The 140,772-nt window shown below is 42.6% G+C and overlaps 7 protein-coding genes across 11 annotated transcripts in view; 5 read left to right on the forward strand and 2 right to left on the reverse strand.

The window, feature by feature from the left end:
* Positions 1–15,029: 15,029 nt before the first annotated feature.
* On the reverse strand, positions 15,030–21,057 carry UBIAD1 (UbiA prenyltransferase domain containing 1). 3 transcript variants are annotated; one of them, XM_033007496.2, is made up of 3 exons: positions 20,951–21,057; positions 20,109–20,654; positions 15,030–19,207 (listed from the first exon to the last, which is right to left on the reverse strand). In XM_033007496.2, the coding sequence occupies exons 2-3, from the start codon at positions 20,629–20,631 to the stop codon at positions 18,720–18,722; spliced, it is 1,011 nt and encodes a 336-aa protein (XP_032863387.1). In that variant the 5' UTR covers positions 20,632–20,654; positions 20,951–21,057; the 3' UTR covers positions 15,030–18,719. The 3 variants fall into 3 exon arrangements, with proteins under 3 accessions (XP_032863387.1, XP_032863388.1, XP_032863389.1); XM_033007497.2 differs by lacking the exon at positions 20,951–21,057 and adding an exon at positions 20,907–20,949; XM_033007498.2 differs by lacking the exon at positions 20,951–21,057 and adding an exon at positions 20,871–20,929.
* A 355-nt stretch (positions 21,058–21,412) lies between these two features.
* On the forward strand, positions 21,413–88,641 carry MTOR (mechanistic target of rapamycin kinase). Of its 2 annotated transcripts, XM_042794157.1 has the most exons (59): positions 21,413–21,453; positions 22,673–22,836; positions 23,204–23,312; positions 24,610–24,842; positions 25,215–25,415; positions 26,158–26,292; positions 26,729–27,004; positions 27,323–27,431; positions 28,308–28,494; positions 28,682–28,810; positions 29,630–29,874; positions 30,053–30,268; positions 30,919–31,124; positions 31,678–31,800; positions 32,153–32,242; positions 32,337–32,429; positions 32,950–33,084; positions 33,427–33,556; positions 33,778–34,028; positions 34,899–34,940; positions 35,979–36,065; positions 36,636–36,803; positions 37,029–37,141; positions 37,551–37,713; positions 37,965–38,057; positions 38,772–38,918; positions 39,754–39,896; positions 41,039–41,201; positions 41,343–41,488; positions 58,231–58,306; positions 60,223–60,362; positions 62,857–62,957; positions 63,841–63,956; positions 65,320–65,397; positions 65,788–65,895; positions 67,970–68,095; positions 68,735–68,866; positions 72,239–72,354; positions 73,642–73,759; positions 74,575–74,781; positions 75,422–75,522; positions 75,787–75,883; positions 76,524–76,622; positions 77,209–77,331; positions 77,958–78,140; positions 78,712–78,846; positions 79,126–79,300; positions 79,532–79,667; positions 80,388–80,535; positions 81,246–81,368; positions 81,812–81,894; positions 83,403–83,475; positions 83,994–84,068; positions 84,563–84,698; positions 85,102–85,167; positions 85,872–85,952; positions 86,287–86,367; positions 87,012–87,117; positions 87,650–88,641. In XM_042794157.1, the coding sequence occupies exons 2-59, from the start codon at positions 22,717–22,719 to the stop codon at positions 87,663–87,665; spliced, it is 7,608 nt and encodes a 2,535-aa protein (XP_042650091.1). In that variant the 5' UTR covers positions 21,413–21,453; positions 22,673–22,716; the 3' UTR covers positions 87,666–88,641. The 2 variants fall into 2 exon arrangements, with proteins under 2 accessions (XP_042650091.1, XP_042650092.1); XM_042794158.1 differs by lacking the exon at positions 34,899–34,940.
* On the reverse strand, positions 43,471–48,866 carry ANGPTL7 (angiopoietin like 7). Of its 2 annotated transcripts, none has more exons than XM_009975991.3 (5): positions 48,438–48,866; positions 46,481–46,581; positions 45,952–46,146; positions 44,898–45,096; positions 43,471–43,884 (listed from the first exon to the last, which is right to left on the reverse strand). In XM_009975991.3, the coding sequence occupies exons 1-5, from the start codon at positions 48,814–48,816 to the stop codon at positions 43,715–43,717; spliced, it is 1,044 nt and encodes a 347-aa protein (XP_009974293.1). In that variant the 5' UTR covers positions 48,817–48,866; the 3' UTR covers positions 43,471–43,714. The 2 variants fall into 2 exon arrangements, with proteins under 2 accessions (XP_009974293.1, XP_032863386.1); XM_033007495.2 differs by having other exon boundaries at positions 46,481–46,584.
* Positions 88,642–89,361: 720 nt separating the features above from the next.
* Positions 89,362–104,574, forward strand: EXOSC10 (exosome component 10). Its single transcript, XM_042794931.1, has 25 exons — positions 89,362–89,545; positions 90,282–90,418; positions 90,871–90,994; positions 91,496–91,600; positions 92,023–92,188; positions 92,916–93,027; positions 93,320–93,395; positions 93,538–93,648; positions 94,069–94,212; positions 94,531–94,721; positions 95,438–95,594; positions 96,246–96,394; positions 96,705–96,755; positions 97,497–97,608; positions 98,279–98,329; positions 98,881–98,959; positions 99,122–99,243; positions 99,559–99,654; positions 100,292–100,366; positions 100,842–100,929; positions 101,162–101,235; positions 101,786–101,954; positions 102,435–102,496; positions 103,750–103,823; positions 104,394–104,574. Exons 1-25 carry the CDS (start codon positions 89,393–89,395, stop codon positions 104,422–104,424), a joined length of 2,709 nt encoding a protein of 902 aa, XP_042650865.1. The 5' UTR covers positions 89,362–89,392; the 3' UTR covers positions 104,425–104,574.
* Positions 104,575–106,763: 2,189 nt separating this feature from the next.
* Positions 106,764–113,260, forward strand: SRM (spermidine synthase). Its single transcript, XM_042794821.1, has 8 exons — positions 106,764–106,985; positions 107,179–107,299; positions 107,639–107,731; positions 108,936–109,089; positions 109,929–110,012; positions 110,349–110,494; positions 111,384–111,506; positions 112,078–113,260. The coding sequence occupies exons 1-8, from the start codon at positions 106,840–106,842 to the stop codon at positions 112,093–112,095; spliced, it is 885 nt and encodes a 294-aa protein (XP_042650755.1). The 5' UTR covers positions 106,764–106,839; the 3' UTR covers positions 112,096–113,260.
* A 7,121-nt stretch (positions 113,261–120,381) lies between these two features.
* On the forward strand, positions 120,382–124,498 carry LOC104359358 (somatostatin-2). The gene is made up of 2 exons (XM_009965097.3): positions 120,382–120,982; positions 124,157–124,498. The coding sequence occupies exons 1-2, from the start codon at positions 120,881–120,883 to the stop codon at positions 124,370–124,372; spliced, it is 318 nt and encodes a 105-aa protein (XP_009963399.2). The 5' UTR covers positions 120,382–120,880; the 3' UTR covers positions 124,373–124,498.
* A 16,216-nt stretch (positions 124,499–140,714) lies between these two features.
* The window catches only part of MASP2 (MBL associated serine protease 2), a 4,198-nt gene continuing 4,140 nt past the window's right edge, over positions 140,715–140,772 (forward strand). Inside the window, exon 1 of the mRNA XM_009965095.2 lies at positions 140,715–140,757. Within this exon, the coding sequence (XP_009963397.2) occupies positions 140,753–140,757 (5 nt within the window). The 5' untranslated portion in view covers positions 140,715–140,752. The remainder of the gene's footprint in view (positions 140,758–140,772) is intronic.

The following is a 140,772-nucleotide window of genomic DNA, read 5'->3' on the forward strand; positions in this document are numbered from 1 at the left end:
CACTGACAGCTTTCAGCTCTGCGAAATAAAAGTCTTCAAAGGCCTTTGAGGACCCATCCAAGTATGTCTTGTGCAGCAAAAAGAATGTTGAGATTTTCATTTTGTTGACTATTCCCCAAAAGACAGTTCTCTTCCCAGATCAATTTCCATGACCTCCTTTCCCCTCGCCACCGGCCTTTCTCAATTCCTAAGCAATTCATACCATTAATTTCAGGGAAATCTCTCAATGACTGTGGATAAGCCACAAACTCCATCCTTGGGAGACCACAGATTCCCCTCTTCTGCAGATTCTCAGAGCTGAGACATAGCACTTGGTCTAAGTCCTAGTCATTTCCCAAAGGTGAGCTGACATGAGAAGGACATAGGTGCCTGTACTCAGACACAAGACATGTTGATAATCAGTCTACAATGCTTAAGATATTTTCAAAAGAAACCAAACAACAAATCAGAGAAATTTTTGTCATGGCTTCCTCAGGAAACAAAACAAAGTTAACCCCATCAAATACACTCTATTACCCAGGACCTATGTTTTCCAGTTTAAGCTTCCAGCTCTCCATGCCGTATCTTCAAGGTCACCTCCAGGCTATGGTCTGAAGAAACCGCTGATGCCTAAGTGCTGTCCAAGGTCCAGGAACATAGCTGCTCAGTCTTAATAATAGAGAGACAGAGATATTATCCTTGTCAGAACTAATATAAAAGATATATGCAACTTCTCCAAGAGGCTTCAGTTTGAGCAGATTCTCCAGAGCACACAGTGGATGAGCCCTTTAGATTTTAATCCTTTTCCTTTTTAATCTTTTTTTCTTCACAATCTTATCATGCACTGCAGAGTTTCTAGTGATTAAGCCCACAACAGAAGGAGGTAAAATTCCCCTGTAGAGAAGAGCAGAACAAAAGAAAGGAAGCTTCTTGTTAGCAAACCCTTCCCCAGAACCAGTCCTGGGGAGATCACCTAGAAAAATATCTAAACTTCCATCTTAATTACTGTTGAAGCTTTCATGGTATCTGTATCGATGTACCTCGGAGTCTTAACAGATGTGTCATGACAATGCTCTGGCAAGATGAGAACAATTATCCCTGTTTTACAGATGAGGAACTGAGTCCAGGAAAGGGAAGTATCTGATCCACTATCAGACATAATACCTGTTAGTGAGCAAAGAATTTAACATGAGCCTCTAAGCTGCAGATTTATGTCTTAAGCACTAGCTGTTTCTATAATTTACCTCCTAAACATAAAACCCAGCATGAAGCAGGCCTTTTACTCCCTCAGTAACACTTTGCATCCCTTCTCGGGACAGATCACTGCAGTGGGCATACACTTGCACTGATTTTTACTGTTTGACTGTTTCAGTGCTTAGATTCCTCTCCCACAGCATATCAGCATAGTTTTTACTGGTGGTAGCAACATTCAGAGAATGAGCCAAGCAGACCATGTATCATTACAGACTGATCCCACAGCCTCATAATTCCTGTCTTCTCTGCACCTAAGTGATCCAGTTTGAGGTTATCCAAACGTGTATTTATGTGCTGTGAGACAGCACACCTGTATGTCAGAGCATGTGGGCACAGCACAATCAGCTCATTGATCTTCCTGTCTGATGTTTGTGTGACACTGTGCTGGTTTTGGCTGAGATAGAGATAATTTCCTCCATAGTAGCTGGTATGGAGCTATGTTTTGGATTTGTGCTGAAAACAGTGTTGATAATCCAGAGATGTTTTCACTATTGCTGAGCAGTGCTTACACAGAGCCAAGTCTTTTTTTGCTTCTCACCCCACCCCACCAGTGAGGAGGCTGGGGGTGCGCAAGGAGCTGGGAGGGGACACAGCCAGGACAGCTGACTCCAGTTGACACAAGGGATATTCCATACCATATGACATCACCCACAGCATATAAAACTGGGGGAAGAAGATAAGGGGGGGATGTTCGGACTGATGGCATTTGTCTTCCCAAGTCACCATTACATGTGATGGAGCCCTGCTTTCCTGGAGATGGCTGAACATCTGCCAGCCAATGGGAAGCAGTGAATGAATTCCTTATTTTGCTTTGCTTGCATGTGTGGCTTTTGCTTCACCTGTTAAACTGTCTTTATCACAATTCACAAGTTTTCTCACTTTTACCCTTCCAATTCTCTCCCCCATCCCATTGGCAGGGAGTGGGCGAGTGGCTGTGTAGTGCTTAGTTGCTGGCTGGGGTTAAATCACAACACACAGGCATAGCAGGAGTTCATGAAAGCAGGGTGACTCCAAGCAGAACACAGCCTGGGGATTAAGAAGCCAGCTTTCCATAAACGTGTCAGAAACCATGAGAATTAAAAACACTTGGGATTTCACCTTCTGAGCATTCTGTTCTTAATTACAGTTGGCAGCCACAGTGGCCATCTCATTTGGCTTTGTCAGGGTTGAATTCAATTACATTCAGAAGGGGAAACAACGTGACTTCCTTAAGTCCAAATCACCTTGGACACATGTCCAAAGCAACTCTGGACAGCTGCTTCCTTTGTGAGGAGCCCCAGTGAATAGGAACTGTATAGTAGCAAACTCCTCTGTGCTTAGAGATTTTGGCAAAGAACAATCCCTCGTTGCTCTCCTTACCTCTAAGCCCATCTTCCCACCTCCACAAAATGAACAACAAACAAAAAAAGTAAAGGCAAATGGTTCTTTTATCTGCAACACCACCAATCCACTGTGTGTCCTGGAGCAGGCTGCTTTAGCACACTGATCTTAAATTTCCCCACTGGCTAAGTGGAGATGTGTAGGAAAGCTGAGAGGCTGCAGGCAACCTGTTATCCTCCACTGCATAGAATCAGAACCAGTCAACCTATGTATTACAACTGAATTTATACTGGCATTTAAGAGAGATTCGCCTGGATGTATTAAGAGCTGGAAGAACTGAATTTTACATCTCTTGCCAGATATAACACAGTTGCACCCTAGAAACACTGTTTTTACAGTGTTATTGATTCCTTTCAGTTAAGCAACATACAGAGACAGAAATACACCAGCATATGAGACAGAGATTAAATCTGGGAGCTCTCAGCTGCTTTTCTTCATGGCACCATGGTACTTCCTTTCCAGCACTTAAACATAATCATAGCATAGGTTGTCTCTGCCTGAGTCTAGGATTTTACTGAGCATCTGTGAAAAAAAATTAGTTAAACCTGGATCTCGACAAAGATCACCCCCTTTGTATCTCAAAAAGGTATGTCCTACATTGTTTCATTCTAGATGTTATTTTCTTCTTTCATAGCAGCTCATCTACAGTAAAGCTTTGGAAAGCCTGTCTCTGATCACGGTCCACCAGCTTATTGGGATACCTGTAGCACATGATCTCTGAAACAACCACTATCAGACAAGTCTCATAGTGCATCTAACCCAGCTGTGTTTTCAAAGCCTGCAAATAGAGAAGACAACCTGGGAATCTCTGCTAGAGCAGTCTGGAAACTGAAAAACCTGAATCCCTTTCTTGCTAAGCAGACTGTAGCAGAAAGGTGCTCCTTACATCTCTTGCTAGCAACAGGATCTGGCTAACACAAAGAAGGGCACTGAAAGTTTAAGGACACTTGTAGAAAACCTGAGGATAACACAACTAGAAGAGATAACCAGGACTTGCCCTATAGGACTTCTCCTAAAAAAATTTAGATTTGCAAATTGAGATCTCTAGGCCATAGAGGCATCTATACAGAGGCTATCTATGCAGCTCAAGAACCAGCAGAGATCAGCTCTGAGGGCATTTGAGGTCTGGCCTATTCCTCTCATCCCTGAAGTTGTCTGCCTGTCAGAAGGGGAAACTTCTAATCACTCTCTTCCAAAACTTTCCAGCACAACTAAGACCTTGACACAGTGCGATGGAAAGAAAAGAACTGTACCAAACCTTTAGAGGGAATACAACAAATTTAGTGTCACTATCTATATAGCATCTCCCTTTATTTCCCTTTTGACAGCCCTGGGAGCTGCTGGGGTTCTAAGCACTCAGCATATTTAATTGTAGAGTGGAGGATAGGAGGGCCTATGAAGCACAACTGCAAGGAAAGGGAAGCTGACACGAAAAGCTAGAGGGATGCAGGGGTTCTGAGTACATAAGGTTTATGAATGACTTATTCAGCAACACACCATCAATCATACTGGTGCTGTCTCAGCTGGATTAACTCCTAGTGGACAGGAGGCAGCTGGGAAGATGGATTCGCTTTTCTGTCAGTCACAATCAAGACCAGCGTTCCTCATTCATTTGTGTTCTGTTCTGCAGGAGTTACTGATAGCTTCACAATTTTCTGCAGGAGTCCGACAGCCATCTGCTGCCTTCCTACCTGACTTTTTTGGCGGGCCAGTATAGAGGAGTTAGCACCATGGGTTCACCTGCAGTGCCATAATACTACTACTGGTCTGGCACAAACTCTTCATGCTCAGTGACCATAACTGCACACCACTCCCTGAGTCCGAGGAAGATGGGGTCTCAAGTCTTTCAAATGTTTTAAACAGCCACCTAGAATCCACTGCACTGCGAGATGAGCAGGCTCCCTGCTGTCTACAAAGTGCTTTAAGACTCCTGGAGGGAAGGATTCCCACGGGGCATGGTGTTTATCACACAATATGAATCATCACATACCAGTGTAACAGCCCCTACGATAAGTTCCTAAGCGTACAGTACAAGAAGCAAAAAATTATGCCTCTTTTTTCTCTTCAGCCCTCTTAGCTGGTCCATGTCATCACTTGTTTGCTGTTTGTGAAGGGAGTTTTTGTGCTTGTGGATTTCTGTTCCTGCCTCTGGATCTACAATAATCCCATAATTGTGATGCCAAGCAGTGCCTGAAGACAATTTTATCACAGTCTGTATAATGTGTAAATACCATTAAGTTAGACGGATTTTCTCATTAATTCTCCGTCCCAGTGACAAGCCAGGAATTAACACAATTGATTTTCCAGTCCCTGCTCATTATCAATCATCCAAGAACTTAGTCACATCTCATCTGTTCCACCTGGATCCCAGCATTTATTTGTAGACTTCAACATATATTAAACTAATAAAAACAATGGCCATAGCAACCTCTGTGCTCGAAACCCAGATAAGAACAAACCAAGTACGTTCCTAACTCCTTTGGTGGGGAACTTCCCATTATGTACCACTATCTTACTGAGAACAAGCAGTGGGCAGGTTAAGGAACAGCCCGTTGCACACTGCCTGTTTTGCTATTATTTTCCGTATTGCAAACAAAATAAATGTACACTTCTGTGCTGCTCTCTAAAAACTTAAAGAAAATAACAATTCATAGAGGGTTTGTTTCCTGAAGGTGCTCCATTTGAAATTAATAGTTGTATAGTGTTTGCAAGGAACCTCCACAATTCCACCCAAAATTTCCCCATTACTCCCCCTGAAATGTCTCTGACTTTGCCACATGTCTCCAGTGACTGCAGTGGGAGTACTGCCCTTCAGTCCCTCAGTAAGGGGAAAGGCATACATTATCTGAGTCAACAGATTAAGAGAAGAAAGTAAAAACCTGGGAAAAAATGTGTAAGGCCAAAATGAAAAAGCAGTAAATACAGAATAAAACTCTTCAGCTCTAGAACAGGTTCTGTAAGGCTGCAAATGGAGAGGAATCACAAGCAGTGGTGCTGAAGGGAATCTCAGTAACTCACAGTCCTGTTCCTGTGGTCCCCACCACATCTAGAAGGAAACATTCCCATGGCATGCTGGAGTTTTGCACCCTTGGGCTTTCCTGTTCTCCTTCATTACTAGCTCTTGAACTGGGAGTGGTACTCTGGCTCATACAGAATTTTCTGCAGAAATCTAGAGGTAGATACTTAAAAAGCAGTCTGGCAAATGCAAGCCCTTTATTATGCAACAGTCCTCACTGGGCCTCTGTATAAAACGGAGACTCTTCTGGATCACATCTTATACTCTCATTCCCTTACCTGTATCCTCAACATCTCAAGTATTCTCTTGCTTGTTCCATAATATACCACTCCACTGGATTATATACTATGTAAATTTACCCAATCATCTACCTGTAGCTTACACAAGAAACGGAAAAAACAGAGTGCCACACACTTTTTCTTTAAACTGAAACAAGTAGATTGCTGTAGACAATAAATAGTTCTGAATCCTGCTTACCGAGGGCATCTGTTCTTCCAGCATATGCAGTCAGAAGGGGGATGCATAGACCAAAATCATCTCTCTCATTCATTGTAGAAAAAGATGTTCACTCTGGCTATTGCAGATTGGTAATGATAAGTGCTGAATACTTTTATTGTGCTAAACTGTGGAGGCAAACCTCTTCTTGTCCCAATAATCATTTTAAACCTTGTGAGGCAAGTGCTTACTCAGATGCTTGCTACTATCAATATAATGAAGCAGCTGCCTTTTATCTGCATCTGCAACCCAGACTTCAGTTTTGTTCTTGTAGATAGTTCTCAGACCTGTCATGCAGTGCTGAGTTCTGTAAATCAATCAAACATGAAATAGTGGGGAGGAAAGAGAAAAGTCTCCTCCTACGCATCTGAAGTGCAGTTAGTCCCACAAGCTCTCTGCCTCACCCTAGAGTGCCTGTAAATAAGTGTAGCCTTTTAAAGCCATCAGCTCTCTTTGGCTCATCTGGATCCAGAAAGTACTCAATACAGGCTCAGAGATGGAATTATCACTAGATAATAATAATCTTTATGGAAGCTATTTAGGGGTAATTCTAATCTTTTTTATTAGGTGACTCTTGAAAATTCCAGTGCAGGGAGATGGTACAGGTTTGGAATACTAAGCAATAAGAGGTTAGAAGGGATATTTCAATCCGGTGACTTTCTCCAGATAATTGGATTCATAATCCCTCAAAGGTTATGATCTCAGTTTACTCTGCTGGGACAGAAGGTGCCCAATTAGTCTTTTATCACATGATCCATTGCAGGCTTCAGCATTGCCTGCAAGAGACAGGTAACAATTTGCAAATCATCACAGCAGGGAGAAAAAAAAAAAAAGATGTTGCAGATGCAGGGAAGTCAGGCTCTGATACATCAGCTTCTGACTGGTGTTGCTCACTGGAACAGAGAGATATGCCTTTCATCCAGCTTCTGTAAAACAACAGCTCACAATGTCCACAAACACAAAGGATGATAAAGTCCATTTTCTAAAGGGTGCTGGCTGGCTATCTTGTATGCAAGAGCCTGCTCCTGTCTAAACAGAGCCGAATAAACACCTCTCCAGCCCAGATCTGGCAACCCACCATGAAGTGCTCAGAAGATAACTTGTCTAGGTAGTATTGCTGCTGTGTTGTCAGCTTTTTTCAAGGTTATGGCACTGAAAGGCAATAGCATTAGCAGAAAAGCATGGGGGATGGGGAGGTGCGCTATTCTTCATAGAGAACCCATATTAAATCACAAAATAATCTCTCAAGGACTGTGAAGTGGTTGGCTGCAGCACAGAGGAGCTTGTAAATACAGTGGAACCAAGCTAGCTCTTGTAAAACATCTTCACAAATGCATAACAAAACACAGAGAACAAGTCAAACACACTATCCCCATCTCAGCAGAAAATAAACAGAAAACATCGATGTGCTTAAATCTAGTCCTAAATAATAATAAAAAAAACCTAGGAGCCAAAATCAGCAATAGTGTGTAAAGATTACTTCACAGAAGCTAATGAAGTTCATAGTACAGATTATATCTGGTGTCTTCTCATTAGCATTACTGCTATCAACAACCACGGAATGTTTCATGCAAGGACTCTACCAATGAATAAGGACAAGGAATGTGTCTCTGGAAAAGAAAGCATCCCCAAGGAACTGTTCATTTCTGAATAAGACACTAGACAAAGACCGGTGTCAAAAAAGGAATAAAGATCATGGACAAGTGGACAAAATTATGCCACCCTCCAGGTACCTAAAGTGGTTGCTGCAGCACACGGAGCATTGCAAAAAGAAAATTCAACCCTTATGGTTCCTGGAGATAACTCAAACCCAGTGGCTTGTTAATATAGGTAATGCTTACTATACACAGATGATTTTGCAAGTTGTTAACTACACCTTTTGAGCAGCCAGGGATCTTGTCTGAATCCTCTCACACACCAGTGCTGTCTCATGGATGACATTTTGCTGTTTTTTTTTCCAATTCACTTCAGACCACAGAGGTGTGCACTACGGTTAACAGCCTGCCTGAGAAAAATGTGAAGACTTTTTAAGGTTATTCTGAAAATAAAACAAACACAAAATCTGCCAGAAACCAAGACTTTCTCCTTTATCAATGGCTGAGCTCATTTCCCCCTGCAGCCTGGTAAATACATCCACTCGCGTGTAACTAGTTTTATGGCAGATTTCAGACTGGAACAGATTTTTATAGCCCAACCTTGAACTCTAGAAAGCACAGAATCCTAATTGGTGAGGCAATAAGCTGCAGCATCAGCCACAACCCTGTTTCAGGGCAGAGCACAGGGACTAACATTAGGTGATTGTTGCTAGCCAGCTCCCCCATGATCAGGACCCCTGACACATCCCAGCAAATCCTAGGCAGCTCCTCCAGGTCTAGGACTACACAAAACTCTGCCAGATCCCCTCATCCTTATTCTATTTCCAGTCCTGGTTCCCCCTATACACCTCTTCCAGCTCACTTCAGTCCTGCCTTGCAACCATATATACATGCTATTCTGTCCATCCAGGATGTCTATAGTGAGCACTGATTGAAAATATATTAATGGGCTAGGCAACAAGCCAGGGGACTCTCTCTACTGTCACTCACTTAGCGATGACTGGAACAATTTATAGCAAACTGAAATGTAAGGACTTGATAATGAAACTATTTCATTTCTATCTCTGATTCAGCTGCCACCTGTAAAACTGAAGCCAGGAATGGGCTCTGAAAATGCATTATAAGACCATTAGAGCTCCACCAGGCACTGCCTTCATCTTTATGCCTTTACTTCTGTGCCCACCCACATCAGCTTTGTTATTGTAAATGACAACTCCTCTAGCTGGTCCCTGAATGGATCAGGGACCCCTGACTGATTTACTACCACAAGGACACAGAATGCAGCTGTCTGCATCTTTTACAGACAGGTATCACGTGCAGAGTTCAAAGCTCCCAGCACTCAAATGACCTTTCCTGTTCAATTGGGCTGTCACCCCAGTAAAGGGGAAGCAGTGCCTGTTGAACACCTTGGTCTCCTTGGACAGCTGTTTCATGTCAAGGACAAAAAAAGGGGCACAGGCTGTGTTTGGCCAGTGACATTTTACAAATGCCTGTGCTAGTATTGTGAACAGCCCTCCTGTCACAGGAGCTGGTTTCTGCCATACATGCCTGGATTGGCACCACTTTTGATGCCAGCCCTTTCCATCAATGGCAGCCCCATCCCCAAAGGGCTTTATACTACTATTTCAGCCAAGTTCCAAATGTAACATTTCTATAGGCACCACCATAGCCTGACAATTTGGACCAGTTTTACTGCTGAATGATGAAAATTCAGATGCAAATTGAGTTGTCCATTTCTACTATCCCCATTGCAGAAGACACTTCTACTGCACTACCTCCTTAGGACTCAAACTATTCCCTGCCCCTTCCCCCTACACTGACAGGGCCTCACAGAATTTCAGTTTTTCCCCCAAAACTGTTAGCAGGAGAGTGGTGACTAGGATGGTCAGGTTTTAAGTGTAAGAGAAAGAATCCACATCGAATTCAGTTTTCCCTAGAAAGTACAAAGCCTTGCTGAAGTAAATGCTGAAAACATTTATTCCCTTTAACTTTTCCTCCATAAGATGCTTTTTACACAAGTCACAATGCAACACACATTCTCTCCCACACACAAAAAAGCACACAGATCTCTAGAAAACAATATTTTAGTTTTTCTCCAGTGGGTTAGCTTGCTAGAGAGATTGATATCCTTCTTTTTATGTCTCAATCCTCAGGAGACATTCAGGGCCTCTAAATTACTTAGATGCATTTCTTCACCATCTGGAGATGAGTTAACTCTCAATGGGAAAGTGCATCATTTTCATATATGTACACGCATTCAACCTTTCCTGACTTATAGAAAGCAGAAATATCTTGGTGCTGCTGTCTTCAGCCCAGTACTCACTCCTTTGTTGATAGGTGTATCTCACGTACTATCTACTAACCAGAGAATGCAGAAGGAGACAGAGAATTTACGACTTGGCTGCTTCTGGCCATGAACATTGTTCAAAACTAGAGACATATACATACACATACACTGGGAACCACCATTTTCCTGCTTAATCGTTTCCCAGGACATAGTTCTGCAGAAGACAAGGAGTAGGCCAGTACGCAAATACATAGGACTGGTAATCTCAGAAGGCACATGCCAAGTTCACACACTGGGGCAAGTCACTTCCCTTCTCCAAACCCCAGGCTCTTCAGTCATAAGAGTCACACCATCACCTTTTTGAAAATGCTGAATATCTCTGGATGAAGCAGCACTATATGAAAATGCTAAAATTCCCTATGGATGAATTTTTTTTCTCTACAACACCTGAAATTTTGTGTATCCATGTCTTATGCAGGGATACTGACAGAACCACTACAAAACCTGGGATAGTTTAGGTTCAGCTTCCCCAGCTTATCTTTTCTCTTGCATTTGAACAAGTTAAAACACTGGGATTCGATGACCTTGAAAACTAGGTAATTTGGGATATTAATTTTAGAATTCAGGCTGTCACTGCTGAAAAGAGGACAAAAGCAGGGAAGCTCTGTGTGCCACACTGACCCGCTGTTGCTCAGAGAAGAGCATGTGATACCTGCTTTGTAAGGTAGCAGGAAAAAAAAAAGAAAAATCTTTTGGCACAAAGTAAGACAGGATTTCAGCTTCTGAAGTTAGTTAATACCTAACTGTCCTCTCCAGCTCCTTCTTGATCTTTCCTCTTAATCCTCCTCTCTCCATCCATGTGCAAATGCTGTTCCACCTTTTCCTGGAAACCTCAACTGCAAAGGTTTGAAGAAGCACGGATGCTGTAGGAGATTCATGCAGAAAGAAACTTTAAAGAAAGTCTACAGCACATCACTGGGGAGGAAGCCTGTTTCTAGGTGGCTAATTAACTTCTGCTTAAGAACTAGTTAAGGAAGAAGAAAGACCAGATGAAGAATGGTATGGCACAGCACCAAGTATACTCCTAAGGCTTTACTGAGCTCCGTAACACAAAAAAAAGGCATATGAATCTCTAGCATGGTATTCCCAAGCTCTCCTTTATTTATATTGACTAGAGCTAATGTTTTTACAGTGCTAGAGCTATGCCCCACAGGTTAAAATATGACTCAACTGTGGCATACAGTGGCCTTATGCCATACAGAAAGTAATTTATAATCTATCTGAAGTCATTTCATCAACCCTTGGGACAATGGCTAACAAGACTGGGAAGGTGGTTTATTAGACCCTATTTCTATTAGGTCAAAGTCTGAGAAACTGCTTATTTCTCAGTGTGATGATGTTTCACAGCCTTATTTGCAAACCCTGCGTGAGATGTAAATTGCCTGATTTTACCCCTTATATAGAACATGCATTTGGTTTATTCCCTTTCCACTAGTAAGTCAGGCGATTTGGAGAGCAGGCCTTGTTTTTTGTCTTGCCAGGACCCCTAAAAACAGTCATCATCTTTATTCTTTATGCTAAATCAGTGACAAGGCACTGTTTCCCACACAAATCGAACCACTGCCTAGAAGGACTTTCTATTCTACCCTAAAAGAAGAGGAGGAAAGAAGACTTTAGCCTTTATTAAAATTGCTGTGTTATTCAGCATTCCCCAGTTAACATACTGGCCACTGATCTAGAACTAGAAGAGAGAGCAGATGCCAAGATATCACACCTCAATTAGCACTTAAAATCACTGCTAGAACAACAGAGCTGCCCAATACTAGTCTAGCCTATGACAAAACATCTGAAAGGTGCCAACCAAGATGCAGACCCTAACCTCTTCTGTTGCTGGCTCTCATCACTTTCAAGATCTTAGAGCAGCAAACCAGATCCTGTGTTTTATCAAGGTTCTCACTGCTTTCCTTGCTCCCTGACAAACTGCCTGTGTGACACATCTCTCAGCCAGCACGTTTATCTTGATACATTATTGAGAGAGACATCTGATTAATGAGCAGATTCTCCTCCTTGTTGTTTTCATGAGAAAGCAGCACAATGGTGCCATAGATTTTTAATTCTTCAAACCACTCTGGCCTTGGCAGCCTGATGAGAAGTCAGCAGAGGACAGTCAGGGCTTATAGTTTTGTCTAGATTTGTTTTGTTTTTAAGAAACATTTGGTTCTTCATGTGCAGAGGTTAAGTCCAGTGTGTGAACTTCTCTCTCAAGACAGTGCATACATGAAGCCGGGACAGATGCCCAAGCATAGGTTTCCCTCCCAGGGAATAGCTACACTTGGTCAGTAACATACCATGCCTGCAGATCAGTGAGACTTGAGTGTTGAAGCAAGTCACGCCCTCTCAGCTTACCCACATCCTTCAAGTACTTCTCATTCAGACAAATCCGTGTGGCCCCTGAAACATCTGGATTAGAACATGGGCTTTCCTGTGATCTAACTATACAGAAAGGCAGCTATAAAGAAAGGATAAGCACTGACAGTACTAAGAGTTATCATCTGAAGAAGGTGTAAAAAAAAAACTTGACAACTGTGTTCATTTTGGGTCTTACTCCAAGTTACACAGAAGAGCAAAAACCTTATTTCAGACAGTAAGGCATGGGCATTATTCTCCTCAGTGCTGGGCCTGTTTCCTTTAGACATACAGCTGCAATAAGCCAGCCATGTTGAGTTTCATTAAAACTTACGAATATTTTAGCAGTTCTGGGAGCTATAGATCTTAACTTGGCAAGATATTTAGCTCCACCTTAAAATGAAAAATAGCTTTAAAAAGCCAGAGCAGCATTTCATTTCTTAAATATGTAATTCAGCAGGCACAAAACTCCAAGTATAAAGCAACCAAAGGTGATTTAAATTAAAATAATCTACAAATGACCTAAAAGACAAATGAATATGTGAGGGGAAAGGCTTAGTTATTAAGATACCAGGCTGGAAAGGAGATCTATGTACTTGCCTTCAAGGAGGGTGACCTTGATTAAGCAGCAGTGACTCAGTCTATTCAGCCACGAAATGGGGAGAATATAGTCCAAGCTCCTAAAAACCCTATAAAAGTATTAAGATTTTCCAACAGTGATTCAAGACACGGGTGTTAAAAGCAATTGACTGAACAAAAGTACATCTCCAAGTGAGCAGACACTGCATTCTTTTTCCTCACCAGTGTACTACCCATGAGGCACAGCTTGCCCACACTCAAAAGCTCAGCCCTCAGCATCTGACCAGAATAAGCTTATTAAGCCATCAGCAGAGGCTTTAAAAATTCAAAATAGAGCTGACTGGCTTTCTTCAAATTGTTTCTGCCATTACCTGCCTGGGCCAGAAGCATCTGTCCAGACATAATCTGCACATTAGAAATTCATCTGCAGCCATTTGTCTTCCAAGTCTCCTTACATCAGAGGAGACCCAGTAAGGTACAACCAGACAAATACTAAAAAATCTTGCAAACACAGCTAACATGAATTCCTGTAGATACAAAAAATTAGGTAGTTTTTTTTAAGTACGTATTTGGAAAGTTTCCTTTTTCCCTTGTCCTAAAGATTTTTGACCCACTGGCTGCAGGGGGGAAAAACTCCCCAAAAAAATCTTAGCTGTCATGACTGTAAAAGAAATCCTCTGAAATAAGAAAGATGTGCTGAGCAATGCAGTGACCTGAGCCAGTGCAACCCCCTATAAACGCAGGAGGGAAACCACTCCTTCCTTTTCCAGTAATAATACAGTCTGATGCATAAAACATTTTGCCACTCGATTAAAAGTGGACCTAGTGTTCTGGCTCAACCTCGTAGAACAGCAGAGAAGCAGCAATACCAGAGTCTGGAATGCTACTTCTCTCACTGGGAATGCGTTTTTTTTGACTGTGGAACAAGGTCGAAAGTATCAGGACAATCCTCGTGCTCTACAGCGGCCCTTGCTGTCTGCCTGGCAGAGGATCTCTCAGCCCAGGGCACAGGTTCCGCAGGGTGCTGCAGCAGTGATGGAAGAGCAATGCTGCCATCTGCAGACAATCAGAATTACAGCCTCCCCCTAGACAGGCACTGGACATAAAGGTGTTCAATGCTGCATGAATTCCAAATATCTAAACATTTTCTATTAGAGGTCATTTCTTAAAATGAGTTTAAACTGACTACTAATAAACTCTGCCTGCTACCAGGACAAAGCATTAGACTGTGTTTTAAGAACAATTACAGTAGTAACAAAACACTCAATGTGCTCTCTAGCTAAAGGATACTCAGACGACTGGTTTCCGCAGATACAGAAAAACAGCTTTATCAAATTTCTTTGGGAGGATCCTTGAGTACAGCCCATGTGTATCTAGATGCCGTGTTATTCTGCATTTTATCCTCTAAAATTATCTCCAAATGCTATGACCACTTTGTGGCCCACTCTGCACCTCAGAAAGGCTGAAAAATATTTCCCAGGCCTAGCTGTCTTAAAACCACAGAATGTCTTGCAAACCCAACAGGAAATCACTTCAAAGCAGACAATGATAGTGAGATAGTGTTGTGGGTGAAAACATTAGCTCCACAATGGTTTACAATCACTAAATTTTACTGCTGGAACTTCTTCCATTCTCTCCTACTCAGATTTTGAACTAGAAGTAAAACCTGAAATCATCACATTTTACAAATCCCTCACATGTCAAGCCTTCTTTGTATCATTTTTCAGCTATGTTCATCAGAGACAACAGAGGTGGGACAGCCAAGAGGTCTCTCTAGACTGTTCAAACCACTTTAACCACATATAAAATAGAGCCAGAAAGCATGTAAGACTTCTTAGTCTCCTTAAGCTAATTGTACACACGTTTGTATAGTGGACTGCACCAGTGGCCAAGATGGGAAAATTTCAAACCATGCTTTAGGCTCATTTATAACACGCACAGGGGAGGCGTTACGCTGTCACAGTCCTAGGGAGCAAATAAAATCATTACAAGTCAGGAGCAGAGACCATGGCACTGGAAGAATGGCAGACCACACAGGTGAGGAAGAAAAAGTCCATCTTTATTAAAAAGATTAAAAGTTCAGCTGAAACCTCCTTACAAATGCTGAACGGTACATGGCACAGAAAACTGCATCAAAGAAAATTCTGCTCACGGATAAAAAGACTGAAGTCTGCCATTAGTATGAGATGATCACTGCTACTGAACTTTTTACCCAATGATTTGCAAGGACAGGACTCTGTGATTCATAAAGGGACTCCTGCACAAAAAAAAAAAGTACAATCTCTCATGCACTTATACTAAAAACATGGCAGACAAAGGCCCTCCTTCTTCCAGGAAGATGCTCTAACACATGTGCAAAATTACAATTGGAGTGATATAAAATTATCAAACACAGCATAATTAACAGAATAACATTCAGACACTTTATCAGATAAGAAGAAAGGCCCGGAGGTGCTTTAGGAAACACTAACAGATGGGCTACAGGTCTGTTCATCTACTAATGTAGACTCATCACATCGCAACACAGCTCCTCAAGACAGACCTGAAAGAAGCTTAAAAAGTTTATATTCAGGGAAATTACCATGGGACAGGGCGGAGAGGGGTAGGGAAGGAGACTGGCATCCTCATCACAAAACAAACCAATAAAGGAGTCTCTCTTACCACTCAGTGTCTATGTGGAAATTATCTTGGTCTACTTACATTGGTTAAGTCACCTGTTAGGTTAGTTCATACCTAAAATGTTTTCTAGTACTAACATGCTTTTTGGAAAACACAGAGATAAAGCATTTTCTACTTTCAAAGCTCTCTATGATAATGATGTTGGCTCGGCATCCCTGTGAGGTAGGCAAAAATTAGCTATTTTCTGAGAGACAGAGCAGTTAAATGACTTCCTCAAAGCCATAGTGAATAATGTGTTATTTATTATTAATATTCTTAAAAACCTGGAATGATACTGTTTTTCACAGACAGTGAATTGGAGGCAACCAACATCTGCTAACAAGGAATTACTGAATTTTCATCTCATTCTTACTATTAAAATGCTCTGAATCCCCCCCACCTTGAAAAGTGTTCTACAAACATATACATCTACTAGTGAGGTTTTCCTTCATCTCTGTAACAAAAAGCACCGGTCCTTTACAGCAGTCAGCAGACATCCTACACAGGGGGCTTTTCCCTGCTAACAAAGGGTACCCTAGATACGACTACAGTTACATATACTACTCCACCAATTATCGTATCCTAGATCTTTTCACTATTACAATTACAGATATCAGAGACATGAGCCAAGTATTAGTTACTTTAAGGAATTTAGCTTGAGTACTCTCGTTTATGTAAAAGGAGTAGAAAAAGATAACTACCCATTCTTTTAAACTGATAGCTATACAAAAACAAGCTATCATAAAATAAAGCACACAGCTGCTACTAAGGGTAGCAACAAAGCCACGCTGGGATTAACCTAATAAATCCACATATCCCCAGTTACAAGGTTAACAGATTCACCAGCTCAGTTCATATCCCTAGAAGTGAAGTGAGTCTTGGAGCCAGGCTCTTTACTTTGTAGGTCCACAAAGAATTAACAGTGGATACTGTGTTGTGTATGTCGATATTGAAAACAGTTTCCAAAACCTTCTGGATATAACTCCCTCCATCCAGCTGACCTGAACTTTTGCAGTTTCTCCTCATGTTTCTAACCTAAACATGTATTTTGCTGTAGAAAGGAGCACACAGTTGCTGAAGTCCATCTCCTCTTGTCTTGTGCCTGGTCAGATTAGAGAGATCATTCGCCCAATTTTAATAGAAGATGAAACTGTGCCTCGTAAAATACACCTGCAATGAATCCTTCCCTTTGATTAGAGCATAGCTGTAAAGCAGGAGACTAACAGCTGGGTAACAACGGCTAACATAAAGCCATAAAAACAGTCACTGAAATAGCTGTGCAATGCAATCTTGTACCATCAACTCAGCTTTACTACTGTCAGTACAGTCCACTAATATAACACTCAGCACTTTCAGCTCAACACCACAGAGCCATAACTTACCTATGACGGAGGCAGGACAACACCGTGCTAGTTTATTGCTAGTTTATTGCTCATGTTTAAAAGCCCTTCATATAGTGACTAGCACACTCGCATTTGCTTCAAAAACAAGGTTGTTTTCCAAGCTCCATCAGCTCTAGTTCAACACCAGTATCAATACCTCTGAAGCTTTCCACAACGCCTGTAAACAAACTTTTCACCAAAACTCTGCATACATGAAACGAATACTTTTTCTTTAACACAGAAGAGAATTCAGTTGCCACTGAGCAACATAGCATTGATCAAATTCATATTTGCACTGGAAGTCACACTTTTCCCCAGTTGTGTTTGGCATGTTTTCCACACTGTTACATAACTGCCGAAACAGCTCTCCAAATGGCCACATGTATATCAAGTGGCAAGATCTGCAGGAGAAAACAAAACACCTTAAGGTGTAGGAGGGGAAAAAAGAGGTGGGGAACTTCATTTCAGAGCTAACTTCACATTTAAATGTGATTCAGCCACACAAACTCTGGACTCTACTAGGAGGTATCTTATTAATAAAAACGGTTTCTTCCTGTTTCCAGTTCTAATTTTTATGCAGATCCAATGCAGAGATCCTGATTATTTTTTTCCCCCCTGACCCTGTATCTTTCTCCTTTACTCAACTGGGCTTCTTCTGGGGCTTCTTATTGTAAGACATTTGACTATAATACTCCAGACCTCTAAATAAACACAGGAGAACAATTGAAAAAATAATTTTTTTACAACTAAGAATTTGTTCTTCCACTCATGTATCCATTTATCCATATCCAACCAGAGAAACCTGGAAATCCATCTGTCAGCTCCCCCTTAACTCCAAGACTGTACTTTCAGAGAGTAAATACTAAGGAAATGCAGAAATGGAAACCACTTGGTTTTCTATGCATTGAGAGCTTTTCAGTTGCATGATTTGCCTTTACAGCTTCAGCTTTCATAACAGAATATAAATTTACTGGGTTTGGCTTAAAGTTTGTGCAGTGGGCTAGTCATACTCCATTTAGCACCAACATCCCACAGAGATACATAACCTTGAAATTTCTAGACTAGAAGGACCAAACAGAAGCAACAGTTAATGAATTAGTATCTAGTGCATTTCAGGAGGCTTGGAAATAATGGCTTAAAAGTTGGCTAGGGAAAAAAAAACCAACAAAACCCAAAACATACAACAGAAGAACTATGCTCACAAGGGAGTGAAGCAATAGCATCTACATCATTGTGATGCTAAGCATTTGGCAGTGTTTTCTGTTTACCACACAGGAGCTACTGGACTCCTTGGCCATGGTAAGAAAAGGAGTCATAAGAGCAACCACTGTGCTTGTGAAGGCAACAGAGAGTTTGTATTTGAGGCTCAATCTTACTTTCATTGAGTTGACAGTGAAAGAATTAGGTGGCAGAAGGATGAGGTTCTTTAAATGTTTCCTTGTCCTCACGTCGCCTTGCTCCCCCGAAGAAAAATTGCACAGTTCACCCCTTCCACAGAACTGACCAGTGACTTTTTTAAAGCCTGTTGTACAAGCTAACCAAGCCAGAAATTACAAAATTTACAGACAACCAACAGCTCAAGATGGTCTCTCCATTCTTCCCACCGTCCATAATGGGTCATCTATCCACATCATCCACTGTTAATCAGCATTGATACTGAACTGTGAGGCCTGACCCTACAGCTCTTGCTACAGCTTGGGCAGAGCACCGGCTGGTGCTAGTGTAATACCAAAAACATAGAAAAGCCCCAAGAGGAGATTGAGTTTGGCTGTCCGCTGAGGAATTTTGTTGAAGCTGTGACTCCGAAACTGCCTCTCCAGTGAAAATGCCATCGGGATGGTGAGTAGTGGCAATGCCATGCTGATGGTATAGTGTGTGGCCAGCACACAAAAAATCAGGTAGGGCAAGAAGAGCAGCAAAGTGTAGAGAATATAGGAGAACGCGGGGCCGATGAGGATAGCCAAGGTGACAATACCCGCCTGCCGGTCAGACTCCATGTCTCGTGTGTTGTTGCTGTGCAGGATGGCCTCAGTACTGAGAGCTAGGGGGATAGCGTAGAGCAGTGGTGAGACAGACAGATAACCGACCTGCACAGCATGGGCAAACATGACAGCCAGGGGCCCAAAGGTGATCAGGATCACCACGTCTCCAAGTGCAACATATTTAAATCCAATTCCTGTGGCAAGACACAAGAATAAAATGAAGCATCATCAAACAACTCAAACAAAATAAGAGAATGGATAAAATAACAGATCAGCCCTTCCACAGAAATGTTGTAAAATGACCAATGCATGTGTGGTTATGGCCAAGCAGCATATTTTCTCTCTTTTCCAAAGATAATAAAGGAAATGCAGCTTCTGAATTTCTTCAAACAGAAACTAAGGGCCAGGTTCTAACACCCACCTTCACATCCAGAAGTACCTATTTCTGCAGAAATCTACAGAAAGAAGGTACTCTTTAGTGTGATCATGCATACTAGAATCTGATCATGGAGAAATATATAAAATGCTCAGAACAAAATGCAAAACTGACAAGATTCTTTCAAGAAAACTATAACTGTTTGAAAGTTTCACGGTTGGAAATCAAGTTTTTTTTTCTTTTCCTAATAATTATGTTTCCACCCAATACAGGAAAACACTAAAAATACCCTCCCTCTTATTAAAAGCAAACATAAACTGTTCTACTTTCACAATGAAACTCCACCTATAGAATAACAACAAAATCTTCCAAAACAAAGTAACAGATTCTAGCAATGGAAAAAAAAATATGCAGTGAGCTATACTGCTGAGGGATACAAAATACACATCATGAAAATTTTCAGCAATAGTTCTGATGAACATCTAAATCCATATATGTAAATAGCCACATCTCAACACCACCTTCCAACAGAACTTAGTCTGCCTCTTCCCACAAGACAATGGCAAACACAAATTTATGTACCAGTACTCCAGGAAATACTACCAAGTATTTTTATGGTGGTTAACTAAATAAACGACTTGTCTTCTAGAAGCCCTTGACAAATCAGAGATTTGTCAAGTTTACATTCAGATTCACAGCAAACGAAATACAGCGCTTACCTCCGGTATAAAGGAAGGAGCTGGAAAGTCCTCCAAAGTAAATCAGGGCCAAGTGCTCCAGCTTGAGTGTTGAGACAGCGTAGAGCCCAGCTGCACAGATGCAGCCCACAGTATAAAGGAAGACTCCAAACCGGACTACGTCCTGAGGCTCCAAAATCTGGTCCACCAAAGTCCTGTCATCGCTCTTCTTGTGATCGATGCCTTTGGAGAAGTCGTAGTAGGTATTCACCAAGTTGCCGGCTCCGTGTACAGCCAGGACGGCCACGGCGCTCCCCACCAAGAGCCGCGGGTCCAGCGCTCCCTCGGCCCGGTACGCCAGAGCGCTGCCGAGGGCCACGGGGGTGAGGGAAGCGCTGAAACTCCAAGGTCGAAGCGCCAGCACATAAGCCGCACACTTCTGCCTCCAGGTGCTGGGGGGGACCCTTTCAGCGCCCGCTAGCACAGCGCCGGAATCGTTCCTCTCGCTCCCCCGGGAGCTCTCGGCGCTGATGCTGATCTTCTGCGCCAGCTCTCCCGGCCCCATGCTCTCCCGCCTCACAGCAGCGCCTAGAAGGGGAAGGGCCGCGCGTTAGTCCAGGGGCGAGGGGACACAGACACGGGCATGGGCACCGCCATGGCCGCGCCTGAGGGGGGGGCGCGCGCCGCCCTTACCCGCGCGCCCCAACCACCGGCCCGCCGCCCGCTCGCGCCCAACGGCGGCTCCCGCCCCGCCCCGCCGCGGCCTCACGCGGCGAGTTCCGCGGACGAGCGACCAGACAGCACCTCCCCAGCGCCCGGTGTAAACACTAAGCGACCCACGTCGCCACACGCGGCGGCAAGGGGAGTCGGTTTGAAGCACACACCCAACGCTGTTATATGCGCCGTTACGGTAACGGAGCGCCAACAAGCGGGTACCGCCCCAGCTTGCCCTTGGTCTCGTGGACAGCCGGACACATTTCAGTGACACACACCACCCCCTTCCCCTCCCCTCCCGTGCATGCGCGTAGAGCACACAGGCTTTGCGGGAGGGCGGAAGCTATCCGGCTTCTGGAAGGTGGGCCTAGCGCGGAGTTTTCACCAATTGAGCACGCCTAGCCATTCTATTGGTCAGATTTACTGCCACTCTCTCCCGGATGGCTTGATGATTGTCTGAGAGGACGGTCTCTCCTTGCGGTTCCTTAGGAGAAGGGGCGGAGCTGCGAGCGCTCCTTCCCTTTTGCTCTTTTTCTACTCGCCGGAGGCGGTGCCTATCAAAGCCTTTCTGGGAGGCGATTGGCTAGCAGCCGCTCGCCGGCCCGGCAGGCGCGGGGGAGGGGAGGGCTCGGGGCCCGGAGCGGGGGAGCCGCCGGCGGCCGGGGCGGAGGTGGTGAGTGCGGCCGCGGAGCCTCCCCTCAGCATCGCCTTCCCCTTCCCCTCACCTCCCACTGCGGCGCTCCCCGCTCGTCCTCGCCGGACGGGCGCCCTGTCAGCATTACTGACGCTCCCGCGGGCGGCTCGGCCGGACCGGCCTCCCCTATCCCGCCCCCGCCCCGCCACAGCCGTGTTGCCGTTAGAGGCCCCGGCGGCGCTGCCCGCGCTGCCCCGCCTCACCTCTCCCTCATTCCTCCCTCACTCCCGGCCTGCGCAGCCGGCGGGATTCCCCGCCGGCTCGGGCCTGCCGGCTGCCGCGTCTCTTCGCGGGTGCGGCTGTGAGGGAACCGCTGCGCAGGGCTCCGCGGCTGGCGGCGATGGGGCCGCGGCCCCAGGCTGCTCTTCTCGTCCGGGAGAGCTTCTCCTGTTACCCAGCCGCGGGGAAGCCCTGAAACCGCCTCACGCTGTAACCTCGCTGCGTGTTTGTGAATCGCGTGGGGAATATTTGGGGAAGAAGGAGCTGAAGTTTTGGTACCTTGTGTCGCTGTGGGCCCTTCTGTCAAGTGCTCGGTTTGGGTTTATGTAATCTGAAAATTGGGGGAGTCAAGCCTCTAAAATATTTTCTACATAAAAAAAGGCTCATGAGACAGTTTGGTTACATGTTAAGATGGTAAACATCCTGCTGCAATAATTAGCGTTGCTATAAGTAGACTTCTCATCTCGAAATATCTACTGGAGAGCGTAACACTTCCCAGGCCCTAAGCGCTGAGTCTTCCATTTGTTGGCATAACGCTAGAATTTCTGTGGAGGAACTTGAATTAAAGTGTTCAAGGAGGATTCAGATATGATAATGACAGAGTCATAGGAATGATTGTGATTACTTATTATAGGGCAGTTGTAAACCCTAATCTGACTCTGCTATTTTTTGGCTATTGCTCAACCCTTGATTTAGAATTACATCACGGTGGGGTCAGGCACCTGACCAATATTTTGGTATTTGAGGAACTAGAGAGCAAATAGGCAGGGGGTCAAGATATTATGTAGTGATACAGTTTTACCACAGGGTTGCGAGGCCTAAGGAATATAGTCATTACTTGTAATTTTATGCCCTTCTGTCACAGCGTCCTTGCATGCAATAAGATGTGTGTTTTGGAAACAGGCAGCAGGGGAAGCATTAAAAAAGAAGCTGGGAGATTTCAATAGCTGAAAGCAGTAAAAAAAGTGTCTCTCTGAAGAATTTACAGGACTTGATGCCCCTGAGCCCCAGCATACCACCATCATGTCGGGCACCGTGTCCATTCTCCAACAATTTGCCAATGGCTTGAAGAGTCGCAGTGAAGAGACAAGGGCAAAAGCTGCCAAGGACTTACAGCATTATGTCACCATGGAGCTCCGCGAAGTGAGTGTTGTAAATGAGATAATTTATCCTTGTTTATCATGTAAGTGTAGGGCATGGCCTGGGTTTTTTGGGAATGAAGATTTCTGGAATATGGAAGCTGGTTTTAGAGAGGAAGTGGGGCGTAGCAGGGAGTTTAGCTTTGCCCCAGTAAGTAGGTGGAGTAAGTTGGTGACACAGATGGGTGGTCAAGCACCAGAATAGATAAACTTGATACATCGTGGGCACAAAGAAGAAATGCTGTTTTGTGTTTGTAACATGGTTGATTTAATTTCTAAGTGACCTAAGAAGCATTGTCTTAATGGAGGTTTTGGGGGCAGGAAGGAGGGAAAGAATGCTGAAAGCTGATTTGAATTTTTTGCTTTTAAAGATGAGTCAGGAAGAATCTACCAGGTTTTATGATCAGCTGAACCATCATATATTTGAACTGGTCTCTAGCTCTGATGCCAATGAAAGGAAAGGTGGCATTCTGGCTATAGGTGAGTGAAAGTGCTTAATGCTTCTGGTGATTTTTTTCTTCATGCATCTATATTTAGGGAGAGATTTTCAAAAGAAATGAGCTTTTATAAGCAGGGCCTTGTGTCTGCTCACTACGCTGGGTGGGTGCTAGTTGCTGGGCTCTGAAAATCTGTCTGTAAGTGTCAGCATGGGAGCTGCTGAGTGCTGAGAGTGGCTGAAAACCTGGTGCTTAATGGGCCCTGAGTTCTTCCAGGAGTCAAGCATCAAATGTGAGTGCTGAGCACATGAAAATTCTGTTCTTGAGCTCAGCTGAGAACAGTTTGTGCTGTCCATTTAGATGTATGACGGTGGGCTGACTTTCTCAACTCTCTTCTGAGGAGATTGATTCTTGTTATTTAAATTTACCTGGCTCAATAACAGCAGCTTCCATCCCTGGGAGGGGTTCACATCGTTTCTGCTTTGATTCTGATCAGCTGTTCCATCAGTTGCTGTGGTTGTGCTTTTGTTGTGACATGGCAGAGCTGACTGCATTTTGGCTCTTGGGGAAATCAGCTGGCGTAAATACTTTGCCTTCCAAGTGAGTAGCCTGTATTGTAGCAGTTACTTCTTTAATAACCAAATAGGAGGTGCTTATGGTTTAGACTCACAGACACAATCATCCAATCCCAACGTGTTTGAAGGCAGCGGAATTCCCTTAGCTAGGGAAATCTTTCTTGACAACATCTGATTTTAAGCTGACAGTATCACTTTAAAATTGTTTCTGTGAATTTAGTGCTGTTGAAAGGTGCCGGCTTGACAACCCTGGACACTGATGGCCTCTTTATCTACAGAGCAGGTACAACCCAGGCACTGGCAGCAAAAGCTTCCACCACACTGCTGCCTGCCAGTTTGCCACCTCCCTGGCCGGGAGAGACCGTCTCTAGTGGTGAGGGGGAGAGCAGTTTCCTTGGTCCATTCAATCTTCGGCTTGTCTACTGAGGCAGACCAGCTGTAGTAGTTGCATGTGGATGGATGCCTTTCTATTGGGAATGGGTCTGTGATCCCAGGGTGGATTTTTTTTTCTCTTTCTAAATTAAAATGGGGAGAATCTATGAAGCTACTGGATGCATTTTCCTAACAAGTTCAAGGTTGAAAGAATGGTGGCCCTTTCCTATTGCTTGATTTTTATTTTTTTTTTCCTGTGGATCTGCAGTTTAGGAGGAGTTAATGAGAATCTTTAAGGAATGGATAGGGAATACTAACTCTCATCCAGGGATTACCTACTGTCTGCTTCACTGACTCAGGGAGAACTGACAGCATTGCTCCCTTTCTCTACAGCAAGCCTTATTGGTGTTGAAGGAGGTAACGCCACCCGTATCGGCAGGTTTGCCAACTACCTGAGGAACCTGTTGCCATCCAATGACCCTGTTGTAATGGAGATGGCCTCCAAAGCTATCGGGCGGCTTGCAATGGCTGGTGACACCTTCACAGCTGAGTATGTGGAGTTTGAGGTGAAACGAGCTCTGGAATGGCTTGGAGCTGACAGGAATGAAGGTCGAAGACATGCAGCTGTAAGTGATCTTTTTTTTGTCTTCACCTGTCTTGGAATTGGGATGGTTAGGATTAGTGAATAGTGGTAGGAGATGTGCACAGAAAGCTGCGGAAAAGCTCTGGTCAGGATCAGAATGGCTGCCAGTCCACGTCTGAGAATCTGTGATGCTCTTGTGGCAGATAGTGCCGCTTCATTGCTTCTGCTTTAGCCCAGTGACTAAAGAAGATTAAGACACCATTATGCTAGGAACTGTAAAAGTAAGGAGCTGGAAACAGCTCAAGCTCAGATACATTGACAGTCTAAATAGATGATACTACGGTCTAGAAATGATGAGGTTTGACTATGGGTGTTCATCCTTACAGACTGTTACTGTTTCTCTCCCCACCTCCAGGTTCTTGTCCTGCGTGAGCTGGCAATCAGCGTGCCTACCTTCTTCTTCCAACAAGTTCAGCCATTCTTTGACAATATATTTGTGGCTGTGTGGGATCCCAAACAGGCCATCCGAGAGGGAGCTGTTTCTGCCTTAAGAGCCTGCCTTATCCTCACCACTCAACGGGAGCCAAAAGAGATGCAGAAGCCCCAGTGGTACAGAGTAAGAAAATAATTGTTTTGAAGCAGCTCCTCATAATGCAATGCAAATGATCAAGTGCCCATTTTTAGAAGACATGTCTAAGCTAAGAACCTGTGTCACCTCTGTCAGTATGTCTGGTCAGTAGAAAACTGCCTCCCCTTGAAAGGGTTGAAAATAGAATGACTTATAAAATGAGTAGTTCCTTTTGCCCACTGTAAAAGCAAGCAAGAGATTTAACTCCATCAAGAATCCATTGCTCTATCTGCAGCTCATTTTCAGCTGTTGAGCCTGACCTAGTTTTACAGCCATGTAATCATCTATCTATTGTTATCTCTTACTAGCAGATGGTTTTATTAGTGTAGATAAAACATGAGTGAAAAAGGTAAAGATTCTTTTGTCTGAATCTTAGTTTTGTTGTCATTGTTGTGTGAATTCAAGCTTCATAATATCAAATAAGGTTTAGACAGTGCAGTCAAATGTTGTGAACTTGGTTTCCTCAATCAAATATGTGATACATATATTGATGAAGTTTATACCATGGCATGATTGACTGACTATTTGATTAGTGCTGTTGAAAATGCTCTGCAGCAGAGTCCACGACTTTTAGGTGAATCTGAATTTTGTAGTGTTATACTCCATTATTACTCAGTTGAGGTTTGTGGCTACTCTTGGAAAATTACGGGACATCAGTAAGTCTTGACTGGCAGTACCACTTTGTTTCTGCATGATCACTGAGTTTTTATTTTTTTTCTCTTCCCACAAGCATACATATGAAGAGGCTGAGAAGGGCTTTGATGAGACTTTGGCCAAAGAGAAAGGAATGAACCGTGATGACCGAATCCATGGTGCCTTACTGATTCTCAATGAGCTAGTGAGAATCAGCAGTATGGAGGGAGAGGTGAGCAAGTGAACAAGATGAGGATTATGGCTTCTGTTTGCCAGATTGCTGAGTTGCTACACACTGTCAATCAATCTGGAAATATCCCATTGTGTTTGAAATGGGGCTGTTGGGCTGAAAAGTCATCTGAACATGGAGTCAGAGCATTGATTATTACAAATGAAGTGTGTCAGAGAAATAACAGTAACAAGTTTGGGCTGAGTAGGTGTTAAGCTCTGATGGAAAGTTCTATTAATTGGGTTAATTACAATGAAAAAGATTTTTTACATAGAATGAAGACTCTGTTGCATGTTTTGCTGGATTTTGCTTACTTGATGTTTTATAGCTATTTGGATATCAATTACACACGATGCACCTCAGGAGATTTGGGTAGCACTGTGTTGGGAATCTCTTATTCAGCTACTTTTTAAAAAATATGCTTTTCTACTTTGTCCAGCGCCTTAGAGAGGAAATGGAAGAGATCACTCAGCAGCAGCTTGTGCATGACAAGTACTGCAAAGACCTGATGGGCTTCAGTACCAAACCTCGCCACATCACTCCCTTCACTAGCTTTCAGTCTCTTCAGCCCACTCAGTCAAATGCTTTGGCTGGTCTTCTGGGGTACAGTGCCCACCAAGGAATCATGGGGTTTGCAACCTCACCTGTCCCAGCAAAGTCTACGTTGGTAGAAAGTCGATGCTGCAGGGATCTAATGGAAGAAAAATTTGATCAAGTAAGCATTTGGTCTTCAACTTCTCTTCCAACATTCACAACACCAGTTCTTGTAGAGCAATTGTCCTCTGTGTCATGCTTTAGCAGGCAATGCTGTCTAGTAGTGAATTGAGGCATCAGAAATCATACCTATCCTGGCTTTGTCACTGTCTCTCTTAGAGCAAGTGATTTACTTTCTTTGGAAGGAGTCTTAATTATCCATCTTTCTGATGGACTCTGAAGCCGTATGTCAGTAGAATGCCTTAAGTCACCCAGGTAATAAACATTTGTGCATTACTGCTGATGGCCATCTTTCAAAGCCCAATCTATCTCCTTTCAGGTGTGCCAGTGGGTTCTCAAGTGCAGAACCAGCAAAAATTCTTTGATCCAGATGACGGTTCTCAATCTGCTACCACGGTTGGCAGCTTTCCGTCCTTCAGCATTCACAGGTGACAAGACAGATGGTTGGATGTTAGAAGTGTTGCTGAAATTGGGCTGGAAGTTATCCAGCTCTCTTTGGTCCAGATGAGCTTGTGCAGGCAATGCAGCAGTACAAATGTGGTGCTTGTAAGATGAGCAAAGTCCTCCAATAGAGGATAGTCTTTTTTTTTTTTTTTCTTTGAATAAGTGTGACTTCATATCTCATGCCAAAATGTTGCTCTGATGAAGAAAATAGGTTGAAAACTATTGTCTGAATTCTATGATCAATACTATAAGAGATAGAACCTCTTTTTTGTTTTTTTTTCCTCAGTATGTCAGACTTAGAGTTGAGCTCTGCTCTCTTGCTCCCATTAAATATATGCCAAATATTATCAGCAGAGTTGCCTTCCATTTTCTTTTTTGCACGTGCCAGAAAATATTAAGTAAAAATGGGAGATACCTGCTAGCTTTAAAGCAGTGAGATTAATTTATCAAGCAAGCTTAGGAGAGCATCAGAGTGGGAGGCAAGTCACCAAGCTGTTCTAAGTGGGTTGGAACAAACTTGCTTTTGTTATTCCAAATTTCCTATCAATCACTATAAAAACAAGATGTTTGGATCTTATTTGTGTATAGAACTCGTTGCAATGTTGGGGTTTTTGTTTTTTTTCCTCATAGCTCTTTTACTTTGGTGATTTTTAATTTTTTTTGTTTTTAAAGTAAGCCCTTCTCGGCTTTGAAAATTTTAATATATGGTGACATGTGTTAGCCATTGCTCATGTCAGCAAATTTTATATGGCTATGTCTGTTGCCTCATTTTATACTTGTAAAGGTTTAGTTGTAAATGTGTTGCAATTGTATAAACCTAAATGAGCTCCAACATCTGTATTGTTCTCTCTTGTGGGCAGCTGATCAGTATCTTCCAGACACCATGAATCATGTTCTCAGCTGTGTGAAGAAAGAGAAGGAGCGAACAGCAGCCTTCCAGGCATTGGGTTTGCTTTCTGTGGCTGTGAGGTCTGAGTTTCAAGCTTACCTGCCCAAAGTTCTTGAAATCATAAAAGCAGCTCTTCCACCAAAAGACTTTGCCCACAAGTAAGTATATGAAGGTTAGAGAAGAAAACTGAAACACCTGTTCTTTGCGTAACTTTTGTGATGAGGGATCAAGTTATTTTATTAAAATCAGAGGTACTTCTGTAAGACTGACACAGAAGTGGGATGAGGACAGATGGTTGAAAAATAGCAACTCCTCTTAATTAACTTTGATGTGGTCCCTTTCCAGGAGGCAGAAGTCTGTGCAGGTTGATGCCACGGTCTTCACCTGCATTAGTATGCTGGCACGAGCCATGGGACCCAGTATCCAGCAGGACATCAAAGAGCTTTTGGAACCTATGCTGGCTGTGGGGCTAAGGTAAGTACAAGGCAATGGAGCATATTTTTATATTAGCCACTGGATGGCATTGTTTGGCCATACAGAAAGAGACCTTGAAAGTCTTCAAATTGAGGAGGAAGATTATTTCTTTTAAATGACCTTTCAGAAGATCAGGATAGCAATTTCAGAAGAATAATATGTTTTAAGTGTTAACATGTCTGTTGAGTTACTTAAGAGCATTGGTGTCTGTAAAGAAATCTTTTTGTAGAATAACTAGTGAATTCAAAAGCAATCTCATTTACTTTCCACTATTGAAAAACATTTGGCAACAGCCTGCAAAAATTTAGAAAGCCTCTGAAGGCCAGCAGATGTCTGCTATATCAAATTGGCAGGGAAGGAGAATTGAAGTGCTGAATATTTGCTCCTAGCTTCTTTCACCTTCAAAGCTGACAGTTCCTACTGGGAATTTCCTAGATCATGAAGCTGTTAGTATGGGAAGGTATGGAGAAAGTATCCAGAGAGCAGAAAGCTGTTTAGGTTAGATTAATGTTACCATCTGGAAATTCAGTTGCCTTTGTGTCTAAAAAGGACAAGTAAAAGGAATCGCTTAAATTTGTAAGAGTATTCTAGCACCATTGCCTAATGTAGCAACGTGTGCTGCAGTTTGCTCACCAAGTTCATGCAAGAGGGTCATCTCACGTGCCTGAGTTCACACAAGGACCCTTGTGCCCTATGGGCAGGTGTTGCTGTGATGTGTAAATGCCCACAACTATCTTCTGATGGGCAAAGGCATAAACAAAAAAGCACATCTTGTGTTGTTTCTGTTCTAATGCCTATCTGCCTGTTTCTTGCCCTCAGCCCTGCTTTAACAGCTGTGCTGTATGACCTGAGTCGTCAGATCCCCCAGCTAAAGAAGGATATCCAGGATGGGCTGCTGAAAATGCTCTCCCTTGTTCTAATGCACAAGCCTCTGCGACATCCAGGCATGCCAAAGGGCCTTGCCCACCAGCTTGCCTCCCCTAGCCTCACCAACATCCCAGAGGCTAGTGATGTGGGTAGCATCACCCTTGCCCTTCGTACACTGGGTAGCTTTGAGTTCGAAGGTAAGATGAAATAAGGAAGCAGGGGGCCAAGAGGTATGCAATATAAACAGGAGTGCATTGGAATAGAGTACAAGTAGCAGGAAAACTCTGAGAGCACTTTCTTTAAACACCTCTTCCCTGGTAAGACCAGTAATTGAGGTGTAAACCTGTGTTCAACTCCCCATGTTCTTCTTTCTAGGCCACTCTCTGACTCAGTTTGTTCGGCACTGTGCAGACCACTTTCTGAACAGCGAACACAAGGAGATCCGGATGGAAGCTGCCCGCACCTGCTCTCGCTTGCTCACACCTTCCATCCACTTGATCAGTGGTCATGCCCATGTGGTCAGTCAGACGGCAGTGCAGGTCGTGGCTGACGTTCTCAGCAAACTGCTTGTTGTTGGAATAACCGACCCAGGTTAGTGTGGGGTTCAGAGAAAAGGATTCTCCTACCACATATTAGTTTTAGGACATCAGCAGGTCACAATATTAAGGTTGTGGTAGAATTTGAACATATTTACCACTAACTTAAGCTGTCATTCTTTACAAATTAAAAAAGTCTCCCAATTTCTCCTCCCAGATCTTGATTTTTGAGATGTTAATAGAACACTAGTGCAAAACACTCAAACGGTGCCCTTGGTAATCCTTTGAACTAGGTAGACCCCTGAGACTTCTTTTGCTGTTGCTCTGTGTTGTAGCCTTCAACTTTGTAGTTTGGGAAGGGAATGGTCCCCTCTGTTGAATCTTGTTTTTTTTATTCTTTCAGTTGCAATATGATAACCCAAGATGAGTTCATTTTCTGCACACTGCCTCCAGATGTGCCACTTGTAGGTGCAGGAGGTTGGCATTGTGCTGCTCTGGGTCCTGGGGCAGTGCTGAGCAGCACTGAATCTGTTGGGCTGACCTACTCTGTGTCTCATGTAAAACACTGATGTAGTTTCTCATGCTACGGAAGCTCTCGGCATTTCCCTGAGGTTGTGAAGAATTTTTGAGGCCAGTTTGTGAATAAGGGCAATAATAAGAACAGGACTTTACTGCATTTAAAAAGAAACAAATGTATTCTTACAGACCCTGATATACGTTTCTGTGTGTTGGCTTCTCTGGATGAGCGATTTGATGCTCACCTTGCCCAGGCGGAAAATTTGCAAGCTCTCTTTGTGGCCCTGAATGATCAAGTATTTGAAATCAGAGAGCTGGCCATCTGTACTGTGGGTCGCCTGAGCAGCATGAACCCTGCTTTTGTCATGCCTTTCCTGCGCAAGATGTTAATCCAGGTAATGAAGAGGGTTGCCTGCAGTGAAAATAGAGTAGCTGATATTGAGACTGAGATGGTGTTAAAGAACGGGGCTATCTAGCTGTAGTGTATGTGTGGGAAAATGGGGGGGATATCTGCCTTTTTTTGGAAAATATTTATTACCCAGCTTAGTAGGTTTCAGGAAGTCTTTCTAGTGATAGATGTTTGGGCTGAAGCTCTAAGGATGTATTAGAAAGGAAAGGATAGCAGTCATTATGTCACCCCAAGTTCATTATGCTGGAGTGCTTTCCATCTGTATTGAGAAAGAATGTTTGTTTCTTTTAGGTGAATGGACAGTACCACTTCATAAGCACGGATGGTTTTGGAGCCACCTATTCAGCTTTATGCTAATTAAATTTAGCTTCATTTAGGCATAAATGGCTGGATGGAGCGTAAATGTAGAACACCTTTCACAGGCTGAGATTGATTGTTTTTTCTTTCTGTTGTTGTTGGGACAGGAGATGAGGAAATGCAAAGATATTTTGCCTACCTTTATTTTGCCTGTTCTTATGCTTCCGTTGTCTTTTTTGCAGATTCTAACAGAGCTGGAACACAGTGGTGTTGGCAGGATTAAAGAACAAAGTGCCAGGATGTTGGGTCACCTGGTTTCTAACGCTCCACGCCTCATTCGTCCGTATATGGAGCCTATCCTTAAGGTAGAGTCTCTGTATGTTTCTTGGTGACTTTGGGGTGAGATGATATAGCAAGTAGATACATGACTCAGGAGCTGCAGTTGTTTTGCTTCTTTATAGCAGGAAAAAATCAGATTGGTGTGGAAATTACCTACAGTAATGCTTGTATGTGGCAGAGTAGTGTAACTTGATTCTGGATTTGCAGAAAGTTTGTGAAATGGAAGTTTCATTTAGTGTTGAAATGCTCACCATGATGCAAGTTGACCCCCTGTGGAATCCATTTCAGGTGTAAACAAAAGGAAAGGTAATGCTGAGTACTGTAAATACAGCAAGGAGGCTTCTAAACATACTCTGATGTGTTCTTCTCACCTACCAGGCACTAATTGTGAAACTGAAAGATCCTGATCCAGATCCAAATCCAGGAGTGATTAACAACGTCCTAGCTACCATAGGGGAGCTTGCACAGGTAGGGATACTGCAGGTACCTCTTTGCTGTGCTTGTCAGTTGGTAAGCTTTTGACAATACTAGATGAAGGACTTTGTTTATTGTCTTCCAATAGGTCAGTGGGCTGGAAATGAGGAAGTGGGTGGATGAGCTCTTCATTATAATTATGGACATGCTACAGGACTCCTCACTGCTGGCTAAAAGACAAGTAAGTATTTGACAACTGCACTGAACTTGCCATCCACTGTGACCAAGGCTGTAATGACATAACCATGTGTCCCATCATAGTTGCTAAAGTGAACCTTTAAATCACTCAGGTCTCTTGTGGAGTGTATGGTCGCGCTTGTGGCATGCAGTGTGGGATTGCGGTGGCTGTCTGTTGTGACATGGCACAGAATTGTTAAAGGAAAAGAATAAGGGGGAAAAAAAAAAAAAGGAAGCAGTTTTTATTGGAAGATTTGGGCTCACTGAATTGAATGTCTACTTGAATTGTATCTCTGAGTGAAGGCAATTATGGCAGTCAGTCTAACAAATTGTTGATTATCACTTTCTTTACTATTGCTTATTAAAAATCACTCTTTGTAGAGGCTTTCAAACTGTGGACTGTGGTTTACAGTGTGATGCTAAGATGCTCAAAGAAACTTTACAGAAGTTGAATTACTGATGGATCAGGAGACATAATAAATTTCCTGATCAGAACTAATCTTCTCTGGGCTTGATCTTTCCAGGTGGCTCTTTGGACACTGGGACAGCTTGTGGCCAGCACCGGTTATGTGGTGGAACCATACAGGAAGTACCCAACTTTGCTGGAGGTGCTTCTGAACTTCCTGAAGACTGAGCAGAACCAGGGCACCCGTAGAGAGGTATGAATATGAAGCTATCACACAACAACTTCTAAAAATTCTTGGGGGATAGGGCTGTCAAATAAATGTGTCTACATAGATTTGGTGGGGGAAGGCATGTGAAAGATCATTGTTGCAGTTGATAGAAGTACAATAAGCAGATTTAAGAGGGTGAAAGCATTGAGTCAGTGAAATGGCCTCTCGCAACTGAATGGAAAACATTGATGTTTTTTCCAGGCAGTCACTTTAGATCCAGGTCTTCTCTCTTTAATCCTCAGGACCTTTCCGGACATGTGGGTTCATGTGTTGACTTTTGCCTTGGAGAAGTTCTGATGAATTTTCTTTTTGTTTCTATCTTATCAGGCTATTCGTGTGTTAGGGTTGCTGGGTGCTTTGGACCCTTACAAACACAAAGTGAACATTGGCATGATAGATCAGTCACGGGATGCTTCAGCTGTCAGCCTCTCAGAGTCCAAATCCAGCCAGGATTCTTGTAAGCATCTGAATTTATTTCAATTGAATAGCTCTGCTCTACAAACAGGTCTTGATTTTTTTTGTTTGTGTTGTTTTTGTTGTTTTGTTTCATTGTCACAAGTTTGTTTCTTTTTCTTAACAAGTTACTAGTGTGCATGTTTTCACCTAACTCAGGGGCTTCTGAACTGATATTCGAGACCATTCAATCTATAGGTTGTGACATTGCCTTTTTTTTCCTAGCGGACTACAGTACCAGTGAGATGTTGGTGAACATGGGAAACCTCCCTCTGGATGAGTTCTATCCAGCTGTCTCTATGGTGGCACTGATGAGAATTTTCCGAGACCAATCCTTGTCCCAACACCACACTATGGTAGTTCAGGCCATCACCTTTATTTTCAAATCTCTTGGGCTGAAGTGTGTGCAGTTCCTGCCCCAGGTCATGCCAACATTCCTTAATGTAATACGGGTTTGTGATGGTGCCATCCGAGAGGTGAGTGTACAAGGGGACCGCTCCTCCTTCATTCCTCTTCCTCCGCCCTAAAATAAGAATCCATTTTTTAAAAGAGAATGCGACTGGCTTTGGGCATTGCTGTGCTATGTGTTGCTGCCAAGCATGCTGCAGAAGTGAGGTTCAGCTTTGCTTTTTCTCTCCTGTGAGCATTTGGTAGAATATTCAGTGGAAACAATTTTTCTGCTTCTTATTGAAACAGCTGCTTCTGTGCATAATCCTTAGAATGCCAATGTTTGATTCTGTTTTTTTATCAAGCTGGTCTTGTTCAGGAAAACAGCCTGTACAGCTTCCAGAGCTTTCAGTGATCTCTGCATTAATGTGCTGTTGCAAACAGTATTATTAAATAATAGAGGTAGATTCTTTAAATTTCTGATGCAACCATGTACTTTGGGTCATTTATGAGAAGGAAAATTCAATTTGTTACAGTCTGCTAACATTTAGAGCAGTGTGGGTGGTGATTCCACAGCAGTGCTTTCTCTTCCTTCCCACTTAAGTTACAGTTTTAGAAGGAAATGAGAATTGTGTGAAGATAATAATGGGCTTAAGGTTCACCTAACCAGAGATGGCTGCTGTTTGCCAAGCCTTTTCCTCAGGCAGCTGAAAATAATCTCTGGGGTGGGAAGGGCAGTTTGTACTAGTTATTGGTACTGTGTTTTATAGGTGGGATGGGTGCTCCCTTAGCAGAATCCCCACCCTGCTATAGAACCGCTGTTTTCTCCCAGACTGAACTACTACTCAGATTGGAAGGAAAACATCTCACACGCCTGGGTTGGCCGAACTCCTAGACCTGACTGATCTAACTTGCTTGAAAGCTATGCAGTTGTGCACACTCTGTTTAAAAATTTTCAGGTAAAAGAAGATGGTGAAAGTGTACTGGGGAGAAGAGCTGAGGTGGGTACGCGTGACACTAAAGCCTAAAGGAGGCAGGTCCTTGTCCTATATGTAAGCATCCTCTCACTACACCAGAAAAAAAAGGCATAGTACAAGAGCTCAGGGTTAATTTTTGGTAAATGTAGGTGTATTCTTCTCACTAAAGAGGCTGATGTTACTGCTTTCTTTCTTAGTTTTCACAGACATTGGTTATCTCTCTTTCTGAGCTCTACTTTGTATTTTGTCACTATCGTCTTCAAATACTGCATGAAAAAAAATTAAGTTATATACTAAATTTAATTTTCCTAGAGGAGAAAAACTATATTTTGTGGACAAAGCAATTTAACCCATGTTATTTCATCCCAGTCTTGAAAGTAAATTCATTGTCATGAGTGATTGTATTGGGGCAAAAGGAATTGCAAAACTGTCATACTATATCCAAATAAAATTGTCTTGGTCAAAATCCTTCTATGGTACAATCAACCACCTTTCAAAAAAATTTATTTCTGGCAAGGACCAAACTCTCTTCCCCAGTAACTTTTCACCAATGTATCTTGGTGGGGATGGGAAAGAGTACAGAAGAGTATCTTAAAATGTGTGCCAGTTTGGTTTACAGGAAGAGGGAAAAGAATAGGAGCTAAATTTTTGGAAGCATCCTTCAAACATAAATTACAAAGCTCTGTAGTTGAGGTGTTTCTGCTTGCAAGCCTGTTCTGAAACTTTATAAAATTGCTGACACATTATAAACACCTGTTTGTATGTTTGACTGTTTAAGGTTTTGAGCTCACAAAATTTGTCATGCAAGTTGGCTGGGCGGGCAGGGGGTGAAACAACCAAAAAACCCAAAACCACTCCTCCCACACACCCACCCACTCAAAAACCCAAATGGCTGAGCTGAAGCTGCCAAGAATTTAGCCCCAGATTTTGAGCATAGGGGAGCTATGCATGCTATTTGTTTGGTAAATGAGCTTGCGATTGGCCTGTGAAACACCATTTACCCAGCATTGCTTTTGACATTTGATTAAGCTACACTGATCACTACACATTTCTTCCTTCCAGTTCCTCTTCCAGCAGCTAGGGATGTTGGTTTCCTTTGTGAGGAGTCATATTCGTCCCTATATGGATGAAATTGTCACCCTGATGAGAGTGAGTACAGTCTTTAAACCACCATTTTACTGTCAGAAAAGGTGGATGCTGTTTCTGTCTGTATGTATGTGTTACTTCATAAACTCATATGAAGTGCAGAATTCCATGCATTTGAAGTAATCGTATTTTGAAGCAACATGTGTTTGAAACAATATACATTATTACTAGTAACTGCAATGAGAGCAGCTCCTAGGTTCTGCTAGTGCCTGAGTTCTTTTGTACTTACTTATTTCAGAAACATAGTTTTAGCAAGGAGGGTTTGGAGTTCATAAATAGGTGGCATTTCACTTCATTTTCACTTTGTGAAAGTGTTTGCAAACACTTAGAAGTATTAGGAAAAATCATTTGGCTAGAAGTTGTTTTTAACAGCTAGATACTGAAAGCACAGAGTGTTTTAAAAACAGACCAAAACTGCCAATTGATATTAGTCTTTAAGGGAGGCATAGTCCCTCCCTAGAATGTTGAATGTATCTAGAGACTGTTTTCTGCCATTTGCTTTTCTTGTAATTGGTACAGCTCAGTTGAAAAACTTTTAAATTTTTTTCCCGTTTTTTTTTTCGCCTTCTGTAGGACTTCTGGGTCATGAACAACTCCATACAGAGCACAATTATCCTACTTATTGAGCAAATTGTAGTAGCTCTAGGAGGTGAATTCAAACTCTACCTGCCTCAGCTCATTCCTCACATGTTACGGGTCTTCATGCATGACAATAGTCAGAGTCGCATTGTCTCTGTCAAGGTGAGTGGGAAGCTTCAGCAGCTGGGCTGATTCGGGTATTGCCGAAGCAGGAGTGTGCCCGATGCGCTGTGCTCCAGCAGGGCTTCTTGCTTGTGTGTTGCAAGCAAGTGGGGTAAGTGCAGTTCAGCAGTGGCAGGGTTGAAGCAACTTTTCACTGTATACTGCCTTATTTAAAGCGCATCTCTTATGCAACTTTGAGTCACATTGGGTCATTTTTCCCTCCAGCTATTGAATGCGATCCAGCTCTTTGGAGCTAACCTGGATGACTACCTTCATTTGTTACTACCTCCCATTGTAAAGCTATTCGATGCGCCAGATGTCCCAGTGGTGGCTCGCAAGTGAGTGTTGGTGGATTTGCAGTCTCTTTTTGCTGTGATATCCAGGTTCTGCAATGGCTGCCTTAGCCATCTATAGAATGAAATACCACTTAATTCCTTCTGTGGGTTTTCTCTGTGTTAAATCATTATGGAAGGTTATTTTTGGTTGGATGTCACAGCACTGTTACTAGCTTTTCTTGGGTATACACTATTACTTTTTGGCTTTCACCTGCCAGCATTTTAGTCACTGCAGCTTGCAAGCTGTCCTGCAAGTACTAGCTGCATTAACAGAGTTCTGGTGACCTGTTTTTCCTATTGCTATTGATGCCTAGGAAGACTAAGCATGAATCGCTTATGTATTTTTGTACCTCCTTTCTCTTGTCTTATACCAAGAGAGGTAAGTCTTCCGTTCTTTCTGTTCTGACTTTAGAGCTGCTCTAGAAACAGTGGACCGCTTGACAGAGTCCCTGGATTTCACTGATTATGCTTCACGGATTATTCATCCCATCGTGCGAACACTAGATCAGAGCCCTGAGCTACGAACAACTGCAATGGATACCCTGTCCTCTCTGGTGTTCCAGCTTGGAAAGAAGGTAATATTCTTAGTATTGGAAGCTCATAGAAGGAAGGACTGTCCCAAAGGTCAAGGCTCTAAAGTTGAATATTTGTAATGCACTCACTCTGAATTTTAAAGAAAACAGATTTTTCTTCTCTTAGTTATTTTGGGAGTTACTGAAAGCAAAATTTCACAGTTGGCTTCTTATAAGATCAGTGGAACAAAGGTGGAATTTTAATGCTCTTGGTGACATGGAGTAACTAGCTTTTGATGCGTTCCCCTGTACAGTACCAGATTTTTATCCCGATGGTGAACAAAGTTCTGGTGCGACACAGAATTAACCATCAACGCTATGATGTTCTTATCTGCAGAATTGTAAAGGTGAGTTGAGGAGTATATAGCTGTTTGCATAAGGGAGCTTTGGGGATGTTTTCTTCTTGAAACAGATGTAGCTGGAAACTTCACTTTGAATTACTCAAAATGAAGAATGATGATTGCTGTATTTGTGTGTCAAGTACCACTTCTTAAAAAGGCTTTGAGATTGCATTGGGAAAATTATTGTCAATTAGTATCGCAGTGATTTTTCTACAGGAAATAATCAAGTTCTAGGTAAGAACTTACGTTTGTAGGCAGTGTCATAACTTTTTTCTCAGTACTTCTTGTATGTGGATTTATCCTATTTTTTGCACAGTTTTGAGACTTAAGGAAGCCTTGTTATCTCAGTATTTTCTGTAGTATGTCCCACGTTTCAAAACCTCAGTAACTGCTTTTCATTTTGATTAGTGGTAAACAAGTAATGCACTGCTGGTTTAGGCTTACTAGTGAGCCAGATAGGAAAGAGTGCTTGTTTTAAGGTGTATTAGTTTGGCTTTTAATGCTAGGAGCTAAGACTTCTTACCAGTTATCTTGAGTAGGAAAGGGATATCATTCAAGTTCTCTCGTTTGAGGTGTAATCATTATAATGAAACACAGTTGTTTGATTCACAAATTTTACTGTGAGATTGAATAGTGCTCCGTCTTTATCATCCGTTTGGCTTGTAGAAAGTTATTTTTATATGTGTGGGTGTGATCTTCATTGTAAGCCACTTATTGTAGGGCTATACTCTTGCTGATGAAGAGGAGGATCCCCTGATTTATCAGCACCGAATGTTGAGAAGCAACCAGGGAGAAACTTTGGCCAGTGGTCCTGTGGAAACAGGTCCCATGAAGAAATTACATGTTAGCACCATCAACCTGCAGAAGGTAAGGCTGGAGTGCTGCACAGCATGAGTTTGCTGCTGAAGGGAGGAGCTACTGTGTGCCGCTCATCTAAGGAGTTTGTCCAGGGCATGTAAACTACATTTATTTACATCTCTTTGCTGTTGTCAGTTCTGTACAAAACTGAGGTCAAAGTAGCGTCTGAGACTTTCTTTAAAATTAGGTGTTAAGCAACTTTAAAGATAGGAGCAACTGAATTATCACTATTAATGGCTGTGAGGTAATATTGACGCTTTCTTGTTATGTGAAGTATGAACAAGACTTCCTAGATTGTAAGGAATCATCTGTAGCTTCTAGAGACATCTATTTCAGAGCCTGTGCCTTTTTTAATCAGCCACTTCTCTTATATCATAGTGCTATATTCTCTTGAAGCCAGTGTAGAACTTAATAGCTAAGTACTGGCTAATTTGATCAGTAAATGCATGTAGCACTCAGTTCAGTAGTGGGATAGGTGGGTTTGAAAATGCTTGACTTAAAAATGTAATTATAAACACATTAAGTATTTTTAAGCTGATGTTTCAACGGTGGCTTCAGTTCATGATGTATTTTTGTAAGGGAAGAATTATTCAAATACAAATTATTCAAATTATTCAAATACTTGGCAATTCATGATAGGAATATATTTTGGGAAGATTTCTTAGAAATGAAACTGAAGTACTGCAAATTATCTGGTAAAGGTAATGGATTGCGGGGAATTGAGAAGGGAATCTCAACAATGTGATTTGGAGCTGTAAAGTAGTAATGCTGCCTACTGATGGATTTCTTCTGCTTTTGGATAGCACTTTGTTTGGTAGTTGAATTGTCTTGCTTTGTACCTCAGGCCTGGGGAGCAGCAAGAAGAGTTTCCAAAGACGACTGGTTGGAATGGTTAAGAAGACTGAGTTTGGAGCTGCTGAAAGATTCTTCCTCACCATCCTTGCGCTCATGCTGGGCCTTGGCTCAGGCATATAATCCCATGGCTCGGTAGAGTAATTCTGTTTTTTTCAGATCACTTGAGATTGCAGATGCAAACCAGATATTATAAGTAGAAAAAGTTACTTAAAAGCTCCTAGGTTCCATAAATAGATAGTTCCTTCTATGGGACAAATCAAATAGCTGGCAACTTGATTTCGTTTCCACCCTTCCCAGTTGGCTGCTCCGTGATGTGCACAAAATCTTTCAGTGGAATTTTGCATGTTAGTCTACAAATAACATAAGGCACATAAAAGTGAAGCTGGAAAAACAGCAGAGCATGAAATAGTTTTGAGGATCTACTGTGGGTGAATAAAAATGCCTCTGAGTAGAATAAGCAGCAGTGCTTTATTTCTTTCGTAACCAGTATGTCTGGAGGAACTTGTGAGTTCCTGTAAGCAGTTGCCTGTCTATCTCCATGATATACACTGGTTGTCTCAGTCCATATGAATCTGACTACTGCTGTTTGAAGAGTGTTCATTCCTGGTTTAATTTTGTCTTAATGTGAGTTTTATAACTTTTGAAATAGAAGGACAAACAACATGATGAAAGTTCCTAGGTAGGCAGAGGTAATGCTGGTGTCCTCCACGTATGTTCCATGCATCTCAAACCCACCCCGCAGTATTTCGCCACAGTACTAGCAGTGACAAGGGCTGGCACCATATCTGGTTTTCATCACCTTTCCTCTTTCTCAAGCTTTGCCACTAAAACAAACTCCAGCTTTTGCAGTCCACTAGTGAGCACAGAAGACACGAGTGTTGTATCATGTGTGTCCAGAGAAATGTACAATGATTTTTTTCACTATATTTGCTTGTGATCTAAGACAGACTAGGCCTGTTTTTTTATAGCGGAAGAGAAGAGCATCCTTGCTGCTATGAAGAGTTTGTTTTAGCTTAAAATACTTGCTAGCATATGGTAGTACAGTTTCTACTATTGTAGTATATCATCCTATTACATATTTTTAAAATTCAGGTTTCACTAAGTATTTGGTACTGAAGTTAGCTTTATAAAAACTAATCATTATTTGTTGCCGGTAGGCATATAAATGCATTTTGTAGCTCTGTTTCTCTGGATATGAAGGCAAGTCCACTGTCAAGTAGACTTTTTCTCATGAATAATGAATCCCCACCTCTCACTCTTGTTTTCTTCCTCAGAGACCTCTTCAATGCTGCTTTTGTTTCATGCTGGTCTGAACTGAATGAAGACCAGCAGGATGAGCTGATCCGAAGCATTGAATTGGCCCTGACTTCTCAGGACATTGCAGAAGTCACTCAGACACTGCTGAACTTGGCAGAATTCATGGAACACAGTGACAAGGTAGAGATGCTGTTAGGCAACTCTTTCCTAATGCTGGCTAGCTGGCTGATGTCTACTCTATGGAAAGGGTGTGAAGAGTTCATGCAGACTTTTTTCTTTTGTTATACTCATCCTGTTTTTGATGTATGTCCTTCTACCCAGGGTCCACTGCCTTTGAGAGATGATAATGGCATTGTCCTCCTGGGAGAAAGAGCTGCAAAATGTCGAGCGTATGCCAAGGCCCTTCACTACAAGGAGCTGGAATTTCAAAAGGGTCCCACCCCAGCCATTCTAGAATCTCTCATCAGGTAGGACCACAGCTGAGATTTCTGCTCTTGCATCGGTACCCAATTTAGGATGCCATTAAGGTGAATCTAGACAATTCTTAGGATTTCACTCGCTGCCACAACACTTTGCTGTGGGCTTAGTAACTAGCTTACAAATGCACGCTCCTAGGTGCTGAGTTCTGCCTTTCTATTATGTGGTTAAATTTATGATAGAAGCTGTGGAAAGTTGTGCAGGAAAAAGTGGAGTCTTCTGATTTCTACCTCCTACCCTTCAAGTTCAGTATGGGATGTTGTAGAGTGGCGGTAAATTAGGTGAGAGAGATTTCTACACCTACATATAAATAAGCCAGAAAAGCTGAAGTTCTTAATTAAAATTTCTCATCAAATACTACTCATCTAGCTTAGGTAGGCCTCATTCTTCATATGTCAAACAGAAGATTTTACAACAAGAGTGTGTTGTTTCCTGAGCTTTGTCAACAAGATGGATGTTAGCCTGAAATACCTGCACAGAATTTGGTACTAAACTATATGTTTTAAAATGTGAATCTCAGTTTCGTATCACAGAAATGTTAACTCTGCCATTTGAGATGGACAAATTGATTTTGGTTGAGCAAAAACTTAGCTTTGTCTCTATGCAGTGAATTTTTCAGCCCTCTTACTTCCTTGGAGTTGTGCTTTCCTGTTTTTTCCCCTCTTTCATTCATTCATTCATCCTTTGTCCTCTTTTTGTTTTTCTGAGGAAAATACAGAATTCAGTGTATTCCCTTTCTTGGCCACAATCTCTTGTGTAGCTGTTTCTTTTGTGTATCAAAAAGTAAGTTAAGGAGCAAAGACTCAAAGTAAATCAAGATTAAAAATGAAAGACAATTTATTAGAAAAGAAAAAGTTTAGAAATCTTTAAAAATCCATTTTATAGACCACAGTTAAAATAGTTGCAACTATAGTTCCACACAGTTGAAATTTACAGTATGAATAGTCAAACATATGTAAGACAATTCCCGAGACACCTTTCTCTTCCATTTCACACAAGAATGAACAATTTAAATTAGACTCAAGCTCTCTTTAAGGTGAAAAAAAATACATATATTAACTATAGCTATCTTTTCCAACATATCCAAACAGCGGTATGGCTACAGGAGGAGTCTCTTTAACTGTTATTTTTTAACACTGTGTTATGTAAGGGAGAGGCGTACTGATTTTTGACATAACATCTCTTGGTAACTTGTAATTGGGGTAGTCTTCAGAACAGATTTTAATATTCCTCAGCATGGTATGCTAGCAAACATTGCCTTATGTTTGAATAACTTTTGACACTTATGGATTATCTGGTGTGTACTAATGTCTTTGCTTATGAATACAGTGATTTTAAGTGTTGGAGTTGAGTCTTCTGGCTGGGTGGTTGGGTCTGTATTTTTTTTTTTTCCTAACCTGTGGTTCCCTCTTAGCCTTACTGACATACAGCACATTTATGTTCTAACCTGAACATAATTTTGTGGCAGCCCAGAAAGTTGCTTTCTGGTTTATCAATCTTTAGGTGGTCTGTGGATATGAATAAGCATCACAGAGCATATGGGACAGAGCCTTCCTCCAGGGTTACTATCTCCTGGGTGCAGCCCTGTGGGGACTTATTTGAGACAGTAGCAGGAGATGGCAGTAAAACTTCATGAGAGAACCTGGGCAATACTAATTCATCCAAAATTTTTGAACTTCATTTTTTTTCCTCTGTGAGAATGTAAGCCACTTATTATACGCTAAAGAAAGGTGCATTAGGGGTGCTTCTCACCGATTCCTCTGGTTTGGTTTGAAATGAGTATGTAGTTTTTGTTATTTGAGTCCCTCTTGGAAGGAGTTACTCAGCAATGCTTACTCTTGACACTGAAGGAAAGGCAACAAGGAGGGTTTCGTTTTCTAGTCCCTGCCTGGCTGGTTAATATCAAGTCACAATGCTAGTGAAAACACCAGTAGATTTTCTGAAGGTGCTGTAAGTGCATTCTGTTCTAACCTACTCTAACACAGTATTTTTCCCTTTGGAAAGAGCCATAAGAGGAGGAAATAAGTTTGAGCCCTGATAACACTAGTGGCTGTGGCTGGTGCTTAGTGTACCTTAGCATTTGTGTGTGTACGTAGCCAGTATGTAGCTGTTGTGCATAGATGAAATGAGCAATTATTTGGCTGATTTTGATCTGTCCATTGCCCACCTTCTGTGCAGTGGCATCATGTAGCTGTACAATCAAATATTGGTTCCCTCTATGGTTTGAAATCCTCTGGCCGGATCTTCATCTCAACTCGCTTCAATGAATAGGTTGATCCATGCCATCCATACCAGGTGATGCCATCCATATTCTTGGTGTGTTCTCCTTTGCGGTAGTAAACCCCATTCAGATTGGAATCTGTGCAGCAGTTGTACCAATATCCACCTTTTCAGAAAACAAATTAATAGATTTCTGGTGAGCCATTTACTTATAACAGGTATGTTTTGTGTTAAGAACTATTGCTCTTTCCTGAGGAGAGTGACCACAGTGCATCATTTCATCCCTGGAGCCTATGGCCCTAATAGCTGGGATTGCAGGTAAATTAAAATATTAACATAGATACTAAATACATAAAGGCTTTACAATTACATAGTCAAATTAGCCCCATAGGTTTTAATTTAGTTTGCTCATTCCTCTTAATATTTTCTTGATGTGTTCCTGTCTCTGAGAGTTAGCATAGGAAACAAATTTGGGTTCTTAGTTTGGGCATCTTAAAGCATTTAAAAGGCTTCTAGACTCTGCAAGTAAGCTGCACTATTTTACTGATACAACAGTTTTATTTGGATGTCACATGGGGGCGTAATGGGGAAATGAAAAATAAAGAGCAAGATGCAGTGAAGACAATTATCTTTGTGACAGACCTCACGTAAAGATAAATTGAATGAAGAGAGTAACCTCATTTAGAGGTTCTTAATAGAGTAGGAATAAAGATTAGAATTCCAGTTGAACCTTGAGGTGCATGTAGGATAATAATACAGGACAATAAGTACAAGTTGCTAATACCAGAACTAGAAACTTCATAAAAATATAAGAAACAGTAAAAACCTTATAGATACACAGGAGTATCTTCCTGGATCACTAAATTGCATGAACATCTGAGATAGTCTGGTGGATTGGCAGATATGTATAACGGGCTGGGTAACAGTATGTGTAGGTGAGAGCACACACGACATCATCTGAAGAGTACTGACGTCTATAACGTACAGTCTGGCTCTGTGTAAATCAGGCTTAACTGCCAGGTATCCCACAATGGGTGTGTTTTCCAGAATTGGTCACCTCTCCCTCGATTTGCCACCCAGATGCTACTTATTAGTTACTTGGAAAGAGGAAGTCTTGAGGTCTCTACAAACTACTCAGGCAGCTCTTTCAGTACAGGGAGGTGTTTATGTGTGTTTTACCTTTACGGAACTGGGCACAATCATCCACACACTTGTCATTGTCCTTGTCCTTTGTGCTGAAGGCTGTGTTGTTGTGGTACCTTAGGGAGTCACGCCCTGTGTTGCCACTGTAGTTTCCCACAAAAAGACGATAGCTATTTATTTCATTGCTCAGGGTGAATTGCTTATATTGCGCATAGCGTATGTTACCTTCCCAGTCCTGCCACAGAACAATGAAGAAGAAATAGATCCTATTAGAGTAGTTATGAAAAAACTCTCCCATCTGTAGTTATATACAGTGCATGTTGTGTATTCTTTCTCAGTCTTAGATTTTTCACCTTTTTTTTTTTCCATTTCAGACTGCAGAAACTTATCTGCTAAGGCAAAGAAACTTTCCAGAGCAAAGCATCATATTTCCAAGTCTTGTCTGCGCTGGTATTAAGCAATATGTATGGAAACCTGGTGCACAGCTCTTGCATTCAACATCCTTGTCTCAGTGTGCTGCCTCAAGTAATTTTTTTGTTCCTCTCTGAAACAGTGACTTTTAGATATAAAGCCTTTCAGCTCACTTTTTCTGTTATACATATCCCATCCCTCAAAGCTATTGTACCAGCTATAAACTAGCCTAGATCAAGCCTTTTGTAGACTGTAGAAATTGTTTTGGGGTAATACAATGCAAACTCTTTTGTACACAGGCTGGAAGGAAGTGCTGTAAAAGGAAAAGACTCGGAGTCCTTAAAACTTTAAAACTCTCTGTGAATCTTGAAGTCTGAGGTGTTCAACAGTTAGATCTCTGTATGCAGTGGGTTCCACAGGATTCTCCAGAGCCCCACATGTTCCCTAAGACATAATCTATATGCAGAGATAAGGTTGTCCTGCTGACTTTGCAGGGTGGAGAACATAATTCTGTCTTGTCCTTGAATGTACCACTAGGTCTATCCTATCTCCTCCTCCTTTAATTAAAGCATGCAAATTCTTTGGGTCTCCTATATAGATAGGAGATGATATCTGCTACTAGAGAATCACTTTGTACAAAAAAAACTTTGGCTGCTGAAATTAAGAGCTTATTAATTACCTCCAATTCCACTCGCAGAACAGTGGGGCGTCTTGAAAGTCGGTAGATATTTTCATTTCCCAGCCAAAAATCTCCCCGAATATTGCCAAATCCTTCCCTGTACTGTTTCCAGTCCCTATTGAAAGATGTCAGACCGACTTTACGTCTTTGGATGACAGTCCAGCCACCTCCATCTGTTTCCATGTCACAGAACACCTACAACAGGAAAAAAAGGCAGTGTTAACTTGTCAGTAGACTTAGGAAGGTTCAGTTCTCTTAACACAAGACAAGACATTGTTCCAGATTTCACAACTTGAAGAAATTCCTATTTTTTTTTAAAAGCCATGGAAGAAATTTAATAAATGGACCCTTTTTCTGTTTTCCCTCTTAAAGGTACACTTCTTCCTTCCTTAAGGTTTTTGCCCACATACAGATGCTGATTCAAAGTGCAGGGTATCATAGCTCAGTATGCGCTCCTTTCATCTCTGTGGTATTTCTTGATTATATTTGAAAAGACCTGTAATATGCATTGTGTACTTGACATCCTTACCTCCAGATCTGGACTCCCCAAAAATTCATCAGGAGGTAGCTTGTAAACACCAGAAATTCGGTAGTTCTTCTGGTAAAGTGATGAACAGTCATAGACAGCATCTACTTGAATAAGAACCAGAAAGTAAGAATCTGAACAGCAAGAACAACTCCCCTGTAAGTGTGGTTTCTGTAAAGCTTAGTTTGTAATATAAGGAGTAATTAAGTGAAGATGGCTTCCTGTAAGTCTGATGTTTTCCTGAAATGGTTTAGTTGTGATCAATGCATGCATTGGAAAAAGAGGTTGTAGCACTGGCTGGGACTTTGTGATGTTTGGGGTTTTTGTTTTTGTTTTTTTGGTTGGTTGGTTGGTTGTTTTTTTGTTTGCTTGTTTGGGGTTTTTTTTGTTGTTTTGTTTTGGGTTTTTTTTTTTTGTTTGTTTTTTTTTGTTTGTTTGGTTTTTTTTTTTTTTTTTACCTCTCCTATCCAAAGAGACATCTCTGCTTTCTCTTCATATTGCCATTGTCTGTGTCTGTGCTGGAAGGTAAAAAGGTATATATTTGCTGTGTCCCATCCTGTCCCCCCCAAATAATAATGGACTTATCTAACAGCATAGCTAGACCTGCTGCCAGATGCCTGTTTTGATGGTGTGCTTGAACAGACTAACCAAGTTTGTGGATGAGGCATATTTGCTTAGCACCTGTGGCACGAGAGCCCGTGACAGAGGTGGTGGCTTTTAGCTGCAGTCCATCTGTCAGTCTCTTGCAAGCCTCCTTTCCTCCTGGTGTAGTTGCTGACCTGAAGATGGTAAAATGCATGGCTGTTCCTCTAAGGAGGATGAACTAGCTGAGGCAAGGCTTTATCCATTCTGGCAGTTTCTGATTTAGTACAGACTAAATGTCTCTTACCTGGTGAGGTGAGATGCATCTGTTTTAAATACCTTCTGGGCCAGTTTCTTCTGTGTGTTATTATTTTTTCCAAACCTTTACTACAGCTCCAAAGACATTTGTTATGGTATAATTTTTGTTTAAGAGCTACTGTAAACAGTGATGTGCCAAAACTAGCCAAGTGGAACTTTTTCTTAGAATAATTCAGTAAATAGATTTAGAAGTTTTTCCTTTGAATTAAAAAAAAAAAAAAAAAAAGGTCCAAATGAAGGCTTTTGGCAAACCCAGTCATCCCAGACAGCAGCAGTTTCTTTTTAAGGAAGTTTTAAGCTTGTTGCAGTGAATTTCATTTTAAGAGAAAAGTCAAAAAAGGTTACGCTTTCTTCTAGAAGTGGCTTTACAGGTAACTGACCTACAAAATGCACCTCCATTCCCTGTTTAGTACAGGCCTGTGCAATCACTATGTGCAGTGAAATTTTCCCTCAGGGAGGAGAGAATTTTGAACAATTGAACTGTGGTCTGGCTAGGCTTATATCACAGTTTGCATCTTGCACCATCTACAGCCTTGAATTTTTGAGAATTATCATTCAAATAATGAATCACTCTTTTAGTCTAGTTCAGAGATAGTCATAAAGATACAATTATAAATCTCCATTAATGCTTGGAGAGCATGTCTAATTGTTTTACCAACTTCTAGTCCTCTGTCAGCACTGTGAACACAGAAAATATTACTGCCAGAGCCATTCCCTAACAAAGCCAGCTCCCTTTCTTTTTGGATTGGTACTGTAGTGCTCAGAAAATGAAATATTAGGCTGAGTCCCTCACTGTACAAATACAGTAACTGTTCAGTTTTTCCACTCCCTGATGACAAACCTACAGATATTAAAATACAGCTGGATCTTTGGACTTTTGACAGATTAATTCAAACTAGTTTTCTCAGGATCACCTGCTTACAGAAGTACTTTAAGCAGAAGTATTCACTATACATACTTGCTAATCACATTAGTAGGACATGCTACCATTAAGAACTAGTCATTAGTTCATTTTGTCCATTAAGAGGTGTATTTGGGAGCTTGGTGACTCCCTCCTTACCAGCTGAAGTTTGTGTGACCGTCTGAGCTGCCTGGAGTTGCATGATATCTATTTGGTTGTTCATTTCGGAGTATTTGCTCTCAGCATCAATGAGGCGGGACTCCATCTGCTTGGTGCTCCCTTCCAGCTCCATCACCTGCATGATCACATTCACCCAGTCACCTTCCTGCTTCTTGCTCAGCTCCTGCAGCATTCTGCTCAGGTTGGCTACTTGCAATTTGAGCTCCTTAATCTCATCACAGCAGACTGTCATCTTGGACTGTGCATTCCCATTGATTGTTCTCCTTTTAGGAGGCTTCTGCAGCAGTGCTGGATAGATTGCCACAGACAGAGTGACAATGCAGAGCCATGCCAGCTGAGCAGTGGATCTTGCTGGCATGTTTGCTTACAGCAACAGAGAACTTTCAGCTGACTGCGGGTAGTTTGAATGCAGCTGGGGTAGGTATGAAATTTTCTGCAAGTGCTACAGCAGACTGGTACCTAACTTTCTTCCAATGAAGTGAGTCTCTGAAGGTGGAGCCTGAAGAAGTAGCTTTTTTTCAGACCCCTCCTGTCAGAGGCTATGCACTTTAGAAGTCTGTCTCAAAGCATCTTATATACTATTTTTCTGTTTACCTCCACCCCTCTGAAGCTATGAAGATCTTTCTGGCCCCTCCCAGTTCATCTGTTCATATCAGGTGTTTACAGGGTGAAATTGGACCAGGTTTCAGCCAAGAACGGTTGGGGAGAGCAGGAGAGATTTCACTCGGTTCTGTCTTGAAGGGGTGTGGGAGATGGCTCGGAAATGAGGAGAGTTTCCAGCAGTTATTGCCTATTGGATTGTAGCCCTCTTGGTGACTAGTTCTGGCACTCCAATAACATAAGAGCATTAGATGTCCAGAATGTGAAAAGTCTGTCCAAACAGGATGAGTTTATAAAAGTTCAAGGAAGATAACTCCCTAACAGGTAGCCCTACTGCAACAAGTCCTAATAATATATTCTCCAGAAGCTGTAGAGGGTAACTCTGTGCTTGCAGTATTTCTTAATTTAGATAGTATTTTAGCAAATTCATCAGTTCAGCATCTAATCCTCTTCTCTCAGGACACTGATATCTCTACACTATTTGTTTTGTAGAATTCAGTGCAGTTCTTTTTAGAGATGGGGTATCTCAGGGTGGGATGGAAAGAAGTCTGCAAAATACACAAGTTAAAACCTGTGCCTCTGTTCGTTCACAGTGGACAAGTGAAACACATTAAGTAATGCTGAAAGACAGTCTACTTAAGATTGACAAGAGATGGGTTCTTTTACAGACAGTGTGATCGAACTCCAGTATTATGGAGGCCAGTTTATTAACAGGATTTTGAGAGGAAAATCTATGGGTAATTGTAATGTCCACAGTTACATAAAGTGTAGATTTAAGAGTAAATCTTAAATCTTTAGACTTTCAGAGGTCAAGTATTAGCCTGCTGAGATAGCAACTTCCAGTCTCCTCTTTTATGTCTTCTATATCTTTTGACAGTTTAGAAGTTGGTTATAGCTGTTTGATCCCAAAGTAGAACCATTTCAGCAATGGTGGAACCTTTTGCTAAAGGCCTGCAACTTTAGTTCTAGATCCTTATGGGTAAGTTGTTTCTCCACAGGCCAGCTGCTCTGTAATTGCCTGACACGTGGGTTCTTGAATCTTCCTGTGAAGTTTCTGATTGTGCTAAGTGGCAGAGATAAGATGCAAGTGGAGTAAAGACTTATATATCTGCTTCTGGGGTAAATGCCATGAAAGCTTCTTGGTGTCCAAGAAAACAAAAGAAAGTTAATGTTGCTCCTTTTAGAAAGAAAATTAGGACAAACCCAACTGAGACATGCTATCTCTTATGTACTTATTTTGCTGATCCACAGTGGCTGCAGGATTTCTGCTTAATTAGAAAAGCCTTGCTGATCTGACATCCACTTTCAGAGAAATAGAAGGAGCGATTTCTTGATGCAGTTTCTCTTCCTCCTTAGATTTGTTACACTTGTTGCTAGGTGCTTTGTTTCTACCTCTGGTTTTCACCACAGCTGGCCAGTAGTTCTTCTGCAGAACAGTAATGAGAGACCCCACAGGGAGCAAAGATTTAGGAAGATTAAAGCATCAAAGCACTGAAGGGGTGGAATATGAATACAGATGTTTCATAAACTTGTATTTTCTTAGCAGAGGAAGAGGGGATCTTTTGGAGGCAGTCAGAATTAGAGATCTCCAAACAGGCAGCATGAGCGTCTTGAGTTTCATTGTGGGTGCTGTACTTCAGTCAGAAACCACTGTAGTCTGTAGTATCATCTGGTGAGGCTACTGTGTGGTACTGGTGACCTGAGATATTGCCAGAGAAATGCAAGTACAATTTGATTAAAATATTGAGGATACCTCCACAGCAGACTGTAAGCTTCAGTCACATTTTTGTCATGGACATTCCAGAAAACTTCCATAGCAAAATTGCTTTTTATACTTCAGACCAGAAAGTGCCACTGCACATAGATGAAAGCCTGACCTTTTTGTTTTGCCTCTAATCCTGTCTGAGCCTTCTTCCAGCTGGAGTTTCTGTCATTCCCAGGGGCAAATTCTTCTCAGGCTTCCTGTGATGAGAAACATGTTTTTGTCAAAGTTGGAATAAAGAATAGGACAGGCCAGACTCTAGCCTCTCTGCCCCCAAAAGCCACCCTGTTAACACCCCCGTCGTGTTACACAGGACTCTGATCCATTCTGCTCTCACTCACTGCAACTCTTCTGTCTTGTGCAGCCTGAATTTCACACACCCTCATATCATGAGGGGTGGATATGGAAGAGGGGGAACAACTTGTAGGTCCATACATTCCCTCTTGATACAAATTTTGGAAGAATCCAAGATTCCGCCAAACCCTGTTGCACACAGGTGCTGTAAAACAGTACAGAAAGGCTTCCGCATCCCTTCTCTTAAACTGGAGCATTTAATTGGAAATGAGACAGCCAGGGTTTTATTTTTGGGTTCAGCCTCTGATCTGTGTATCATAATGCAAGCCATCTTTCTTTTGCATACTTTGATTTACCGGTTTTAAAACAGAGATAGTACTTTGTTCTCTCACTTTGTTCTGTGTAAGGGGATGACAACAGACATATTATGCAGGAATGGAAAAGAGCACAAATCTTCCCATCTGTCATTACTTTTGAGGAAGCATTAAGAGAGATTTGGGCAGACAGATCTCTCTTGGCAGAGACCTTAGCCTTGATGGAATTTGACTTCTTTATGAGTATTTGAAAGATGAATCTTTCCCAGTTGCATGAAGAACTGAGTGTAGTCACTTAAGCAGCAATAGCTACTGATGCTACTTATTGCCAGATTAGATCAGCTGTAGAAGTTGTCAGTCTGCAGGAAGCTCTTCCACTGTTACGTACTGGTGTATTTACAATTTGAATTCAGGATGCTGTTACATTTTTGGAAAGAAGCATAGTTTTGGGCATAGCTAGGAAGAAATTAGTTCTGTGATTACTGAGTGGGCCCTAGTCCTATTTTTTTCCTTTCCCCCAATACTAATAGAGAAATCCAGTATCATTTGGTCTGAAATCTATCCGCCCTAGTTTCCTGTCATTATATTTTGTATGTGGAAATATTCTGCTACACGGTAGCTAAAAAGATGAGATCCTAATGTCAACAATGTATGTCAAAGTGGTTGGGAGAATTGAGTATAAACATAGTTGCAGTTAGTAAGTAACCTGTGCTTGTAATGTTGGTTGATGTTACCAAATTCAAGTATATTAGTATTACCTGATTAGAACCAGATCTTTCCTGTTCCTGGAGGGCTAGATTAAATCAGAGGTGGGTTTAAATGACTGCCTTGTCTGGGAAGCTGTTCTGGCAGATGTATGTGAAGCTGAGACAAGAAGAAAAACCCAGTGCCCTGTGGCTATTTATTTGGTAGCCAGTCATTGCAAAACCCTTAATAGGCATCCGGCAAATGCTTAGAATCTAGCATTCCTGGTGCTTGCTGAGATGGCAAAGGCTCTTACCAGAGCTCTGCTGGCAGATCACAAGAGCCCATACTTTGTCAAAGCTCTGAAATACTGCTTTCCCCTCCCAGGAAGTGTGAAACTGTTCACCACTGGCTTTGGAGATATGCATAAATGTTCAAATATTCACTCAGCTATAGCTTTACAGTAATGACTAAATCCCCAGTAAAGTCAAATAAATCATCTACTGCAAATAGTTACATAAATCTCTGAAGTTATATAGGAACATGTAGAAGAAAATAGAGGGCCTGATGTGAAACAAAACGCTGATACTTCCTACAGTTATTTGTGATTTCTTTTTTATTTAATGTATTCTTTCTTTGCATAACCAATACACAAAGACTCTGGCTCTGTGTTTCACCTTTGTCAGCTAAGTATCTTCCTTGGCAACTTTTTTATTCTCTGCCTTCGCTAGATCTGGTTAATAAAGAATAGGTGATTAGAAAACTTTTTGCAGTCCGAGCAGCAGGGCGGGCTAAGAATTTTATTGTGCCAGTTTTCACTGGTTTTCCTTTCAAAGCTCATGAATGTTTTTATTTAATTTGCAAGCATTTATATCAAGCTTGGGAATTTGGCCAATTTTAATGCCTGTGAGCAATGTGGTACGTCCTTGCTGAGAAAAGCTAAAGGGGCTACTACTCTGGCCTGTAATCTGTCAGTCATCACAACTATTTATTGAAAACAGCTCTTTGCTAGTATTGGTTTCTCAAACATACTTGTTCCCAGCATGGGAATAATTTTTTTTGTGGCATGATGGAAATGCATTGGGTTTTGCAGTTCTTTGGGGGACAATTGGTTGTTTTCTGAGGTTTGCTGAATCAAGGACTCAGGGATGCCTGAACACAAATAAACTGCAGAATTGGGGAAATGGGCCAACAACGCCAATTCCTTTTGCCAGAGGATTATCTGTTCCCCAAAGTATCCACAAAGTAGCAGTGCCTTCCACTTCTAATCCCAGAAGCAAGATCTTAGCACTTCTTCAGAAGGAAAAACAAGCTTGACTTAGGTTGGTAAAATCTGTCCCATAGAGGAGCTTTTTCAACTAACTTGTGAAGGCTGAGAAAAAAAGCAGTTTGGCTTCTTGACCAGACTTTGCACACAAGCTGCTTTATTGCAAAAACAAGATTTCACTACCAAGTTTAGAGATGCTTTCTGGCAATAGGAAATGTGTGTGTGCCCTCACAGATAGGCTGGGCAGCTCCTGAAAAGGCTCTGTGAAAAAAACAGTTTTTCATTTTTATGGAAAGATAGGGAAGGGTCTAGTCTCTTACTTCTGAGTTCTTGAAAATATAATATATTTTGAGTGATAGAGAATATTGTGAAAGACCCTCAAAGGTAATGGAAGACTAGAAAGTTCGCAGGACTGTATAAAAGAAAATATTTCTAGTAAACATCAGACATTTATGCCTGGGGTTTGTGGAGGAGAAAAGTCCATCATTAGAGTGCTCTTCCTGCTGAAGTCAATGAAGTTGCTTTTCGTTCCCAGTTCATGTCTGATTTCTGTTTAAATATCCTTTATAGTATACAAGCAATAGGAGTATATTTCTCTTAAATAGTGTTCTTTTTTGTGATTCTAGCTCAGTGTGCTACAGTTTAGTGCTTTGGACATCTAACCTTTTACTTTTAATAAAGTTCAAATATTTAAGATTTTTGTTCAAGATTTTTATATCGGGGAGATTGCCAAGAATAGTTACTTTTTCCAATTACTATGTCGTTCTATTCCTACACATTTTTTTTCATCAGATGGGTTGTCACATGTTAATATCCCACTCATCGTGATCAAGTGCTGCAAATAGGTTAGGGTTGGAAAGGAGGATTGGATATTATCCTGGCTACAGTACAGATATTGATTAATAAACAGGGGAGGGAGAATTATCTATGATCTTGCCTTTAACTGTCTTCTCACAAAGCTTTCAGTGCCAGTCTCATTTCCTTTTCCAGCTGCCCCTTATAGCTGCTGAAGATTGTGCACTTGGAATATAAGAATTAATGCTTTTCTTATTGTGATTGACATAAACTTTAATTCTACTGTGCTGTATTATGTCATTATGCAGTGAGTCCAGGTGAGCCAAACACCTACAAAACTTCATTGATGAAAAACAGTTTTACAACTAATTAATCCTCATTTTGAAGGAAAATATAAGGATCTTAGTGTTTTGTTGTTTCTTCTAATCATTTTGTTTATTGCATAAAATGTGAAATCAAACTGTGGGTATTAAACAATGAAATTAATACACTAGGTCAAACTATCAAAATCTTGTTGCTATGACTTAGACAATCATGCTATTTCTGTGGACTTCCATTTTAATAGTCTGCATGCAAACATAAGGACAGCTCTGTTTTGAAATAGTTCAGAAGATTTTTTTGTATGTACATGTGGCGTTTGAAATACATAATTTTCAAATATTTTACTTGAGCATTAATACTGGGAGACTCTGCCAGTCCATACCAGGCAGCATAGATGAATACTTAGGCCTTTCTTGAAAGATGACATATGTAACCTATGACGTCCCAAACCTATACCTAAAAACTGCCAAGTAAGGAGCTACAGTAGTCATCTTCTATGGCCTGCTGCTGAGCCTTCAGGTAAAGTAGGTGGTAGTGGTGGCTTTTTTCTAGCTTCTAACCAAAAATGAACAGCTGAATATGTTCTGCCCTCGGTGCATATGGAGAATAATTGATCTTCACCTTAATATTAAACTTCATATTATCCTGAATTATGAACAACAGGAAGGACACCACCCAGTAAACAAAGACTTAAGTTACTGTCTGCTGAGTTAGCCATCAGCATTGTTTCTATCTTGAGAGAAGTTTTCCCACCTTTTCCTTTAATCCAGAAAGATTTTGTAGTTATCTTTTTCCAGATACTAGGAGAAATCTATCCCCCTGATTCTAATCCAGTAAACTGCCCTGTTTCCAGCAGCAACACTGTGACTAAAAACCCCTGGCAACTCTGCCTGACTGGAATATTAGCCCTTTGGGGCCTCGTCTGTTTGCCTGGATGCTTTTCTGAAGCGTTGATCATTCTGTCTGGTCTTCAGCACAATAAATAGCAAACAGCTCCATAGTGCTTTAAGAGTGTTACAGAATTTAAGAAAATTTTGCCGGAGTGCGGACCTTGTCAGATCTACAGGAAGAGGGGCAATGCCTTAATGGTAGGAAGGTGAAAGGATAGGGAAGCACAGAATTCTGTGATACCTAAGTATGTATTTTGAATGTGTTAACAGGATTCCATGTGGAAATCCTTTTGCAAGAGAAGTACTATCTGCAGGCCCACTCTCAGAGAATTTATATGCACAGAGCTGTGGTTCTGTTGAAAACACATTCCAGTCAGCTGTGGTAGTAATGATTTTTGGGAACTGTCAATATACTTCCAGCACTCGGAGCACATTGAATCCAGCAGATGAGAAGAATCAGAAATCCAAGCTTTTTCAAAACAAACAAAAAAACCCTCCAAAACACAAGATCAGAACTTAATCCACAAACAGCTGTGTTTCCCTTAGCCTGTAAAACTGAATAGCAAAATGATGCAGTGATCACCAAGATTTTATTATTCTGAAGAAGTAAGTCAGTGAATGTACTTTCATAAAAATAAAGCCCACTTTGGTGCACGAGTCTTGCTTTGGGAGGGATTTTTATACTCTTCCTGACAGTTATACTTCTCTGTGTTTAGGTCTATTTCTACCAGAGCAGTGAATGTTGTTGCTCCCTCCATTTTGTGTATGCACTATTTTCATGTGGTACGGTACATCAAAACATGAAATAACTGACCAGAGATTTCCCAGTCAGTGGCTTATCCTAGTCCACAAAAGTACCTATCTTTACTCACTGTGTGGGCTAGATCATTTGTTACAAGAGAGTGATTTATGATTAATACTGACAATGCAGTATTCCATCTACTGCTGTATATTCTTTTAAATCAAAGTCTTTCTCCTTCCTTTTCCCTTCTTTCCCCTCCCTTTGCTTAAACTTAGCCATAGACAGCTTTGAAACATTTAATTCTACTTCGGACAGCCAAGAAAGTACGAAACAAAAAAAGAGTAATTGAGTGCACCAGGGAGCATCAGCAAAAGAGCACTGTTAATTGTTGAAGAATAAAAGATAACAGCCAGTTCTGACAGGAAGCATTGACAAGAAAGATAAGTTGGAAGTAATTAACTGTCTGACATGCTGGAAGTGATGTGTCTGCCGTTGGCTCTTTAAATCGTCAGGATAGGAAATGTGACAGCCATTTATCACTTTTATGAGGCACTGCTGCATAGATTTCCCTTGAGAAGAGTGGAAGTAGTATGTTCTTTGGCTGTCTTGCTAAGAAAAGGCATGCGGGTATTTCAAGTGCTTCCCATTTTTGGGTGCCTGTCTTAAACTGTGATCATGTTGCATTCTCAGCCTGATTAAATCTGATTTGAGCTCAAGCCATTCCGAGGTCCTATTACTTCACTTTCCCAGATATCCAGAGTGTGTCTAGCAGCTTTGTTCTTCAGTTGTTAAGAAAGGGAACTTCCACAGACAGAAGAAATAGAGCACTCATTAGAAAATTCTCCCTCTTTTGTCTGTTTAGAGTATTCCCTGTAATACTATAGATTCCCTTGTCTCTTACTGATCAACAGACCTCTCATGTGAGAAAAAATATGCAATCATTCTGATGATAGCAGGCAAGAAGGAACGTTTCTGAAAGCGGCCTGTATCTACAGTAGCATATTTAAAGACCATTGAAAGTCTTTTACCATTGCTCTCAGTAGACATGCCTTGTTTTGTTAGGTTATGCTGTTTATGTTCCAAATGTTCATTTATATTAATACTGGACTCTAGCATGTGTTGTAGCATGCTCAGGTGTTGTGACATTGAACAATTTGCTCTCCTTGTTCCCCAGCTCCACTCAGGAAAGAGGAGAGCAGTGAGTCAGACACTTTGTAAATAAGCTTTATAAACTAGCAGGAGCTTCATAAAAAGTTCTTTTCCTCATTAAATTAGAGTTTAGCAAAAGTGGTGATCACTAAGCACCAATGTGCAGACTTACTATCTCTGATAGTAAGATCAGAAAAATCAATGTGAAATAGAAATTATTTAAGAGAATAGCTGTTCATGGTGTTGCTGAACTGGAGAACCAGGCTCATAAGTAGCCTATTTACTTGTGCTTCACAAAATTCAGCTGCCCTTGTAAAGCAAGGTGCCTCACTGGTACAGAATGAGGACTGGTTGTGATGGCAGAAGTTTCTGACATGCTCTTGAAAACCAGCAAAAAAGCAGCACCAGCACTGGTTAGTACCAGTGCAATGGCATTACATAAAACATGAAACTGAAAGTAGGGTTGCATGCTTTTTATGTGTTCCTGGTGACATTTGTCAACTGTTCTAATGATGTAGATTGTTTCCTGGATCATTAAAATCTCTACTAAATTTTTAAAGGAGTTGGTGGTCTGTTTAAGAGAAAGAGGGAAAAAACAGTACTGTAAAGTTCTTAAGTGCAGCTGTTTGAGAAATTATGCTTTTCAAACTATTGGCAGCTGTTCTTCTCCCTATGCAGGCTGCTATTTAGAATTGATAATCATATACAATCACTGTTTTGCGTAACAAGTTGAGAATATGTGCAGAGAATATGCAGGCACCTATTGTTTTGCAAAGATGTAGTCATTATGTGTCTTACATAGTCTAATCGTTCACTTGAATGCTTTAAAGAAAAAGGAGGGTGTTCCATTGGTATTTCTAAATTATAGAGCTTGGTATTATTAAGCAGAAGCTCATACCAGCCTCTAATAATTGCCAACTGTGTTAAAGGGTCTTTCTCTTCATACCTTTTCAGCATTAACAATAAACTGCAACAGCCAGAAGCAGCTGCTGGGGTACTGGAATATGCCATGAAGCACTTTGGGGAACTGGTGAGTCCTGCTGGATAACTCTCTTCTTCATGTCTTATGTTTTTATGTTTCTTGCAGGTTTGTTTTGTGTCTCTGAGTGTGGTGGGTGGTGGTGTGTTTTTTCAATCATGTTGAGGTTCTATTCCAGCTTATATTGCCTCATTCATACTGAAGGTGCCTTGCTGCCTATGGGGATGTATCCTGTGTACTTACCTGTAAACACTGCGTACAGATAAGATAACTGGGGAAGGCTGCAAGAACCTGATTTGGAGGAGAATTTAGCAGCTATCATTGACACTAAATGCAGCTGTGGGGAACTAGCAACTTGACAAAATAAGCAATTTGATTTAGAAGAAGCTGGGAAGGCAAGGAGTAAGTTCCTGTTCTAAGCTTTAAGTGCTTGAGGGTTTATGAGAAACTGCATCAACACCTTCCAGGTAAGGATTTAATGGAAGTTACGCTTCTAGCCTCTCTCATCCAGCAGGCACGTGAACCTGTTGGAGAGTTCACAGATACTATTTAGAAAAACAGATTAGCTAATCCCTTATTTTGACTGCTCACAGAAATAAAATAATCTCGTTCTCTGTATTTCTCTATATGACTACCCTTTTTTTCCTTTTTTTTCTTCTTTTTTGTAAGCATTTAATTTGTGTTCAGGGACTAGGGCATCTATGCTCTGCTGCCAGTTCTACTCTGTTAAGAAGATGATTTTGCAATGATAATTCCTGCAGTGCCTTAGGATGATCGGGGGAAGGAAGGCAGCCCTGGAAGCATGGTAGACTCACCTCTTTCATTAGGAACCACTAGAAATTGGGAACAAGTATAAGTGCAAAACTGTGCAATTCCTCTGGCGTAGGATTACGTGTGGCTTTGACCTAGGCTGGAAAAGCAGTCCTTTCTGGGAGAAGTATGGATTTAAGAACATCTTTGCAGGTTCCTATGATTCCTTGGGTGGATTGAGCAAAGCTCTGTTACCTAATTCTGACTTCACTCTTTAGCAGTAATGTAGTTCAAAACACAGAGTGCCAGAATAGGCAAAGGAAATAAATTAAGAGGAGCTGTGAGGTCTACTTTCAGGAACTTGAAATATTATGACTGAGCTGAGAAGTTAAAAGGCTGGTATATACAAGTCCTAAGTGGAAGACCTGGCATGCAGAGCGTGGTTTATACTGACCCTGCCCATGGGGCTGGGAAGGAATTTATTCTGCAGCCTATGTCAAGACATGAGCTGCCAAGGTGTGAGGAGAAAAGCACTGGCAGAGATAAGTATGGAAAAAAATATTAAGGCATTTTATTTCTTGAAAATTAGAAATAAAATCTCTAAATAAAGACTGAAGAAAAGTTTGTGCAGCTGATAAGGATCACTGCTTGGCTTACTTCTAAAGTCTTTGTTACAAACCACAGCCTTTCCTTGTGAGGGCTATGATTAGACCCCAACATCATATTACCTGCTGTATTAAAAAAAGTTCTAGCAGTAGCCACACAGTGTGCTTTTGAGGTTTGGTTGGTTGTTTTTTTTTTTTTCAGTTAGTGACTCCATTCCTGAACCTGGGACTGTTGTTCTTGGTTAAATGGAATCATGTGCAACAATGGGAAGTGGAATATTTTATAGATTTACCCTTTTTCCTATTCCACTCCCCCTCTCCAGAAAGAAAAGCACCAGCTACTGAGCTTGTATTTCAGTGTCACTGAATAGTGGGATGATGTTGGATTGATCCCTCTGGAAAACCTGAATTCATTTCTGTGCAGGTTAAGCAATACTAAGGATTCCTGTTTTCACACTGGCTCAAGGCTTTTCTCTGTATCGTAGAAGTCCATGAGGATATTTAGAATGAACACTGTAGACAGAGTTTTTAATGAAAACTGGTAGTTAATATGGAATGGTGAATATTAATCCCACTATTTATTCTGATTTTCCCCCCCCCCCTCCCCCCCAGGAAATTCAAGCTACCTGGTATGAAAAGCTTCATGAATGGGAAGATGCTCTGGTGGCCTATGACAAAAAGATGGACACAAACAAAGATGATCCCGAGCTGATGCTAGGACGGATGCGTTGCTTGGAAGCACTTGGTGAATGGTAAGAGGGGAATGCCGAAAGACTGTGGAAAATGGTGTCTTTAAAAATGGTGCCTAGCTCTTCTCTGGATGCTGTCATAGAGGTGATTTTTTTTTTTTTTTTTTTTTTTTTTTTTTTGCACAAATTCCTATTTACTCCTATTTGCTCAATAGTTTATTTCTGGTGACTTCTCACTTTGTTCATTGAAGTCGGAATTGGTAATATTGTCTCTGTTTTGGGACAGGCCATCTGATAAATTAAGGTCTCTCTGGAAGAGAATCTGCAGTCTTATGATCAGATCAACTCCATTTGTAACAGGAGGAAACTGTAAATAGAGGAGATTTCTCCAGAAACATTAACTGGGCAGCAGTTGTCAAAAACAATCATAAAAGGAGCTTGTTATGACCCTCCTTTTTAAACCCTGATTAAAACATGAGAGATTTCTGTATTAATGGTCAGATCTATGCCTATCCAGAATGCCTGGTCTTTTGCACAACTGTTAATGAAATTGTCTGCTTCCTAATAGTCACCCGGGTGTAAGATTATGCCAAATAAATTACTCTCACTTTAAAAACCTTTTGCCCATCTTGTAGATGGCTGGTTTTTTTTAGCATTCATTAACCATTACCTTTGTGGACATTTGGTATTTCAAACCCCATGTTAAATGTGTGTTGTCAACATGTAACTGATTGGAGTCAGGTTTTGTGAGAGGGTGGGCTGGTAGTGACTTATAGCTCAGTAGTTAACTAGGGGCTTCTGTTTTTCTCCCTGTTCACTTCAATTCAAAGCAGATAATTGGAGAAGGCACCCTGTGCACTGTAGCATGCAGTTCTGCCCAGGGGCATATGTGATTTGGTCCAGGTTCCGCCTTTCTACTGAACTTTTCATGTCACTAGAGCTCTCTCTTGATGGGTCCTGACATGAACCCACAGGACGGCACACAGTAAGGAGATTCCTCTTCACTAAAGTCATTTTACTGTTAGAGAAACAGAGCTGTTTGAGAAACCTAATTCTGACAGCATTTTTCTGCCCATTTTGCTTCTAGATATGGGTGAGATATATTGGGTGTAGCTTTTTCAGTAGGAAAAATGGATTTCTCCTTCCCTCCTACAGGACACGTATTTTGTGTAGTGTCCTCTCTGAACCTCCTGCTTCTTCATGTATCAGTGACGGATATATTACAAAAGGATGTTTTTCTTCTGTTGGAGCTAGATATTATGCATCTGTTGATAGTCTGTAGTGATGAGAGCAATTACAATCTCACACAGATCTGTGTGCTTGCTGTTGTGTCTCTATGCAGATGTTTTTTACAGTTCAGAAGTGCCTTTGCAAAGTGCTGGCTGCTACCTTGCAATTGACTATAGAGAGACATCATCCTGAGACTGAGGATTCCATGGTTTGGCTGCTGATATTCTTCAGTAGTATTCAAGTAGACTATTTGTGCTGCTGGAGTCTGATAGTCAGAATATGACTGTTAATCTAGAACTGATACTATGCAGCGTCGTTATCTCAGTACTCTGCAGCAACGTTTTAAAAGTACAGCCAAAATATTCTTAGCCATTTGTCTCTTGATGTAGTTACGTCTGCAAGAGCCATACTACTTTATTAGCATCTATGAGGTCCTGATTTATTTCTGTTGCTAGGTTTGGCTTGGTTTTTCTTTTTTTTTTTTTTTTTTTTTTTTTTTTCATGTGCACCATTAAGCTGTCAGAATGACTGTCTTGTCTGTGGCAGCCCATTGGTTCTGTTTGATTAACTCATCTTCCTTTTCGCGAGGGGAAAGGATGACAGTAGAGAAGGCAAGCTGGCCTCTCTCACAGTTGGCAGCTATTCCAAGGCTACAGAGTATCCAGCCTGAGAAATTCTGGAACTGCAACACCCACAGTAATTAGTTTGATTAATGGAGCATTCACAGTTGATTTAAAAGAAATAATATGAAAAACCCTGATGCTTCCTCTCTACTGGAGATGAAAGATTCAGTTCCCCTCTGAGATCTTGCCGTGACAAGTCTTCATACTAGGTTACAGCAGCATTGATTCTCTAGTATCTGTCTTCAAACTTGTGATGTATTTATTTAAAATGTTTGATAGCAGGAACCATGCACAAGCTATTCAGATCTTATGTTTCTTGTACTGACACTTGCAAAAAATTTTAAGTGTCCGTTGTTTGGTGGTGGTTTGTTTTATTTTCTCAGGAATGGCGGGGTTTTTCTGTATTTGTAGACTGGAACTGACAGTTCAGTTTGCAAAGTAGGCATTACTACCTGCTGAAGAACACATGCAAACTTTTGTCTCGATTTGTGTTTCCAAATTACAGTGTACCTTTAAATTATTTTCTGGTGATACTATATTTGTCATCAGACTGGCATGTCTATGTTGGGCAGAGGAGAAGAATCATTCTGCATAAAAGGAATGATGGGGCTGGTTGTCATCTTATCTGTGGGAAGTCGTTGTTTAACAAGTCAGAATTCTTAGAAGAGGCTTTTTGCTGATCAGAAATTATGGATTCGTCTTAGGGGGCAGCTCCACCAGCAATGCTGTGAAAAGTGGACACAGGTCAACGATGAAACTCAAGCAAAGATGGCTAGGATGGCTGCTGCTGCTGCCTGGGGTCTAGGTAATGTATTCTTGTGTGGAAGTATGTGACAGCCCACAATATGGAAGCCCAGATAGTTTTAACTTACTTCAGAACTACAAAATATAAGAAACAGCAAAAGCAAAGAACTAAATTATTTATGTTGGGAAATAAGTGTCATTGAACACTGAAGCCCTCTGGAAAACTTGTATTTATATAAAGTTTCCCAGTGTTGTCTCAAGTAGCAAAGAGACTGCCTTATTGGTCTGAGCAGATAATCAGTTGCTTAACTGGTTCCTTTTACTTAGTTTTACATTGAACATAGCTCAGACTTGAAATTAGATTAATAGAATTAATCAGAGTTGTGACAGACCCTTGTTTACAAACTAAAACTATCTGCTGAGCAATCTGATAGCTTGCGTCGGCTGAGTAGACTATCATAAGTGGAATAAATCTATAAATGGTCCAAATATTCATTATACTCATAGCCAGAGCCAGATATTTACTAGAGAAGCTTATAAATCACTTGCTGTCTGCCAGCCTTTGCTGAGAAAAACTCATCTTTTGCTTTGTAGGAACTAATTCATTCAAATGTTCTAGAAATGTCAGCATTTCAACTTTTTCATCACAAGGAATGCAAAAACTTTTTCCATGGAGATAACAATTTGCCTAGAAGAAAAATGCCTTTGTTTTTGCTTGTCTATAACTGTGTATGTATATATACAGTTTATGTGTATGTATATATACAGTTTCGGTATATAACACAACTGTCATGTCAAAGACAAGCTGTTGGAGAGCCAACTTAATGTACAAGTGCCACATAGCATTCAGGCCTGGTTGCTGATGTCTAAGCACTGTAGCATAGTTCAGTTCTTATCTTGTAGCGAAGGCTTTTGTATTTTTGAGGTTATCTGTGTCTCTGCAGGGCAGTGGGATAGCATGGAAGAGTACACCTGCATGATCCCAAGGGACACCCATGATGGTGCTTTCTACAGGGCTGTGCTGGCTCTTCATCAGGACCTTTTCTCACTGGCTCAGCAGGTAATTATATTCCTTGTTGGTTTCCCAAAACCTGGTTTAAAATGAACTAGGCTGTATTACTGCATGGAGACACATGCTGTTTTAAAGTAGTTGGCTATAACCTATGAATTGCCCAATAACCTTTTTCTCATTGATGTATTACACCTTGGTGACTGAGCTTATCTTGCATTTCCAGAAACACAGCAGTGAATGTATGTACAGATAGTAGTGGTCCAGTGTCATAGAGTGTACAAATGCCTTAGTCATGCTTCGGCTTCCTTACTTCTGTGTCTGTTTTCTAGACACACCGTGCACAAGGATTATCTCAGCAGAGTTTCCATTCTTCAAGGCACTGCTTGACTGCAAGGCATTCATGGCATAAGACACGCATAAGATTCTTCATAGGTGTTCTGTGCACTTCTGTCTGCTGCAGTTTTTCCAGTGAAGTGCTTATTACATAGCATGTACCAGAACTTTTCCTCTACGTTTTCTAGTAGCAGCAATAAATCTTAAATCTTAGATTGAGATGAGAAATCAAGGCAAGGAATGAGTCTATTAAACAAAGCCATATTGGTATGCTTGTTTGTCACAGAGGAGATTTGCAGAGCGACTTTTTCCCATCTGTAGATGTGAAGCATGTTTACTTTCCAAGGAAGCTCAAGTACCACTTCTCAGAAATCTGTGCTGGCTTGCCAGCTTAGATAAAGGAGTAATTCTGTCTGCTCTGTCAAAACCCGTACATAGATTTTTTTGGGTGATAGGCACAGTAAGATTAGCCAGGCATTCAAAGGGATAGAGTTTGTGATGAACTTTTAACATTTTGAACAGGAAAAGTCTCATCTATAGATGAGAGATTATATAATGACTGGAACCAGAGCAGGATTTATTTCATGCTTGAAGAGCATGCCTTAGTTGGAGGAAGAAAATGGAATTTGCTGTCCTGTAAAATTCATAAAAACCCGTTGGGTTACGTAAGACAGCAAAAGCTATTTTCTATCATTGTATATTATCACGAGATAGTTCTTGAGGCTTTTTTGTAACTGCTTCTCTTGCACTAAAAGGTAAATTTCTTTTTTCCTCTGTAAATGTTATCAGTGATGATCTCTACAATGGCAGTAGGATTAGAAATACTGCAAACTTTGATTTGCTAGAAAGACAAACTTCAGATTGTGCAGGTGATAAATTGCCCCTTGACTTCCCCTATACCTGCCCCTGGATGCCATTTTCTTGTCAATTTTTTCTATTGATAACATCCTTCCCTGGTTCTTGTCGGAGAATGGGAACAATACGAGCTTTGTTCATGGGATGGAACAACGAATAGCAGTTCCAACAGTCGATTCTAGATAAAACATACCCTTTGCCCCAATATCTTGTTCTATTTCAGTGTATTGACAAAGCCAGAGATCTGCTAGATGCTGAGCTGACTGCCATGGCAGGAGAGAGCTACAGTCGAGCCTATGGGGTAAGTGTCTAACTCTCGGCCTTCATTATCCTCATTGTTGCTTCAGACTGTCTCTAAAACTTGCATAAAACTTCTGAGTAGCGCTTGTATCAAACATAAGACTTGTATAGGCCCACAAGCTAAATGGCTCTTGTCAGATGAAAAGTATAACTTTGTAGGAGCAGCTTTGGAACAAATTAAACAGTGAAGTAAGCTCCCCCTGCCTCAAAAGATATAAGAATTGACATTTAATAAGTTTGAATCAGCAGATTGTCTAGATACCAGTATGTAGCAGTCAGTCCTTTACCTGTTGGGCAGCATATGTACTTAAGATTTTGATGCCAAAATACTGTTCTTTAATTATAGATTTGGTCTGTAGTGATTGAGATGGAATGTGATTGTTTCCTTCAGGCTATGGTATCCTGCCAGATGCTGTCAGAGCTGGAAGAGGTTATCCAGTATAAACTTGTACCAGAACGCCGTGAGATCATCCGCCAGATCTGGTGGGAAAGACTGCAGGTACATCTATCTAAAGATCAAGGATGGAGATGCTGATGTGCTGGCATGAACAGCTTCCTTTCGAGTCAGTGTAATGGCTCAGCAAATCTTTCCATTTTTCTTTCTATCCCAGTAACATATTTGTTTACATGGCTGCATGCTTTCTGCCTCCTTTGTGTTTGTCCTGGTTGCTTGGCCTTTTTTTGTTGGCACTTTTTTTTTTTTTCTTGCTTAATGTTCTCGAGGTATCTACTGATGTGACAGTTCAGTAGGGGGATTTAAACCTTGAAATAGGTGTATACAGGACGGATATGCTAGCAACATCTCCAAGGCTACTTATTTCAGTGTTGGATTGCACCTGGAAATATTGGTTTGGATAAGGCTAGTTTGAACTTTTTACCTGGCTGGCTGCATTTTAAGAAGTGATTTCTCTCTCAATGCTGGAAAACTGCACAGAGAATTCACATACTTGTAAAAAATGGTCCTCTTCCTTTTTGACCTCTTAAAAGAACATTTCCAATTGCTTGATGGCACTTAGGGACGTGGCTTAGTGGTGGACTTGGCCTTGTTAGGTTTATGGTTGGAATCAATGATCTTAAATGCCATTTCCAACCTAAATGATTCTATGATTAGCCTTGTCCTCTTAAGAGTCCTTTAGCAAGGCTGCTTTTCCTGTATTTAAAGAGAAGCTTCTTCCTTTCTTAATCTAAATGGCAAAAATCCAAAGCACCTTTGAAGATTTAAATCAGCCAAATATTTTGAGATTATTTCCTTACAGAAGGCATCCCTACAGTGAAAGTGAACATCTTCAGATGAAGTAGTACGTACAGGAATACTGTTTAAAGAGGTGATTCCTACAAGGAGAAAAAAAAAAGCATAATTAGGATAAAATGTTCTCATGATACCAAATTTTGATACACTGCCTGGAGGAAGAATTTCTCCCTATGCAGAGTTCTTCACTGTGACTGCTATATCTGCCTCTATTGCTGCTGCATATTTTTCAGCTGTTTGGGAAACTGTGACAAAGCTTTTAGTCTCTCATCTGCATTCCTGTCTCGAAAAGCTCAGGACCATTTCACTGGGGTGGAGAAACTGAGAGTGACAGGAAGTGTAATGTCTAAATACAGCTGTTTATAGTCCTGAAAGCAGTACATGCAGTTCTTGCACATTTTATTGCTGCTTTTTAATAATTTTAAAATGCCTATTGGGTGAGATTTATCTGGGTGTTAGGGAACAATCATTGCCTAACTTCCCAGCCCTCAATTTTGGGAAAAAATAGAAAGGGCAAGAAATAGGTGCTTTGGTGCTAAGGTGCTTGCTGCCATTGGAGATTCTTTGGTTTACCTCAAGACTAAGCCTAAGTTGTATCTGGATGAACACGAATTTCAGAGCATCACTGTTACCCTGAAGTAACCATGTATTTGCTTGTTACTGTCTCTTCCACAATTCTATTTCTCTGTAGCACCTTTGAACTTCTGAAATACAGACTCATCCTGCTCTGACTGACAATGTTGTTGTGCCTCTTCCTTCAGACAGACAAGAACCAGACAATGCACAAGCAGCACAGCAGTTGGAACTGCAGTTTCTGGCAGAATATCAGTTCAGTCATGCCAGCCTTTAAAAGCAACACATCCAAGAAAAGAAAACGGGCAATAACAAAAATTTCTTTGCAACCATTTGGTTTTGTATCACCTCCATATTGAGATTTGCCACTGTTTAAACCAAAAATAGGCTTTAAACCCAGGTTGAGAAGGATTATAAAACTATTGACTCGTTTCAGAATTGCACGAAGACCTTTCCTGATTTTTGGATGCATTTCTGCTTCAGAACCTTTTCTCCTTTTTCCATTAGAGGGATATCATTAGACTGCAAACACTGAGCTGGCTGCAGCGAGTAAGAGTCTAGGACCTGACCTTCTTCACACATTGCAGTATTAAAGAAACAGCTAGCTAGTTCATAATGTTGACCTATTGTGAATTATGGTTGCTGAAGTCTCCCCATCTTGGGAAAAATCCTTTCAGATTCTGAATTAAGGCTCCATGGAGTAGATTGGAGAGAAAATGCTAACAAGTTCTGTCTTCCTTTTTTCTCTCAGGGCTGTCAACGAATTGTGGAAGACTGGCAAAGAATACTGATGGTCCGATCTCTTGTTGTGAATCCTCATGAGGACATGAGAACTTGGCTCAAGTATGCCAGCTTGTGTGGCAAGAGTGGGAGACTGGTGAGCATTATCAAGCTCTACCCTCTATAGCAGGTTTTTAGACAACTGGCTTTGTCGTGCTGTCTTAACCTTGAGCATTTCCAAATACTTTCGTTGCCCAAGTGGGATGGGCTCTCCCCTGAGGAAACTGGTCAGAAATTGTTGAAATGCTAAAATTGTAACTGGTATAGAGTTCATGCTTGCAGCTGAGTTTATTTTTGTGGGACATGTATTATACCTGAGAGCCTCAGAGCCATTTTTTTTTGTTGCTATACCTGAAAGTTCTTGTGCAGCACTGGTAATTATTAATAATAGCTCTCTCTGGTAAAGGACTTTGTCAGATCTAGAATGTGATGGTGTTATTGTTGAACATTACAATCCTATTTCAACATTCACTACAAGATTTATTACTAAAAATAATTGAAACAGAGACTTCACACTCTCTGCTGGCTTCTGAAATGACAATCTAACACTCTGATTCCAATGAAGACACATGGTTTATCATACGGAATTCCAGGGAGTGATAATAAGGCTGCTATGTCTGTTTTATCTGGAGGGTCGGAAGTATTTTTTAGTGGTGGGCAATTCTGTGGCCAATATGAAATGTAGGTAACAGTGAGATTGTTTTAACTTGCTTTTTCTCTTTGCAACTTTCTCCAGGCTTTGGCCCATAAGACACTTGTCCTGCTCTTGGGAGTAGATCCATCTCGACAGCTGGATCACCCACTGCCAACAGTACATCCCCAAGTGACTTATGCATACATGAAACACATGTGGAAGAGTGCCCGTAAGGTACAAAAGAACGTAATACTCTCTGTGTTTCACTACTCAGGTTCTGTGTGATGGCATGTATGTTAGCACAAAGTTGAAGCTGAAGGTTCTATTTTTGCTTACCTAAAAAAGAATAACTAATCCCTTTCCTTATTCAGAAGGTAAGCTTCTGAAATTTTCCTTTAAAACTCTGTAGTGACAGAGAAGGCCTGGCCCTAATTTTATTTCCTACATGGAAAGATTATTTTTGCTAAACCAGTATCAGGTACCCAAGAGATGCAGCCAGGATTAATGGTCGATAGTAGCTCTTCTGTCCTCACCAGGATTTTACTGTATAGGATTGGTACTTGAATTTTTGTCCACTGTTCTGATTGCCAGGTCTCCACACTGTACCTATGGACAGGGTTACTTGCTGAAAGAGTGTTTTAGAAAAATATCCTTAACAGTTTGTACTTAGTTGCTGAGCGGAACTGACTTTTATTAAGGACATTATTGAAAATTTCTAACTGAAAGACAGCTGAAAAGTACATAGGGTTTTGTCATGGGAACAATTTGGCTCCAAAGAGCCTAGGGTGAATGTTTTTGACATTGCAACACAGGGAGAATTTACATAATCAAATCCAATAAGCTCCAGACTGGATAACTTATCTTTTTTTTTTTTTTTTTTTTTAATATACATTAAAGCCTCCATTTATTCTGATATTCTGCCACATCATTTTTATTTTTCCTGTCTTTGGGATTGCCAGCACTGGAGCATAGCCATTGCTGTGGGAACATTGCCATGACCTAACTATTCTTTATTTGAATCTAAAAAACAGAAGGAGCTGCTGCCGAGGCCCTGATCTATTGGCTTTGTAAAATGGTGTAATGGTCTCCTACTTTCTTCAGTAAATGACCCAAGAAGTATATGGGTCTTCTCTGCCTGCTTCTTTGGCCTTTTCTGTGTTTGACCTGTGATAAAGAAATAGACAGGGTGCACGAAACAGTTGCAGTTCTAGAAACTGAAAGAAGGCACAAAGACTGTGAGGGGATTGGGGAAGAGAATGTATCTAAAATAAACTGATGCAAGAATATGAGGAGCCTGTGAAAACAGGAAAAAATGGGTTAGAAAAGCAGCAGAGATGAGAAGGAGGAACAGAGGTGTTTAGAATCATCTCCTCTTGCTCATTGAATGCTTTCCTATTTAAATACAGTACACAAGCTCTGTGCTTAGGGGCTCTTGTTTTTCTTTTCTAGCACATTAAAACTGGGTGGTGTTTACAGGTCTGAGGGAGAAATACTTTACCCAAGGTAGCAGTAATCTTAGACCTGCATGCAAGTCTCGGCCCCTTTCTCTGAGAACTCTTCTGCTGGAAGGACTGACTCGGTGATTCAGTCCTTTGTGGCACTTGGAAAGTAGATGCTTATTTTTGAAATTCACAGTTACAGGTGCAGTTCTGTGGTGGAAGTATTTAGAGAATTCTCCTGGTACCAGGAGCATTACATGGTTGGGTGTATCCTTATGCTCTGTTCAAGTGACTGTCATCAACTAAATAATGCATAGTTATACCTAGTGATGTCTGTAGATGAGCATTTTATATAACTGTGTGTGTTCACTTGATTTGGTATCCTAAGTAATAAGCTAGAGGTAGACTGGTATAATAGAAAATCACCATTTTCTGTAGCTGAGGAGCTCAAAGTTGGTTGGTTGACTTAAAATGTTTTTCTTTCTACCATTTTGGCACTTGCCAGATCCAGCAGGAAAAACTGGCATCTAGATGGAAACCAGCCACATTGCACTTGCAGATCTGCACATTTTTTTCTTAAACAACAGATAAAATGATGGATAAGTAAACCCTATTGCATTTATTTTAACAAGGACCTTTGCCAGCAGCCGCATTCTACAGATGTATACAATAACAAGTCTGCATACAAACTTAGGAATTCATTTCTAGTAAATAAACTTACTGCTTTCAGTCTTAAGTGCTCTGCTGGTTGGTTTATGGTGATCAGTTTTCAATATTAATGGAAACTGAAGAGCAGATTGTTGGGTGTGTCTAGATATGAGAGGAGCACATAACTGTTCAGCAATATCTTTCTGCTGATTTTTGACAAACGTCTGGCATAACAGCATAACTATTTAAAAGGTTGTTATTTCCCCCTGCCCCCTTCAACCAAGTATCTAGGTTACAAGCTGTGGAATTCTCCCCGTTAATGTTAATAGTGTGATACTTTCTTTTATTTCACCCTGGGCTAATACCCTTTTTTTTGACAATTGACTTGTGCATGCTGACATTTGAACAGGATAGATGAGGCATTTCAGCTCAGGTGATTCTTGTCTCACACTAAAGTAGCTCATTCCTGTAAATGGAACAGAAGTAAATTGGACTCCTAATAGCATATTCTGCAGTTTCTGACCTGAAATGACCTTGCAGATTGCAAGAGCTTTGCTCTAATTGTTTCCAGTGGAGCGTGCATACTTTGTTTCTGAAGTCTTTAATTTCAGGTTTTCTTACCCCATAATTCTTTCCAAGGAATTTCAAAAAGAATCTTCCCCCAAAATTTGGTGGTACAAGTTGCTTTAGCACTATTGCCTTATGTAATCTGCTGGCAAAGGAGCAATGTATATTTGTACTTCTTAAACAATCTTAGGAGAAATCTAGACTTTAATTTGTTGAAACAACTCAAAGTTTACATCCCATGGTGTGTACTATAAGCCTAGCCAAAGCTGAGGGGTTAGAAGGGAAGATCAGGAAGCTGCAGGTTTTCCTTCGGGCATTATTTCCTGAAGTTGTTATTTTTTTCAGACTATAGTATATAATAGACAGGTTTCTCTGCATTTGTGATTCTGTCTATTATGATAGTGACCTGGTCAGATACAGTTTGTAAACTATGAACATTTGTTTGCTTGTTGGAATGGCCTGACTGTCTTTGTGCATGCTCAATTACAAATGAGATACCTGTATATCATTACGAGAATCTCACTCTGCATGAGCAGTAAGAGGACATTCTCTGCTGCTGAAGTTTTCTTTTTGTACAGGCAACCTTGTTGCTTTGCCAGAGTTGAGTTCTTGTACATTGGAGTGCAATGTTAGCTTATGTTTGGGTTGGTCATGCTTTTGACTGTATGTATGACATGAAAGGATGCGTAGCATTGGAAGGACGCAGTTATTTGTTCCTTAGTGCAGCAACTCAGTGGCCGTATCTCTGAGACATCAAGAATCCCTAGCCTCTTCATTTGTTTGGTGCTACACATGTAGAGTATAAACAGATTTGAGAGGGATGTAAATGGCTAAAAAAGCTTTGAAAGAAAACAAAACTATTTTTTGCTTTCAGTGAAAATTTATTTCGACATTGTTTTCCTCTCTTGTGAAGTTGTATTTAACCCTTACTGCAACCATCATCCAATTACAGATTGACGCGTTCCAGCACATGCAGCACTTCGTGCAGACAATGCAGCAGCAGGCACAGCATGCTATTGCAACTGAGGACCAGCAGCACAAGCAGGAACTCCACAAGCTCATGGCACGGTCAGCACCTGATCCCTGGCCACCCTTTAGCTATGTAGTGAACTTGTCCTTCCTAAGATTGCAGGGTCCGTGCAGATGACACATTTCAGACAAGGCCCATGCTTTGATTAAAAGGAACAGCTGTTTTCTCACTTAGCTGGTAGAGACCTGTTGGGTTTTACATTCTTATCTGTCGTATAATTTTCAGCATAAACAGGCTTGTATTTGTTGCTGGCTGCTGGTTATATTTTTCCAGCACTGTTGCTCACTAGCAGAAGGCAGAGCTCTCAGCATGGCTATTTCTTTGATTTTCAGGAGATCCAGTCAGTAGGAAAGAAGCACTCCCCACATGCTTGGCACTTTTGTGCTTGGCAGTGTGTGCCCTTAATAAAACAGCAGCGCTTTGGGCAATAGGTGCCCAACATGTGATGGTCTCTTAAAATATTGGTGCATTAAAAACACACCTTATAATCTCTGTTTTCCTCTATGCATCTGGAGGTGCCAGATCTGTTGTTTCCAATTTAAAGAAGTAGTTGCATAGTACTATCAAAAGTTTACTTTTTTTTAAAGGGAGGCATGCACTTAATTTGCTTTTATGAGAATGAGAACTTGATAACACCATCATCTTAGTTTTTTCAGAGTCACTATAACGGAAGACAAATTAGTAATGAGTTGCATGTAATTTTTTTTTTTTTTTTTTTGCACAATGCTTTCTGAAGAACTCAAAGAAAGGACAACTGTGTAACCGTGGTATTTAAAGCCTGCTGAGGGAGCAAATTATTAGGCTTTGCACAAACCTTCACAGCCCCACCCTGCTGCAGTAAAAATATGTTGTTTTTCCTTTCCTCTGGGAGGGGATGACTTAATGTGGTTCTGGCTTGGGGGAAGAGCAGTTGCTCTGTGTTTCCACTGTTCGTCTGTCGCAATGTTCTCTCCAGAAGGGTAGTTCATATGGTGATAAGTATAGCTAGCCAGCACATATGCTGTGTGCATTTTATCGATACTGATGAAGTCTTTTGATGCTCCTGTTAGCTAGTTCTTACTTTTAATTTATAACTGATATAAATGAGGAACAAAGTTTGACCCTCACCTTTCCCCCTAAAAGCTAAACTAGTTAGCTCCACACTTACAAGCAGGATGTAGCTGTTCTGAACCTTACACGTTCGCTAGCAGTCTGCAGAAGCAGCTGACTGAGTGGGTTTACCACATGAAATCTCTTTCAGACTTCAGATAAGAAGTCTGCCTCTTAATCCAGCAGGCTTCGTTTTCATTCTAGGTTCTGAGTCAATAATCCCTTTGCTTAACCAGGTGTTTCCTGAAACTGGGTGAGTGGCAGCTGAACTTGCAAGGCATCAATGAGAGTACCATCCCCAAAGTCTTGCAATACTACAGTGCTGCAACAGAGCATGATCGCAACTGGTACAAGGTCAGTAAGGAAAAGGATCCAGGCACCATTGCAGAGAGATCACTAAATTTGATCACATCTCATGCTACTGGAAAGGAAGGTGTTCATAGGAAGATCTCCTGTAGCTATCTGCCTTGTTACTGTGAATAGGGGGGACAAAAAAAAACAAACCAAAACAAACCCAAAACAAAACAGAGAAAGCAGCCCAAGGCAACCATGAGATTCTTGTTTAGAATTTTTGTCTGCCTGGTAAAACTAGGCCACAATTCAATTTCTATTCTTGCTTTTGGGACTGTCTCTCTTGTCGGTTAGCAGTGAAGGAGAAAGGATATAATCTGAATGGAAAAAAATTTAACTAGCTCTCACTCAGTATATTTGAACTAGGAAAGTAGCCTTGTTGCTAATTCTCCAAAGAGCCTTTGCTTTCAGGGTTATGAAATTTCATTTAATACTTGGTGCCAGATCGTCGCTGGGGCAGCCATCTCCTGTATTTCTTCCCTTTACATCTCCCCTAATCCTAACACATTAATCTTAATTTTAAACTTTGAAAAATTAAGGTGTATTGGAATGTGATTTAACTTTTGCTTCAGAGCTCCTTTGCCTTAATATCCAACAGGGAGGCACTGGCCACAAAGTCACCATGATGTTATTTAAGATAAGGCAGTTAAAACTGTAAGTGATCAGAGAAAGCAAAGCATTGTGTTGTCTGCAGGTTATTATTTGCTGCTGTTTTCCACAGACTCAGAAAGGTTGGATTAAGATCTCTAATAATTAGAAAGTACAGGTTGCAGAAAAGATTCATCTTCCTTCTGACTTTTGTTCTCTCTTGTTGGCAGGCCTGGCATGCCTGGGCAGTGATGAACTTTGAAGCAGTGCTTCACTACAAACATCAAAACCAGGCCAGAGATGAAAAGAAGAAACTACGTCATGCTAGTGGAGCCAGCATCACCAGCGCTAACACAGAGGGCAGCAACAGCGAGAGTGATGCAGAGAGCACAGAGAACAGTCCCATCCCGTCTCCAGTACAGAAGAAAGTCACTGAGGTACCCTTCTTCCCTGTTTATGTTGAGAAGTTGGTACTTATTGCTTAGACACAGGAAAATGTTACAGCGGGGAGCAAGCTATTATGCATACCTGGCTTATGGAAGCTGTCACTGTGTGTATATATACATGTATATATATATACACACTTATAGCCTGCAGCAAAAGTGTGGAAGTTCAGGTTAACTCAGTCTTCAGGGAAGAGGACTAAATTAATGCAAATGGTTGTAAGTTAGCTGTGAACTAAAGCAAAGGCATGGGTGGCTGTCATAAGTGATACAATGTCCGTTGACAAGTTCTGCTGCTTACACCTTTTCTGAAAGGCTGAAGAATCTCTTACTTACCAGTTATAGTAGGGTTGTAGTTTTTAGACTGCTTTGCTGTCTATTGTTTTGCCAACAAGCTGAAGTATAAAAACACTTCACAGTTTGTTCCCTGCCAGCCTGAAAGACCTATGTGTAGTCAAGCAAAACATAAGTTCCAGAAGCAACATGTTCTGTGAGGAGTGTGAGCAGAAGTCAACTATAATGTGAATTAGATCTATGTTTCCGCATATTTCTCCTTCTTGCCCCTTGCTAAGTTTAGAATTCATGTGGACTGATGTGCTTGTGTAGAACTAATGTGGCAATTTTCATTCCAAAGGATTTATCCAAGACCCTCTTGATGTACACAGTTCCTGCTGTCCAGGGTTTCTTCCGATCCATATCTTTGTCTCGAGGAAACAACCTACAGGATACTCTAAGGTACATGATGAAGCACATTGTAAATGAAATCCAACTGATAAGGACACATGGTTTAAGATTAGGTAGAATGTGATTCTGTTCTTTTTGGTATGGTTAAACTAAGCGAAGGCTTCAGTTCAAGCTGATTTATGTTAGGTGGATTAGCCCTTATCCTACTATCTCTAGGTTCTGGGAAGCAGAGTCACTTGTAAATGGATCTGAAGGTTTTTGACTGGAAAGAGGTTTTTTTGTTTCGTTCCTAACAAATGTACTTCTCTTCTTCAGAGTCCTTACTCTGTGGTTTGACTATGGTCACTGGCCTGATGTGAATGAGGCTTTGGTAGAAGGAGTCAAGGCAATCCAAATAGACACTTGGCTGCAGGTAAGAAACACAAAGGACTAAGACAAATCTCAGTTCTGGGGGGAGCTTGAGGATTTGTTACGTGATATCCATGATGATCCTTTACTACAGTCCTCTGTAGGTGAGTGGTGAGAGCTGTGTGTCATACAATTTGTAACTGATTTAAGAAGCATCTTGAGCAGAGACATGAGAAACATTTTTGCATGCATTTATGTATTTACATGCTGGTTAGTGCATATGAATGAGAAAGAATGAGAATTTTAAAATTGAAGATGACGTGCATTCAGTGGTGATTGAGAATAAAACAGCACTGTGCTGCTTTGATGTAATTCAGTCAATTTCAGGATTGCTTTACAGAACGACTCTTTTAAATAAATTTTAAAAGGCTTTACTACTTTGAGTATTACATTTCAAGAGACATCTTACTATTTACATAAAAGGATCCTGTAACAGTTTTGCACAGAACACTTATGATCTCACTGAGCTGTTCTGCATTTCTGACATTGTTTGGAACTTTGTGTTATCCTCTGACCATCTGAAAATTGAGCGGTGAGCCTCTGTCTCCTTTAGAAACTGAGAGGTCTGTACCAGAGGGCAGAACAGCTTGTGAACTAAACACATGAGATGACGGGGATGTTTATTTTACTTGTCTTACTACTAGGTTATCCCTCAGCTCATTGCAAGAATTGACACCCCTCGACCATTAGTAGGACGTCTCATTCATCAGCTCCTCACAGATATTGGACGGTACCATCCCCAGGTAAGCTTTGGCTTAGAGGAGGAATTTCCATGGACTGATAGGCAATTCAGGCATTTCCTGTGTTCCATTTCAGCTAGTCTACACACCTGCACTGGAAGTCACAGCAAGTGACAATGGGGACTACTTCTGCTGCTGCTTCTTTCACCTCAGCACTGTTCACATCAAAGTGGAAAGAAGAGGTGGATGAGCCATGCAGCAGGGGAAGTTCTCTCTATCTAGTAGAATACTGGGTAGTGCAAATTGCCTTCTTAAATCTCACTAAGTGACTACAGAAAGGCTACATCACAGATGTTTTATCTGAATTTCTTCCTACGGTGTGGAAAATCACAAAATGCTAAACACACTTTTCTATTCTTCCAGTTTGACAAAGGCTCTCAAAGTCCTTCTGCTACTCAGTGAGCTAGTCTTGTAAACTTTTCAGATTGGAAGACTTAGAATACCAAATTACAATCACTTCTTTGCCAAAGCAAGCTTGCTTTCTCTTGTTTAACCCTAAGTCTCCAACTTATTAATACTTTGCTAATTTTTCAATTTATGTAGCTCTTCTGTATGGTTCTAAAATATTATTGGTTAATGTCCCTTGTAGGCTTTGATCTATCCTTTAACTGTGGCCTCTAAATCTACAACCACTGCTCGCCACAACGCTGCAAATAAGATCCTGAAAAATATGTGTGAGCACAGTAACACTCTGGTGCAGCAGGCAATGATGGTGAGTACTTAGTATACCATAAAGTGTTTTGTGTTTCAGGAATGGACTTACCACAGGTATAATAACACAGAATTACTATTAATTGTTAATTTTGTTTAAGTACAATTATTTTGCTGGGGTTTTTTTTTGCAATTGGTAGAAGTTACAGTATTAGTGTAATTTCAAGACAATGCTTTGATTTAAAAAGGACCATAACATTCAAACACTGAGTTCTTGTGTCTCCTTGTGAATAAATTTAGAGAAGGAAGAAATAAATGAAGAATCATTGTTTCATAAAGAGATACTTTTGCTTAATAAAAAGTGTAAGCAAAACTTACTGGTCATAGCATGGTAATTTAATTCATTTGCTAAAAGTTTTTATGAATAAATGAAAAGTAATGCTTTTAGGCCAAGCTACACCAATATATAAAAACCTTCAAAGGCAATAAATAAGGTGAGAAAAGCCTGATCAGTTTCTTGCAGAAAAAAGTGTAACAGAATTGTAAGCGGTCTTGTGGCTCCCTCTAGCTGCCAGCAACAAATACTTCATAATCATCAGAGAAGAAAGTAGTTTTGCATTTTTAAGTTAGTATACAGTGATAATGGTTTTCTTTAGGCATTTAATATTTTTTCCTTTCCTGAAACAGGTGAGTGAAGAGCTAATCCGTGTAGCCATCCTATGGCATGAGATGTGGCATGAAGGTTTGGAAGAAGCATCTCGTCTATACTTTGGAGAAAGGAATGTGAAGGGAATGTTTGAGGTGCTGGAACCACTTCATGCAATGATGGAGCGTGGGCCTCAGACTTTAAAAGAGACATCCTTCAATCAGGTATCAGCAAATGGCCAACAGCATAACTTTCTGCATGCCCTTAAAAACAAGCAGGCCAGCCACAGGACCCAGAGGTGTTATAAGGACCTTTGCAATCTAACACAAAGAGTGAATCTCTTGGGACTTGTTATGTTAGTTGCAGACTTCATTACTGACATTTATCTTTGGATCTGTATCGCTTTTGGTGACTACAATACTACAGGGATCACGGCAGTCCAGATCACCCTGGAGTCTTAAATTGGCTGGGTATCTGATAGGGTCTGGAAAACATATTGCTGCTCTGCAGTTAATTCTTCTAAATCCAGACTGCTTTGTTTCACGGTAGCCACTAGCACAGGTGGTAGAGCTGACCTGTCAAGCTAGCAAAAGGAATTAATTTGAGCTTGTGAGCGTACTGTTAAGGGGTGATTCTGTTCATTCTGTTGCTTCCTATTGTGAAGTCTATTTGTGAGAAGTGTCGTCTAATAAACTCAGTGTGTGTCTTGTGATACTCTTCGTAGGTATTACTCTACATGTTCCATTACAGTTTGTAGAAATGCTTTTCTTCTGTTGTTTTCCACTTGCTCTCTAGGCCTATGGCAGAGATCTAATGGAGGCTCAGGAATGGTGCAGGAAGTATATGAAATCGGGAAATGTCAAAGACCTAACTCAGGCTTGGGATCTGTATTACCACGTGTTCCGACGTATCTCAAAGCAGCTGCCTCAGGTGGGGGGAGAGGTACAGTTCTGTTGTGGGTTTTACTGTGCAAATGGTCAATACCAATCTTTGTTTCACATTTTCTGGTTATTCAAAATATTCCAATTCAGTATTCAGGAAGTACCTGCATATGATTTGCTGCAAGTTTGCTGTTTATGCAGCACTTTCTTCAAGCATCTCAAGTGTTGAAGACTGACTGAACTGTTCTGGGTTCCTCAACTCTTCAGATGTTTCAGTGAGATTTAACTGAAATTCTGGGGGGGGCTGTTTTTCTTTTGTTTTTCTTAGCTCACTTCTTTGGAACTACAGTACGTGTCACCAAAACTGTTAATGTGCCGGGACCTGGAATTGGCAGTGCCAGGAACGTACGATCCCAACCAGCCCATCATACGCATTCAGTCCATTGCACCCTCACTGCAGGTCATCACCTCCAAGCAGCGGCCCAGGAAGTTGACACTAATGGGTAAGAGAAAGCAGTTTCACGTAGCCATTCTAGTATTTAAACAGTTGTTGCTCTTAGATCAAACTGCATATTTACCTTGTAAAACCTCTCCAACATTTCCTATAAGGTGCGGTGTTCCTTAGTGGTCTGGTCAGTCTGACTGCCACACTTTCCAGTTCTTGCGTGCACATGCATTTACTCTTGTCTGTTTGTTCAGCAAGAGTAAACTTTTGTGTATTAATTCCTTCACAGGAAGCAATGGGCATGAGTTTGTATTCCTACTGAAAGGTCATGAAGACCTTCGCCAAGATGAGAGAGTGATGCAGCTTTTTGGGTTGGTCAACACTCTGCTAGCAAATGACCCAACTTCCCTTCGTAAAAACCTCAGGTATGTGCTGTGGATAATTACTTAATGTGGTTACGTGCAACTGACACCCTAAGTAGGTGCAGTTTTCACATAATCCTTGGCACAACCAAGATGGTTTGTGAGGAAATAGCAAATCTTGCAACTAAGCTAATTTAAAAAAAAAAAAAAAAAAAAAAAAAAAAAAGAGAGAGAGAGAGAGAGAAAATAATTCATAGAGTTCAAACTTGGAGGAAATGTATCCTGAGGGGATTGCTTCTTTTATTTAGTTTAAGTTATATCTTGTAAATAGTTATGGTCTTTGAGGCAACACCTATTTCGAGATAGCTTGAGCACTGCTTTAGGAGCTAGGGAAGGGGGGTTTTGTCACAGATCTCTTATTATAGTAACTAAGTATCTTGGTGAATAGTCAATGACTGCAATTCTGTACAATGTCTTTCAAGCATGAACATATCAAATGTCATGTGCAAATAATAGATCGCTGTGGGTGACATAACATGTAACTTCTAAAAGCAGTCTTTCAGCAAAAAACACGTAAGCTTTGAGAATGTCTGTAGATCATCTGGCAGAAATCTATCCAAATGGATGTTTCAGGTCTGTTTGCGAAGAAGAAAAGCAGGGCAACTACAGAAAAGACAATTTGGATCAGAATCAGATTCAGTAGTAGTTGTTTTAAGCATCTCAAAATGCAGTAATTCACAACATACAACAATTTGAGCTCTGATTGTCCATTTTTTCCTGTAGCATCCAGAGATATGCTGTTATTCCACTGTCTACAAATTCAGGGTTGATTGGTTGGGTCCCCCACTGTGACACGCTGCATGCACTCATCCGAGACTACAGAGAGAAGAAGAAGATCCTGCTCAACATTGAACATCGCATCATGCTGAGGGTAAAGGGCAAAGCTGGCAGAGTTTTTGGTACATTCTTTTAGGACTCCAATGTCTTAATGAAGAATAATAGTGCACAGCTTGTTCTTCCTTTGCCTGTTTCCTGACTGTTATTGGTACCAGTAATAAATGCAAAAATATCAGATAAGAGTTATAAAATGCTACCAAGAGGTAAAATTGGCCATACGTTTATTTGTTTCTCCTTTCTGGTTTTAACAGCGACCACAAGTTGTTACCATCTGGTGACTAAAATGTGTTTGGAATTTTGTGTGACTATCATGTGCCTTATACAGGGTGCCATGCTGCTGGCATTTACAAACATTGTGTCTAAGCAACAGGGCCAAAATGAGACAGACTGGAGAAACTGAACATTGCTAGAAAAGTTGGAATTGCCTGCCAAAAAGGAAAGCATGTGCCAACCTAGAAGACTTATTTGGATAACGTTTTTTGAAACGTATTTACCTTCACAGTATCTTAATTAACTATGGCTATGGACTACTTTGTGGATGTGAAATCATTTGCTATCCCACTGAAAATTAATTGACTGTTAGGTGGTCATCTCACTGTGTCTGGGAACGTACTGGTGAGTCTACAAATAATACAAACGTGATATGAAATTATTGGTGATTACTGTGTTTCTCATAGTACAACTAGGGATTTGCTGGAAGTGGTTTTTTTTTTTAAGTTGCTGAGTGTCACTTCTCAATTTTAGATGGCTCCAGATTATGACCACCTGACTCTGATGCAGAAAGTAGAAGTATTTGAACATGCTGTCAATAACACAGCTGGTGATGACCTCGCCAAACTGCTGTGGTTGAAAAGTCCGAGCTCAGAGGTGAGTTCAGCACATGTAATGGCTTGTTTTTGGCAATCAGCATAATGTGGAATTACCTTTCCTGCAGAATGAGTGAGAGATGGTGTTTATTCATCATAAATTCCGGATGAATCACTGCAGAACGTGTATCCCCTCACAAGGGGCCTTACAAGGCTCAGATCACAATGGCTGCCGGGGTGCAGTCCAAAGCCCAAGACTGGAGACTGAAGCTGCATATACTATGCATGGGGAAGGAAAAACAGGAGCCTCAGAATATATTCTCTTAATGGCTTAGACATCTAATTCAAAGCCACAAGATTTCTGAACCCACTCAGGCTATGGAGTGTGTGGAACCTAAACACACCACTTTGTGCAAAATGCAAGTAACTAATGTGTAAATTAAAATATGAGGTGAAACATGCAACACGCCTGCCTGACTTTTTCTATTTTGTCTCTACTTGTAGGTGTGGTTTGACAGAAGAACAAACTACACTCGTTCACTAGCGGTGATGTCAATGGTTGGGTACATTTTGGGCCTTGGGGACCGGTAAGTGAAATTGTAAAGGTTTCTTTTAAATAAAAGCACAGACTGTGTAGGCCTATCAATTAATTCCTTGGACCTGTTGTTATGATAACATCTTTCATTGTGGTTATTGCCAAGTTGTAATGATACCATCTTTTAGCACCTAATTGTGCTGCCATTATTTTCAGCACTGAAGGCATGAGATGTAGTGTTTATGTATCTTGAATACAAATAAGAGTTTCTTCCATTTTGAGACGAATACGCACAGAATTACATAAAGGACCACAGGTTCTAATTTTGTCCTTTCACTCGCAGAATGGCAAGTCTTTCTCCATCCATTCTATAAAACAGAAACACTGTTGACTATTGCCACCAGTCTGTGTGCTTGTGTGTGCTTCATGCATATGAGATGGCACTTTTTTTGCAAAGTCTGTTAGGACTGTACACATACATCCAGCTTTTTGGAGGAGAAAGAAGCACCATAATCAAGCATTTGGTCCCTGAAGTAGCAAAAAGAAATCCAGGAATTATTTAGTGGCAGAGGTTATAATTCTCCTTCCAGATGGGTTCAGTAACACTACTTAGTTCACATACTGTTTTTCCTGGTGGATATTTATTCTGTGAAGCAGGAACCACTAGTGCTATGTATGTTCATGGCACTTGTCAGTGACACACATGAAGTCCCCATAAATAGTCCCTAAAAACTGCTCTAGATTTAAAACAAATGAAAGTTAATTTTGGTTTAACTATTACTTAACCTGCTGCTTTTTCTAATCTGCAATGCAGACACGTTCTGGAGGGAAGTATGTACAGTCCAAATGGATTGGACAAATAATGAAAAAAAAGATAAAATCAACAGATGTTTGATTCAGTATATGACTTACTGTCAAAAGGGGACATTGTAATTTCCAAAATACTTTTGAAGACAGTATATTTTAGATTTAAGGTCTTTAATGCAAAACCAGCTAAACCCTCAAATGCTTTCATAACAAAAGCTTTTATTCCTGAACTTAGAGGTCTTTATAATGAAGTCATAAACCTTTAAAAATTGAACTAAAACAAAATTGGTACAATTCAGTATGAATAGCAGCACTGTGGTTTTCCTAGTCTCTATTGATTCTCTTCTCTTCTGGTGGTAATCCAATTTGCTTTACTTCACCTGTTGCATAATTCATTGCATTTTTCTATACTGAAAAATGAAAAAGCATAAAACAAGTAGAAAAATGTATCCTAACTGAAAAATAAATGTTCATACCCAAGAAATGTACTGATGGTTCTGGTCCGATAGGTTGTTTATCTTCCAAGGTGAGAAGATCTCTAACTCCTGAGAGGTAATTACAAAAATAATGTGATAGATGCGCTGTCAGGAAGCTATTCTATTCATCCTGAGATTGAAGATCTCAGACAAGCAAGCTGTCACTGGCTGTTCTTGTTCATGAAGATAAATATCATTTCAGACGAGCTGATGTGATTTACTTTGGGTTTTTATAATGGTCTGTCACCCTGTTTTTTCTCCTGCTCCTTCATCAAAGGCACCCTTCCAATCTGATGTTAGACAGACTGAGCGGAAAGATCCTGCACATTGACTTCGGGGACTGTTTTGAGGTAAATCTTTGTATTTGGACATTCAATTTCCTGTAATATTTCACATTTTCGGGTGGAACAGAAATGAATCTATAAGCCAGAACAAACTGACTTTGGGGTGTGATAGTGGGCAAGCCCTTTGGCTCTCTTTTGGGCTTCACTTTACTTACAGGCAAAATGAAAATAATAGATACTTTATCTCAGAGGCATGTCTTGGGGATTAGCTGACCATTGGAACAAGCAAAGAAGTGCTAACGTCGGTTTTCCATAAAATTTCTTTGAGCAATTTAAGTTGCTGATAGGCAGTCTGTATTAGTTGACACTAGCAGCTGGGCACATGTTTGACTTCTCCCTCTGCTACCAAGTTAATTATCTAGCTTCTCCCCAAAAATTGTGGAAACTGATGAACATAGTGCTGGGACTTTATTTCCTATTTGGAATATGATCTTCAAGGTTGTAGCAAAAAAAACCCCAATACTTATTAACTCTTAAATAATGTTAGCTATTAATTTACTAATTCTCCATCATCATGTGTTTAGGTTGCAATGACAAGAGAAAAGTTCCCTGAGAAGATTCCATTTAGGTTAACAAGGATGCTGACAAACGCGATGGAGGTAAGCATCCCTTATTTAATATGAAGCGGATTGTTCCTAGGGAAACTGGCACCCATTTCTCAGTTTTTCCTGTATTTTCTGTCATGGCTAAACCTATCCACTCCTTGAGAACCAGAGGTGTTAATATTTCAGCTGCGTTTTCTTTAAGTTAAAATATCTCCTGTGATCTTTACAGTGGGAAAGCAACTTTTTCACTGATGCAAAAAAAACACCTGAAATTCCTCCAATTGCTTACAGCTTCTTTAGTTCCCTCATTTCAAATAGCTGTTTGCATCAGCCAGACCCAGCCAATGGCATGGTACTTCCCAAAGATCATCTTAATGGCAGAAGAGAGCTTCTTAGGTTGTAATGAACATCTATCTTGTTCTCTTAATGAACAAAGCATAGTGAATTCCAGTTCAAAGCAGAAGCCACTTCCTGCTCCCAGAATGGTAGGGTTGAAGTTGCATCACAAACAAAGCAGCATGGTTGATTCGCTTCCTCCCCTTCTGAAGGTGACGGGCCTCGATGGCAATTACAGAATCACCTGTCACACAGTGATGGAAGTCCTGCGCGAACATAAGGACAGTGTCATGGCTGTGCTTGAAGCCTTTGTGTATGATCCATTATTGAATTGGCGGCTGATGGACAGTAAGTGATTCTGATAAAACAGTGACAGCAAGAGAGTAATCAGTCAGATTTTGTAGAAGAAATCCAGAAGCCTGAAACCCAATGTCTGTTTGAAGACAATCTGATTAAATTGTTGGTTTGCACGTGCTATTTCTGTGTGCAGACAGTTTTAGGGATTGTAATGTGAAATTACCACAGTGGCTAAACCCCTTTAACCCTTAAAGACAGACACAAAACTGAGCTACAAGCAAATTTATTTGGGTTGGTTTTGTATTAATTGTCATCAGGAGATTGAACGCTCTTTTCAGGTGACACAAAATCTGGAAAAGGAGAAAGGCAGTCAAATTTATATTGCTTGTGGACAGATTTGCTATGAAACACTGAAATTCCAGTTCATACTTTTCAACTCCGTATTTTCTTGCAGCAAATACAAAGGGCAATAAGCGCTCACGAACAAGAACAGACTCCTACTCAGCTAGTCAGTCAGTAGGTGAGTAGAAAAGTTGGTGTGTGTCATGAATATTTGGACCATTTTTTTAAGCAATGCACAAGACAGGGTAAATGTTTTCAGTCCTGTTCCCAAAAGTAGACAGACAGATAGTAGTCATTAGCTTTAGGACTGAAAGTGGCAAGATTGGTACTTTGGCTCAAAAAGCAGATGCTCCTTTACAGTTACATTAACGCCCTTCTGAAGTAGATATGAACTGATGCAGTCCAAGGTATAATTGACATGTGATAATTATATACTTAGCTACCACATATTAGTGTGCAAAACCTGTCAAGTAGTCACCTGACAATGTTGAGAGCTTTGTGTTGAATCTTAGCAGTTGTTTGCTATGGGACTGCAGAATAGGGACAGTGTTTCATATGGAGAGCTCTACAAATAAGCATAATTATTTGATTGTAATTTGAGGTTAATTGTATGTCATTTCAAAATATCTTTCAATTATGCCTTTATATAAAATGTTCCTACAAGTTGGATCAGGACTTTCAGTATGTTAGCAGGAGCAAAATATTTGCTCCTGTGATATGCTGCAATTAGCAATAGAGGTGTGTGCTACACTTGGTCACAGTGAAGTATGCTTTTCAAATGAGCTGATTAACAGTTTTGTTAATGTTTCTAGAAGAATATTGTTTTATCTACTTTTCAGCTTCACATTTATGCTTTTATGTTTTCGTGGGTTCTTTCAACAGAAATGTTGGACAGTGTGGAATTGGGTGAGACAGCCCATAAGAAAACTGGGACCACAGTGCCTGAATCCATCCATTCCTTCAGTAAGTTTCATTGTTGTTTCTATACTGATGCAGAAGTTTGTTCTTAGATCAGAAAATTTCATTGTGATCCAGATACTATTACATGAGATGGGACGGATACAGTTCCTTGTCAGCATAAATGAGGAATGTAATTACCTGTGTTCTGAACTAAAAAAAAAAAAAAAAAAAAAAAAAAAAAAAAAAAAAAAAACATGACAGAAAACATACTGGTATCTGGGTTTGTTTGCTCTCAAAATGGTATTTGTGGTGTTTGAGAAGGGCAGATATAACACAATAGAAATGTTTTTATTGTTCAGATGAAGTCCTAATTCTCTTTCCTACTTCTACCTTTTAGTAGGAGATGGTCTAGTGAAGCCAGAAGCTCTAAATAAGAAGGCAATTCAAATCATCAACAGGGTTCGAGATAAGCTCACTGGTGAGTGTGTTTTTATGTTTATATAAGATAAACATCAAGTCTGATGAGATGGATCAGCACTACCTTTAGTGTTTGTCTTCTGTGTTAATCCTTGAATTTAACATATTCTGATTAAGTGGGTGAGGTCTTTTTCCTGTTTTTGTCTAGCATCTAAATACAGGTGCCTGTTTTTTTTTGTTACAAAGAAGCCTATAAGAGGTGTGTGTAGCTCAGCAAATTTCATATTTTGCATGTCTGAGCTTGTTAGTGGAAGTTGAATTTCTACTGTCCTGACTTTATAGTTTGCAGCATTTAGTTGTGAAATTTTGTGCTCTTAAAGTCTGTAAGAAACTAGCCCAACCTGCCAAATAATGTACTTGGAGAGATTAGCACCAGGATTCCAGCTATTGGAAAGTTATCAATTGTTGGTTTACCCATTATTTGGAGAAAATAAAAGGAAGAAACCATAGTAATAGGGAAAACAGAATTCTGGTCTCTGTATGCCTTTAGAGGTTCTTCATGTTTGGAAAATTTTGCATTTTCTATACTGTAAAGGAAGGGTAGTTAAAAGTCCTGTTAGTCCTTAACTTGCCACCCAGAAGCAAATTATGCTATGTGATCTGTGACTTCCATTTATGTTTTTTTTTCATCCTTTAATTTCAAAGGTCGAGACTTCTCTCATGATGAAACTCTTGATGTACCCACACAAGTAGAGTTGCTCATTAAGCAAGCTACTTCTCATGAGAACCTGTGCCAGTGCTACATTGGATGGTGAGTGTGTCATTCAGCTAACCTTGCAAAATTCTTCTCTGAATAATCTGAACAGAGGACAGCTAAGGAAAATGTCACTTGTGTAGTTAGTTATATGTAGGAGCCTTACCACATGTTGCATCTGCTCTGGGAAGTTTTGCAAGCCTATGACAGCAATCCCATAAACAGTCCTCTGAAAGTTGTGACAAGGATTTTAGAACATTAAAACCACAATCAGCCTCGACATTTTAAGTGTTTGAAATACAGCATGTGGTAGTCACTGATTTCAGTTACAGTGAAGAGCCACATGTTCTAAAGCAAACAAAGATGACTTACTGTCATTTTGAGAGTTAGCTAACTTTGGACTATGCATAAGAAAATAGATTGTTTTAACATTTTTAAACGTTAGCTGGAAGGAAGCATGGGGATCACCTGTCAATTTTTCCTATACTGAAATGGTGCCTAGTTAGAATGGAATCTCAGTCCTTCTCAGTGTTGCCTTTGTGAAACTACATGCAAGTCAGCATTACTACAATATCTTTGTTTTCTTTAGGTGTCCTTTCTGGTAACAGAAGATTCCAAAGTATCCACAGCCTTTTATTCTGGAGGCTTTTGCACTCCAAACTTGCTCTTCTACAAACACAAACTGAACGTTGGACTGAAATACAGCCTTTGTCAAATATTTTGAAATGTAAATGAAAAGAGTTATTGTATATTAAAAGTTGGTTTAAGCCAATGTATAGCTGCTGTTGGAAGAACACAAGCTGTCTGAAACACAACACTTGATTTGGGTTTCCAGGACAGTGAAGACTAATTGTACCACAGATGTCTATGGTTCCACTTGGTCTTTGGGGAACTGGTGATCCATTGAAAATGACTATATACGGGTTTTGACTTACTTTGCAATGTAACTAAGTCATTTGCAGATTAATTATTACCCTGGTCAGTCCTGTTGGCGTGGCTGCAGTGAGCTCAGTGCGTTTGGGCAGGAGGCTTTGTTTAGGTTTGGGGATGAGCTGGATAACTGGAAAGAGAGAGAAGCAGAATTTTACCACTGTTTCATCCTGTTACCTTGTTTTCAAACTTGATTCTTGCCCCCAGATTGGAAACTGTATATCCACTCATTACACTAGTGTGGGAGTCATGTTTCAGACTGACACCCTGATCTAGAGCAGATCCAAGATCTGAAGACCTTGAGCTGAGCAAAGCCAGGTGCCTCTATGGGGATTGATCGGTGGCAAACTGGATGCAGGGTACAAACGAAAAACCACTTGGGAGCTTCCTGCAGTATCTGGATTAAAAAGAAGTACTGGGAAATAACTAGAGAAAGTTAGTACTTGGCATAGGAGGCAGATATGGGGAGAACTGGTCATAACTTGAAACAGAAAATAATGGTTATTAAACATGAGAGTGAAGATAAAGTTATGATTTATGAATTAAACATATTAAAAAAAAAACAATGCACAAAATACAACAGAGTAGCCATGTTTAGATGCCATGTTGTATTTGAATATTTTTGTGCCAATAAATTGCACCAAAATGTAAGCATTTTGACCGTGTTCTTGTTTATTCCTAAGAACTTCTTAGGAAGAGACAGGGAAGCAGATTAAGGGGTTTTTTTTTAGTTTGTTTTTTTTTTTTTTTTTAAGTTTCCTGTTGACATGGATTTGACTTGTCTTTTTCTGACTATATTTCCCTTTTGATAGCAGCTGGAGGCAAAGTTACTGAGACTGAATGATGTCCATCACTTGTATAAAAGAAACTTGACCATACAACTCCTAAATTTTAGTTTCTGGCAGATGTGGTGTCGTTCATGCGGTAAGAACATCAGCTTCCTTGGTCTCTGGCTAACAGCCACAGCTCGAGGGACACTGTGGGGTGTGTCCCTGTCCCGGCCAGGGTTCCACAGGCTTCCCCTGCTGCTTGTGCCAGTGCTGCACCCTGAAAATGGGGAACAGGGAGGTAGCAGTCTGGGGCTTTGGATGGTAATGCCCCCGCCCCCTTTACAGGCACTGCTCTGGCTCTGGGGGCAGTGTCAGTGCCCCACTGGTGGGTGCGTGTGGGGGAAATGGGCCCGGGGATCTCGCCCCTTTCAACCCCTGCGGGGTGTCCTTCAGGGCCCCGCACCTCGGGCCCCGCCTTCTTCCCGCCCAGGGGGCTGTTCCGCCACGCCACCTGGGGGCGCCAGAGGGCAGCTCTGCCGCCCTCACACACACACTCACCCCCCCCCCACCCCACCCCCCCACAGCCGCGTTCTCGCGAGATCGTCTAAACGTCGCGTGGCTGTGAGGGCAAGATGGCGGCTGCCGCCGGCGGGGGGAGCGGCAGCGCGGTCGCGGGGAGCCCCGCGGGGCCGGAGGGGAGCCGGGGGGCTGCGGGGCGGCCCGCGGAGGCGGGCGGCGCGGTAGCGGTGCTGCCTGGCTTCGACGACGCCGACGCCTTCGTCAAGGTGCGCGGAGGAGGGGGGGGGGGGGGAAGGGGGTGGGCGCCGCACACTACCGCTCCCGGCGGGCCGTGGGCGGCCCGGGGCATGCTGGGAGCTGTAGTTCTTACCTCTGGGGTGCCTGAGAAACACCCACCCACCCACCCATTTCAGTAGGTGCCACCCGTGAGGAGTCCCGCGTGGGCGCTCCCACGGGTGCCGGGGAGCAGAGCGGAGCGCTGGGGCCAGTTACATCCCTGAGCGGGGGTTCGTCGCCTCCCCGACGAGGGTCCCTGAAAAGCAGAGGAGTCGGGACCCTCGCGAGGGCCGCACTGGACCTGTCACGATGGGCGTTGCCCCGTGGATACAGATCGCGACATCAGCCACCTTGCATTTCAGCTGTGCACGCTGATGCTTCCAATAAAGGGAATGACTACCGGTTCTCAGGCAGGAAGCTTGCAGGGTTATTTTTTTTTTGTTAATATAATAAAGTAATTGTCTGCGTTCCTGATGACTTAACAAGCTTTTTTTCAGAACTTAAGTGTTAGACTGAGTTTTAAGACTCACCATTTCAAAGGTCTCTAAATTGTGTGAACTCTTAAGTTCGTGTAAACTTACTCATGTTGAAAAGCTCCATGATATTATGTTAGAACCACGCAGTTCACACCAGCTAGGCAAAATGCTTTTCTATTAAATAATATTCTGGATAAACAGAGGAACAAAATACTGAAAAAAATGCTAATAACATGGTATTCTTGCACAGTATGCTCTTGGCACAGTGGTAGCTGCAACAAAGGCATCTAATGGGCTTCCTCAGCCTGGTGATGAGTATGACTTCTACCGAAGCTTCCCTGGCTTCCGGGCATACTGTGAAACACAGGGTGACCGTCTCCTTCACTGGTAAGGATGCTTTTGCATCTCTGAGCCGTTGCTAATAACTTCCAATCCAAAAGAGAAAGTAGCACCCTCCTTTTGAGAGTCCAAACTTACTGTAAATAAAAAGCTTCACATACTTAATTTTCACTACTTTTCTATCAATTGACAGTTTAAGTAACAAGCTTAAAGAGGCCTTTCATAATGATTTGGATAAAGACCTCTGCAGAGAGCAGAGGCTGATATAAAACGTATTAGGCATCTATTTTAAAAGTCACGTGGTTCATAAGAAATTAATCCTAATACTTAATACTGTGTAGTTGTTTCTTCTATTCACTGCTCACGTGATGTTATTTACAGGCACTGCATTTGATTTATTTTTAAACTTTTAAGATGTAGAAAGTTGAAAAGAACTGGATGGTTTAGTGTTCAGCATGCCTGCTTTCAAATTGCTAATAGCTGTACTGTTCTCCTCCAAGCATGAGCAAGGTGATGCAATACCATGGCTGCCGTAGCCACATAAAGGATCGCAACAAAGTGACAGAGCTGGAAGATAAATTTGATATGCTGGTTGACTCCAATGATGTCATTCTTGAAAGAGTGGTAAGCAAATTATTTCTGGATGTTCTTCTTACAAATGGTTCGGTTGCCACGAGTTCTTTTTTCATTGCAAGAATTTCAGTGGTAGTGCTTTCACAGTTAAGTTTAGTGTTTCCTTGGTCTGGTGGTTTTCCTTTTTATTTTAAAAACATTTCCATTTACTTGGCCAGTGGCTGCAGCAACGAAGGCCAGATAGGTTATGGCCCAAGGGGAATGATGGTAATATGTGACTTGTGAAGAAACTAAATGCAGTTTGGCACAGTAATCTCACAACCTGAGAATAGGTTTGTAAATTCGTAGAGCTACTTCTCTGAGGTAACTCTCCCTACTCCTGTTGTTTAACATATTCCTCCCACATTTGTCTGTCTCACGTTGCACAGAATTCAGGGGAAATGGCTGTGGAGGTATCTACCTGTGTGACTTTCTTTATTCAGTCTGACTGAAGTGGCTGAACATGGTAATTTAACAGGTGTTTGTTTTTCACCTTGCTTTTCTGGAATTTAGGGCATTTTATTGGATGAAGCAGCCGGAGTGAACAAAAACCAGCAACCAGTCCTCCCTGCTGGGTTACAGCCCCCACAGACGATCATTTCCAGCTGGAACCGCAAGGTGAGGTCTCTGTGCTCAGTTTGCTGTATTACCTTAGCTTTTTTCCCAGCATTGGCACTACTTATTTTCCAGTGGAGTTGAGTAGTTAAATGTTCCATCACATTTTTTGATATGTCCTAACTTCATCCCTCCTTTTTCCTTTTTGCGTTTATTCAAATTTGATTCTAGATTCTGTGTGCTTTCAATTGCCATTTCAGTTTCATGTACACAATAGCCTTTCTTATGCTCATTCATATGAATTCAGGATCCTGATTCAGAGAACTTTCATTCTTAGGTGCTGGACTGACTGCAAAATACTGACTCACTTTGGAGTTTGGGGTATAACTTTATTCTTCTGAATGTTGGGTCAGACTGAGTGAAAGAAACCGAACATCTATTCAATTATGTGGGATTTACCTGTGGTTTACCTTTTTTTTAAACAGGCAGGAGAGTCCCACAAGAGAACTCAATCTGAAACCTTTCGACTGCTTCATGCCAAGAATATCGTTCGACCACAGCTTAAGTTTAGGGAAAAGATTGACAATTCTAACACTCCCTTTGTACCTAAACTTTTTATCAAGCCAAATGCTTTGAAACCTTTGCCTGAAGGTAAGGGGTTTATTTTTTTTGTTGGATAACCTATTGAGAGTATTTGACATAAATCTGTCCTCACAGTCTAGAGGAGGAATCATTGGCTGTAAAAACAAGGAACAGCAGGAGATGTTGACCACTTCGGTGTAGTAACTCTGTGACTCTGTGTATGTATGTGTAATGTAAGGGTTGGTCAGCATACAGCATCTTCTTGTTGATATAGAGTAAATAATCTGTTCCAAACAGATAGTCTGCTGCTTCTCTTTACCACCATTGAACGTACGTGATGACTTCTTTCTAATTAGTTAGGAGTACCTGGTTGTAGGTCAGCTGTAACTTTGCTTTTGGTGTTTTATCAAAGCCGTCAGCATAACATCCTGTCCTAGAAACATGTCATTCTGCTGCTGGTGAATCATCCTTAGTCTGCCCTGATGTGGTTGTACTTTTAGTAACTGGGAATGATTGAAAGATTTTCCTGAAGATTTTTCAATCTCCTTCCAAGCTCTTGAGCAGAACCACCTTGTGTCTTGCTTAACAACAGCCTGGTAAAACCTGGTAGCTGAGTTGTCGTTAGAGGTGCAGACAGAAATCTTGCTGACAGAAAAAGCTGCCAGTCTAAATTGTCAAGATTTTTGATACTTTATGATTTTAATAGGATTTTGTGGTGGGTGGAGGGGAGAGAATAGTAGGCTGCAAACATGTTATATGTAGGACCCAGTCCAGTTGTTCCATATTGGTTGTTCAGCCCTCACAAAAAGTGGACGGGAGCGAAAGGAGCGCCCTGAAGACTTGGATGTGCCAGCTGCTTTGGCAGACTTCATACACCAGCAGAGGACGCAGCAAACTGAGCAAGACATGTAAGAAATTAAATTGACAGCGAGGTGCTTGGAGTATCATTGGTGAACATGCACTTGTATGGTCCCATTGTGCTGATGCTATTCATGTGTAATGGTTCTGCATGTGTTTGTGTCTGCACACTACATTGCGTGTGATTTGCTTTAGACATCTGCAGTTATTTTAAACCTGTGCTTAATAAGGGACAAAATTTCTGCTCAATAGGGAAACCGCCATAGCTCTCAAAGTCTCTATGCTATGGCTTCATAAAGATGACTGAAATTTAGTCTGCGCCTGTCTTCCTAATTTCTACAGGTTTGCTCACCCTTACCAGTATGAACTGGAGCATTTTTCTCCACCAGATGGAGTTCTCAAGAAACCAGAACCCCAGGTTGGTGCCCACATTAATTTAAACTTACTGCAGATGCAGTAAGTTTACAGACAGCCATACTCGATGAATTTTGGAATGGGGGTGGAGGTCAGGAGTGGGAATTGACAGAGAACATACCATGCCTAATAATTTGCTCTGCCAGATATACAGGCCCATCAAGAAAACACCCTGTCATTTTATCACCACACTGGATGAGCTGGTAGAACTAAATGAAAAGCTTATGAACTGTAAAGAATTTGCCCTGGACTTAGAGGTAATCAAATTGCCTTTTCTGTTTAGAAGTTACGCATGTACTCCTGTTACCTAGGAGACCGTTATATTCTTCCAGTCTCTTTTGTGGTCTTCTTTCTCTTGCTTTTTGTACTTTCTGACACAAAAAGACAGTCATGACCCTGACCTGTCAGATATTATCTAAAAGGTTGGATTAAGCTGTGTCAATATTATAAGTTTTCCCATGGTAGTTCTGGCTGCACACTTCATACTGAATTTGATCTTCTTTCAATTTCATCCCGTGGTTTTTTTGTGTCATGCTAGTGACTGCAAAGAGAAAGCTTGCTCATCCAGTTGTCTTTAAGAAGTCCTCTGTTACTTTTTCTTCCTTCACTTGGGGTGCTGTTTGTTTTATAGTATTACTTCTGTAATGGATCCTAGCTTACATCTCTCGTTTTTTCAGCACCATTCCTACAGGAGCTTCCTGGGCTTGACATGTCTGATGCAGATTTCCACACGAACAGAAGACTTCATTATTGATACACTGGAATTGCGCAGCGAAATGAACATTCTCAACGAGACCTTCACAGACCCTGCAATTGTGAAGGTCTGTTCCCGGATTCACCCACTCGCCTATAGAATGCCTTCCCGCCCCCTTACTTAAAGCTTTATTATAGTTTAAAGCACACTGTGTGCTCTGTCTTGGTCGCTTGGCTCTGCTTTCATTGTAACTTGTTCATGTGCCTGCTTCCTTGATATAGTGGGGAGTTACTTGCCAAGTGCCCTTACTTAGTAGTTCTGCACTTAACAGTCAAGAACAGAGAAGAGAAATCTGGTCCTAGACACATGAATGTGAAACCACAGTACTGCCAGCCTGGAGTAGAAATGTTCTTCATATCATTCTCAATTTTTTTTGCTTTTCAAGGTCCTTCATGGTGCTGATTCAGATGTGGAATGGCTGCAAAAAGACTTTGGTCTGTACTTGGTGAACATGTTTGATACTCACCAAGCTGCTCGTCTCCTCAATCTTGGCAAGCATTCTTTGGACCACTTGCTAAAGTTGTATTGCAATATAGATGCTGACAAGCAGTACCAGCTGGCTGACTGGAGGATACGGTAAAAACTGACCCCTTAAATGGGCTTCAGCTGCAAGGTAGCACTTACCCTTGTTTGTATTGTTAGAACAGCAGCATGTTTCCAGTTGCAAGCCCCACAGTTGGAGGTTATTCTCAAAGTGAACAAGCACAGCATTTACCTGGCTGTGATTTAAGTTCTCTTGAGACTTACATTTTCCCATGTTTCTTTAGAAAATTAGTAGTTCTGGGAAGATTAAGTAATGAAAAGCTCCTGGAAACTTGCTTTTTGGGAACAGTGCTTAACCACCACAGTATTATGGAGAAAGTCAGTATTTGCTCCTCTAGAGCCCCCACAAAAACATTCAGTCACCCGCACTAGGTAGAGCAGTATGCTGTTGGAGCAGTGAGCTTGGCTATGGAGATGGACCCTGCGCACCGCAGAGATCCCAGGTCTACTTCATGTAGGCTCTGCAGAGAGAGAGGAATTATGACAAGTACCATAGCAAGCAGTTCTGCTGACAGCTACATGGCAGTCCTGCTCTCCAGCATGTGAATAAGATGCCGTCTGAACTGGAAAGTGCACAGCATGTTGCTGCTGTTGCCCAGCAAATCCTTCAGTAAGAAAGCAGAATTATTTCCATATTGGTTCTTGGTGGTGTTTTACATGCAGCTCACCTTAATATGCCTTGCAAGAGGGAAGTGACAGTTTGGTGGGGCAACTGAAATGGATTAATGTGATTTTGGCTCTTTTTCTAGACCTTTGCCAGAAGAAATGATTCAGTATGCTCGTGATGACACTCACTACTTGCTCTACATCTATGATAAAGTGAGGGAGGCACTGTGGGAGAGAGGGAACGAGCAGCCCACTCAGCTGCAGGTTGTGTGGCAACGCAGCAAGGACATCTGCCTGAAGGTAAAGCTTCACCTGGTTGGATTACCTGGATCAGAGTATGGGTTTAGTTGGACAGAAGGTCCTTTGCCTATTCTATGGCTGTTGCGTAGATGCAGGCTTTTTCCCTCTGTGTGTGTCTGAAAACAGCTGTACAGACTGACTCAGTGATATGCAGTCACTTGTTTCACTAACTAAAATCCTTGGATTCAGATGCCTTTTTGCTGATTTTTCAACGCTAATACTCCTTGGCCTCCTGATGCTTTCAGGTGTGTCTTTTCCAAGAGAGATGTTACATTTCCAGTTCTACTGGATGTTCCTAGAAGTTCAAAGCCTAGCTGGAGTTGCATTATGAGCTAATTACGTTGTGCCTGTAGAAAATACTGTCTGTGAAAGTAGGCCTTGTCTAATGTAGTAAAGCTTGAAGATACTGTATGTCTAAAGATGTTCCTGGAGTTGATGGGGGTGGATTTCTGATAAAAATGGATGAGATGTATTCTTTTCAGGGATAGGCTCCTACCAGTAGTTTAGGATAAAAGCTCTGAGACACATTGTACCTGAGTTTATTCAATCTTTTTATGTCTGTCTGAGATTCTGTCTGTATCAGTGAAGCAAGGCAAACTAGAAAACACAAATCTGATACTGATCATGAGTGTTTCTTTTTTTCCTGTCCAGAAATACATCAAGCCCCTCTTTTCAGATGAATCCTACCTTGAGCTCTACAGGAGGCAGAAAAGGCATCTTAACACACAGCAGCTAGCAGCATTTAGGTTGCTGTTTGCATGGAGAGACAAGATGGCACGTCAAGAGGATGAAAGTACAGGGTAGGAAGCCTTTTGCTACAGGCACTGGCTTAATATTTCAGTGAGTCTCTTGGCTTGTACCTTTCCTACCCCCAAGGTGGAACCACTTTGTTACCTGTGGAAATTAGTGTACTACCTCAAGCTGCTTTTTACACAGAAGTCCTGTTATGTTTAGCAGTAAATTCTTACAGGTATCTAGATCAGCTCTACTTAATTTCTTTTTAACTGGTTTAATCTTTTCAGACCTTGTAATTGAGGCAGACTTGTGCACTTTGTAGGTATTTTTAAGAGTAACATTCGGTTACATTCACACCGCCTCTTTGTGTTGTAGATACGTGCTACCGAATCATATGCTGTTGAAGATAGCAGAGGAACTGCCCAAGTAAGTTTTGTTCATCCTTGAGGAGTCTTACTTGATTTTAATATCCAGCAAGTCATTTCCTAATGTGTAATTACTTTTACAGTTGGTTTCTTCCTTCCATCTGTCAGTACTGCTTTTCTCTATAGTTGTTCAGTTTGGAAGAGAAATAAATAGCAATACTCCTTCAGAAGGCTCCAAACTTCTTCTCAGATACATCTCTCTTATTTTATTCCACTAATAAAACACATTTCTTTGCATTGCTATATGTTACATGTCCCCCCTGAGATTTCTGTAGTATTACAAAGCAAGAGAGGGATGAGTTCCCTCATAGCATTTTATTTTTTTTCTCCTAAAGGGATGGAGGGTGGGGGCCAAGACCAAATTTATACAACCTTTTCCTCAAACATTCGCCACTCATCATCTGACATCTGTAGTTGAGAATAATAAAAATGCATCTTTCAATGCAAGTCCACTGCTGGGCTTGGCTTCCATAGATGAATACTGAACAAGGAACAAAATTAAGAGGCAGACAGACCACAGAAAAGATAAGTGAGAGAAGAGCTGAGTTAATGGTTTCTCCTTATCTGCACAAATGTGGTACAGAAGAATTTTTCGTCAGAATAAACTCTGACAGATTAATCTGACTTGTCTTATTCTGTCACAGTCAGGACTGTGGTTATATCTGGTTGCATGTCCTTTGAATGCAAATACCTAACATCGGCCATAAATATAGCACACTGAATTTTTCTCATCTCTCTTTAGAGAACCCCAGGGCGTCATTGCTTGCTGTAATCCAGTCCCACCACTAGTTCGCCAGCAGATTAATGAATTGCATCTTCTCATTCAGCAGGCCCGGGAGATGCCTCTTCTCAAGGTAAGAGTAGCTCGTACCACACAAGAGACTCATCACTTGCTTTCCATAAGCCAGGGACTGGAGCTAAATGGTGACCTGTGATGATGTGTAGGCTGAAGTTTGCTTTTTGAACACTGTGAGTATAGTGTTCTGTAGCAGAGCAGAAAGATATATTGCAACTTCTTCTTGCCTGTTGTCTGCTGTGTGCTGGCTGACACACAGTGTAGTTTCCTGGAGAACTAGAGCAGTAAAAGAACAGACACTGCTTGGACAGGGCACAGTTGTCTGTCTTACATTGCACATCATATCTGCCTCCATGAGGAAAAACTGGGCCTTGCGGAATTTGTTGGCCATGTAAATGGATTCATAAATCCTTTACAACTATGGTGAAGTAAAAAAAACAACCCTAGGTGTAAGAGGTTCACTAGTTAAAATATATTATCAGCATGTTGATAATAGTACACTCTTCCTCCTTTAGTGGAACAAAGCCATTTGTAGGCATGACTGTGTCCTTTCTGTGTGAAGTGTTTAAATGTATCTCTATGCAAACACTGCATGAGAAGAAGAAATAATGTCATTTTATTTACCTGCTAGTTTGTAATAAATGTGTTAAAAACACTGATTATGAAGCCAGCATAGAAGAAATAGAGCCAGGTGCATTTAAGTAACACATCTTTCTCTCCCATTCTAGTCGGAGATGGCTTTGACAGTGAAGAAGAGAGCACCTCTATGCAACCCTGAGGTACTGTTTACATAACACTTGTTACCTAATGTCTTAAGCCTTAAACTGGGAAACAAATGTAGCAGAATTATAGCTTCTAGTAAATTGTTTACTCTCAGCCATTTTACAGGTTTCTCCACTTTAGTTTAATGTTACTCTTCTGTGCTAGCCTCCTAACGTTACCAGCCCTAAATTGGTATTTTACAAACCACCATAATAGCAACACTTAAGGCTTCATCAGCAAACACTCTAGCTGCTGGACAGTTTCATGTGTGTTAGTCTATATTGACTAATATGTAAGAAGAGAAGTTTCAAATGAGTTTCTAAGGCTGACTCGTTTACTCTCCTTGTGCATATGAATTAAAGCATCTCTGTTAGCCAGGGGGGGTTTGCACAGAGATAGCCTTTTGATGCCAGATGCAATGAGCTCTGTCAGGTGAGCTATATTGAGAATATCTCTGAATTTCACCCTTTTATTTCGATTTTCATTAATGTGTCTCTGCAATGTGAAAATATATACAGATTCACAGAGTAATGTGTTAATGGTGTTTGTAATTTGAATCTCTCTGCAGAGGCTGGAGAATATCTTCTTTGGACCACATGACAGTTCCCGGATTGCTATGGATGGTTTTCAGAACAATTCTGCCTTAGGTAATTTGAACTTAACCTAAAAACTGTGCCAATAATGACATGATATGGCTTTGACATGGGGAAATAAGCAGCCCTGAAGAAACTTTCAGTGAGATCTCATTACACAAAAGAGCAGTAGAATATACAAGTAACTAAGAAAAAATTTGTCTCCTTTTCATGTAGAACCTGCACCAATTTTGGAACATGGTTGCCTCTTCTCAGACAGTGAGAGGACAACGAATATTCAGGGTGTTCAGCCAGAGTCAACATGTCTTGTTGCTACTGCCACTGTCAGCATATTCCGTGTAAGCAACATATTTGTGATAGTGTCAGCATTTAAGTAGTGGAAAATATACTTTAATAATCTGATAAAATTGTGAAAGTATTGCAAGAAATGGTAAGATGGGACATGCATGGAAATGATACTGGTTTCCTATCAAGCATATAGCATAACCAAGACAACTAGGTTAGGAAGCCAGCAAGTTAATTGCATCTCTCTGGAGGCTTACTGCCAACAGTGGAACTTCAGATAGAGTGAGAAATAACATGCATGAAATGGCAGTAGCTAAAACCAAAAATTATTAATGTTAATATTTCTCCCCCTTTTTTTTTTTTACAAGGAAGGTGATGAAGATGAAGGAAATGAGAAGACTTTAACCACTGCGCAGCAGAAAGCTCAGCGTATAATGGAGTCCTTTGAAAATCCGTTTAGAATGGTAAAAGTTCCCAATACATATTTGTAGTGGGACTCATAAACTACCTAGTGCAGAGGATGCTCTGAGCTATTTTTCTATGTGTATCCAAAAGAGCTTGATAGAGCATCAGATGCTGTTCTCTTACTGGAATGGAGAGATTGTCCTCCTTGCAAAGCACACACGTGCGGACTTGTTTTCAAAACACATTGAAATGCCTTCTAGATATATGTCTTTCTACACAGTAAACAGCCCTCTCACTGTTTTTTTAATCAAGTTTGAGGGTTTTGTAATTTGCATCACATTTTCATCTCTATGGCTAGAATTAGTGAGCTGATTTTACTCTTCTAATAAATCAGTACAACAATAGAATACTTTGTTATAGAATTGGAGTGGCAAATTACTAGGAAAATAATATCAAAACAATTTTTTCTGGTGTGTGGTTGGGGCTTGGTTTGTCGAGGTTTTTTTTGGTTGTTTTTTCTTTAACATTTACCTTGGCCATAGCTGTGGTAAGTTTTCTTTTTCCAAAAGGTGTTTTATTTGTAGAATGTTTATTAAATATGAACTTTTTGATTTGGAACATTTTCAGTAGCATTTTAGCGATGAGCTAAACATCATGTGCTGTGTTTAAAGCAAAATGGGTTTTTTCTCTCTACAGTACCTACCTTCAGAACAGAATTCTGCCTATGTCTCACAATCTGCAAAGTTTGACCCGTCATCAAAAATTTATGAAGTAAGACTTGTGCTAAAATTTCTTGCCAGGTAGTACGAAAGAAACAAATAAGTAGCTTATTTTCCTTTGGGAACCTCAGCAATATAGAATTTTTTTTTTCTTCAATTCTCCTCAGAGAAAGAATGTAAGTTTTGAGAAACTTGACATGTTTCTCAATCTGTAGTTCATTGTTTCTGTAGTATTCATATGCTTCAAAGAACCAGGGTTTGGAGACATTCCACTGTACATTCCCTGTCTGTCAAAGCTACGAACTACTACTGCAGTCTGTGTCTGTTCTCATGGCTTGTTTGTAGCTCTGAACTTTTAAAGCACATGGTTTTACTTTACCTGGTGCAGCAGATCTTAATCTCTTTTACAATCCAATTTGATCTTTTGTACTCATAATGAAGACCAGCATGTGGTAGCAAGTTTATAAACTCCCTTTTGCCATAAAACTTTAAAGAAAGTGATCCCAGGTAATTTTTTTTCATTGCAGATCAGCAATCGATGGAAGTTAATGAGTCAGACACAAGTACAGAAAGAGTCCAAGGAAGAAACCAAAAAGAAAGCAGCCCAACAGTCAGGTACAGTCATTCTTCCCTTCTTCAGTGTGTTGGCTAGCATGCTTTTCCCAAAGCACATAGGTTATTTCCCAGTTACAAGAAGACCTTAGATGATGCATTTCCTGATGAATGACATTGTTTGACAAAGATTGTACTCTAGTTTGAGACTTGCTACAAGCTGCTTTGCTTGCTTTTCTCAGTTCCTCGCTAACCTACTCGTGTTTTTTACAGTAATGCTTGTTTGTTCCCATAGCTGCCCGTGACCAGGCACAGAAGGTGTATAAAGAGGCAACAGAAAATATTGTGTCAGTTCGTCAACAAGCTATGGTATGTCACTGAATCCCCTACTTCCAGTCTTTGCCCCTTTTGACCTTCATAACAAAGCTCAGAATGAAACCCTGAGCCCTACAACTCTGAAATGTCTGAATGGTTTTTGATAGTGGCCTTTCTGTGGTTCTGCCCTGTGTGTAGCAACAGACCCCTGGCAACTGTGCTGTGCAAATCTTTGCATCCCTCCATATCTTCAGTAAGGGATTGTTTCCCACTGCTGCACCTCTCTGCTCTTCACTTGCCTAGTTTCCCCCCAAATCTGCCTGTGGGGCCACAGCAGATCTCAGCCTCTAGTATCCTGTGAAATGACAACCTGGCTTTTCATCTGAAAAGTCCCTGCTGTGAGGAAAATAAAAAAGCAGTTTAGGCCCAAGGAAGAATGCAGTGCTTTCTCCCCACACTCTTATTGCCACAGGCAGTAGCTGTCACTGGGGCATAGGTCCACTGGGCAGTTCATCTGCATGCTGGTGTTCATGCCTACACAGAGATGTTTCATTCTCCTCCCCTGAACTTGTCCTTGTTTCTATTCTGTGGGTTGCTTTCACAGCAGGAACAAGCTAATAAGAAGAGGGAGAGAGTCATGAGTGAAACAGGAACAGAGCTGCCAAAACAAGAGAAGAAACGGCCAAAAGCCTCCCAGCAACCAGAGGAGCTGGAAGCACCGAAGCAGTTTACCCCCTTTGATTACAGCAAGTCCAACTTCAAAGTGTTTGCGGGTAAGATCTGGATCTCTTGCTGGAGTGCTGCAGGCTGTGGAAAATGTTGCCAGCTGAGCATTGAGAAGGCTGTGTGTGAATGTAGGTGCCAAGACAGTACAAACTGTTATAATGCACTTACCTTACAGTAGGGAAATACTAAAAGAAATTAACTTGGGGAATGTACAGCTTAGCATCCCTTCACCGATTTGGAAAGAAAATCCTAGAACCATTGGCCAAGGGGGCTGTGGATTCAGATTTTGCTTCTTTTCTCTGTAGAGGAAGTCATCTGTTTAATTGGACCCCAGGAACTAAGAGGAAAAGGAGATTTGACTCCTTTGGAACAAGTATCTATTGAAAAGCATCTCCTGCCCTTAAGAGACTGTTCTGTTTTTTAGCATGTGGGAGACTGCAGTGAAACCTTATCATCAGAGGAACACTGTGGAACGCACTGTTCTTTGTGGAAAATTTTAGTGACAGCTTCTCTCCTCTCTCCCTTAGGAAGCAGCAAATCGAAGCAGTCGCCACAATTTGATCCTGCCAAGCAAGCTTACACAGGCAAGGTACGGGCATGTCATGAAAGAAGGAACAGAAATGTTGATGATAGCTGGGGACTCGCTGGGGAAAGCAGATGACTTTTTCTGGCTCTGCAGAATGTTCCCTAATAGCACTTGGTACTGAAGGGCAGCTTTCAATCACAAGCATATACTTCGTATTACAGCATCTTCCCATTCAGTAAGAGCTTCCTTGAGGCCCCTCAGACTCTCTTGTTGTTTCCCACCTCTTCATGCACTGTTCACATCTGTGCCTCCAAACATCACAGGTGTGACACTTCGACCACAGCACAACAGCACAAATTCCCAATACCAAATTCAAGGCACTCTCAAAAATCTCCTTCAGTGCAGTTATTCCAGGCCATGTCAGGCCTGCGTGTTGCCCACACTCTCCACCAAGTACTGTCATTAGGGAAACAGTCTCAGCTCAAAGAATTTTTACTTAATTTATTGCTAATTGAGATTGAGAGATTGAAGTGAAGAAAGAAAACATAAACAATCACATACTTAGGAACACCTGTGACCTGCACAGGTTCCTGTGTTGGTGCCACCCCACCCCACGTCATCCCTGCAGACCTGGGTTATCTAAACCCCCCATGTATACCCTGCATAGTGCTCGTGTGTGGAGTGTTCGGGTACTGATGCGTGACGTCAGTCGGCGTTCAGGCATGAAGTAATAGGGTGCCCATGCATGAACTCACTGGGCCCTCGCGCATTAATTTTAAGCTCTGAAGCTCATTTCTTGCATTTCAGCCTCTTTCCTGTGCATGCTGCCTTCCTGCATGTTTAACTGGAAGGCCGATGGTACCAGGGAGCATCTTAGATACTCATTAAAAATCGTATTTTAGAGGCTGAACAAGTTTGTGCCTGATAATGTAGGAGACAGCTTCCCATGCAATCCCTTTGCTGTGTCAGTTGAAACTTGTTTTAGGAGAGAAAAAAAAAGAAACTGACTGGTGAATTTGGGACAACTACAGAGGTTTCTGTCTAGATGGGTAAGATTTGTCATCAGTGGGGTATTGTGCCTCACATTTCAAGGTTAGACGTGTTACGAGATGTTAGTAGAACAGCATTTATTCAGATGCATTCAGTACACATGCATATAAAGAAATTCTAAAACATGAAGCTCACAGTGTAAACGAGCAGTGCTCCTTGAAGTTGAAGGGACCTGACAGCACATGACCTCATGGAATATACTGTATCTGGCAAGTACCTCACTGTGATGGTGGTGTTTTCTTTTTTTTTTTTTTTTTCCTGTGCAGAAATTTGCTGGAGCTAACAAACTTCAACAATCTGGAAACCGAAGCATGTCCTACCTGGCAGGGAAAGCTGATAGGTGTGTTGTCAACCTGCTCTCATCACAGTGGTGGAGTGTTTTCATGCCTGTGCCCTGGAGCTATGGGCAAAGCATAGCTATTGTCCTCTATTGCTGTGGGAGATTAAGCACATCTTTAATGGGAAGAGGTTGCATCACAGTTTGACGTCAGTTTAAAGGAAAAAAGAAATGAAAAAAAAAAAAAAGCTTAGTCAGTATTAATGGAATTAAAACCAATTCTGGGTGGAAGGTTTGAAACGCTGAGGTAAATGTTTGTGTTAATAGATATGGGAGTCACTTTGGCCACAAAGATAGGAGGGGAGGGAGAGCATTTGCCTAGCTCGGAAGGAAGATATGCCAAATATGAACAGTTGTTCTGAATAGATGCTTGATGTGTAGCTTGGAAGGCATGATCCTTATGTATTTAGTCATAGAAGAACAACACTACCTAAGGGCAGCATCGGAGAGAGAAAGGTTCTGTCTCTATCATGACCCTTTCTCAATAGAATCATTGTTAACCTATCATAGGTTTTCAGTCTTGAAGTGAATTTAGAGCAAGAGTTAAAGTCTTTCTGTAACTGTCTTTTGCAGGGGTTCCAGACACCACTGGCCAAAGAGATAGTCCTTGTTACAGGACCTGTGGGATTTGCTGCTGAACAAAACAATAGTCAGAAGTATTGTCACCATGGGAAGGCAAATACCGGTCATTGAGCAATTTTTGTACAGAAATGTTTTTAAATCCATTAAAATCCTTTTTGTTCAGAAGGAAAAACATCTTAATTGATGTCAATTTTATTATATTCACATTGGGTTTTTTTCTAATTATACTCACAATGTTGCTTTGTTTCTAATTTTGAAAGTTTACCCTGTGGCCTCAAACAGTTAGGCTAAACTTGTCACTTCTTGGAGTTACTTAAAGTCCAGAACCAGCATGTCAGTGGAGTATGAGAGGAACCTCCTGGCATCTCTAAAGCCAGCACAAAACTAACAGAGAGAATCAGTAGATGTGACTCACACGCCAGCAGTCCAGATAAGGAAATAAAGCCAGACTGTCTTTTATGTTAGACCTTGCTTACAAACCACAGCTCGTCTCTTACAAGACAAGGTAATATGAAAACTGAGTGTGTTTACGTGGCAGTGTTTGTGTATTTTGAAGCAAAGATTTTATGTTAAGGGGGAAAAAAGAGGTAGGGTACTTTTTGGATCAGAGACGAGTAGCTTCATGATAAAGTTATGGAGTGAAAATAATAGCATTAGGTAGAAGGTAAAAAAAAAAATAAGGCTAAAATGAGTGCAGTATTTGGTTGGGGAAAGCCAGTGGGGTTCTGTACTGCAACTGAGTCTCAGTACAGCTGTACTAACATTTCAGAGCTTTAAATACCCACAGTGAGCTATCCTGAAGTCTTTGTAGAAAGGGTATCAGTCCATAATTGGATGGATGGATGGCAGAGCTTATTCTAAATGCTGACAACTGAAGGCTGGTAATGCTGCTTGTGAAAGAGGTAAGCAACATGAGAGTTTGACAGTCGGGAGTACTGAAGGGTAGGGCTGATGTGATTGAAGCCACATTAAATCAGTGGCAGAGCTGCTTCCTGGGTTGCTGGTCACTGTGCTGACCCATGGATCTTGCTCCCTTTCCCAAAGGCCTTCTCCTCACCCTGGGATTTCTTTCTGTGACCTAAGGATTTTCCATTTCATGCTAACCTCTTTTGGCAATGACTTATCTGTTAGACTAGATGCAAGGACTGAGTGGGTAGTGGTAAAAACTTCCCTCTCTGTTCCTAACCCGAGGGCTTTATTTTACAAAGACTGTGAGGAGGTTTGGGATTTTGTTTGTTTTCAATCTTTTCTCATATTTCTGGCAATCAGGGAGTGGAAGGAACAGAGGAGGGCTTTTCCTCCTTAGGTATCTTGGTGTGAACAGTGCCAACTGAGCAGCATTGTAATGGTAGAACAGGGTCCCTTTCTGCTCATAAAAATCTACTTGCATGGCTGAATATTGGAGAATGTTTTTGAAAAGAGGCAGTTAAATAGTAATTGTCTCTAAGTGTGTTTGCAGGGGCTGCCAATTCCCCTTCTAGTCAGCTTTACCACTTCCAGTATTTCTGGAACCTGAAGAACAATCAAGTCTTACCAAAAGCCCCATTGGCTGCAGAGATATTAAAATTTCTCCAGTTTCTTTAAGTCTTCCACTTAAAATTCCATGCGAGGGGGCATTTCAAGGATGATCTGAATTTTACCCCTTTTTGTTTTCCCTTTGTGAGTCACAGCTTCCTGCCATAGCTTTTTAAAAATACCGTTAATGGAAGTGAATAGCAAATCCATCCTTGCTTTATTCACCTGGTTGCACCTGTGAGTCGGCTGAAGTTGCAGCACCAGAACCCCCTGACCCGAGCCTGGTTTGCTCTCACACAGCCCTTGCTGAAGAAGATCTTTGCCCAACCTGCCTGGAGAACTGCTCCGGGCAGAACCCACCATCGGCCCTTCACAGCGTGCACCCTCCTCTAGCAACGCTTCCGCGGGCACACTGGAGCACACCAAAGCTAGAAAGGTCTCTCTACTTTTATATCTAACCCTTAAAACATCCCAGCGAGACTATTTTGTTGCTGTTGGCTTGTTTTGTTTTTTTTTTTTTTCTCCTTCCCCCACCGTTGTTGGTCACTTTGCCGTTTCTGCAGGCGGCGGAGCTTTGCGCAGCGCCTCGGCTTCCGCTTGTGCTGCCACCTTTGTGGCTCCGGGGGGGTGGTGGGCAGGCTGCGTGGACGCCGCCCGTGGGCCGGGGCCGTGGCGGGTCACGGATGCGCCCTCTCCCCGCTGCCCCACGTGGCTCCCCCCGCCCTTCCCCTTTACCGGGAGCGCTCGGGCGTCCTACCCTGCTGGCACCGACGTCACCGCCGCTTTAAACCAATAGGGGCGCGGCGGCGAACGGCCCCGCCAATAGCAGGGGGGCGGCGGGGCGGGGCGGGCGCGTGGGCTCCCGCGCCGGCGGGGTCAGGCGGCGGCGGCGGCGGCGCGGGCAGGTGGCGGCGGGGGCGGGATGGAGCGCGGCGCGGCGGCGCTGATCCGGGAGGGCTGGTTCCGCGAAACGTGCCGGCTGTGGCCGGGGCAGGCCATGTCCCTGCAGGTGGAGGAGCTTCTGCACCACCAGCGCTCCCGCTACCAGGAGATACTCGTTTTCCGCAGGTGCGGGGGCGGCCGGGAGGGCGGCCCGGGGTGGTGTCGGTCGGTGCGGGGGCGGGGGGGAAAAGGGGGGTTTGGTTGGCGTTGGCGAGGGGAGCGCCCAGCGCCATGCGGTGGGGCCTTGCGGCGCTGGGAAGGGGGCGGGGGAGCGCGGCCCCGGAGCCGGCTCCAACCCCCGCTTCCCCGCTCTGCCCAGCACCACCTACGGCAACGTCCTGGTCCTGGACGGGGTGATCCAGTGCACGGAGCGGGACGAGTTCTCCTACCAGGAAATGATCGCCAACCTGCCCCTCTGCAGCCACCCCGACCCCCGCAAGGTGAGTCGTCCCCGGTCTCCCCCCAACCGGGGCCTGCGAGCCGGCCCCCGGGGCCCGCAGACCGGCCCCCGGCCTCCCGACCGGCTCCTCCGGGGCTGCCGCGGCGAGAGGTTGGTGTGGGCCGCTGTTTCGGGCGCACCCACGCTCGGCGCTTGACGGAGCATCTCCCTGGGCCCCCGCAGCACATCTCTGAGCGCCGGGGCAGGATGAGCTCGGGGATGCTGCTGCGTGCTGCGGTTCAAGCCGTCCCCTTTAGGCCACGCCGTCAAAGTTCCCCCCCACCACTCCCGCTGAACCGACTCTGCTGACGGCCGGTTTTTCTGCCCTTTCCTCTCCCAGGTGCTGATCATCGGTGGCGGTGACGGGGGAGTGCTGCGAGAGGTGGTGAAACACCCAACCGTGGAGTCGGTGGTGCAGTGTGAAATCGATGAGGTGCGTTGGGCTCCGAGCTGCCCACACCCCAGGGGGTTTTCAGTCAGACGGGCAGGCTGCCCAACGAAAAGCAGCCCTTACTTCACAGCATCCCCCGGAGCTGCTGCTTCACCTGCTGTCCCTTGTCAGCAGCGAGTGTGTTTGCTGCCGGTTCTGCTGGCGTGACACTGACAGCGCCACCTCTTTGCCTTAAGAGTCATCTACGTGGCAGCTGGCTGCCTCTTCCATGTGATTTCTTTCACACACGTACAGTAGAGGCCCTTCCAGGCCAGCGTGGGCCAAGCGTGGGATCTGGAGGAGCAGAGCTCTGGCTTTGTGAAGTTGCCGCTTTTCCCTCTCCCCCGATGTGGAACAGAGCGCTGCTCCTGCCAGAGGAGGATGGTCACTTTGTTAAGCAGTCTCCTGCGACTAAAAGCAGGAAATAAGTGGGGGGTATTTGTTTCTGTGGTAGATGGGCTGGTCCTCCTCCTGTCAGTCGGCTGTTATTTTACTTTCTTAGAAAGTTCTTCTGTCTCCTCAAAACGAGGCTGCATTAGGACTAGGAAATGCTGCTGTATGAGGCTGTGTATTCTTTCTGCCAAGCTAAGTAGGCATATGTGCCTGGTTTTGAACGAGCACTGCCTGACACCAGCATATTTTTTTGTCTCTGCCAGCTGTGAGAAGCTGGTGGTGTTCAGTACAGTTGCTGGGCCTAAGGCAGTGGCTCTCTAACCTTTTTAGAGATAAAACTGTATCTTGTGAGGGGATGGATGTAATGACTGTAGAGCAGAGGTGGGGATATTTCTCACCTTGTGTCCAGAAACCTGCTGGCATGATTTTATCTAGGAAGAAAAAAAGAAAAGTCTTTAGCTGAGATCACCTCTGCAAGTGATGTCTGCAGGGAAAAGGAGCACAGAGCAGTCAGATCTGTAATCATTCTCTTAATTCCTTAGGGAGCTTCTGAAGCTCCAAGTTGTTCTTGTTGAATTTGGCAAGGACAGACCAACAGTGTCACTGAACCCTGAGGCCATAGGAAAGGGCTGAGCGTAGCTTCTTGGCTAAGGATGCTGACAGCTCTTAAGGATCTAGCTAGCGAGTCGGATTTGTGCTGAAGGCATGGAAGGAGATGACTCATTGTGCTGTTCTTTCAGCTGCAGCTGCACAGTAGCCTGAGAAGTAGCTTCCAGTAGTCCCCGCTGACCCACTTGTGCTCTCTGTGTTGCAGGATGTGATTCAGGTATCTAAGAAATACCTCCCAGGGATGGCAGTGGGCTATTCCAGTGCTAAGCTGACCTTGCACGTGGGAGATGGTTTTGAGTTCATGAAACAAAATCAAGAAGCCTTTGATGTGATTATCACTGACTCGTCTGACCCCATGGGTAAGAATTCTGGCCATAAAAGGGCACTGCTTTCCGCACTCCTCCTCCCTTTCTCTTCTTCCTGCCTCTTAGAAGTAATGCCAGCCTGCCCAGGCCCCTTTCAGGTCAAAAGACTGTCACTGACTTGGTTCTTTTGGTAGAGAAAGGGAAGAATGAAGACCAGAAGATTGTATTAGCAAGGCTTCAAGCCAGCTGTCACATTTATTTCCTCAAAATTCAACTCCTACAGCTATTGCTTCTGGCAGAGAGTTGATCCTTGAATCCAGTAGTGCTATGGGGGATACAGCACCGTGATGGCAAAGACAGCTTTGCACATGTGTCCGCTAGTGAAACAGGGGCTCACGTGCTGTTGGGGTAGCTACCTAGCCTAAAGATGGCCATAGTGAGGTTGCTGTATATCTGAAGGAGAAAACTTGAGGTAGAGAGGGACCTAATGTAGTAATGGCACTTCATTTTAGGGACCTAATGAAGAGTTCCTGAGTCACCTTCACTCTTGCTATAGTCAATGCAGAGAAGCATCTCAAAAAGGCAGTTTGGAGCAGGAGTTTGGTTAAAAAAATACTGAAGCGAGAGGCAGCTGCTAGGACATTCTTTGATAAAGGTCCTGGGCATGCTATTGAGCAAAGCTAAAATCCTGAGGGTTTTGTTGTGCTGGGTGCAGGCTGGGGTTCACCCAGGGTCAAAACTTTGTGCTTCTAGATTATCTCCAGCACTTGTGATCACAGAAAAAACATTTGAAAGGTCTCTTTTCCTGTGCAGCCTGGGCATTTTGAAAACTCTCAGAAGCGTACCGTTCTAGTCTCTCTCTAGACATCTCTCTCTACTCACTTTTCTCCCAGGTCCTGCAGAAAGCTTATTCAAAGAATCTTACTACCAGCTGATGAAAACAGCCCTGCGAGAAGATGGGATTCTTTGCTGCCAAGGTGAGGATGCTGTCTCTGGGCAGAGGCTGATGCCAGATCATTGCATGCGAAGTGTGAGACTCAAAGGGGACGCTTCTTGGGGAGACATGACACAAAGAGTGAAATCCGTTTCAGCTCCCAGGTACTGGAGCAGTTTTGATCTGTATATGTCAACTCCTTAACTGCTGGACTGCGCTTAGTAAAACTGGCGTAAGGGTCTTATCTTGCCTTTGAAACTACATGAGCTGTGCGGAGCAGAGCAGGTTTGGACTTGGAACCACTGCTAACCTGGCACAGGCCTGTGCAGAGAAGAGGGGCAGTTCTCACCCTGCATCTTGTCTTCCTTTCTCCCTGTAGGTGAGTGCCAGTGGCTGCACCTGGATCTCATTAAGGAGATGCGTCAGTTCTGTAAGTCTCTGTTCCCTGTTGTGGAATACGCCTATTGCACCATCCCCACATATCCCAGCGGGCAGATTGGCTTCATGCTCTGCAGCAAGAACCCGGTGAGTTTGAGGCACCTGAAGTGCCCTTTTCCACTCCCTGAAAGCACCCGCAGGGCCTGCCTCAGGCTGTCCCTCACAGGGCTTGAGCTGCGGCACTGACCTGTCCCAGCCGTGGGGCCTCTACACTCTGCCAGCCCAGGGCCCCAGAGCTGCAGTGCAGCCTGCTCAGTGCTGAATGAAGTGCAGAACTGACCAGTAGTGTAACCAGTTGCGTTAGAAAAGGACGTGGTTTTCTCTCTAGCACAACAGACTTGGAAGGGAGGAAGCCACTACCAACTCCCAGAGTCTGTGAAGGCTTTGGCTTGTTGTTGCTGGCTGTTATAAAGTGGGCACCTGCTTGATAAGAATCAGCTTGCGACTGGTGATCTGCTTGTTCAGAGGCTTCCAAGTGAGAGTCGGTGTTAGGATGTGGGCTGGGAACCCTGTGTCAGGCCACTGGGGTCAGCTCTTCCCAATTTGCTGCATTACAGCAACTGTCACATTGGTTTAGGGAGCCAGCAGCACTTCTGCTGCTGTATTTGATTTATCTGGGGCACTGGCAGCATGCGCTGTGCCTGACTTAACGCAGATGTGGATTCTGCTCTGAAGAGCAAAAGCCTTGCTTCTTAGATGCTCAGACACAATCTGACAGCTTCATCTGGCACATGGCTCACACACAGTCTGACCTCATACACTGACATCTGTGAATAAGGGCTAGTCACACGAGGTACAGAGTGTAAGCTCCAGCCCTTGGAGCTGGAGCTGTGCAGAACCTTTGACCTCATACTGGAACAGAAAGTCATCTGTTCTGCGAGTCCTCTTGGTTCTCTGCCATGAATCAGGATGCCTGTCACACAGCCTTTTGCTCATTACCCAAACACTACAGAGCTACCTGGCTTCTTTTTGGCAGAACACAAATTTCCGGGAGCCTGTGCAGCAGCTCTCACAGCAACAAGTAGAGGAGAGAAGTCTGAAATACTACAACTCTGACATTCATCGGGCAGCTTTCATTCTGCCACAGTTTGCACGGAAGGTAAGCAAGACTCTGCTACTATTCCTCCATCAGGGATGAGGTATGACTTTCTTTGGCAGGAGTGGGAGTATACAGCACTGAGGATTTCCTGCAGCCCTAAAGGCTTCTGTGGGCAAGTCAGAGCAGGACAGCATTTTGTATGACATAGCAGAGCATGAGTCAGTCTGGGAGGACTGGAGTTCAGTTTGGAACTGTTCTTTGGGTTGATGTCCCGTGCCTTGATGGCAGATCACCTACTTCACCTACCAAAACTAAGTCCAAGAGCCTGCAAAACTGGTGTTTCCCATTGGAAAGCTCCAAAAGCCTTAGATAAAATGTGGTTGTGGTTTCCAGCAAACCAGAGGCTAAAGAAAGGATGCTGTAGCGTAGCTCAGTCTGCCTTCTTGAAGGATAGTCTGTATTTCTGTATTGTTCTGTCATCTCCGAACTAGGTTACAACTGGAAGTTCCAGAAAAAACCTCCTTAGAGTATCCTAGGGATGAAGGCACATGCCGTGGTTGTGTTTCTGTTGAGGACTGGTAATGCTGCAGCAGGTCCATCTTGACACTTTTTTGTCTTTGGCTGTCTCCAGGCCCTGAGCGATGTGTGAGGCTGAGAAGCTGCTTCCTTCCTTCAAGTTGGACCCTGAGATCGTCAGTGATGTGGTTGGGACCTTCCCAGCAGACTGCAGATTTGCTCTCCACTGTGTGGGATTGTTTAACCCTTTGCCAGCCAACATTCCCTTTGATGATGTGTTAAAGATGATGGGGCATAAGCCAGATAAGACTATTGAAAAGGTCCAGTGACTTATTGCGTGAGGTCAAAACTGTTCTTTCCAGTGCTGGAAACGTAAGATGTCTTTTTCCTTTCTCTCATCCCTGCACCCACTCTAAATATTCCCCTCCCTGTGCCCACCTCACCCCCTGCAACTGACGTGATATATTTATAACTGACACATATTTCTGTCTGGTGATCTTCTGAAACCTGGAAAGAGTCCAGAAGGGTCACTGACTCAGCCTTAAGCACAGAGAGTGAGAGCTTTGTGCCCAAAGTCAGCTTGCTCTCTCCTAATAGGAGCTCCCTGCTGCTGAGACGTTTTGACTGGTAACGGGTCTGAGCCTTCATGTCCCACTGCCCTTCTGCGACACCTGCACTCTTCTGCAGCACAGTTGGAGAAGTCACAGTGCAAACTGTTGCCATTCACAATAGGTCTCCCTCCAACCCTGATGGAGTAGCAGTATTAAACACCAGCCAGGCAGGCTGGCAGCAAAGTCTTGTGGCTTTTTTTTTTTTTTTGTAAATTGGTTGGAAGCAGAAGTGCTGAGGTACTAACAGGCTGACTCCTGCTCTTACCTCTGCCATCAGAGTGGTTCCAAAGAATGTTTATCAATATGGTGATAGGCGCTTTATATATATAAATATAAATATATATATATAAAAAACAAACCTTAGATCCATTGCCTGCTGTTAAGTACTGATGTTGGGGAGTCAGTTGTGCTGACAAATCTCTCATCTCAGTCATGCTGAGATGCCTCAGGCCTGCGTATTTGCTAGTCCTTAGGAGGCATCATTATTTCTAATGCTGCCCTCAGAATCCCCAGATGCATAAGTTGTTTTTCATTGTACTCTGTTATGAGATGGATCTGCCTCCACTTCTTTACTTTTGTTTTAAAGACTCCATACCACAGCTGTGCAGTGGGTATCTTCCCAGCACAACCACTGTGCAGTTGTCACTCCCTTGCAATCGATTAAACACTGGGCTCTGGTTAAGGTGACATCAGTGTGGGTCTGTGTGCTTCTTTGGGGAGAGTGGGGTGGAAATAGAGATCCTGAAAGTTTGCTGTGCTTGTCAGAAGACATCTGAGGGTACTCTGTAGTTGGTCTGACTTCCTCTCTCACTTGTCTCTTAGGGATGACGAGTTATGATCAAAAATAAGCTCTGAAGAGTGATCCCGTTGCGTATTTTGTGTTGTAACCTGACTTGCCTAATAGCTCCAGCTTCTGTCATCCTCTCTGCTGCAGAAATCAGTACCTTCTATCCAAGCTATTCTCTAGTCCAAATGCTGCCACTGGTACACCTTGCCAGGCTGTTTTCTAGCTACCCATCTCCCTGCTGGCATCACGTAATTCCTGCCAATCACTGGCCCCACTCAGTTGCACCATCCTTTCCTTAGTGGCTCCGAGGGTCTGAACAAGTACTGAGCTCAAGCTGAACAGGCTGGGAACTGTCACTAGGTGGCATCAGGAGAAGACAGAAAAGCTCTTTCTGAGGGAGGCTTGTTAGCTTGAGAAAACTAGAAGGATTAGACTTTTGCAAAGGTTGGGGTTGAGCTTTACCGTAACTGTGACCCTACAAACAGCGTAGGTGGTGCAGCTGCTGGGTTGCCTACAGCAAGGGGCTTCTGTGGTGGCAGTACCAATCTTCCTACTTTTTCTTTCTGATGAGACTTTCCGCTGCTTTTTCAATGCCCCCTTCTACTACCAGTATCAGCACAGTTCCTTTGTGGTGATAAGGGTTTGCAAAGCATTGCTAAGCTGCAGGGCTGGGTCTGGATCTCCTTTGTGCTCTTGTGTTGAGAAGATTACACCTGTATTTGTCTGTTAATTATCTGGGTAGCTGTCTCCTTTCTCCCACAGCTACTGATTAGTTAGGGCTATTGAGGCATTTTTATTGCTCAACCCCTGTTCTTTACAGTCAAAATACAAACCAGTAATGGAGCTGGTTCTGGCTACTCTTTTAATTGCTGTGGGACCTGAACCCCATTCAGCCCTTGGTCCTTGACAGAAAAGCACTTCTGGCACTTTCTCCCCTCTGAAATGGGAATCAAGACCAGGACTGTAGTCCAGGAAGGCCTTAGAGTAGCTGCCAACTAGTAGCAAGTTCAAGCCTTCCACCCACCCCTTGGTGAGTACAACAATGCCCAAGAGGGAAGGAGCTTCCTTAAACCCGTTACTAGCCTCCATGCAACTAATTATTACTTCTGCTTCTCTGAGCTCTGAAAATTTTGCAAGTTCAGTGAGTGGCCGGTGATGAGAGCAGGAAGACAAGGCTGTTTACTATTTGAGTCACACATACTCTGTCCATAGGGTCCTATATATAGTTTCCAAGTCATTCCAAATTACTGTTCCTTACAGGCAGTGTCAAATACTTAGTGCCTTGCAATAGTTGAAGACAGAGATCAGTGCCCGAATGAAGCACTCATTAACAATGCAGCAAGAGGAGTTCATGCATCTACAGCTAGTTCCTTCTGAGCAGCTTGGAGCACTTTGAATGTTAAAGTCACCCCTATGCTGAGAGCTGCCACGAGGTCTACATGCTGCTAGAATGGCACTTGGCATGGCAGTCATCTCTCAGGCAACTGTGTCTACAGATTGATTATCCCTTCCATAAATGTATGAGGACTGGGCTGTTATGCTGCAGGCTGCTGTGACCAAGGAGCTGGGGACTGAAAAGACACTGGTGATTTGGGTAATGCCCAACAGGAGAAAACTAATGGGGCCCTGTATATAGAATTGAGCACTGAATACTCGAAAGCAATCTGCGGTGTCTCCAGGTGGGCAACTAAAATACTTGAGCAAATTTTTCTGAGATTTAGCTGGCTTTTGCCTAAGGCTAGTCAAGCAAGGCTCTTCATAAGCAAAGATCCACAAAGATGCTGTTTGTCTAGACATGCTGCAGCCATGTTCCAGCATCTTATTAAACTAGGAGCATATGAACAGGGATAGGCTCTGTCCCAAGTAATGTACAATGTAATATCAGTCAGAGCAGGTGGAGACAAGCAAGGGAACAGAGCCTGATGGGCTTTAGCACATCAATTGCTTAAGCCTCTTGGCGCCTTCTGAACTGTCAGACTGCCTGCTCTGTGCTTTACTCATTGAACTAACTTAATTTTTAGAAGTTCAGAAAAGAGCTTAAAAAAATTAAGAGAAATCTCTTGCTTGTATCTCTTGAGCCCTTTCAGCCAGTTAATTGGCATGAGTGTCGTATTCATCCAGAGCTAATGTTATCGAGGCCTGGCTGAATTATTGATGGAGGTTGGTTGGAGCAAGAGACTCCCGAAGTAGGAATGACAATTCATCTTTCATGAGAGAACAGCAGCCTCGGTAAGCAAACAGTCAGAAAGTAATAAGTGCCACCAAGTTCAGGGAGAGGAAAGTTCCTTTGATAAAATGCTAGGGGAAGAAGAGGGTGAAAGTGTGGACAAAAGCATGAAACAGCAGCTCAGGTCTAGCAAAGGAGTCAGACAAAGTGTTGCTTAAAAGTAAGATGAGAAATTTAACCAAGTCTAAATACGGGGAAGTCTAGGTGACAGTCCTTCCTGGTCATGTATAGGATGGAGTGAAGTGCTTTTAAAATATGCAAAAGGTGAGGAATGAGAACCAGGGAATCTCAATTACAGCACAGTGATGTGTGAAGCAGCTAAAGGAGATCGCTATGCATGTTAGGGATCACAGTGGCAGGCCTCTCAAGGACACCAGCTCCGCAGCCCGCGGGGCTCGGGGTGTGGGCGGTGAGGGCTGGGGGCCAGTGGGAGTGGGGACCCCGTGGGGGTGGCTGCCACCTTCTTGGTACTGACTGGCTGCTGCTGCAGCCCATGGCCAGGCACCGCCGGGCAGGGCTTTGCTTAACAAAGGTAATTCTGTGTGCCAGGCTTAAGGGCAGGAGGGCGGATGCGATGACCTTACATGTGTTTCACTCCCGCTTCAGCTATAGGAGGGGAGTAAGGCGAACCCCGTGTGATCTGGAGCGTATGAATTCCTGTTTAAAGCTCTCCCAGCCGAGCGGTCCCTTCTGCAGTGCTTGGCCGTCTTGCAGTCCCGTGTGTTAATGTCCCTGGTGACCTCTTTCTGACTGAATTCCCACAAGGCGCAGTGCATATGCCATCCCTCAGGAAATCCAGATGCTAAAGAAACATTTCTGTCCAAGCCTCGTCTTGCCACCACCAGGAAGAGTCTGGTGTAACAGGGGTCAGTTTATATGTCAGTAGGTGGTAACCCCAAGCATCCTCAGTCTGCTTCACAGCCAGAAATGCCTCCTACTTGGAGCCAGGCAAAACATTTTCAGTGGAAAGTAGAGGTATTTTGAAATAGAAGCGTTTCATAGCAAGTAGTTATTTTTGAGGAAGATTTTTGATGCAATACCTGAAAGGTTTAACTTTGCATGCCTTTTGAAATAACAAAAGTTTTTGAGGATACCACTGAAGCGTTATGCTCACCCTCCCTTCATCCTCTGGCAGTCCCTTTGGGGTCGACAGACAGAGAAGGCAGCGCAACTCCCCCTGTTCCACCTCCCTGGAGAGCTGCAACAGGCCTGTAGTCGTGCGTGCTCTGACAGCAGCATCCCTGCGGTACTCCCCTCCTCCTCCCTGCACCTGCTCTGCAGCTCTTATCAGAGATGAGTGGGAGCAGTAGGCTCCAGCCCACGCTCACGCAGTTTCTTCCCTGGGTTTGTTAGGTTAGTGCCGATGAAATGCCGTGGCTGGAACAGCCACCTGCATGCTCCTGCTCCTCAGAGGCCCCTGGGGAGTGCAGTGCAAGGGAATACTGCAAGCCCAGCCTGATAAATGAGCTGTGATTTCAGGCCCAGGAACAAATTGGTTTCCTCTTCCAGGAAGGCTCACAACTGTCAGCTGACTGTTGCTTTATTTATTGCCCTGGCCTTTGCAACTAGGGACACCTGAGGGCAGAGAGAAAGGGTTCCAATGACAGGAAAGCAGAAGCATTTGAACCCTTCCTTCAGCTGCAGCCGAGTGCTTCACCTTTGGGAACCAGACTTTGTTCTGGAAGCCTGATGCAATTCTGCTACGTGCTTCAAGACACAGTGATCTGAACCCAGACCAGGCAACAAATGGGCAGAAGACAGCAAGTATCCAGGCCATAGAGGAAAGCAAAGAGAAATTCTCTCATTTCTTAATGTGGCATGTGGTGCCAGACGTAGTCTTAGCTTTTGTATTCCAGCAATGCCTAGTCTTTGCTGATGTACAGGCACATTGAGGAAAGGTCAGGGACCTCTTTCTTGAAATATAAGATCTCTCCCATTGCATGTTGCTTGTGCACCCTTAATCAAAAAGAGATGGAGGTTGTCTTATGTGATTGTGGAAGCATATTCTGCTGTACTGAACCCACTCTGCATCTCTGCTGAAGGCACGCTAAGTGTGAAACAAAATCCTTGGATAGCCAGGCTTTTTCAAGTTGCTGTATGCTGAACTTCCTTCTGGAGCATCCCCACCCTTGCCAGGCTCCCATGGATGTGTTCACAGCCATGCTGATTTCAGATAGATCTACCCTCACTGTAAATTGGTAGAAACCCACTCAGACCACATGCAACTGCAGACAGAAGAGAGCATCAAGGAAGAAGACTTCTAATGGGGTGAGTCAGATAACAGAGAGAAAGCAGTATGAAGAAATCAAGAAAAGAATGGTCAGAAATGTTTATTCCTCCAAGGGAAGACCTTTAACCTTTCCTGTACAGAGTGATAAGCATTTAAGGTTTGGCAAAAAAAAGTAATTGGGGCTGCCTTAAAGGTCAGACAGCCAGTGTAACAGGGAATAGGGAACAGTAAGAATGAAAAACAATCCTGGTGCTCTGTGCCGAACTCTCCAGTTACTAAAAAGCAGATTTTATCATCACAGAGTTATTTTACTTCCTCTGGAAAAAGAGATGGTGCTATAGCTTATGATGAGGAGATGGTCAGCAGTGGTGGTAGCAGAATCAGCATGGTCTCTGCAAAGGGGCCAGAGGACCAGAACTTGAGGAAGACAGACAAATGTAGGAAAAACAGCAGAGGGAATCTGAGGAAAGGGAAAGGCACTATGGAAGATGAAGGAATCTGGAAAAGAGGTGCCTGATATTGAGGGATGCTGTAGCAGAGCTCAGAGGGAATTTGTTTAAATTTAGAGAGCCAGTCTTAATGTGGGCACTAGAGTGCAAGTGCTTTGATGTGTTCTTATTTTCCTCCCTCCCAGCTGGGAAGAGACACCCAGCCTTTCCAAGGCTAGAAGTACAGGTTTTGGATGCACTGTGCTCATCAACAGGGCCACAGGTTTGGTGCTGGCAGAAACGTTCTCCAAAGCCATCCCCCTCAGGAGGTAACAAATATTTTATTGCTGCCCTTTAATCCCAGGACAGATTCACGGCTGCCTGGTCACTGTTTACATCCCTGTGGGCCTCCCCAGAAGCTGATCTCTGGTTTAGCACATCATCCCTTGTTTGGTAGAAGAGCATTGTCATACTTGTGACCCCATTCGCTCAATGAAGCATTACAGAAAACAGCCCATCCAGAAGGCAAAGCTGAAAACAAAACCATATTTATTAGAACAAGCAGTTTGGTTAGACCAGATGGGCCCCAGCATGGAGACCTGGCTGCACTGCTCCTGCTGTCTGTCTAGTTTTTGGGCTAGTAGGCCCACAAGGTTTAGTCCTGCCTCATAACCACCAGTATGGGATTCACCTTCCGCCTGCCTGTCAGCCCAGGCACATCTCACACTCACAGGTACCTGCCCTTCGTTCCTCTTGAGCAACCAAATGTGCTTTCTCCATTTGCTATTCTCCCACTTTTACCTCTCCCGGAGCAAATTGGCTGCGGGTCATTTGGCAAGTCCCTGTGATTTGTCTGCTTGCTGGAGCCTGGTACTTCACTGCTCTCTGTCTCGAGCCCCAGACTGGCTGGGAAGTGTTTGACAGAATCCATTACGAAGGGCTAACAGCAATTCTGATCAACTAGCAAGATCCGTTTAAAAAGAAATAGATAATGTTTCATCTAAAACTGGTGCATGGAAGCCAGCCCCCACAAGGGGGAGGGGCGGGGGGGTGGGGGGGGGGGGAAGGAGAGAGAGTAAACAATGAGGTTACAAAGTTTTCTGAGGAAAATTCATTTCTAGAAATGACTAGATTGTCACCTTTCCCCACAAGTCCATATGACTCAGAGAAGGTTTTTTCGTTGTATCTTTCAGTGAGAGAATCCAGCATTTATTTTCAAATATGCATGGAAGTGATGGAATCTTTTTCCTCAAGACCATCCAGGTTGGTGTAACTGGTATTAGGAGCTGGATTATTTTTAGGCAAGACTTCATCATGCTGTTTCCAGGAACCATAATACTGGTAAGTGGTAGAAGTGGGGAACAGTTTTTTCTGCCTTCTGTTCTTAGTTCTGCCACAGCATTGCCTTGGCCAAGTCACCTCCCTGTGGGTTTATTTTATGTGCTAAATTAGGATAACAATTTACCTTTTGACTGTTGTTTGTTGTTAGGGTCAGTAGAGGACTTGCCCCAAGGCAGGTGCTTCTGGGGAAAAGGCTAGTGGTGAGATGGCATCCGCTCTATCTCTGCATCTCACAGGTGTGTGACAGTGGACGCTGTCCCCACATGATGGGGACAATGTAAAGCAGGTAGCAGTGCTTAAGAGCACCTTCTGCTGGCCCACAAACTAATCTCACTGGTAGGACAGCGTCTGGGGCAAAGGGAGAAGCATTATTACCAACTGCTAACCAGAGATCAGAAATGGTAGGAACTTCCTCCAAGCAGTCTACAGTCAGTGACAGCATACCATGAGCCTTTTCCTGAAGCCTCACTGAGCAGAGGAACTCCAGCTCTGACCAGACTTTCGGTATTTTGTTTTCCCTTTAATACATTTAAACCCAGCATCTCCAAGGCAGGATTCTCTGTGTTGACTTATACTTCTGGGATAGGTTCAAGATTTATTAAAACAATACTAGGAACAAAACCCAGTAACCTCCAACTGGCTTCCAGGTAGTTTTAGGTACATTTGCAAGACAGACTATATTACTGCATAGCTGCAGCCTGTGTCCCCATGTTACCATAAGGGGAAAGCCAGGAATACTGTCACTCCACAGTGAGATGCATCACTGGGGACAGAAATCCAGATTCAAATAGCCTTAGAGTCTGGAGCTGTTTGGACACACAGGTTGAGGGTCCAAGCCTGTATCTAAGGACTGGTGGCCAGAAGTTTTACCTCTTCCCTCTGAATCATCCAGTGTTGGCCATAGGTTTGTGCAAGCTGGTGGCCTATTCTATCCAACATTATGTTCCCAAGCAGAATTCAGCTAACTGGGAGAAACACAGATCGAGCCTACAGTTTCTCAGGGTGAAGAAACAGCATGTTACTGGAGAGTCCCAAACCTTTGCCTCACTCTCTGCAGGTCTGGCACATGGAAAGCCCAGAGGCACTGAAGTATCCCACTCAAGCAGCCAAGTGTTAACAACCTCTCCAAAGTCTAATTTGCCTTTGATATAGACTTAATTGTTTGCGTCACCCACTGGGCTAGGGGGAGGGCTATAAAAGGGGCTGCAGCCATTGTCTGAGGCAGAAGAGAGCCCAGAAAGAGCTCCCTCTCCCAGTCTTCTTCATTCAGCACAGTAGTCACAGCCTGTACATCATGCAGCTGGTGGCCAGCCTGGTGTCCGTTCTGCTGCTGGTGTGGAGCGTGAGAGCCACTGCACTGCCCGGAGAAGAGAGACTTGCAATACAGAACACTAGGGTGAGTATAATGCACCCTGTGCAGGAGCTGGGTGAGGTGGGAGCAAGCAGAAGCAGGCTGGAGCCAGGGGAGGGCTAATAAGGGCAATTAGGCTTTACCTGATGCATACAACTCTTCCACCCCTCTATATTCTAAGGCACTCCAGCTTCATGCACTGCTGAAGCACAGGCTATCACTACAGCTTACTAGTCAGTTTATTTAGGTACCAGGGCAGATGCCAGGGAGCTGCAAAACTGAAGTCTGGGCTAAGCAAAAGCTGGCAAAAAGAACAGAGCAGAGAGGAGGAAAAGGAGAAAATATTGCTGAAAGAGTACAGCATGAGAGAATAAAGCAGAGTACTAGGGAGGGAGAGAAAAGATACATAATTGGTAAAATGATCAAGGGAGATGATATTTTAAATAGGACTCAGGGGAAGGACAAATGTTTAAAAGATGGGTTTAGTAGGAAAGTAACAGAGGAATAATAAATGAAGTAATTATATCAGAATAAAATTGCTTTTTCCAGAGTAGTATTCACAAGGGGTGTTATACTGACATAGTTCTGCTAGAATAATTACACTCTGAACCAGCACAGCTCTATGCAGTGGCAGAACTTATTATAGCAATATAATTACCCTACCAACTGGCAAAACTCTAATATTATAATGGCTATAGTGCTATAATAACTTTGTTTTGCTGGACTATTTCCCTAAGAGGCCAAAGGGGTAGGAAGCCATAGCACAACAAAATCACAAGGAAGTGCTCTGTTCTGCTTGCCCTCGCCCCGCAGTTGTCTCACCTGCATGTTCCTTGCCATCCCTGATGTTCCTCTGAGCTGTGGTTCCTCACCCCGCACTCTGCCAGTCCGGTTTGCAGCTGTATCCATAAGGCTGCAGTTATTTCAGTCCTGCAGAGGAGCTACCCAGAGAAGTGGAGGATCCCAGTGTTGGTTTCAAAGGCACTAACTACTCCTTTGTGTGTATCCACATTGTTTTTTCTGTCTTAGCATTGGCTCCAGCTCATCCATCAGTGTCTTACTGCTTCAGGAGCAGGCTCACATCCCATTAACAGCAAAACTGGCTGCAAGAAAGAAACCTACGCAGTGTGAGGTGCTAGGGCTAGCATTCTGTAGAGATCAGGGCTTCAGCAGCTGGCTGGGATTAACCCTTCTGGGGATAACTGTAAACTTTCAGCTGTACATTCTTACAATAACAAATCAAGTGCTTATAAAGTAAACTCTAGTGCAAATGCTAGTTGCTGGGGAAAAAAGAAGCAAGTTGTAGGGAATAAATCAGGAAATAAGGCTTTGGTAAAAATTAATTCAGGTGTAACGACTCTTAGTCTTCTACACACTGTTGATTGCAAAATAATGATATGATAGATGTAATGATTCTCTTTAGAGCATTCTACAAACTGGAAAATTGTTAGATACAGATGAACCAATCCCTACAGTCATCACTGCTGTAACTCAGACAGATGTTTTAAGTATGAAGAATACAGGGGTTTTATTTATAAACCACCATAAAATCCATAACAATGCAAAAGAACTACACATTTTGAACTGGTGGATGTAGTACAGGGAATTGAGCAGGTACCCAAAGGTGTGCTGCAACCCACCCATGCTAAGATCTTTAGGTGCTGCCAAAGAGTTTGGTTCTCTTGTAGCTTGGGAACAGCTAAAAGCAGAAAGGATGTTAGCAATGGATTAGTGCAGGGGAAGAGCTGCCTAGTTTCACTAACTGTCACAGCTGATCATGCGTATAGAATATCCCCTAATAGGAGGCTGAGTTTTGCCTTCCTCATTGCTGAGCCTGAAGCTGCTGGCTCTGCTTGGGGAAGGTTATTTCAAAACACAGCACCGACATCTAGGAAAGAAGCTTACAAGACATGACCCAGGAGACACATTTAGCTGGGTTCCCTAGTCCCAGTCCATCTCCCAAAGGCTCAAGACATTTCTGTACTTACAGCACAGGAGTAGGAATCAGGACAGGCACAAACTGGCTTTTATCATTTCTTCTGCTGCAAACATGGCATGTAATTTTTCTGTGCCTCAGTTTCTCTTGTGTGAAAGAAGTGTTAGTTACTAGAGCTAAGAACATGATTAAAATATATCCATACACTCAAACTAAATGCTGCTGCCTGTGTTTATCCATCTTTTGAGTTGTTTACCAAGTGGTCCTTAGCAAATGATGGTGCTGACAGAGCCAGCAGATAGATACAGCAGTCCCAGCAGTAAACGCGGCATTTGTGAGAAGTGACATGGAAATGTGCTTCCAAGATTCCCATCTGCATGGGAAACAGGATCTGTTCCTGTCAAACCATCTATCCCAGTTTGTCCAGTACCAACTGTCTCTGCTAATGAGTCACAGAGACCAGGAATGCTCAGGCAAGAAGCAACTCCTCAGATTTGCTCGATGTAAAGTTAAGAGAAACATGATAACTCACAGCTTGTTACTGATGGAAATCCCTCAAGCCCCAAACCACAGGCTATGCTCTTTCGTATACTGCTGTGAGAAGGGGATGGAGCTCAGCAACTCTTCTTTCATTCTGCCTTCCCCCAAGGTCAGGCTATTGAATATGGGTTCTAGTTCTGGAAATAAAAGCTGCCTGTCTCCACTGATTAAATATTTTTCTCCAGATACTTAGGGAGTCTCTCTCCCCATCAACACAGCCTTCTCCTTTGTTACATTTAATTCTCAGTATTTTACAGTAGGTTGCAGCCCCTGGTGCGCTTAATTTAATACTGCTTAGGACTCTGACTCTTCCCTGACCTTCCCACAGCATAGGCTGAGCAGTCAGATCAGTGAAGAGAGCATGGGTTTACTGGGAGAGAAGGCAGCTTGGCATTCACTGAAATTTAATTAGTGCAGGCAGCAAGGGACTTTACAGCCAATTCATGCCTATTTGTTAGCAGCTCTTTTCCAGTTGCAATACAGCACGTGTGCCTCTCCCCCTCCAGCCAGCTGGACAGGGGACGGGAGAAAGGAGGAGTGACCTCTGCAGCCACAGATTCCTCGACTTCGGCACAGCTCTGCCGATGGGAAAAGCATTGGCTCTGAGCACAGGGCACCGGGGCAGGCACAGAAACGAGAAGGGATCCTGCAGGGGATGTTTGCACCCTGCAACATCCCCCTGCCTCGATGACCGTGAGAGACAGGGCCTCCATCCATCACTTTCCCCTGCTCTCTGCCCACAGGAACAGAGCACAGTCCGGAAAGACGCCATCCTGAAAATGCTGGCAGGCCTGCTGGACAGTGTGGATGTGGGGCGCGAGGCGGCCTCCCCCGATGTGGAAGAGGAAGGCAAGCTGGAGGAGGAGCGAGCAGTGCTGGGGCGGCTTGCCCAGCTATCGCAGCGGGACCGCAAGGCCCCCTGCAAAAACTTCTTCTGGAAAACCTTCACCTCCTGCTAGTGCCGCCTGGCCTGGCCTCGCTGGGCCACCCACCTGTGAACACCCTGCCCTCCCCTCGGCCGCCCTGTCCCCTGAACTCCTTTCCTTTTCTTCTCCACCCCTGAGAATAAAGCATGGCGCCTCGGGGACTCGTCTCTGCCTCTCTGTGCCCCGCCGGGTCGGGCCGGGGTGGTGCGGGGCGTGTGTAGCTGCACCAGGGGCTGTCGGAGGTGGTGGTGGCCATCTTGTGGGGTGGCCATTGGTGGGTGGCGGCCATTTTGGGAAGGGGCTTCTCCGCGGTGAGGGGTGTGCGGTGGGGCTGTGGCGGAGGCTGAGGCTGTCTTTCTCCCTGGGAGAAGCCCCATGGTGGGAGCAGGGGCACAGCTGTCCTTAAAGCTGCCACATCTGTCCCCTCAGCCTCTGAGGGACCAGGTTAGTATGTGGGTGAGGGAAGGTCCAGGCACTGGGCAGCAGGGTTTGTGCCCTGTGAGGAGGGCCCTCTGTGCTGGCCCTAGGTTAGGATGAGGTGCCATGCCACGATTTGGAGAGGATGGTTTGGTCCCAGATGTGTGGGAGAGCAGCCCTGCCCTCCTTTCCATGCGGGCTGTGACTTAGGGGTGGTTGAGTGAAGCACCCAGCCAGTGCTTCGCAGGTGGGGGATACAGGAGCATTGACTTGGGGTGCTGTGAATGTGGGAAGGGGAGACGTGTCCAGAGCCTGGCTCTGGCTCACTTCTGGTTTGCCAGCAGGTATCTCCAAAGCAGTTCTCAGGATGTTCTGGGCCTGCATGTGCATCTGAAATGCTGGACTCTGCATCTGAAAGGGATTGAAGTAGTTGGCTGTGATCCTGGGGCCAACAGCTCTGACCTGACTCTGCTCTGGTTTTCTTATGGTTTCCTGGTGTCCTGTCATCTTGCTTAAAAAAAAAACAAAAATGAAACACCTGATTTCTCTTACCTTCTTGGGTGCCATTTTCTGGCGAGTAGTAGGGCCTGCTGTTTTATTTATTTTGGCTTGCTGAGGAGCTTTTTGAACCTTATTTTTAGAACTGACAGGTGGCATAGAGATATGTAAGGTAGATATGTTTGAGAGCAGTACAGGTATTTCTCTGTAAAATAAACTGCTGAGTCCTTGGTCTCACATGCTGGCAAAAAAAAAAAAAAGTATGAAATTCAGTTGCTCTATTTGCTTTAATTCTTAGTATTAACAACTTCGGTTTCAGAGCTGTATTACATTGCTGGGAGTAACCAGCTGTATGTTACTGAGCCTGTCTCCAAGATCTGACTGGCCACTGGTGGGAACTAGAAGGTAGTTATTTGTTGTGGCTTGCTTTTGAACCTTTACATTTTGTTTTTGGATGCCAGTGACCATGAGTTCACTCATCTCAACAGCAGCATTTTGGATTAATCAGAAGCCAGCCTGTTTTCTTACAGTTGAAGTAACTCTTCCAACTCCCCTGCTCTCCCTGAATAATGAGTGATACAACCACTCTGGTACCTAGACAGGCTAGCTTGCCACTGACACTTTGCTCTGTGTTAGGCTGCATTTTCAGTGTTGTTTGCCACAGAAATTTCTTGCTGTGTGTCTCTGGCTTGCAGGAGGAGTTAGAGCCCTGTGGCTTGTTTTATTTTTCACTCCATAATGAAAAATAAGATCCTTGCTGGGGGAACTCAGCAACTCAGTATATGGGTAATGGGATATGGAGCTTTCCAACTGTGTAGCCTAGAGCACCCAGCTAGGTTGTAGGAGATGTGGTTTTATGCCTCACTTTGCTGTTGACATTCACATTTTATCATTACCTCCCTCCGATACCTCAGTTTCCCTGTCTTTAAAATGGGGTGATAGCACTTGTCTCTTTTTAGAGTTTTTCTTAAGATACGTGTGTGACAAGTGCTGTCTAAGAGCTAATTATAGCCGTTAAGACCTGTGTAGCAGTATGAGACCAACTGGGATGCTAGTACATTATAAGTATTCTCATAGGAGTTGCCTTATCATCCACCATTAAATCTTGTCTGTGATAATAATGTTCAAGACAATGTTTAGCGAAAATGAGAAACACAGTGCATGGACATAGGGATTGCCCTTAACAGAGACTGCCAGTTCAGCAAACTGTATGCTGTATTATTTAGTGGTTCCTGGAGAGGAGAGTAGCCTGGCTACTCTCAAGGCTGGAAGTAAATTTGGAAGTTGAACTCTTCTTTCATCCCCACAGATGGTTCCTGCTAATGTAGGCTGAGGCACGCTGGCTGAGCACCAAGCAGGAAGTCTGCATCGCCAGTGCACGTGCTGTGGATAGGGGCCAACGCAGTTGAGGCAGCTTCTTTCATCAGTGCTGAAATCAGTGTTTGAGTTGGATTTAATTTTCCAGTTTCCTTGGTAAGTCAATGTGCTGAGACTGAAACAGCGTGAGATCCTGCCTAATGACAGCATTTAATATTAGGGAGTGTGGCATGATAAGTCAGATTCGGTAGGAGGGGCTTAATGAAGAATTGTAAATAATGTGTCATATATGGGCATTTTCTATTTAAATTTTCACAAAAGAATTGTGATTCTTTTAATGGTATATGTCAAGTAGAAGAGAGCAAGAGTATTTTACTTCTTTTTCAGATGCAATGGCCAATTCATTTTAAAATCATGTCACAGCTCAGAATAATTGTATGTGTGTGTATATAGGCAAGTGGATAATACCTGTGAGCCATTTCCAAATTTTTAAAAATGTGAAGAAGACACATTAAAAAGTAAAAAAGGTGTCAGAAGGCAAACATTTAAAGTCAGCTAGCACACACAGTGCTGACCTCCCCTAATTCAGTGCACAGTCCAGTGGTATTCACTGTATTATTTTTTTTTTTTAAACCTCAAGCTAGCTCATGCTTATGCATCAAGCTGCCCGCAAGTGAAGAAATTATCATGGGGACAAACTCAGCTGTGAACCTACAGCATATTCAATACCCAGGGGTAACTCTGTGTGTGCAAATCCTAACCCACGATAAATGTGAAGTAGTCCAAGGTAGCTTATTCCTCGATGAAAACAGAGTAAATCTCATTTAGTCTGAGATGAAAGCATGTGCATATGAGGACAGATATGACAGAGGAACTAGGGAGGTATTAATTTGAAATTTAGTATCCTCCATGGTGACTTGCTTGTACATGCTTTTAGCAGTGAAGATCTTGTTTTAATACATACTGTCAGGTAAGCTAGCAGGGAATCAATACTTCACTGTGTGTATTTTCAGCCTTGAACAAAGGAAAGAGTTGCAATCTGACCAGGCTTCACAAAGATACTGACTCTCTGCAGGTAGCTGGCAAATGGAGTTAAATTTAGTGACAACACAACAATACTGCCTAGTCTGGTGCTCATATGTCTGTCATTCTCAAACAACATGTGTCCTGTGAGGCACCTTTAGCATTGATTACAGCTACAGAAAATTAAACCTAGTATTTCAGGGAGAATGAAGCAGGAAGTTGCACAGGGCATCTTTTGTCTTATGTTGTTAGCATATTTGGCTCTGCTCAGGAAAAGTAAATGTGTGTTTGAAAAGCAGTGAGTCCAGTTGTTTCATTAAAAACAAAATCTGTTTTGAAGTTGATGGCTTATAAGCAGTCAGATACAAACTGGGAAAAGAGTAACTGGGTTTGCACTGAGTCGAGTGAATTCTGCTGTTGCCCTTGGTCATAGATTAATGTGGTGGCTCACGTAATGTGTTTTGATGAGATGCTAGTTTTTGACAGCTTTCATCTGGTAAGTTGGTGGTTTAGATAGCAACAAACTTGACAACATCGCTGTGACACAGAAGTGCTGCTTTTATTTATCTTTCTTGGCAGTATGGGCTAGGAGTTTTGCCTTACGCGTTGGTCTTGATGATGGGAGATACTGGTCCAAGAGACATTGCTCTGTGTCTTGTTCTAACCATGAGGCCAGATGTACCTCTGCCTGTGGATCTGATGCCTTTCCTGCCATGCTAGGTTTTATTGAATGGAAGAATAACACAGGTCAAATAAGGCATTTGTTCACTATTTGTTACTCACTGTAAATAGTTTGTTCAGTGACCTTGTTCTCAGAGCTCTGAAAGGCTCTCTTACTTGTGACGTGGGCTTTGAAGATTTAGCTTCAGCTACTTCTCTGAGCTCCTGTATTCACAGAACCCTCAGCAACAGCAGGCTGTAAATGCATTTTATATTCCATGAAGACTGCTCAGTGAAAAAAGCTATCACCTTGACCATTCAGAATGTACTGTAGCTTCATGGAAGACATGTGCAACGTAGGAAATCCTGAGTACAAATGACCTCTTGGTGAATTGGGAGGATGTCTTACTCCCTGTCTTTGCTGGATTTTTCCTGTCTTTGCTGAACCCTGATAGAACTTGCAGGGATTTGAGAGGAGGATGCCAGGGAGCAAGAGGGAGTTGCCAGAGCACTGTAGTTTTTGTAGATATGTCAGAAGGACAGGTAGTGTTAATGTGTTATGCTTTTTGGTGAAACTGTAGTGTGAAGGTCTGTATGCTGTAAATGCCTGAGAAATAGGAAATCAGAAGGTGCTCTCTGCTGTTCCAACAAGGATTTAAGAGATGTAAGAGAGACAGGAGCTAATGGGGAACAGCACACTGCTGTTAATCAGCCTGTGTGAATAAGCCCTTTGCAGAAGCCTGGGGATCCAAGCAGAGACTCTAGAAGCTATCAGCCTGTAACCCAGAACTACTGAGGAGCAGCTGTAGCTCATGCAAAGGGAGATCAGTTTAACTACCTGTGCTGAGCCAATGAGCTGCCCTGTAACAGGCATGTCTGATCTGCGTATTCCTCTTTGCTAACTCCACCACCTTTGGAGCTGACTGAGCTCTCACTCCTAGATTTGTATCTCATTTTGCAGCCTTGGGAGGGAGGTACCAGATGAAAAAAAGCTGACACTTCAGTCCCTTAAGACAGGAGCTTTGGAGAGAGCTGTTTGAATCTAGATTCAACCCTTATAGCCTGTCTCCTTCTCACTTGTTAAAATTATGTAGGGCTCATAGAAAGTCTCAGAGGAAGCATTTGGGAGGTGAAGGAAATATGAACAACTGAAATCCATGTCATCCACATCCCCAGAGAATGTTTTAGTCTTAAGTGGTAGGTTGGGCTGGGTAAGGGTTGTTGTTTAGCAGGACCACAGCGCCCAAGAGAATAACTAGTTGTGCCAGTGGAGAGAACATACTGTTTCCCTGGGCTCAGGGCATTCAGGAGGGAATGAGGAATTTCTGTTCTAGCAGTACCTTGGGAACCTGGACGACTCTTATTTTAAACCAATTAATGTTTAGTGTAACAAAAAAATAATAAAATTATAAGCAATCTTTACAGCTGGGACCTTGTTGAATTTGGCTTGAGGTCAGGCCTACTTCCTATTGTAAGATTGTTTGCTGGTTAGGTAAGTCTGCTGTTAAAAATGCCTTCAATTTCACTGGGTCGTGCTTGGCTGGTGTATTTTAGTCTCTTGACAGAGAGGAAGAAGCCAAGTATTTATGGCAGTGGAAAGCTGCCTGCTGCTGGCTTGTACGTTCCAGAAATTGTCCAGGAGACTTTGGTCCCTTAGATGATGGTTTTAGAGTGTAGCGTTTAGATACATTGTAGCTTCATTCACTGTTGCATAGAAGGAAAAATCTTCAAATCTGGTTGATTTTGCTGTGACTTTGTGTATTTGAGCAATAACATTAGTGTATTGGTCTGCATTAGTTAGTGAACCTAAAACAGGCAGCAGATTAATTAATAGAAAAAGGGAAAGGAGAGTATTTCTGTGATATTTTATACAGAGCTTTTAACTCTTTCAGTTGGAACAAGACTGTGCAGGGAATCCCCTGCTCAGAGTGAAACCCAGAGGTCAGGACATGTCTACACGCAAGACTTTTTTTGCTCTGGGAGCTCTGTCTTGGTCTTTTGCTACTAATCTAGTTGGAGGTAAATCAGTCCCATGGTGAGAGGTGCCCTGTCAGAAGCTTAGGTGCAGGTGTACAAGACAGGGAGCTGCAGCTGCCTGAAAAGCCATGGATTTGCGCTTTAGGAGCCCAGTACCATGGGAAGCAAACAGCAGTCTATGCGCTCTAAAATATTGGCTTGCAAACAATGCTCATCTTCATCTGCGATCTGATGAATTTACCCACTGCTGGGAGCCAGCGGGCTGGAAAGTGCCTTCTGATTGCTCTTCCGAAAAGGATAACTGAACCCTGTTCAGTGCTGGAAGGCAGCTTGTCATGACATGGGACAGAGTGGGCTAGAAGCAGAATAACTGAGAAGAAATGCCACTGGTGGCCATTTGCTCCATTCCAGAACAAAAATGGGAACATCTCCATATTGAAAAGCTGTCTAAATAGAGTGTGACTCAGAAGCTGTGCGAGAGGGTACATAAACCCAGTAGAGTGAGGTAAGGGAATGTCCTCCCTCCCTTTAACCATTTAGTCACAGGCAGGCTTGCATTTTGTCAATCTTCTTTTGTTATTACTGTGGCTTGGTATAAAATATGAAATTACTGAGTGTTATTGCTCCAAGGAGAAGGTGGCTGTGTATGTCTGTATCTGCATATTCTTCTTTTCAGGTAAGTAGTTGCTTCTATTTTTATTTATCTAGCAGTTTTCATGAAGAAGTCTTCATAAGATGATCCACCTTTGCCAACATGCTTATGCATCAAACAAGAATGATCATTCCTATTTAACAGGAGACAAACCAAAGTGCCAGGCAATGTATCAAAGATCCTGCAGGAAGCAAGCAGGAGGGTGGGGACTGCAATCCAGGAAGTCTCTTGGGGCACAAGATAATGGCTATGTCCACATTACTGCACCTGGGGAATGAATCTCCACCTGGTTCTGGGTGAACCACCTTTGAGCAGCCACAGCCCCAAGCAGTGCTCTGGGTGGAAGTAATGTGCCAAGAACAGCCCATCTTTGTCAGCTCCTGTATCACTTTCAGGATCTAGGCAGGCAGAGAGACAGGTTAATGTTTCCTGTTTCTGTAAGCCCTGTTCTGACAGCTGGTCAGTTCTGGCTGCAGGCCTTCGTAGCTCCTGAATGGCAGGCCATAAATCAGAGCTGACACTTAAAAGAAGAATTGTAATGAAGGCTGAGAGATTCGAGGAGAATTGTTTTCCTGAGTCCCATCCCATTTTCACACGTGCAGATACAGACACTTACTCTATCCCTCAGAAACATTTAACTAGGCTTCACCTCTCTGGGAAGACAGACTGCCTGGTAAATGAGATGTCATGGGCAAATGCTGCCCTAGCATTACAGGGATTATTTCCAAATTATTTGAAAATACTTAGCATGAGGACAGAAACCATAAATAACAAAGAGCACTTTGGAAAGTTGTAGCCAGCCTCCTGAGCCCTTGGGAACTTCCCAGTGCAGAGTATAGACAGAGATGAAAGGGAGCTCCATCTCCTAGGGGGTGCACTGCAGAATGAGTGGGTCACCAAAGCAGTCAGCAAAGGGAAGGTTGTTCTGTGTGGCTTCCCAAATCACTGTGGTGATGCAGGCTGCAACCGAGTCCTCTCTAGTCTGCATGGAATTGAGTATGAGGTGTCCCAGGCTGGCCACCAAGAGCAAGTTAGCATAAGAGGTGTGTGAAATGTTTGTGAAATACTGCTGGGCTACAGGCTTGTAGTGGCAACTTATGGCACAGGACACTTGGCCCAAGATACAGATGATTCCCATCTTGCAGCAGATGTTTGCTTACTGCATACCTTAACTCTGCACATTTGTTGGTGGGTGTATGGTGCTACACTGGTGTCGTCGAAAAGATGAGCTTTATTTTCCCACAATTTATGTGGAAGTGTTTGACTCTTCTCTGACATTTGGACTCTGCTTGTACCGGTTTGTTCTTGGAATACAAATGTTATTAAAAGAAAGAATAACTGGAAGAATGAGGAGTCCTGCTGGGAAGTGACCCTAGATTGCCATGCCCAGTGCACAGTCCCCTCAGTCATCTGTTGTCACCTGTGGCTGTGGAGGCTCCTCTTGCTGTGTCTGCACAAGGCTTTCATAATAATAAAACAGTTGTTTAATTTACCATTATTATCTGTATTGCAGGAGGCAGTATAGTCCCTCAGCTGAGGTTGATTCAACAGCCTGTCAGGCCTCCTTTTATCAGATCTGCCCCAAAAATGCTGCTTCTCATTCTGAAGATCTTTCAGTATGAGTAAAAGAGGTGAAACAGAGGAGGAAGGTGAGAGAACGTGCAAGTGAGTGCCAGGGCCTTGAGCAGAATAGCAGTACTAGAATAGGACATTGGTCTGTAGACTTCCAGACCCAGTTAAACTGAAAGTTTGGAACTTTGAATTTCTCACCTGTCTGAAGATTGCAATGTATTGGGGGGGTATATTACAGTGATACAAGAATAAAAATCTCACAGTTTTTGGAGACTTTCTTAAATGAAAAATGTTTCAAAGCGAAAAATCATTTGGTCCATCTGTGTCCCATTACTAAGCTGGGGCTGTCATCTGTTTTCATTAGACAGGGCCTGAGCATGTGGGTGGGGACAGAGGCCCAGGCAGCTGCCCTGGACACCAGGCTAAAAAGCACCATATGGAAAAGCCTAATGTATGTTAACAGGCATCAGAGACCAAAATTGAAAGAATAATGGCCCATCCACATGCAGTAGCCTCACTGAGACAAACTCTCAGCACCAATCTGTCAGCTGCAATTTTGGATCATTACAGTGCTGCTAAGCAGAGGCTAACAGACAAGTTAGAGTAATCGGACTTCAGCAGGAATAATTCTTCCAACCACACTAGCGCTCTGGCTCTGTTTCCTCCTTGCTAACATATATCAAATAAAATATCTTCCTTTCCTCAGAGATTCTTCCTACTGGGCCTCAGGGGATCCCAGCCAAACATTTAAACTACATGCAATGATCCTCTAATTTGCTGGCTGCTTGGTGGCTCTGTATTGCTCTTGCCACTTTAGATAAACACATGCTATTGCAAGGCTGTTTCCCTTTTGCCTGCCCCACAGATGTGTACCTGAAGTATTTTCACTTTGACTCCCCCGAGTTTCTTCTTTTAGTTTTAATTGTTAGCTAAGGAGACCCAGAGCTTGACTAAAGCTGCTAAGTACTCTGTGCTATGAGTGCCTTGGCATTCAGGTTGGAATTCGGGTTAGATCCAGTATCCTTGTACCAAGTTAACTCTGCATATAGCCAAATGATCTTGTTTGCCTTTCCAGTGGAGCTGAGCATTGCTGGAGCAAAGTAAGCTCTTACAACTGTTTGGTGGGTAGTGGAAGACACTGGCAGATATTGTGGCTGGGGCAACTTAGAATATACTTTCATAGACTGTGCCAGGTTATATCTCTCCCTATCTCTGAAATGGAGATTTTTCTGAGACAGAATACAGTGCTATGTTGGCACGAGCTCGCTCCTCCCTTGTAATGCTTCTGTTTAATTGTGTTTTGTTGAAAACTATTTAAAAGCTGTTACTTTCTTTTTGCAGATTCTCTCTATTGTTCAAGCTTTAGTCATGACTCCTGCTGAAACTTCAGTGTTGTGGATTTCACTAATGGTGTTGAAAAGTGCGGCACAGGAAGCCCAGGTAAGTGTCCCACTCATTTAAAAGGCAAAGTTAAATTTCTCTATGAAACAATAGCAATCTCACCTCAAATCTAAATGTTTGACATTGCCCAAAACAAAAGTAGACAGGAGCAAAGAATGTTTTGCTGGTTATCGCTTCATGAAGATTCTGTGACAGAAGTAAAAATGAGCAAAGAAGCTGAGGAGTAAAGTGTCCATGCAGCACAGAGCTCTTGCTCTTCATTTTGGTGGACTTGTTTTTGTTTTTTTTTTTTTTTCCTGGGGCAAGAAACAAGAATTTTAGGGCTGAATTCTGGCAAAAGTGAGCTTAGGTCTAGACTGAAAGACATTGTTGTCTTTGAACACTTCCACTTCTTCTGGGCAGAAACAGATTTGACATTCCTGCCTTAAAAAGACACGAGGCCAGTCTTTGTAAAAAGCAATGCATCTAGAAGGTACCTCACTTATCCCTAATTTCACCTCCAAAGAGAGGAGAACAATCAGGAATCCAAGACTTCTTTGAAGGGGGGTCAGTTTGAAATAGTTGGGAAAGGCATATTATTCCATGGAGGTGGTAAGAAAAAGTTTAGCACAGCTGGTTGCTTCATAGGTTTGTTTTTTTTCCCTAGGGTGCTACAGGCATTTTAATATACGGGTTCTGATTGATGCGACTGTTGGGTCTGACATAGTCTTCAATCTATGTTCTCCAAGGCAGGAATGAGATTCTGTGTATTCAGTGAGGGATTTAGCCAGAGGGAAGATTTCTCCATTTCAATGTATCATACTAACTCTTTAATGTCTGAGCAGGAGCTCTTATTTTGGGAGTGCTTTGGACTGGCTTTACTGTTTATCTAGATCAGTGGGGTAATAGCCTCTTTGTTAGAAAAGATTGAGGTTATGGATGATTGCAGAGGAAGAGAAATGGTGAAAGATGTTTTTGAGTTGAACAGCAGTGAGTAGAAAATGCATTTGCATGTGTATATAGACAAGGAGTCTGTTGCAGGTGGATTTAATGAATTTGACAGTCCCAATGCTGTTGAAATCTATTCTAAAGCATGTTTTTCAGCTTCTCCCTCTTCCTGAGGGGGGAGGGAGCCTCAGGAATGCACTGTCTCCTCCAGTCTCAGCAAGTTATACATTTGGGAGGTGAACACAGTTCTTCACAGTGTTTCATGTAGAGGAAGACCAGACATGAAAGAAGAAGAAATAAATGAAAGGGAAATGGAAATAAAGATAAGCAGCCAAGCTCTGACTTCCAAAGGCAGACATTGTGCTCCCAGCTGAGACCAACTTGTTGGCTGTGGTTTTGGTGTAGAAGATGAAGTTTGGATTCCCTTTCTTTGAAAAACCAGGGTTTCATCCCAAACTTAGTGATGGTCACTGTACTCTGCAAAGTCTGGTTCTGCAGATAGGAAAGGGTTTAAGCTTCAATTAAGAAAGGATGTAACAATGGAAGATTATATAGAAACTCCAGCAGGAGATGGATATGGTTCTTCTACTAAGGTTGCTTTTCAGTTCTCCCTTGACAGAGAATGATTTTGGAGAGGGGCTACAGCTGAAGTGGATTTTCTCGTTGGAGACTGTGTGCTGGAGGGAATGGCATATGCTAATAGTCTTTTCTAAACTGGCAAGTGACTTTCCAAGCCTTCCAGTCATTGTGGCAGGTGTGTAACCCCAAACTACCTTCCCTAAAAGAGATTGTCATTCCTGGGTGCTATTCTGGGAGCTGAAAAGTCTCTTAATTACTTCAAGGGCCAAGCTGCTTGCTGAATGAGGCTGTGATCAGTTCAGGGGAGGCTTTTGATTAGTCCTGCTCTATTCACAATAGGGAGTTCCTGATGGGCTCATCCTTGGTTGCTTTTTGTATCCTCTAGTACAGAGATTTGTCATATTTTTCTTGCTTTTTTTTGTTGTCAACCCCAGTCTGCTTTCCCTGTTTTGAGACTTCATGTTGAACAAGAGATACATGTTAGACGTGTGTTACTCACCCACCCTCTTTGTTCCTCTTGGCTGTTTGGAGGCAGGCTTACCAAGCAAAAGTGTTGGCTGTGCCTGTAATGTTCATAGCATCTTTGCTTGGAGAGAAGACAGCACTGTATTTCATAGCTTTGGCTCTAGCTGTATCTGAATTGTAACCAAATTCTCTTCCCAGCACAAACAGCTGCTCCAGTGAAGTCACAGACTTGGAGTCAGCCCAGCAGACATGCTGCAGCTACCAAGGATGTGGGCGGGAGCGAGACGGTAGCTTTGTGAGCTAGTTCAATTTTTGAGAGCCAGGCTAATGGGACTGGGGAGACCAGCAAGGGGAAAAGAGATTCTGACCTATATTGTGCTTATGCTGTCTTCCCCATGGCAGAGTGGGAGTTTTTTCCAGGAGAAGGCAGAGTAATGTGATCAGCATCTCTTACTTGTGTGCTGTCAAAGTCTTTTCCCAAGGGGGTGAGTGTGTGCAATGCAGGGGTTTGCCCTGGAATTTGCATAGTCACGTGTGTGAATACATGCATATACACCCATGCAGTGGTTGAAATGGGCTGGCTTATGTGAAAATTACACACTGTTGGATTCTGCAGCTGTGTAGTTGAACAGAAGTTATACAGGTATTTATACATTATCGTTTTGAGTCTGTATACATACAAAAGTATAAATTGTGTGTGCGTGGTCTCTAACACACATGCACACATACACAGACACACATGTTCAGCGACATGTGCTTTGAACTCTGAGCTTTGTGGTGCTTCTGGAGAGGAGCCTGAGGTGAGTCCCACACAGATGATGGATGGTTACCCTTGTTTTTGAGAGCCCTGTTCATGTCAGAGGAGCAAAGCTGTCAACCAGTATCTTTACCCCAGAGGTTTTGTTGGTCTTCCTAGATAATTTGAGCTCAGATCTGAGTGCTTTCAGATGAGGATGACACTGTAGAATTGCATTGGCTGTCCTTTGGAAGTCAGTTAGTGCAGGGTAGAGAGGACATGTCCTGCGCTTTTTTTTGCTGCTGGAGAAATATGCCTTAGCATTCTGTAGCAGCTGGAGTCCATCTCTGCAAACAGAATATAAAACAATGAGGTAGCAGTAGACATCATGGGAAAGAGGAGAGCATGCCTTAACAGAAGAAAGTATCTTGCCCCATTGCATGAGCTTTCTCTGCCTACTATTTTTCCCCTGGCAAGATTGGTTTTTTTCCTGTTTCACAGCAGCCAGGCTCTTCCCCTTGCTCCACTCCATGCTCTGCTTGCTCCGTATGTGTGCTTGTCTTTTGATGTCAGTCACGCTATTTGATTTGTAATGAGGAAACAGAATGCCTTTTCCTCTGCTGCATTTGCTCCCCCCAGTCCTCTGAACCCCTCAATGCAGGAGGATTGGATTTAGCCGTGGAACAGCAAGCATCCAAGAAATCTCATAGGACTCTGCGGAGGCAGCTGGCATTTGAGAAGTAAGGGGCAGTGGGGAGCAATGTCTTCAGGGATCACAGCAAGCAGCTATTATGCTCATTTGCTCTTCTGGTTTGTGACGCAAGGATAGCCACTATTAGTTGACTGCACTGTCTCATCTTAGAAGCCAGGAAGGCCTGTGCAAGCTTTTTCTCCATTCATTAACCAGCTTCTTGATTTGGCACTGTACCTGTGTTTCCGATTTGGAGGCGTGTACAGATTCTAACTGTCCAGTTTATTACAACTGAAACGTCTGGTCCTGACTGTGATCAGTCATTGCAGTGCTTTTCATGGAATTGCTGTCAGAACACAGGAGCTGCCTTTCAAAGGCCCAGAGATGCTTTTCTCCCCCAGCACAAGATGGTTTCCTGAGGCAATATGTGGTTTTGCATGGTCCATTTGAGAATAGAGCTGTCTGGGACTTTTTGATTAAGTGGATGTGTGGCTGTTTTGACTTCATTTTTACAGGGTATCAGTTTGTCACAGTTGAAGCTCTTTCTGTAGGAACATAGCTTTGGCAGAATTTATCTCAGGTAACATTTCTGCAGTTTCAAAAATTGGAATCAGAGAGAAATCTGAATTGAAGAGCTACCACAGGACTTAGCCTGGATCTCACACAGCTTTGGTGAAGGCCTTAGCAGCACAGCTGGTGTCCAGCCTTCTCATCTTTTCAGTTGGGTCCTGCTGCTGTCTGGTTTTGCAGGGAAAGTGGAGATCAGGTCTCCGGATCTTAGTGGTACCAGCCTGAGGGGCACTGTATTGGCTGAGCAGCTCTGCTCTTGCTGATTTATTCACATGTCCGGCTTAGCTTTCTGCACTTGCTGTTGCCACAGGAGGGATTTGAAACCTTTCCTTGACAGATCTTGGTGTTGAGTAGTAAAAGCATATTTCTGAGAGACTGTATAGGTTCTGACGGAGAGTATGGGCTCATATGAGGTCTCTCCAGTATCTCTGTGTCATTCCATATTCCTCCATTCCACAGAAATTTTTTTTTTTTCAAGGGGAAATCCTTTCTCTGAACCTTGACTTTCACACATGTTGGTGGTTCTCTTGAAAATTATGACCTGACTCAGCCCTCAAGCGTGGAAGGAGAAAGGGACACAAGAAGACAGCTGGGCAGACTTCTCAAGAGGCATCTGTTATTTCAGATAACACCCAAGCTTTGCGAAGTGGATCAGTAAGTCAGCAAGTTACAGAGCACTGGAAACTGCAGTGACATGGATGAAGTCCACTCAGCCTTCAGGCTGGCTTAGTCCTGTGCAGACAGAAGGGAAATTGTGGGCAGGAGGAGCATCTGTGGGGCCTGAGGTTAGCTATCACAGTGCTCTCAGGATACTGCTGCACCTGGCTAGCTGATGCCCAGTGGCCTTTTGGAGATGGAAGGTTTCTGGGCAGAGAAACAGGGACGGTGTTTTTGGCATTGTTCACATCAGGTGCTAGGGATTAAATCACAGCAGTCTTGTCTCTCCATAGACCATGCCAGAGGAGAGCCAATATGTGCACCAAGGATTCAGTTTCTCAGTCTCCAGGATTACAATTTATTAAGTCAGCTTTCTTATTTCAGTGCTAGGCAGCAACTGTCAGCTTCAGGGGCCTCATCAGATTCTGGGGCTGTGAGAAACTTTTCAGACCCAACATCAGAATTGACTCTGCATGCCTCTGCTACTGAACTGAGCAGGAAGCCTGATGTGGGATGCTTCTGGAAGTATTTATGTCTGTAGGAATCAGGCACCAGCTCAGTTAGGCACAGACTGATTTTTTCCAAAATCTTCTTTCTCTTCCCTCATTTCCAGCCAGTGTGAAGTCTACATCCTGCATGTGTTGATAGGATCATTTTAGCAGCTAGTTGGCCGTGGGAAAAGCTAGTCCTCTCTGCGTTCTTGTCCATAAACCATGCCTGTAGACACTGCTGCTATGCAATTAATTATTACTGCTACTGGTTTCTCCTTCACTTTTATTAAATGGTGTTTTCTGTTTGCAGTCTGCTAAATGGTTTGTTGGCTTTAGGTTTGTTCATGTAATAACTTCTGCTTTCCTGCCAGCACCAACTTCACTGCCTGGGGTAATGATTTTTTGGCTGTTCAAAAATGAGTATCAAAAGGTGTCCATTTAATTACAGGATATGTCAGTATAAATTTCCGGCATGTGCAGTGTGGTAGACCATTCCCTGTTGCAAATCAGTTTTCATGCACTCTGTCCATTTGAGAAGAGGTGGGACTGAGGTTCAGCATTAACATACCTGGCTTTTCACCGTCTATAAATTTAGGCCTATCTCTATGCACTGGAATAGGAGTTTTGTGGAAAACTTAAATGCTGACTTGGAAAGGAGCAGGCTGCAAGCAGTGGAATTAATAAAGCTTTCTGCCCAATAGTGTTGGCTCTCCCAGTTGAATTTTCTGGGGTCTTATAGTGGTGTGGATCCACAAATGTTTAAAAAAATTTGAGTTAATTTTTCAGTTTTTTCATCGGAGAATCTCCAGTAACAGGAATTATTTTTTTTTTTTATCCGTCTGCCTATCTCTATTGCACTGATATCCTTGGAACTGCTGCTTTTCTAACAAAGTTGGTAGAAATTGACTTTTGGGCCTTTAAAGTTAGTAAGCTAGGTTGTACAGGCAGATGTGAGCGCAGAGGATTTTTGTCTTTTTTCTGTAGCAAGCCAGGTTCAGAAGACATATTTTATTAATCATACCTTTTTACCTTATGGGTGTTCCAGGATGGATGGGATAAAAAGCAATCTATGCATATAAACAAGGCATGGAGCGGGTTTCAGTCAGCACAAGATTGCACTGGATTAAAATGTGAAGCTGAGAACTGGAAGATTTTGGCATCTCTTAAACTTGTGCCTGTGTGTGCTGTAGTGGTGTGTTGCCCAAGTATTCCTGTCCCACTACACAGAACCATCTAACCAAGCTCACTCACTGTTCTGAAATCCTGTAACGTGCCCTGTTATTTTGTTTTCAACACCTTCTTGCTCTGACAACGGAAGAAACTGTACCTCCAGTAATATGCTGTTTACATTAATACAAATTGTAGATCACTTGGTTGGAGGGAAAGAGCATTGCCCAGCTCCCTCACTCCCCCACGCAGACACTGTCTGGAGCCACTCTGTACCTCTTCCCACTGCCTGCCTTCCTGCAGAGCTGTGATACTACGGCTCCTTCCAAGAGCCTGCAGCATTCCTAATCCATCCGCTCCATCTCCGTCTGCCTCTCCCTGTCATTGACTGAGGCTTCATGCACTGAACACAAGCCTGGTTTTTAGTAATTGCTGTTCCCAGAACTCAGCAGGCTGAAGGGGGTGGAAGGGAGATAAACATCAGAGTTCAACATCCAGACAAACACAGCAGAGCACACACAATAAATACGTCCACCCCCAAATGCAAATACATCAGAAGAGATTCCTTGCCCAGGGCTCGGAGCATTGCAGGCTCAGGCAGGAGAGCAACACGATGAGGTGAGTGCAGTCACA

Source organism: Tyto alba, unplaced genomic scaffold (genome assembly GCF_018691265.1).
Source record: "Tyto alba isolate M040663 unplaced genomic scaffold, T.alba_DEE_v4.0 Super-Scaffold_20000042, whole genome shotgun sequence".
NCBI classification, from domain to species: domain Eukaryota; kingdom Metazoa; phylum Chordata; class Aves; order Strigiformes; family Tytonidae; genus Tyto; species Tyto alba.

Bases quoted from the DNA above. Each gene is read 5' to 3' on its own strand.
- UBIAD1 (XM_033007496.2), bottom strand. From the start codon at position 20,631: ATGGGGCCGGGAGAGCTGGCGCAGAAGATCAGCATCAGCGCCGAGAGC. The intron at 19,208-20,108 runs GTAAGCGCTGTA...GTCTTGCCACAG, and splicing joins CTCCTTCCTTTATACCGGAG to GAATTGGATTTAAATATGTT.
- MTOR (XM_042794157.1), top strand. From the start codon at position 22,717: ATGTCGGGCACCGTGTCCATTCTCCAACAATTTGCCAATGGCTTGAAG. The intron at 75,884-76,523 runs GTAAGAAACACA...TCTTACTACTAG, and splicing joins AAATAGACACTTGGCTGCAG to GTTATCCCTCAGCTCATTGC. The intron at 78,847-79,125 runs GTGGGGGGAGAG...TGTTTTTCTTAG, and splicing joins TCTCAAAGCAGCTGCCTCAG to CTCACTTCTTTGGAACTACA.
- ANGPTL7 (XM_033007495.2), bottom strand. From the start codon at position 48,816: ATGCCAGCAAGATCCACTGCTCAGCTGGCATGGCTCTGCATTGTCACT. The intron at 46,147-46,480 runs GTAAGGATGTCA...TTCCTGTTGTAG, and splicing joins TGGGGAGTCCAGATCTGGAG to GTGTTCTGTGACATGGAAAC. The intron at 43,885-44,897 runs GTAAAACACACA...TTTTCTGAAAAG, and splicing joins TTGTGCCCAGTTCCGTAAAG to GTGGATATTGGTACAACTGC.
- EXOSC10 (XM_042794931.1), top strand. From the start codon at position 89,393: ATGGCGGCTGCCGCCGGCGGGGGGAGCGGCAGCGCGGTCGCGGGGAGC. The intron at 93,649-94,068 runs GTAATCAAATTG...TCGTTTTTTCAG, and splicing joins AATTTGCCCTGGACTTAGAG to CACCATTCCTACAGGAGCTT. The intron at 100,367-100,841 runs GTAAGACTTGTG...TTTTCATTGCAG, and splicing joins CGTCATCAAAAATTTATGAA to ATCAGCAATCGATGGAAGTT.
- SRM (XM_042794821.1), top strand. From the start codon at position 106,840: ATGGAGCGCGGCGCGGCGGCGCTGATCCGGGAGGGCTGGTTCCGCGAA. The intron at 110,013-110,348 runs GTGAGGATGCTG...TTCTCCCTGTAG, and splicing joins TGGGATTCTTTGCTGCCAAG to GTGAGTGCCAGTGGCTGCAC. The intron at 110,495-111,383 runs GTGAGTTTGAGG...TCTTTTTGGCAG, and splicing joins TGCTCTGCAGCAAGAACCCG to AACACAAATTTCCGGGAGCC.
- LOC104359358 (XM_009965097.3), top strand. From the start codon at position 120,881: ATGCAGCTGGTGGCCAGCCTGGTGTCCGTTCTGCTGCTGGTGTGGAGC. The intron at 120,983-124,156 runs GTGAGTATAATG...CTCTGCCCACAG, and splicing joins TTGCAATACAGAACACTAGG to GAACAGAGCACAGTCCGGAA.